We start from the raw sequence: 123,649 nt of genomic DNA, 5'->3' as shown, positions 1-123,649 counted from the left end.
AGATAATGTTAGAGATGTAGAGGCTTGAGGGAGGGGACATGGAACATGTTGGAGAGACCTGAGACAAGAGGATATATGGAGAGCAACATGAGGTTAACATAAAGAGGGATTATAAGAGATTATAAAAAATGGGAGGGAGACAATGAGGATGAGAATAAGAATGGATAGAGAGCTGGTGATGAGGAAGAGGAAGAGTGAATATAGATTACCATCTAAATAGATGTGTGTGTGTGTGTGTGTGTGTGTGTGTGTGTGTGTGTGTGTGTGTGTGTGTGTGAGAGAGAGAGAGAGAGAGAGAGAGAGAGAGAGATGTTATTATATGAGAAGATATGTCAAAGAAAATAAGACAAGAAGATTAGGGTGAGACATGAAGTAAACATTAGGAGATATGGTGAGAGGTAAGGGTACATGAGACAACAAGAGTAGGTGGTAATAATAGGATGGGATGAGAGAGAGAGTGTGTGAGGGAGGGAGAGAAGAGGGAGAGGGTGAGAAACATTAGTTAGACATAGAGATATAAATTTAGAGATAACGAGGCATGAAGGAGGGGAGGTGTGTGTGTGTGTGTGTGTGTGTGTGAGAGAGAGAGAGAGAGAGAGAGAGAGAGAGAGATCATGGAGATGGGGAGACATATGAGGTAGAGAAAGAGGATAAAATAAGGGGAAGACATGACCAATGTACTTAGGAGGGGAGGGAAGAGAGAGAGAGGGGAGTGAGGAGAGAGTAATTAGGGGCGGCATGAGAGATATCATGGAGATGGGGAGACATATGAGGTAGAGAAAGTGGATAAATAAGGGGAAGGACATGGTGAATTTACCTAAAGGAGAGAGTGTAAGAGGGTAATTATGGGGAAGCCATTGTGAGAGGGTAAAGAGCCATGTGAGTGAGAGGGGGTGAGAAACATGTGGTAGATATAGAGGATGAATAGGCTAGGGGGATGATATTGTGAGAGGAGTGAGGGGAGAGAGTTAAAAGAGTGCAGTTAGGAAGAAAGAGAAAGGGAAGAGAAGAGGGAGCGAGTGAAAGACATGATGTAGAGATTAATAGTAATTAGGGGACGAAGCGGTATGAGCATGTGGGAAAAAAAGAGAAAAGAAAAAGAGGGGGAAGAGATGGAGTAATGAATCAAATGGATGGATTTGGTGATGGGGGGGGGGGGAGAGAGAGAGAGAGACGCGAGCTAGACCATAGTGTGAAGGATGAGAGATAAAGAAACATGAGAGAGTTGTTGAAATTGAAACTTTAATTTAATGATTACTAAACAAACCATGTATTATAAAAGTTGAAGCTTTAATAACTCTTTAACTCTTGATTTCTTTAAAGAAATCCCACTATGACCTTTGCTCTATTGCAAACAATAATCTAGCTTTAAGGATAAAACTTATGCTAACACTAATGTAAATGAAACTCTAATTTCAATCCAAAGGTTAATTCTAATTACTTGAATAAAATATATACATTTTGATCATATTAATTATTATGTTGGTGGTGTCCTTTTTTTCTTTTTTTTCAAAGAGAATCTATTGTATTAAGTATATTTTTGAAATGAACATATAAAATCTATAATATATCATAAAATATAATATATTTAATAATTATTATTTATTCTTTTACATTAATGACAATAATGTCATTCATTCTTTCGTCACTAGATATATATATATATATATATAATCTGATAGATATTCTTCTCGAAGTGCCTTTTTTCATAAATTGCCTCAGTGCAATAGGCGCCTCAAAAGGATATCTCTCGACTCATTATATATATTAAGGGAGAGGACTCAATACTTGAACACCCTAACTTTGCACTTATCAAAACCCTACATAAAAATTTCAAATCGCTCCCAATTTTTTATAGCAGCTTAATTGGCGAGTCACCCACTTATAACTAAGGTTTCAAGTCATGACACTCGTTATGATGCCACATCAGCATGCTTTGTGTCAAGTTGTCCAAAACAGTCCAAAAAAAAGTGAGACCAATGATTGTGCATAAAGGGTACCCATAATTGATCAGCTCATGCGACATCACCTCATTGGTTAATTTTTATAACTAAATGTACATTTTATTCAATTTTAGGTAGTTAGCATTGTACTAACAACTTTAAAAGTCACTACAATGTTGTTAAAAAAATGGACATTAAGTCGATAGGTGTAGTTATCAAGTGAACAACTCCATTCACAACTATTGAAACGTGTTGAAGTACTTAAAGTATTGGGTCCTCTCCCCTATATATAAACCAGTGAACTATCCATTTCAAAGGTTCGGGTCATGATAGAATGCCTCGGGTGTAATAATTGGTGATGGAGTTTCTGTGAGTAAGATTTTAATTAAATGTTGAAAACGTCTACAGCCGGACACCGGTGAGATTTTAATTAGGTTAATCATTATTTTATATAAACTTGAAAATAGGACGACGAGATAAGAACATAAATAAGAGAATTCGACAAGATAAGATACGTTGAAGATACGAGACAATTTAATATTCTTTCTTGACTGGGTAACGATCCGTAATCACTAACATACTTGTCATAAAACTATAAAATACAGACCGCCTGTCCTTCCAGATGGGCCGACACACGGCGTTACAAAGTCTTCCTGACGCAGATGGGTCGATAAATTCAGTACTTGAATTCCACTGTGCCCCATAGATACAATTATTTCTATAACTAGGGCTTTTATTTGTGGGTTTAACTTGATGTTGTTTGCGCTTGTGGTTAGAGTTAAAATATCTCCTGACAATGGAGCTGCTTACTTGCTTACTGAACCAGCCCATCGCCATAGGATTCGCTATCTTCTTTCTCTGCCATTTCGTGTATAGGCTTAGGAGGGAAGACAATAAACTTAAATTGCCTCCTGGACCACGTCCATGGCCTCTCTTGGGAAACCTCCCTCACCAATCTCTTACCATGCTTGCAAAGAAATATGGACCCATTACGTTTCTCCGTTTGGGCTCTGTTCCCACCATTGTTGTTTCATCGCCTTCCGTGGCCAAAGAGTTCCTTAAAACCCATGATTTGGTCTTTGCAAGGAGACCGTACACCACGCTGGGGAAATACGTATGCTATTATCATAAAGACGTTATTTCTTTCAAGTCTAGATCAACTTAATATACCGTTACATCTTTAATACAGACATATAATTCTTTAAAATAATTCATAACTTGATGCGCATTTCAATATAAAACTATTATTATTACATTATTATACTAGTTTGGTCCATATGAGGTCATACATTTATCTTATTATTGGTAGTGTAGGAGCATCTAGATTAGATTTTGTTCATTTACATGATTATAATACACCCATACTTATGTCAAACCTTGAGACAGTTTGAGTTTGAATATTTAGATAGTTATGTTTTTTAATTTAAGAATTACACATTGTTTATACAAGGTTTAAAAGTGATTCAATAAGGGAAAATTGATTATAATTATTTCAAATATTAGATTTAAAGAACAATGTATCTTCAATCTTAGTGTATATCTTCTAATTAAGTACTAAAATATTAAATTACTCAATTAGACTTAATATTTTTTAAAATGAATTAGTCACTTTTGACTCCTTGTCTCTATTTCAATGCACTTACCCAAGAATTGAAGTGAAATTCACCAATACATTACTAATATGGAAAACATATTCTTTTGTGTTTCTTAGTCAACTACAATTTGATGTTTTTGTGCAAAGAATTAATAAAAGGTAAATTATGGATGGATACAATGAATATAGGGATAGATGCAATATTTAAAAATAATCCATTAGAGTTCAAATAGCTTATAAAATTAAATATTAAATTGGTTCCAATAGGAGTTATCAAGTAAAACATCAAGCAAATTAATGTTCAAAAGTACAAAAGTCACAAATAGCTACCACAATATTTGCACAAATCCATAAACAATGTTACTCATGAACCTTTATTCTAATTGTAAAAGTTGATGTTATCAAGAGTATCCTTAAATAAATTACTTATTATAGTAGGGTTATATGTTGAATGGATTTGAAATGTGCATTTCTCAATGCTTTGACATATGGTAAAGTCTATGTGCAACAACCAATAGGCTATTAATCTCTAAAAAAAGTAAAACTTGTTAATATGTTACAAGAATGTTATCATAGTAAAATGACACCCTTGTACATAGTAGATTGTCTTAGATTATAAATTTAATATAATATAGTACATTGTACTGGTATGTTTCTGGATTCGATTGTGTTAAGATTTTTACCATCAACATTTTGAATCACACTATGTGATCCATCATCAGGATGAAGAGCAAGAGAAGCACAAATAATATAGTATATTGCAGATAATGGATGACTCAAGAAAGATATAAAGGGAATAGGCCAAGAAAGATAGCACACACTCCGAGGTTGAAGAAAGACAATAAATAAAATATAAATATAAATAAAAGAAACATTAAAAATGGGGGGGGGGGAATGGACAGAAGGACAAGGGGGCCAATAAGGGAACACTCCCGAGGACAGATTAGAAGATAAATAAAGGCGACAAAAGAATAAAGGGAAGAATGATGAGAAAAGACACGGGGAGAAATAAGAATATAGATGAACCACAAAATATGAAATGACTAAGAGCGTGCCTCAAAATTTTTACTAGGACTCAATATGACGAGAATAAAAAGAAGAGAACAATCAGAAATACATAAGCAAGAGACAAACAATGGTCGAGGAAGAAATTACGCTCTAGCTAATAACTATGCGAAAAAATGTATACAAGAGAGGCCAAACCAATAGGAGTGTGTAAAATTTTTTTATGTGCCAATGTGTAAATATTTTTTGGTTCATCTATATTCTTATTTCTCCTCGTGTCTTTTCTCATCATTCTTCCCTTTATTCTTTTGTCGCCTTTATTTATCTTCTAATCTGTCCTCGGGAGTGTTCCCTTGTTGGCCCCCTTGTCCTTCTGTCCATCCCCCCCCCCCCCCCCCCCTTTTTAATGTTTCTTTTATTTATATTTATATTTTATTTATTGTCTTTCTTCAACCTCGAAGTGTGTGCTATCTTTCTTGGCCTATTCCCTTTATATCTTTCTTGAGTCATCCATTATCTGCAATATACTATATTTTTTGTGCTTCTCTTGCTCTTCATCCTGATGATGGATCATGTAGTATGATTTGAAACATTGATGGTAAAAATCTTAACACAATCAAATCCAGAAACATACCAGTACAATATAATGGATTGTGGAAATTTGTTCTCTTTAATTGATACCCTTCATCGGAGGGAAATCTGTTTCAAATCCAAGAAGCTTGAGTTGCTATGGATTAAGCTTATGAAAAAGATTGCAGATTTGGCTTTTCTCAAAAGATGTCAGGACTTCCAGTTGATCCCCTCCTTTGTCAGGATTAAACACCACCTTTGGGGTGCGTACACCAAGAAGATTTTCCTACATGCAGGTCTCTCCCTTCTCAGATGTGTCATTCAGTCAACAAGAAGATCTATCAATCATCTCAACACCATATTGCTCCCCCTGCATCTTGAGCTCGCTTGCTCCTTGCGACCAGATCTTTGGAATCGCCTTGACACTTCATCACACGCCAAAGCATTGGGGCGACAAAAGGGATGTATCAATAGGAAAAAAAGTAAGTTTGAAATGTTGGAGCGCAAGGCGCATCGCTTCCAAGGGATTTCCAACTCGAGGCAGTTTCCTTCACCCTCCTGCCGCTCGTGGACACAGCCCCTCGCGCGCACTGAGCCCGCACCGAACCAGGAGACCATTAGTCTTAGCGAGGCCTCCATGTCGCAGGACATTCAGACTCAGGCACTCATTGCAGATGGCGTAACTAAGGTGCTAGATTCTCCTAGCTGGCAGCATGCCCGTCCAGCTCCTCAAGTACTCGCGAACTGGCCTTCCTCCTCTCTTCCTTCTAGGCCCAAGACTATTCCGTGGTTCAGCTCTTCTCCATGGAATGACCATCGAGACCCCTCTCTGTTGTCGGGAGTAACGCAACGGTCCATTCCCTTCAATGGCTCTTCTCTGGCCAGTTCAGGTACGTCTCCTTCTGCTTGTTTGCCTTCTTTGCCTCCTTCTGATGGAATGTTTGGCATGTCTTGCATTAATGACAACGCTACTGTCTCCCAGTCTAATTATGAACCTCAAGCCCCTCCTAGCTTTGCGCCTCCCAATGGTGTGACCCTTATGCAGGTTACACCCGCCACCCTTGACCTGTCTACTGCTGTAGGTGATTCTAGCCTCCGTAGTAAGTGTCTACCTACCCTCTCTTGCCCCTTTCCTTCACCCACCTCAGGCCCCTCTCGCATCCACCCATTGGATGAAATTGGTGGGAAGGAGCTGACTTCTCCTCCTTCGTCCCCATCCCTAACCTCGGTCTCTCTAGTTGGTGTCCCACCCAACCCTTTATCCTGCGCTTCTAACTTGGTGCACAATTGGGACAGCAAACTCATCGTCAACTTATCGAGTGTCACCCTCGACCCCCATTCTTTTAACCTCTTGAAAAAGGGTCTTAGTTTCGAGGTGGCACCTTGTACCATTCCGCATGTTGACTTTCTTGTTGAGATTGAGAATGCTATCTGTGCTCTCCCTAATGATGCCGTCGAAGAGATTAGACAGGATTGCGCAGTTGCCTTAAGGCGTGCCAAGCCTCCTAGGCGCAACATCACCAAAGTGGAATTCATTTCTTTCAAAAGTTTGTTGCGTCACAATGACTTAGTCATTACCAAAGCTGACAAAGGTAATGCTACTGTCATCATGAATAGACAAGATTATGTTTCTAAGATGCTTAACCTTTTGGAGGACTCTCGGAACTACAAAACCTTGGCTTGTAATCCTTGTGCCAAAATTTTTAAAAAATTCAAAGCTAGTTTCTTGGCCTCATCCTTTGATGCTAACATCAAAAAGAGGTTAATCCCCTCTAGGGAAGTCACCCCTCGCATCTATGGTGTCCCAAAAATCCACAAGGAGGGTATCCCCCTGAGACCGATTGTTGACACCATAGGATCCCCCACATACCCTCTTGCGGCCCATCTTGCCAGATTAATCTCTCCCTTGGTCGGCAAATTTGATTCCTTTGTCAGAGACTCAACACACTTTATCGAATTCATCAAGGATGCTTGTCTTGATAGTAATGATGTCTTGGTGAGTTTCGATGTCGTCTCTCTCTTCACTAAGGTCCCAATTCTCGATTCCATCGAAATCGTGAAGTGTAAGACCAACGCAGAGATTGCAAGTTTGGTTGAGGTGTGCCTTTGATCCACTTTCTTCTCCTTCCAAGGGGTCATATATGAGCAAGTTGATTGCGTGGCCATGGGTTCCCCTCTCTCTCCAGTCATTGCCAACCTTTATATGGAACATTTTGAAGAGTTGGCCCTCCGATCATTCCCTCTTCAACCTAAGTGGTGGAAGCACTTTGTTAATGACACTAATGTATGTTGGCCTCATGGGCTTGATAGACTAGAAGAGTTCCAACAACACATCAATAACTTAGCGCCTAGCATATCCTTCACCAAGGAGCTAGAGTCTGATAGTCAATTGCCTTTCCTTGATGTTCTCCTCATCAAAAAACCTGATGGCTCTCTGGGTCATCGTGTATTTAGAAAGGCAACTCACACAGACTTGTACATTCACGCCTCCTCCCACCACCATCCCAGCCAAAAATTGGGCATTCTCAAGACCCTTGCTTTGAGAGCTTTTAGAATTTGTGATAATGATCACTTAAGCCTTGAGCTTGACCACCTCCGCAAAGTCTTTAAGCTCAATGGATATTCCCCTAAACAAATTTCCAGGGCTCTCAACCAAGCAAAGTTCGTCCACCATTCCCTCCCTGCTCCCAACCCCTCCTGTCCCCCCCTAGTGCTCAATGCCTCTCTCCCCTTCATTGAAGGCCTTTCCCACAAAATCTCCAAAATCCTAACCAAGAAAGGCTTGCGTGTAGCCTTCAAACCCCTCGCCAAGCTTAGAGACCTTGTTCTCCCCATCAAGGACTCTAGAGACACTTTTTACAACTCTGGGGTCTACAAAGTGGTCTGCTCCTGTGGAACACCTTATATTGGTGAAACGGGCTGCTCATTCCACACTTGGATCAAAGAGCATGTCGCCGACATTAGACACGATAGAGTGTGCAAATCAGCCTTAGCTGAGCACTCCTTCACGACCAAGCATCACATTTGCTTGGAAGACACTCAGGTGCTTGCCAAGGAAGATAACTTCTTTAAAAGAAAACTCAAAGAAGCAGTCGAGATCCACAAACACCCCATTAACCTTAATCGTGATGATGGTTGGAACCTTAACCCCTCTTGGCAGCCAATGCTGGCTACAAGGGACAGAGACCAACTTCACGTGGGTTGACCTTCCTCTTTTTCAACCCCCCCTTCCCTCCTGCTTGCTTGCCCCCCTTCTCCCCAGGTGGTCTCCCACTCCCTCTTTGTTCTTCTCGCCTTGTGCTCCAATTGGGTTTCTCCTCTTCGTCTGCCTTGTTGTTGGTAGTTGTTCCCTTTGGGTCTCTTCTTTTCTCGTTGGTTCTTGCTTTTAGCTTGGATCTCTTTGACCATGTGGAGTAGTCTTTTTAGGTGTCGAGGTCCTAATGGGCGCTGAGCAGCAGCCTTAGCTCCTAGGGGTACACTTCTTGCACACCACCTTTTGGTGGGCTTGGGGCATGGGTGTTCTCCTGGGGTCTTGGTCTCTTTTGTTTGTGTTCCCTTCTTGCTTGTTTCTTTCTTTTCATGTCCTCCTTGTCTCTTTTCCTCGTCTTTGTCCCTTTGTGGTGGTCCTTTTTTTCAGCTTGGGTTTTCTTGTATATAGTGGCGTTCACATGCATATATGCAGTCTTATATATATTTATATATATATCCACTCATGCACATTTATTTCCTATTTCTTAGCTATTTTATTTAGTTTATTCTTTTACTTTCATAGATACCATAGATATATATATATATATATATATATATATATATATATATATATATATATATATATATATATATATATATATATATATATATATATATATATATATATATATATATATATATATATATCCACTCCCGCACATATTTATTCCTCATTTATTTTTATTTTTTAGTTGGTTTATTTATTTTTACTTTATATTGATTCTCGTATATATATATATATATATATATATATATATATATTCACATACTCTTTTGCACACACTCATAGTTATATAATAATGCATTGTTTATATATATAAATATATATATGAATATGTGTGCATTTAAATATATTAATGTATAAATATGCATGTATTCTAATATATATATGTATATGGATGTATTTGAATATTAATATAATTACATACTATACATACATACATACATATATATATATATATATATATATATTCGACCCTTTCAATATTTAAACACACACATTGGCACATAAAAAAAATTTACACACTCCTATTGCTTTGGCCTCTCTTGTATACATTTTGTCACATAGTTATTAGCTAGAGCATAATTTCTTCCTCAACCATTGCTTGTCTCTTGCTTATGTATTTCTGATTGTTCTCTTCTTTTTATTCTCATCATATTGAGTCCTAGCAAAAATTTTGAGGCACGCTCTTAGTCATTTCATATTTTGTGGTTCATCTATATTCTTATTTCTCCCCGTGTCTTTTCTCATCATTCTTCCCTTTATTCTTTTGTCGCCTTTATTTATCTTCTAATCTGTCCTCGGGAGTGTTCCTTTATTGGCCCCCTTGTCCTTCTGTCCATTCCCCCCCCCCCTTTTTAATGTTTCTTTTATTTATATTTATATTTTATTTATTGTCTTTCTTCAACCTCGGAGTGTGTGCTATCTTTCTTGGCCTATTCCCTTTATATCTTTCTTGAGTCATCCATTATCTGCAATATACTATATTTTTTGTGCTTCTCTTGCTCTTCATCCTGACGATGGATCACGTAGTGTGATTCAAAACGTTGATGGTAAAAATCTTAACACAATCGAATCCAGAAACATACTAGTACAATATAATGGATTGTGGAAATTTGTTCTCTTTAATATAGTACATGTTATATATTATATTATAATATAACATATGATGCTTCAAATGGTTTAAAGGGGGTCATGGCGATGACCAACTTTAACTCCTTAAGATACATCATATTATTTGAATTGGTCAAAGAGGGTCATAGGGAACCCTATGACCCCCTTTGATCCATTCAATCAAATAGTATATTTTAAGGTGTCCTAACACCCCATAAGACACATAATATTGTACTAATTGTCAAAGTAGATCAAGGGGTACTTTGACCATTTTGATAAAAACATATGGGGTAAACCCATGACCCCTTTGACCCCTTAAGGCACATGCTATCATCAAATGGGTCAAAGGGTGTCATAAGATTCCACATTACCTCATTTGACCCATCAGAACAATTTTTTGTGACTTAAGGGGTTTAGGACCCCTTAAGACACATATGATTCCATCAAAAGGATCAAATGGGATCATAGGGTTCCTTATAATCCATTTTGACCTATTTGAATGATTTGATGTTTCTAAAGAGGCCCTATCACCCATTAAAATGCATATGATATGATAAAATTGGTTAAATGGGATCATGTGTACCCCATGACCCCCTTTGCCCGTTCAAATCATATTGTGTGTCTTACGAGCCCCAGGATGTGTTAAGACATATATGATCTAATAAAATGAGTCAAAAGGGATCATGGAGTACCCTATGATCTTCTTTGACCCACTAGAATAATAATATGTGTCTTAAGGGGTCCCAGCACCCACGAAGACACTTATGATGATATAAATGAGTCAAAGGGAGTCATAAGGTACCCCATGAACCCCTTTCATTCATTAAAGAAATAATATGGGTTTTGAGGGTTCCTAGGACCCCTTAAGACACATAATATTAATCTAGTGGGTAAACAAAGGTAAAGTAGTACCCATTGAAACTCTTTGACCCACTTGATCAAATCATATGTGTCTTAAGAGAGAAAGAACCCCTTAAGGCACATACTATCTTTCTAATGGGTCAAAGGGTTTCACAAGGTGCCATGTGAACCCCTTTGACTCATTTGAATGATAGTATGTGTCTTAAAGGTCCCAAGGACCCTCTATGGCATATATAATAGGATTGAATGGGTCAAAGCAAGTCATTAGGTGCCCCATGACCCTCTTTGACCCATTAGAATAATATTATGTGTCTTTAGGGGTCCCAGGACCTCTTAAAACACACGTGATCTAGTTGAATGGATCAAAGGGGGTCATAGACTATCCCATGACCCCCTTTGACCCACTAAAATTATATTATGTGTCTTAAGGGGTCCTAGGATACCATTTCTGAGGTGTTTGCTTCAAGCCATATAAACTCTTCTTCAATGTGCACACTAGATTATCCTTACCTTGCACCTCAAATCCCTGTGGTTATGCCACATATATCTCTTTAGCCAAATCACCATGAACAAAGGTTGTATTAAGATCAAGCTTTTCCAAATGCAAATATTCAGTAGCCACAATAGTTAAAACAATATGAATAGAAGTCATTTTAACAAAAAGAAAGAATATCTCATCAAAATCAATGCCCTAGGATCCTACAAGGGTGCTACTCATTGACCCCAAGACCCCCATAGAAATAAGTTGGGGGGAAACCATGCCGAATAAAACTCCCAATCTGATTAGGCTCCACATCACAACATATGATTCCCTAGAACCCCATTTGACCCATTCAAATGTTATGATATGATGTGTCTTAAGTGGTCTTCATACCCCTTAAGAGATATAGTTTGTATGAATGGGTAAAAGGAGTTCATGGGGTACCACATGACCCCATTTGATCCATTAAAATGATGTTTTTTTCTCTTAAGGTGTCCAAGGACCCCTTAAGACATAATACTTGATAAAATGTGTCAAAGTAGTTCATTGGGTACACCATGACCCCCTTTGACCCATTTTACTAGATCATATGTGTCTTAAGGTGTCCTAGAACCCATAAGAACATACATTTCCATCAAATGGATTGAAAGGGGTTAGAAGGTTCCCTATGACCCCTTTCAACCCACTCAAATATATTAGATATGTTCTTAAGGCCCTACAATCGCTAGGAACATATGTTGTCATCTAATGGGTTGGAAGGGGTCAAAGGGTACCCTATGACCCCTTTCAACTCATTTGAATAGATGAAATTTGTTCTTATGATTTCTATGACCTCAAGGAACATATTTTGTCATCTAATGAGCCAAAAGGGGTCATATGGTACCATATGACCCTTATTGACCCATTAGAACATAAGAGATATCTTCCTAGGTGTTCAAACATATGTTGTCATCTAAATGATTAAAAGGGATGATAGGGAACCTTTATACCCTATCACCCTTTTTGACCCATTCAAAGATAAGAAATATGTTTTTAGGGGTCCTAAGACCCCTAAGAACATATTTTATCATTAAAGGGTTGAAAGGGGTCATAAGGTACCTTGTCACCTCATTTCATCCATTTGATGAGATGATGAATGTTCCTATGAGTTTGAACACCCCTATGAACATATGTTGTAATCTAATGGATCATAAGATGTTTTATGACCCCCTTTGGACCATTAAAACATAAGAGATGTGCTCCTAGCAATCCTATGACCCCTAAAACACACGTCCTCGTTTAATTGGGTAAAAGAGGTTATAGGGCACCCTATGACCCCATTTGACCCATTTGATGACATGATGTATAGACAAACATGTGCTGTCATCTAATGGTTCAAAGGGGTCATAGGGTACTCTTTGACCCCATACAACCTATTCAAACATATGAGATATGTTCCAAGGGGTCCTAGGACCCCTAGGAATATATGTTTTCATCTAGTGGGTTGAAACGGGTCATACAATACCATATGACTACATTTGACCCATTTGATAACATGATGTATGTACCTACGGGTCCAAGATCCATAGATGGTGTCATTTGATGGTTTGAAAGGCATCATATGGTACCTTATGACCCATTTTGATATATTTAAACAAATTTTGTAATCTAATGGGTCGAAACGGATCATGGGGTACTTTATGACCCCTTTCGACCCATTCAAACATAAGAGATATATTCTTAGGGGTCCCAAGACCCTTAGAAACATATGTAATGATCAAATTGATTGAAAGAGTACATGAGGAACTCTATGACCCATTTTGATCCATTTGAACATATGAGATATGTTGTTAGGGTTTCTAGGACCCCTAGGAAAAAATGTATTCATCTAAAGTGGAAAGGGGTCATAGGGTATTTTATAAATCCATTTGGCCCATTTGATGACATGATATATGTCCCTAGGGGTATTAAGAACCCTATAAATATATGTTGTCATCTATTGGGTCAAAAGGACCCTATGACCCCTTTTAACCCATTCGAACATATGAGATATGTTCATAGGGGTCTTAAGATGCCTAGAAGCATGTGTTGTCATCTAATGGGTGGAAAGGAGTCATTGGGGAAATATTCTCCCAAGATCAAGAGGCTCAAACACAAGCACAGAAACATACCAAAGTATGATCAATATAAAATGAGAATGCTCTCTAATGTACAATACACGCTAGGAGTGCCTATATTTAAAGGCCTTTGAGATGCATCTAGAATGTGTCTAGAAAGGAGCTAAGAGATAAGCACAAAAACTAAGCACATGTCCTCCATTGTGCATGAATGTACATGCATCAATGAGAGGATAAGAATGATAAGGTGTCATAGACATAAAGATGTAGACACCATGTGCTTAATTAGAATGCTAACTCCTATGGTGTAGACACCATGTGCTTAAATGAGGTGTGAACTCTAGTGTTGTCAACATGACAACTCACAAGAGTACACATACTCCTAGGTGACTAACTAAAAAATAATCAAATATGTATTAACCTAAGTAAACTTAAGTAAAGTGTAAATAGTAAATACTTATTTAGACCAACACCCCTCCTTAAGTGCAACTTGGGGGAATGCATTTAAGCTTACGAATGCATGATGGGTCCTGGCTACAAGGCCATGTTAGGTACCCATGTACAAAATAAATGCTCTATATACAAGATGCAATGCAATCTCTCATAAAGCAGAGAAAGAGGGAAAACCTCATGGGTAAAACCCTCCTCCAAAAAGAGAGATATGTACAATAAAGAAGATGAGAGAGAAGAAGACCTCATAATAGGAAAAAATCCCTTTGAGAAGAAAGAAGAGAGAAGTCAAGGGAATCCCCTTTCTACAACATCCTACACCCCCAAGAGATCTCGCAAATGAGTATACTTGACCTTAGTGATGGGTTTGGTGGAGATATCGGTGACCTACTTTGTTGTAGGACAATACTGTAATGCAATGATCTAATCTTGAATCAGCTCTTTGATGTAGTGCATATGAACCTTGATGTGCTTGGTCCACTGATGCTAAATTGGATGCTTAAAGATCTCAATAACACTTTGATTGTCACAACGAATAACTGTAGGCTTAGGTAGATCAAATTGAAACTCCTCCAAGATATGCTGTAACCAAAGAGCCTTTGTAGTTGCATTGACAGCGCCTTGATACTCAGCCTCTATGGAAGAAAGGGAAACATTATTTTTTTTCTTACTCTACCAAAAAATAGGGCCATAACCAAGGTGAAATATGTAACTTTAAGTAGGCTTGCAATAATCAATGTCCCCTGCATAGTTTGAGTCTATATATCCAACCAACTAAAGTCTTGTACCTACTACATAATGTATCCCATGTGTATGTGTACCCTATATATAGTGCAAGATGCACTTGGTAGCCTTCCAATGAACCTCATATGGCTCTTGCATGAAGCAAGAAACCATGTCAGCTACAAAACCTATACCAAGGCGAGTATGTGTCAAGTGGATAAGGCTCCCAACTAATTTTGTATACAATGTAGCATCAACAAGTGGAGTGGTGCACTTGGCCTCTAGCTTGACACTTGAAACAAAGGGAGTAGGAGCAAGCTTGTACTCACTAATGTGAAGCTGAGAAAGAAAATCAAGAGCATCCTTGGGCTAAGAAAGTGTGATCCCTATTGAAGATTGTGTGATCTCAATAACAAGGAAGTAGTGTAGCAAACCCAAGTTTGTCATAGAAAATCTATCCTATAGAGAGGTCTTGACACTAGTAATGGTGGATGAAGTGTTCCCTATAATGATCAAGTTATCTACATAAAGCATGAGTATCAAGTGTGAGTCATCCCACTAAAGAATATAGACATTTGAATCAGAATGACACATGGTGAATCCTACTAAGAGTAGGAAGGAATCCATCTTGGCATACCAACCCTGAGGAGCTTTCTTAACACCATAGATAAAATTATTCAATCTAGAAACCATAGTAAAATCATGTACAAACCCATGTGGTTGCTCCATATAAATCTCCTTGTGAAGATCACCATTCAAAAAGGTACTCTTTACATCCATCTGGTGTACAACCCAGCCATGAGCTACAACAATAGCAAGTGTTAGGTGAATGGAGTTCATCTTGGTGACTGGTGCAAGAATCTCTATATAGTCAATACCTGGTACCTATGAGAAACCTTTGGCCACTAGTCTTGCCTTATGCTATCAATGCTTCCATCTGCTGCAAATTTGGTTTGATAGATCCACTTACATAGAACCACCTTTCTTCCCTTAGGAAGGGAAACTAAGTCCCAAGTGTTTTTTTCATCAAAGACTTATATTCTTCCTCCATAGCCTTCTCCCATTCTAGAATACCTAATGCTTTCTTAAATGATTGTGGATCTGAAGTAATGGCTATATAAGCATGTGGAAATGACTTGTGTTGTGACCTAGTCCTCCAAATCTTTGAAGGATTACCCACCAATGCACCTACTGAATTAAGGGTTTTTTGTGCCCAATGAGGTTTAGTGGAAGAAGCAGGAATGTCCTCAACTGTTTGTGGACCCTGTGAAGGTGGTGGCCTATGAGTCAAAGTTGAAGGAATCTCATCTTCCAAGTCACTATCATCACTGTGATCATTGTCCATGAAGGAGGAAGAAGGAGTTGAAGAAGCCAAACTTGGACAAGTTTCTTCAAAGTAAATACTCTTCTTGTAAAAAAATTCATGAGTCTTTGGATCCATGAGTTTGTGTGCTTTAAGATGGTCAGGATATCCAAAAAATATGCATGGTTTTATTTAAGGTTCTAATGTCTTTCACTTTTGTGGAGGTATCCTTGCCCATGCTAGACAACCAAAATCTTTGAAGTGCTCGACGCTCAATTTTTTGCCACACCACATGTCAAAAGGTGTTATTCCATCTAAGGCCTTATGCGAACTTTTGTTTTTGATGTAGTTGGAACAACACATGGCTTCTACCCAAAACACTTGATCTAGAGACTTATGTTGAAGTATACAAGTGATCATTTCCTTAAGAGTTCTACTCTTCCTTTCAATGAAACCATTTCGCTGTGGCATGTATGCAAATGAATGTTGAAGATCAATACCCTCATGAGTGCAAAATTCTATGAGCTTGGAGCTAACATATTCCTTGCCATTATTTTTTCATAGGATCTTGATGGCTTTCCCTGATTTTTTCTCAACTTGAGCTTTGAAAATGATGAACTTGTCAAATACTTCACTCTTATGAGCTAGGAAAAAGACATAAGTGTATCGTGAAAAGTCATCAATAAAGTTTAGAACATAGCGGGACTTACCAAAAGATGGTACTGGAAAAGGGCTAGCTACATCACTATGCACCAATTCAAGAACAACAGTTGCCTTCCAAGACTTCCCCTTATTATATTTATCTTTGGGATGCTTGCCTACTTCACAACCTGGACATACACCCTCTGAATACTTGACTTGAGGTAGACCAATGACCATATCCTTGTTTTTGAGTTGTTGAAGATAGTGATAATTAAGATGTCCAAATCTCTCATGCCATAGTTTACTTTGTGTGTTTGAATGAGTCAACAAGGCAAGGCAAGTGGACTTAGGCACAAAATGTGAGAAAGAATAAATTCTTGTCTCATGATTTAACTTTCCAACTGCCACCATAGAATCATCTTTGAGATTTTTCACCACAACTGTATTAGGGAGAAACTCTACTTTATTGCCACATCCATAGTGAGTGATCTTCTAGATGGAGAGAAGGTTGGTGCTAAGGTTAAGAACATGTAGAACATCATTGAAGACGTCATTATACAACTCAACTTTTCCTTTCCCTTGTACTTCCACTTGAGTATCATTTCCCACATATATGTAAGATACATTTTATGGTTTCAAAGAGAAAAACTGCTCCTTTGAAGCACCCATATGATGTGTTGCTTTTGAATCAAGAACACTTTCCTCACCATTGTTTGTACTTGAAACTAAAGCTTGTCCCTTACCTTTTTAAGTGGATGAAGATACCTTATACTTATATGCATTTGGTACATCAATTTTTTGTTTCCTCATGAAGTTGACCAATTCATCAATCTACTTATCCTTGCACTCCTGTTCATCATGACCATTCTTCTTACAATAGGAACAAGTTTTATCCTCCTTTTTCTTGGAATTGTTCCCTTTTTTATTATTTTTGTAAGAAGATTTCCCTTGTTGTGAAGAAGATTATTGAGTGGAACAAGATTGATTTGAGGAAGATTTTTGTTTTGAGGAGGATTGTTGCGTGTCATCTTGTGGCTTAGCCTTTCATTGCTTTCGTTTCTTGTTGGAGTTTTTACCACTCAAATTCCCTTCATTTGCTACCAAGACTTTGGTCTTGGAGGAGTAGATAATTCCCATACTCACTAGATTATCATGTTCTAAGACCAACATTTTTGAAAATTTCTTGAATGAAGGGTTAATGTAGGCACTACACATCATTAGTTTGTGAGTATTAAACTGGGAAAAAAAGGAGCATATTCAGGTGGATGATGAGTCATGATGTGTTTGATCATCTTTCCATCCTTGATGGGTTCACCACATTCCTTAAGTTGTGCCCTATAGTTGTCTGCTTAGGTAATATAGTCTTTGATGGTATTAAAATTCCTAGGATCCAACTTGAGAAGTTTATCCTCAATAGTGTAAGCCATGTCTTCATCTACTGCCCCATACAAAGCTTCAAGTTTAGCCCAAACCTCTATTGGAGTGGTATGCTTCCTAATGTGATACTTGATGGGATTTGAGATATGTTTCAACAAGGTTCCTAGGGCCATCTTTTGTTTGGATTCCTAGTCTTCTTTCTGAGCTTCCTCAACATCATTAGGAGGTTTCTTTGCTGCACCAATTACATAATGTAGTAAACTTTTTCTACCAATGATTCATTAATGTTTTTTTTTCCAAGGAGCATAATTATGTGGATTTAACTTTGAAAAAGAACCCATAATGCAAGAGAACAGGATCAAGGAGACATAGTACATAGTACACATACTCTGCCTTTTCACTCAATCAAAAATTCCACCCCTCCCAAATGAATGATTTTGGCACTTTATAATTAGTGCCATTATAATAGGCCACTTGTCAAAATGGAAAAAGTGGGTTTCTGATTCTACTGATTACAACCTCTATTGAGAGTACAAATGTGGAACTTTACAATGTAGCTCAAAGATACTACAATTGTGAAGCAATATAATGCAAAATAAGACCTATTTTTGAAAGTGGTATTTTTGTCCATGCAAGCCTAAATCTAATTGTAGACAAAAAAAATGCACTTTCAAAAAAAATGGAACCTGAAAAGGAGTCCAGATGAGCTCGTACGGTGTGTTTGAAGTTGCAAAATGTAGGATTAGATAGGTATTGTCACCAAAAAAGAGCTATAGCATTGAAAAGTTCAAAAAGTCTACACAATTTTTTAAAAATGCACCTAATTTAGAGTCTGGATGTCCAAGTTATGGCCATTTGAAGTTGGGCTCCCAAATAAAAACTACTTCTAAAGAGGGGTCTAGAGAGGAAGAAACAATTTTAAATTTGATAGTCAAATGGCCTTTATAGTAGTTCAAAATTGCCCTTTAATGACAGTCAAACGATTATCAAATTTAAGACCATAGTTTGCTAACGTCAGATAAAATGTAGGCCCCTATTAACATGGTAATGACATCACCTGTACTGCTGATGATGTCATTACATAGGAATTCATATGGTCATGTACAAAAAAGCTAACATGTATGGCTAATTTAGTGTTGACTATACAGATGCGTGCCAAGGGTCTGGAGTTGATGTGTGGTAGGCATAGATTGGTTGGTGTAGGCACAAGGTGATGTGGATGTTGTGAGTTGTCACATTGTGTGGTGCTATAGGTTCTAGCAGAGCAGTCCATGTGTCAGCTCCGTTCGGTGACTGTGCACATTGAGAATGCTTTACAATCGCCAGTAAAGCCAATAGACTGCCAAAAATTGTATTGATGATAGGTTTTAATTCATGAGCTGGAAAGTATAACAATTGCTAGAGATAGTGCCTACGGTAGTCAAAATTTTGGTGGGGACTAAAGAATTAGTCCCACATACGAAAGGAATCTGCAAATTACATAGTATAAAACTAAAAGCTTGCAATCATAAAATAAATTAGCTCACCATGTGGAAAGTGCTTGGTAGGATTTGAAGGGCCACCTAGTCGGTGAACTTGCCAATGGAAATTAGTGTTGTTGCAGCAAATCGTAAACTGTTGGTAAAATGAAAATGGTACCAAGTTGCAATTGTTGTCAATGGTGTCTACTACGGGTGCCATATTTTTTTGGTGGTCACTGAACTATTTGTATTAGTCCCACATTGGTGGGAAAGGGGACCACATACTACTTTTTAAAGACTACACCAGATAGTAAAAATCAAACAAGTCGCAAGGGTCTTCAGGTGCCGTAAATTGTTGACGCCAGATTTGGTGATTGCTTAGAAATTTTTGGAAGCCAAAATATTATGAATGTGCTGCCAATTGGATAAGGTATATACTAGAATATGAATATGCTAGGCAAATATTCCTCCTTGCAAGGCCAGGGTGTGACTGCCTAGTTCTACCAAAAAAAAAAATCTCTGTAAGCCTGATTGCGCAAGAATTTGAATTTTTTTTTTCCAAAAGAGTAGAATTAAATAGATTTGAAAATGAATTAACCAAATCGAAAAATTACCATACCAAATTTGCAAATTGGGCCTTCAGGTTTCAGTTTGCAAAAAAAATTTGCCTCATGATTGACTATAGCCTAAAATAGGAAAATTTATAGCTGATTTTCACTGAATCATCACTCTAGACACAATGGCAAGGTCTGCTTCAGCTCTAGATGCTCCCAATTGCTATAGATGCTTTGGATCTAAATTGGGTCCCTTCGAGAGATGAAGCAACAAGGTCTCCAATGGCTATCTGACAAAAATCTCCCTCAGCTCCGATACCATGTAATAATTTCCCTTTAGGAAATATTCTTCCAAGATCAAGAGGCTCAAACACAAGCAAAAATAAACCAAAGTATGATCAATATAAAATGAGAATGCTCTCTAATGTATAATACATGCTAGGAGTGCCTATATATAAAGGCCTCTGAGATGCATCTAGAATGTGTCTAGAAGGAACTAAGAGATAAGCACGACAACTAAGCACATGTCCTCCATTGTGCATTAATGTGCGTGCATCAATGAGAGAATAAGAATGATAAGGTGTCACACACATAAAGATGTTGTAGACACCTTGTGCTTAATTAGAATGCCAACTCCTGTGGTGTAGACATAATGTGCATAAATGAGGTGTGAACTCTAGTGTTGTCAATATGACAACTCATAAGAGTATGCATACTCCTAGGTGACTAACTAAAAAATAATAAAATATGCATTAACCTAAGTAAACTTAAGTAAAGTTTAAATAGTAAATATTTATTTACACCAATAGGTACCCTATGGCCTCTTTCAAACCATTCATACATATGAGATATTTTTGTAGAGTTCTTAGGACCCTTAGAAATATATGTTGTCAACCAATGCTACCCTATAATCCCATTTGACCCATTTGATGATATCACGTATAACCTTGGGTGTCTTAACCTTGGGTGTCTTAGGACCCCTAGGAACATATGTTGTCCTTTAATTGGTCAAAAGGGGTCATAAGATGTTCTATGACCCCTTCCAACCCATTTGAATACATTATATATGTTATTAGGCCTCATAAGATCTCTAAGAACATATGTTATCACCAAGTTGGTTGAAAGAGGTCATAGGGTACCCAATGACGCCTTTCAACCCAATCAAACGTATGATATATATTTCTAGGGGTCCTAAGCCTGCTAAGAGCATATGTTGTCATCTAATGGGTTAAAAGGGGTCAGACGATACCCTATGACCCCTTTTGACCCATTCAAATATATGATATATTCTCCTAAGAATCCTAGGACCCCTAGGAAAATATGTTGTCATCTAATGGTTCAAAAGGGGTCATAGGCATCCTATGAACCCATTTGACCCATTTCATTACATGATATATGTCCCTAGAAGTCCTAAGACCCCTAGGAACATATGTTGTCATCTAATGGTTCAAAAGGGGTCATAGGGGTTTGGGAATCATATGACCCCTTTCAACACATTTGAACATGTAAAATATGATCCTAGGGGTCCTAGGATCTCTACAAACATATGTTGTCACCAAAAGGCTCAAAGGGATTATAGGGTACCTCGTGACCCCTTTTGACCTTTCTTTAACACATCAGATATGTTCCTCAGGGTCCTAGGATCCCTAAGGAGTTATCTTACCATTGAATGGGTCAAAAGGGGTCATAGTTTATCTTATGACCCCTTTTGACCCATTAGATCATTTTATCTATGATGTTAGGGGTCCTAGGACCCTTAAGTAAACTAATTATCATTGAATGGGTTGAAAGGGGACATATGGTCTTTTATGACTCCTTTTAACTAATGATATCACATTATCTATGTGGTTAGGGGTTCTATGACTACTAAGCACATTTAATAGAATTAAATGACTCAAAATGGGTCATAAGATATTCTAGGATCCATTTTGACCCATTAGATAATACTATCTATGTGATTAGGGATCATAGGACCCCTAAGCACAAATATAGTGATCAAATGGATCAATTAGGTTATAGGATATCCTATGACCCCTTTTGATCCTTTGGAACCATGATATGTATTGTTAAGGGTACTCAAACATTTAAAGAAAAATTAAAGCTACTCAAAAGGGGTCATAAGTATTATTAAAAAAATAAAAATAAAAAATTTAAAAAGAATTTAAATTCTTTTTAATTTTCAATTTTTTTCAAATCATGCATCTAATTTGAAATCAAGTTTTTGAAATACCAGGTATCCAATTTGATATCAAGTACCCAAGTAGGATTGGTATTTACAAGCCTATAATGGTCAATTTCCAAAAGTCACTAAAACCATGTTTCCCCTTGTTCTTGTGAGTTTCAATGTTTGAGGGTATAGATGACAATTTCTTTCACCCAAGTTCAATCAAAAGAAAAGTGTCTTTTAAGGATGTTCTCAGCTTTCCATCGATAGTTATTGTCAAAATAAGAGATTATTAAGTAAATATTACTTCTTGATATAGTGGTTGAAAAAAGTTCTATAACTTTCAAATGGTACACTATTTTTAAAAAACTGGCTAGCTTTTGAATGAGTAAAATGGTCAGACATAAGATTATTTTTATTCTAAAATTGTTGTAATAGAAACTTCCAATTTAATTATTTATTTGGAATTTAAAATTTAAAAAAAACATGTGTTGCATATGAGTATGAGTCTACCTATTATATCTAGAATCTTGTAAAAAAATATTACTATTTTATTATGATTAAGGTAGTTAGACATACACCTATCTCTTTTTTTTCCTTAAATTTTTGTACTAGTATATTAAAATCCAAAATTTTGACCAGTCAATGTATTTTGTTTCAGAAAAAGAGCTAGTAGTCTAGAAACTAAGTTCAATTGTCTAAAAATTATATTATTACAAACTTTTGATATAAGGTTCTTAACTAGTTTAAAACTTCATGTCAAACTGACTAACCCTGTTTTTTTTATTTTTCATTACCACTTAAGGTCTTGGTTTTGTATACCATGATCCTGTACATATCCAATTAGAGGGTGTAATATGGTATGATGGATTTTATTTTTTATAGTTGTCAAGCTAATAACTTGTTTGTCAACTTACCAACATAGCATTGCTTAACTAATAGTCTCTCGGTAGTTATAGTTATAATACCCATTTTGGGAATAGTTAACATTGAATTAAAGGGGTTGTTGGATGGTTTGATTAGTCTTGGAACAATAAAAAGGATTTTTAAAGGTTGTAAAATCCTAATAAAAAGGCATGCATAAATTCAATCAAATAGTGATCAATGGGATCATGAGTATTTTTGCATCTTTCATGTTTTGATTGTTCAATAGTAAGTTTTTGATGTTATTCATAGATAGAATGGTTCATTTTTTACATTTGCAAGTCATTTTAGAATAGTGATCCAATTCGGCAATCATATTTGTAGTTTCTCATTTTTCTTTATGTTTTAACAAAGATAGCAATGATTGAACAAAAATTGTAAAAACCTTTATTAAGAGTAAACATAGACAAAAAATGCAGTTTATCCCTTTTTTCACATATAAATTGACCCAATATTAGACAACAGGATGGGAAATAATGTATACACAAATCACTTGTGGTTGGAAAATACCATGCAATAAGTTTCACGTAGATTAAATACAAATAATTGATTACACTGTGGTCTTCAACAGTGACAAAGGTTGTTAAAAAGGATTGTGACTACAAAATAGTGAAGGCTATTTATTTAATGCTTATGGGAAGGGAACTTTGGAATTCTAAGGGTAGTTGATTACACTTGGTGGTCCATGAAAGACCACCATGCTAGTTTACAATTAAATACTTGTTGGGGGATAATTATAGGACATGGACAAGGAAATGTGTCTTTGTACCATCTTAAATTGGAAGTGCCCAAATTTAATGAAGGTTTGGAACCTATTTAATCTGAGTTAATTGATATCCTCTTCTCTTTTATCTATTCTTCCCTTTCCATCCTTCTGCCTAGGTAGAATTTGGGTAAAACTTAGTACATCCTCTTTAAAGTTTCTATTTTCATTGTGTTAAACTCAAGGTATGATCTATTTCCTCTAGGTCCCTCCTTTTCATGCATTCATCCACTTCAAATTTTCTCCTCGCACCAAAAAAGCATTTCCTCAAAGTTTGGGTGTGATTCTTAGAGTTCTACTACTTCTTCCATTGTATGTCAAATAGATCACAAGTTGATACCTATCTCTAAGTATTTACTTTCTCTTATGACTAGGATGTTAGTTCTAATATGATTTCACTTCCTCTTATTGGGTATGTGCAAGATCATGGTGTGCCAAACTATACCCTTAAGTGGTAGTTTAAAATCACCAAATCAGGTTTATGTCAACTTGGTGTGCAATTTTGAACTAGTTATGAAGTTTATATTAAAAAGTTGTAAGAATGCAATCTTTGGACAATAGAATGTAGTTTCTAAAATGCGATGTCTTATCTAAAGATATTTTGGTGCAATAGTAAAAAAATATAAGGACAAAAATAAGAAGTTGGTTTATGTTTGACTGCTTCAATCACAATCGAATAACAATTATTTTTAAGATTTGAGGTATATGAAGTAGACTCTATCAGAGTGGGGTTGTCATTACACCAAAGACTGATCTATCAATTCTCGATATAACCACTCAACTTATAAACACAAGAGGTCATTAAGTCCTTGTCACAAGTCTTGAGGGGAGTGCTGAACAAAATTTTAGCAATCTCCCCCTCTGCATTACCTGAGGGTCTGAGGATTCAAACTTGTGACCAAGCTCTAATACCACTTGTTAGATTAGGTTTCCATTATAGAAAAAGACAATTCTATCAATTCTTGGTACAACCACTCAGCTTAAAGTACATAGGAGGTAGTCAAGCCCTTGTTACGAATCTCAAAGGGAGCATTGGAAAAATTTCTAATAGAATCATGCCCATATGAAACATATATTTTTGGGTATTTTTATTCCAATAAAATAATAGAAAAAAAGTTCTCGTGTCTGACCACCTTAACTAATTCAAAAATTTATCAATTTTTTTTTAATTTTTTAATTATAGTCAATAGAGCATAGAATGTGATGTATCATTTTGATTCTAAAAAAGAAATTATGGTTTGAAAGTTATAGCTATTTTTCAATCAGTATGTCAATCGATAATTTATAGCTAACTCCACTAGAAAATAAGTAAAATTTACTTATTAAACTCATAATTTGACAAACATTATACCAATGGAAACCTGAGAACATTATTAAGAAAATTGTTTCATTTAATCGAATATAGTTGAAAAGAAGTCATCATCTACATGCTCAAAGTTAAAAGCTCATAGAAATAGAGTAAAAACACAAGTTTGGGACATTTTTGGCATTGACCATGTAGTTTTGGAATCTAAAGCACTACTAAGCCTATATCAGGTATGCGGTATATCATATACCCATTTCTCCTCATAAAAAAAATTAATATTATTTCTTATAATATTAATTATGTCCTCTTTTGAGGACCCTTAATATCCATTTCTTATAGGGTCTTAAGACCCTTAACCACACATATAATGGCTCAAAAAGATCGAAAAGGGTCACAAGGTAGCCTATGATGCCTTTTGACCCATTAAAAAATATGAGATATATCCATAGGGGTCCTAGGACACCCAAGGGCATATGTTGACATCTAATGAGTTAGAAGGGGTCATAGCTTATCATATGTTCCCTTTTAACCCATCCAAACATATTAGATATGCTACCAAGGGTACTAGTACCTTGAGGGGCATACATTATTGTTGAACAGGTTGAAAGGGGTCATAGGTTACCCTATGACCCCTTTCAACCCATTCAAAGTTATGAGATATTTCCTTAGGGGTCCTATAATCCCTAGGGACATATGTTTTCATTGAATAAGTCAAAATGGGTCATAGGTTTCTCTATAACCCATTTTAGCCTATTCAAACTTATAAGATATGTCTCTAGATATCTTAGGACACCTAGGGACATATATTGTCATTAAATGGGTTGAAAGGGATCATAGGTTTCCTTATGATTCCTTTGGACCCATTCGAACATGTTAGATATGTCCCTAGGGGTCCTCAGACCCCTATGGACATATATTGCCATCAAATGGGTTGAAAAGGGTAATATGTTTCCTTGTAACCCCTTTCAACCCTTTTCAGCATGTATGATATGTCTCTAGCAGTCTTATGACCCCTAGGAAAATATATTGTCATGAAATACATTGAAAGGGGTAATACATTATTTTGTGACCCCTAGGGATGTATGTTGTCACAAAATACATTGAAAGGGTTCATAGGTTATTCTATAACCCCTTTCAACCCATATGAACAAATGAAATATTTCCCTAGGGGTCCTAGGACTCCTAGCACATATGTTGTCATGAAATGTGTCGAAAGTAGTTATAGGTTATCCCATCCCCTTTTCACCCATATGAACAAATGAGATATATACCTAGGGACATATATTGTCATGAAATATGGTGAAAAGGGTCATATGTTATCCTATGACCCCCTTTTGATCCATATGAATAAATAAATTATGTTCTTAGGGGTCCTACGACACCTGGGGACATATGTTGTCATCAAATGTGTTGAAAGCAGTCATAGGCTATCATATAACCCCTTTCAAACCATATGAACAAATATAATACATCCCTAGGGATCATAGGACACCTAGACACATATTATTATGAAATGTATTAGAAGGGGTCATAGGATGAGAGGTCATAGGTTATCCTATGAAACCTTTTGACCCATATAAGCAAAAGAAATATGTCCCTAGGGGTCTTTGGACCCCTATAGACATATGTTGTTATGAAATATGTTCAAAGGAGTCATATGTTATCTTATGACCCCTTTTGACCCCTATGAAAAAATGAAATATGTTCCAAGGGGTCTTAGGACCCCTAGGGGCATATGTTGTCATGAAATGTGTTGAAAAGGGTTATAGGTTATGAACCCTTTTGACCCATATGAACAAATAAATTATGTCCCTTGGCACCTTAGGAGCCCTAGAGACATATTTTATCATAAAATATGTCAAAAGGGGTCATAGGTTATGATATGATGCCTTTTAACCCATATGAAAAAATGAAACATGTCCCTTGGGTGATAGTTTAGCCTATGATCCCTTTCAACCCATATGAACAAATTAAATATGTCCTTAGTGATCCTTGGACCCCTAGAGACATATGTTGACACAAAATATGTCAAAAGAGGTGATAGGTTATCCTATCATCCCTTTCGACCTATATGATCAAATGAAATATGTCCCTAGGTCCTTAGGGACATATGTTGTCATGAAATATGTCAAAAGGGTTCATAGAATATCATATGACCTCTTTGGACCCATATGAACAAATTAAATATGTCTGTAGGGGTCCTAGGACCCTTAGGGACATATTTTGTCATGCAATGTGTCAAAACGGATCATAGTTTATCCTATGACCCCTTTTAACCCATATGAACAAATGAAGTATGTTCTTAGGAGTCCTATGACCCCTGGGCACATGTGTTGGCATAAAATGTGTCTTCAATCCATTTGAAAATGGGTAAAAGCACAAACCTGTGTCACCCTTTTGTAAAGGAAAAGGCTAACAAAGGTATAATTGTTCACCTTCAATAACATAAAACTAGTATTATTATTTAGAATTTGAAAATGAAGTAAACTAATGAAATGTGTAGAAATGGATGAAGTTTAGGGTTGTAATTTTTAATAATTACTTTGAATAAGAATTGATATAGTTTCCTATTTTTTATAGAGAATTTTTTAGTTGCTGAAAAATGCTGAAAATGATGGGTTTAGTTCCCACCACAAAACTATATGGAAATAAACTTATTTCCATTTGAACTCAGACTATGTTATAGATAACATATATCTAGCTAAAACAATCAAAAATAAAACTTAACTTCAAACATATATTTTCTCTTTTATAATGATTCAAATTTCAACTCACCTAAAATTGATAGTTTTCATCTCCCACCACATTTTTCAAAACAAATCTATTCAAAACAAAAGAAAAATTATACTTCCTGGAAGAGGACTCCCTCCTCTAGAACGTCATACAATTTTTATATATTTTTGATATATTTTAATATTTTTTTCTTTCTCAAACTCAATTTTTTTTTAGTGTTAAAATATGTGCTTGTAGAATTTTTTAATTGCAATATACTATATTTAATTAAAACACTATAAACTCTATATGAGAATATTCTTGACTTTGAGCTCTATAAAATGGTGTTTATATGTTACTAAAAAAAATCATAAAAAATAGTAAGAATTATTGAAACATTAATTTTCTAAAATGAATTTATTTGTTTAGTAATTAGATACAAAATAATATAAAACATGCATCTAATAGAAATTTACAATAGGAAAAGTGTGAGACCATATATAATTTAGCTCAAATGAATTTTTCTAGAACATATGTTAGAAAAAAAATGATGTTTAGATAGAAATACTCAAAGTTAGTCATTCTTATAAGTCAGCCTAAATGGTGACACAACTTTGTACTTTTACCCACTGTATATGAGATATGTCCCTAGGGCTCCTAGGATACCTAGGGACATATGTTGTCATTGAATGGGTCAAAAGGGTCATAGGCTACTGTATGACCTCATTTGATCCTTTAAAACATAAGAAAAATGTCCTTATGGGTCATAGGGCCCCTAGGGACATATGTTATCATCAAATGGATTGAAAGAGGTCATAGCTTTCTTTATAGTCCCTTTCAACCCTTTTGAACATGTAAGATATGTCCCTAATGGTCGTAGGACCCTAGGGACATATTTTGTCATCAAATAGGTCAAAGGGGTCTAGGTTTCCCTATGACCCCTTTCAAACATTTTGAACATGTGAGATATGTTTCTAGGGGTCCTACAAACATTAGAGACATATGTTGTGATCAAATGGTCAAAAGGGGTCATGGGTATCCCTATGACTCCTTTTCACCCATTCAGCCACATTATATATGTGCCTTGAGTTCTAGGACCTCTAGGAATGTATGGTGTCATGGAATGCATCGAAAGAGATTATAGAATACCCCATGACCCCTTTTGACCCATTCTAACAAATGAGATATGTCCCTATATAATTATTATAATATATATATATATATATATATATATAATTACTAAGTTATAATTACTATAATTTATACTCTATAATTTAATATATAATATAATACTATATATACTAGAATATATATTTTAGCATGCATAGTAATTATATACAATAAATTTAATATACTATCTATATTTAATATTCTATATACAATTATTATATAGTATGTGTATTTAATTATAATATATATTTAATTATAGTATATATTTAATTATTATATATATAATAATAATTAAATATATACTATAATTAGATATATGTTATAATGAAATACACATACTATATAATAATTGTATATAGAATATTAAATATAGATAGTATATTAAATTTATAGTATATAATTACTATGTATGCTAAAATATATACTATGTAAAATAATATATAAAATATTATATATCCTATATAATATATAATATAATACTATCCTATATATTATACTGTTATCCTACATAGTATATGTAACAATCTATAATTCAAAAGATAATTAAAAGACAATTTTGTTTATTTGTCTCATTCTATTGCAACCAAAAAGGCATCAAGTTGCCAATAGAATTTTGATCACATGGATCAAGGAGGAGAGAATCTCAACCTCCGCTAAGTTTGAATCCAAACCCTCCAATTTTCTCTAGTATGGGCAGCAAAGGATCAAGCACCCAATATAGGGTATCAAATTTTGTTAGGTAATGAATTTTGTTATTTGGCATTAGGATCTAGGGGGAGGGGAAGTGGGGGAAAATGAACAAAGTTTCTAAAGTTCTTTTGGACATTTTTAGACATTTTTTTTTCACATCACCACTTTTTGACCCACCATGATCTTGCACATAACCTATTAAGTAATTATTTCCTTCTACAACCTTAAGTCCACTCTTAAATTCTCAAGTTTTTTGTCAATTTCAACACCAACATAGACATGATAGTAACTCAAGTTAATCTTTGAAACATAATATTCATGATTTTATTGATGCTAATTCTTTATCTATTGAGGGTCAATATATTGGAGACAAATATTTTTCTCATCCTTATCAAAATACTAAAATCTACACTAATCCTTTACCTCAACACACTTATACTATTTTTCAACTTCTTTCTTCTTGTGCTATTCCTAAAGGTAATATTGTTCATCATACCTTACAACCAAAGAATTATACTACTATTAATGTTTTCAAACACGTAGTGCAACCTTGATGAGGTTAGAACCTATGAAAAAATGAACACAACAGGACATTTGACATTTAAAATGAGAAATGATATGCTATTACATTAATTACAACAAAAATAGACTCAACTATATGCCCTACGGACTTATAACATAATCAAAATTTGGAGAAATACCCTTCTCATAGTACTTTCTTCCAAACTCCACAAAAATTGCCTTTACACTGCAAGAAATAACGTTAAGTAATCTAAATTAGGTTTAAGGTTAGGAATACATTTTAGTATATTCTATTTGGAATCCAACACAAAATCTGAAGGTTCTAAAAGACACATTAGAAGTAAGTGCAAATTTAGAAGAATCTAGAAATGGTAATCCAACTTTCGAGAGGCATAACTTTTTATCCGAGCCTCTAATTGATGAATCATTTACATTTATAAAAACCTCTCTAAGCACCTTATATGAATAAGAATGCTATTATCTTGTCCCCCATTTTTTGCATCTATACAAGTCCTTTTAGTGCCTAAAATCTAACATTAAAGTGTTCATAAGTGGTCTACAAGCAACATAAAACTGTCATAACTTTCAAACTGTAAAGCCTTTTGACCTAATTATTTTTCTAGAGTTCTTGGAATTATTAGTATAATAATCCCTCCAACTTACACCATATTAATCATAATAATTATGGCTTGATTACAAAATAACTCATTTTCTAGACTAGTACATATCTTGAGGTCCTAAAAAAACTAACCAAGAAAACTAATAGTAGAACTATGAGAGTTAGAATCTCTATTTGGCTTAAATGGGTATCAAGAAATACATACACATTAAAAAGAAATTAACACTAATCATATTTTCTGGTGATACAAGATTTCCCTTGCACCACTGGATGCTCCTTGATGAGACACCCACAGTAAATTAAAAAATTGACACTATCACTTTATAGATGGTTGAGGAAAACCCAAATGGGAAACTTTTATCTTGGATAATTAGGTTGAATCTTTAACTAGTCATCCCTTTGACCTCACCAAGTACTTGTCATATTGTACATGTTTCTCATACTCTAACCCACACTACTATCTAGAATTTCATCAATCTTCTCCTTCTCATAAGTAGGAATGAGACATGGCTCCAATATCAACTCCTCATCTACACCATCTTCATGATATTATGTTAAGTCTATAATATTGAAAATAGGAGGAATATGGATCCCATCTAGCAACTATACTTCATATTCATTCCCTCAATCATGTTTCTTCAAAATCTTTCAAGAACCAAATTTCTTCATCTTCAGCTTGTTGCAGGTGCCCATTGGAAAATATTCCTTCCTCAAGTACACTAGAACTAGATCCCAAACTTGGAACTCTTTATGTCCCTTATTTTGATCTTCTATATCCTTATACTTTATTTTCATCTTGGTAATATGTGCACATACCTCCTTGTGTAGGTTCTTTGCATGTTCAACAAAGTATTCTTCCTCAACACTTTTCATCTCTCCTTGCCCAATCTTTTTCAACTCTAGTGTAGTACATGGACTATTCCTATATACCACTTGGAATTGTGATCTACTAGACCTTCTCTTCACAGAATTATTGTAAGATTTTTTTCTTTTGGTAGAATCAAATCCCATCCCTTCAGCTTATCTCATACTAAAAAACTCAACAAATTTCTAGACTTCTATTCATCACCTCTATTTGTCCATCAATTTGTGGATGATGTGAAGAATTGAGAAAAAAATGTGTAATATGTATTACATCATGGGTCTTATGATAAGAATGAAATGAGCCATATTCAAAAACTTTTCAACCACCACAAATACTGAGTCACTACCCCATTCTATCCTAGGTAACACAAGAACAAAATCAATGCTTATGTTTGTCTAGGGCTTTGATGGAACATGGAATGGTTGATATGATCTTGTATTTTGAGTGACTTTCTTAGCATTCTAACATACTCCACAACTCTACACAAACTTCTTCATATTCAATGATAATTGAGGCTATAAATAATTTTTTCTTACAATGGAAGTGGTCTTGTCTCAACCAAAATATCATGTTGCCCCTTTTTTTATATATCTCCTTGGTCAAGTTGTCCCTCATTCCTTGGAATGGATAATTGACAACCTTTTAATAGCATACCATTTTTTATCATATTAGTCATGTCTACAATAAGAGGTCCCTTACATGCCTTCCAAGCCTCTACAAAACATGGATCCTCAGGGTAAAAAGTCCCAAGTTCATTGAATACAACCACTTCAATTTCCATTTCTAGTAGTAACAATTTTCTCCTACTTAATAGATCTGCAACACAATTAGACCTTGTACTTCTATGTTTTAATATAAATTTATAGCTCTACAAGAACTCTACCCATTTCAAATGCCTCTAATATAATTTTCCTTGGTTGTTTAGGTACCACAATGCCTAATGATTAGTGTATAAAACAAATTCTTTTGGAAGAAAATAATGCCTCATTTCTTTAAACCTTGAGCTATTGCATAAAACTCCTAATCATAAACATAATACTTCTTCTTAGTACCATTTTATTTCTCACTAAAATGTGCAATAGGCTTCCCTTCTTGGCTCAATACAACTCCAATGACACAACCGCTAGTATCACAATCCACCTAGAACACTTTGTTAAAATTAGGATGTCCCAACATAGGTTAATCCATCACCTTTTTCTTTAGTAACTCAAAACTCCTTCTAGCTCCTACAATCAAATTGAACTCATTTCTATTCCCTCTCATTGTTTTGGTAAGGGGTGCACAAATTCTACTAAAATTCTTGATGAACTTCCTATAAAAGCTGGCCAAACCATAGAATGACCTAACCTTAGTTGAAGACCTTGGAGTAAGCTACTCCAAGATGACCTTCACCTTCTCCAAGTTCATTTTGAAACCTTCAACTAATACAACAAACCCCAAATAGAATAGCTCCCTTTTGACAAAGCTATAATTCTCCAAATTAATCAATAATTTATTTTCCCTCAACCTCTCAAAGACACTATGAATGTGCAATAAATTTTAACCCAAAGGCTTACTAAAAATTAAATTATCATTCAAATAGACAATAACAAATTTTTCCATAAATTTCTGTAGTACTTCATTCATAAGCTGCATGAATGTGATTGACACATTGGTCAGTCCAAAGGGCATGGCTAATCACTCATATAGACCCTCCTTTGTCTTGAATGCAATCTTCCACTCATCTCCTTCTCTTATCCATATCTAGTGATATTCACTTTTGAGAATATATCTTTGTGAAGTATTGAGGTTCACTTGAGCAGTACATAATATCATCTATCCTTTGAAAAGGAAACATGTACTTGATGGTTATCTTGTTTATAGTTCAAGAGTTGGTACACATCTTGTACCCTCCATCCTTCTTTGGCACCAATATCGTAGATAATACACATTGACTCAAGCTCTCCCAAATTAGACTTGTCCTCAATAGCTCCTAAACTTGTATGTTCAACTCCTTATTTAGGTCCTAGTAGGAATCATCATATGAGTAGCCTTGTTAGCAAAACTAGCTCTATGGACTAAATCTATTTGATGACTGATTTTCCTTACTAAGAGAAACCCTTCTAGGATATGATTTGATATGATATCTCCATTCTTAGTTAATAGACCTAAGACTTGATCTAGAACTTCACTACTACCTTCCTTATCCTTTGTAGGAATTAAAGAATAACACATATGTTGATATTTTATGCCATCTTCATATTTTTTTCCTTCAAGAAATGATGCCTTGGCACTACTGCATACCTCTTCATCTTTCTTTATCAAGAGCTTCAAATTTTGACTGACAACATTCTTCATTACAGAATAGGTTTTGGATGACCATCATTTATAGGACACCCATCATATTTCAATGACCTTACCAAAAAAAAATGACATACATCCATTGTTATGATGTCACAAAAAACCTCATTATGATAACTCACAATCATAAAATTCACCAAATATTGTTCACGAACCAGGACATTTTGATCATCCTGCAATTAGGAAGTCTTATATGGATGATAATGTTTATCCCTCTTGAGCTTTAGCTTTGAGACCATCTCCTGTAACACTAAATTGTCAATGTTCCCAACATCAATAATCACATCATAGCATTTACCCTCACACTTGCGCCCGGTATGAAACAAATTCCTCATTTTTCCAGGTTTAGTCTCACCACTCAACAAGACCCTTTTATTAACCAAAACCTCTCCTATTTTTGCATCCTTTAAATGTAATGAATTAGCATCATCATCCACATGAGCAACCCTTTCTTGTCCATTATCTCTCCTATTTGTCCTTCCTTGGTGCTAAGGGAATTCATAGGTTCAATGTCCTTCTTCATTGTAGTTAAAACATGCACTGCATAAACCTCCCCTTGTTGAATCTTGTCCATGTCATCTATCAGTCCCTCTTTGGTCTCCAAAGTTTTGATCATAAGATCGGTTAAAACCCTCATTCCTCTAGTTTTTCTTGATACCCACATCTTCATTTTTATTCTAGTCCTCATTTCAGCCTCCAAGAAACCTACCATTGCCCCTTCCTCCTTGATCACACCCTCTTTGATTTTGATATATTTTATTTTTTAAAGTTTCTTCTCAACTTTCAAGGTGAACTAGTATGCATCTTCAATGCTAATCATTCAAACAGGACTTAGCTCCTCCTAAATGCTAGTTCTTAACCCAGTAAGGTAGTGGATGACCATCTCCTTATTTTCTTGTGCATTCCTTATCCTAATAAGGACTCAATAGAACTCCTTTGTATGTTCCTAAACATATTTTCCAACTTACTTTAACCCTTGCATCTTCTTGAACCAATCAAGCTTATAGTCAATAGGAATGAACTGCTTCTTTAGTTGTCCACCATGTGATCCGATCTTATAATTTTTGCCTTCCCTCCTATATTCCTCTCTGTTTGGATCTCTTACCACTAGATTTTGGCATGCCCTTCAGTCTAGAATTCATTAACTTAACCATATTATGGTCCTCAATATCCTCATACTCCATATATTCCTCTTGCTCATTAATCTAGTCAATTAACTCATCCAGGTTTAGATTTCTCAAAAACATGTCAGTCTACAGTTTAGGTCTTTTCCTTCTTCATTCTCCTCCCCACTTTCATCGCTTACCAAAAAATTTCACCTCTCTATGGATATCCTCTTGCAATTCTTGAACTTATCTTTGGAGGGCTCTAATTTGAAGAGGAACACCTATGGATCTCCACTAACTTCTCTTCATGGAGGAATATTTTGAATATGGGTAAATGAACAAATTTGTGTCACCTTTTAGGTTGGCTTATCAAAATGGCTGAAATTTATTATTTCTATCTAAAAATAAATTTTATTCAAAAATATGATCTAAGAAAATTCATTCTAACTAAGTTATGTATGGTCTCACACTTTTCCAATTGGAAATTTCTATTAAATGCATATTTTATACAAGTTTGTATCCAATTACTAAAAGAATGAAATTATTTTTGAAAACTAACATTTCAATAACTCTTACTAATTTTTATGATTTTTTTAATAACATATAAAAACTATTTTATAGAGCTACATGTCAAGAATATTCTGATATAGAGTTTATAGTGTTTTAATTAGATATAGTATATTGTAATTAAAAAATTCTACAGGGTATGTGTAGGAACACGGTGTGCCAAAAAGTGGCAATGTGAAAAAAGTGGAGTTTGAAAATGTCTTAAAGCATTTCAAAATCCGCTTTGACTTTTTTCCACCCATCCTGATACCAAGGCAAAAAAGTTAGGACCAAGCCTTTTTAGGTATCCAATCTATAATTGGGTATTCAATTTCATATCAAATACCTAATATTATATCAGGTATTCGATATGAAATTGGATACCTGAAACCTGTAACATGGATTTTTCAAAAAAAACCTGAGAGATTTTTTTACATTGCATTTTTTTGGTTTGATTGTTGACCTCCATTTGGGTATTAGATTTCCTAATGGGTATTATATAAGGGTAAGTGTTTTTTAAATGTTTTGAATGAATATTATTATAAATTAGTTATTTTAAATTGAATTTGTTAAAAATTAGGTTTGTTTAATATAAAATGTTGAAGTTTAGGTTGTTTGTAGTAGAAATTATGTTTTACAAATTAATAGGTATGGCTGACCCAAATGATGATATTGAGGCAAGAATCAATGTTCTCATAACCCTCTGCCAAATGATCTAGCACCCCCTCAAAATCATTCACCAAACAATCCTGTACCCTCTCAAAACCCTCCTCAAATTGAAGATTTGATATTTGAAAATCTCGCCAAAGTGATGGTTTTGTGAACCACATAGAACACTATACCCACATTAGCTCCCATGTTATCCATATTAAACACCATAGTGGATAATATTGAAACACATAACAATGAACAAAATGTTGCTCTTCACTAGCATGACCAAATGCATGCCATGTTTGATGATGTGTTGGACTATGATGAGGTTATGACCCTAAATATAACTAAAGATAATATAGTTAGCCTTTTTGTGGACCCAAAAACTAGTAAACGAGTAGAACATACAAATCCCCAACTATAAATTAATGGTGCACAAATGAGGCTATGCGTGCAAAATTTTGGGATCATTGGTGGATGGGTTTTGACATCCCTCAACACAACAATTTAGAGGTGCCATTTTATTTCATTACAAAATTTTTTCCTAATTTTATTTGCACCTCAAGGGGAACTATTGGAGCATGAGGGGTCAACATGGGTGTAGGAGGAGGAGATCCTCAAAATAGACCCTTTGCCTAGTGGAATAAAGCTGGCACTTTTGTCCCTAATATTGATGTCTCCCCCCTCCTCTAGTGCAACATCATGATATCATTGCAGAGGCTACCTCTTAGACTATTAGAACCATCTATAAATTGAGTAGCCTATTGATATCTCAAGCTAGGTCAATGTTGCCTCATTATGTTGATGATGCTAGTGCGAGTTCATCATTGATGAGATCATCACATGTTTGTGTACCCCATACTTGCATAAGATGCAATAATATTTTTCTCGGTCCCATAGGTGATCTTTCTAAGTATCAGTTTGTATTTGATGAGGATACACCAAATGTACATACAAAGGCTACACACCCTAATGTGAGAGAGTAGGGGCATGCAGAGGCTTGAAATCCTTTTATTGTGGTACATGTATACATTTATTTGTTATGACATGTGTTATTTAAAGTTAATCGTTATAATAGAGTAATTTTAATTTTTAGCCTATACTAACTTATACATGTATGTGATCTTCATTCATGTTTAGTTGATGACTAAGGAGGAGCTCATATATGTTGATAATGTCATGCTTGCAGCTATTTCATTTGGCCTTGAGATATCTATAGTAGATTATGTTATGTTCTTATTATTTTTTCTATTTGATATTGAAGCATATATGGTTTCTAATCTTTCTTTTCTCTTGCAAGTATCACCTATAAGTGGGTGGAAGAGTGTAGGGGATGAGGCACATCCCATTGATAAGGGAAAGGTAATTAGGTTCTTTTAAAGTGAATAAATATCGATTCATTCTTGTAAAATGTTTACGGTAATGAAATTTAATTAAATTCTTTATTGTATAGGGCATGGCTACTGGTGGTGAGTCTAGGTAGATTCCATGTCATAGACCCTCTAGTGTTTCCATTTGTAGTAAGAGCCCCAATATATGTATAAGTATCATTTATTTTTTATTTTCCTCATTTTCATAAATAAATTCAAAACTAATTGTCGTGATATTAACTAGTATTTTGTATCTCATAGGAAATAACTAGAGTATAGGAGGTTGGATACTAGAGTTTTGTATCTTTGTTGATGCAGCCATTATATCCACAAGAGGAGTTGATAGATGTAAGTTGTGTTTAAATTCTTGATTATATGTTATAAATTTAGCATACTATGAATTATAATGTTATAGTTTAAGTTGTAGATTCATTTGACAAACATACTTGAACATACACATGTTGAGATATGATTCAAAAGATCATTGCTAAAAGACATTATTGAAATAGGGAGGTTTTTGAAGTAAAAAATGTGTTTCAATCATTGTTTTTTCACTAATTTCAAACCTGCTATTTTGCTAGTAAGACAATTTCTTATAATATTCAAGTACTATCGCTTAGTTGATTGACGAAGAGGATTTGATCAATAAGATGTAACAATAGCACCTAGAGGAAAGGTTGAGTTATGGATATATAATGAAGTACAAGGATTAGTTAAGACAATGGTGAAATAATGTATTGATAATCTACTTAAGGTTACAAAGGCTGGACACACTTAGAAACTTTATAAGAACAAGTTACACAAAGACTATCTACAGAGCTTGACTAAGTTGATAGTAGGTGTTGAGCAAAGTTAGTTCAAGCCAAGTAGAAAATCAGTTGGAGCTAAGTAAAAGAAAAATCTAGTGTGTGTCGAGTAAAGCAATTGATGCCGAGCAATGCAGTATGTGTTAAGCATGAGAAGATTAATAATGCTAAGTTGGCGCACTATTAGAAAAGTCAAAGATTCACCAAATCTAATCCGACAAGTTTGTTTTCTTGAAGTATGTGAACAACATGGAAGATAAGATTGACAAACTAGTGGCACAAAATTCTAGGTAAATTGTTTCTAGGTGAATTCAAATGGATTCTAGAAGTTTCTAGAAGAGAAAAAATATGGGTTAGATACATTGTATCCTACCCAATCCATCCAAAACCCTAAAATGGATGATGGAGAACAAAGTGACAAAGTATTCTAATTTCCTATTTAAGGAATGTTTGGTCATGAATCAAAGTGGTAATAAAGAGGAGATATTGAGAAGGCCAAAGAAGACCAAGGAAGAATAGAGACAGAGAGTCAAGGACTCTGCTTCATCAAGTGACCACAATAGGTGACTGGATTGGCATACTAAGAAAGAAGGCTTAAGGAGATATATGCTTGAAGGGTGAACAAGCTATCAAAGCTAAAAAGAATGAAAGCCAAGAAATATTGAGGACTGAATTGTGATCTCAAATCTTTAAGATAAGTGATCAAAGCTCTATTGTTACTCTCTAACAATTGTATCAATTAGGGTAAAATCTTTTGGACTAAGGTTGACTTAACAGTCATTAGAAAATCCTTTAAAAGGGTAGCATTCCAAGTGAATGGCCTAAAGTCCTCTAACCAAGATCACTTCTAATACAGTGATTGAAATCCCTTAACTGGGTCACATTTAACAGTATGTGTTGTAACCTATAACAGGGTTGGCCTTTCATAGAGTATCACTTCAAAAGAGTAAAAAAGGAGTAGGATGATACTGGTGGTTTTTCCCAAATTGGATCTCCACGTTAAATCATTGTGTCAAGTGTGAATCTTTATGTTTCATGTTTATATTGCTGCATGTTGATTTAATAGTAACGTGTAAGCTTTGGTGATAAGCTTGGATGCATACACAAATATGAATGTTTAATGGGTTCACTAAGCTAATTGAAAAGTTTTATTTGTACATCTGGACCTTGAATAACTGATTCACCCCCCCCCCCCCCCCCCTCTCATTTATTCTAAATAATTCTAACAATTGGTATCAGATTCATCAGCTAAAGAGGACTAGTTTGAATGTACTAGAATCATAAAGATCAAGATGTCCAAAAGAGAAGTACCCAAGCTTAACATAGACAACTTCCATGCATACAAAAGTCTAATGAAGTTGCATCTTGGAGGAATAGGAGATCATGCACAATCTACCATCTCAGTTGAGCATGTTGATCCTACTAGAGTTCCTACTGCTAAAGATATGAAGAAGAAGAAATAACACAATTAGACAATGTTGGAGATTGCCTCTTCCCTAAGCTATGCAGAATTTGGTGACATCAAGGGATGTGACACTAAAAAGAAGATGTGGGATACATTGAAAACCATCTATGGAGGAGACAAAAATGTTCAAAGAGTTAAATTTGAGAGCCTCAAAGGTAAATTTGACTACACAAAAATGGAAGAAGGTGAGAACATTTCTCAATATGTTGCTAGAATTAAAGAAGTAGTTAGTTGACTAAGAGGATCTCCTAGTCATATAGAAGATGATATTGTTTTAAGAAAAGTCTTAAGAACACTAATACTTATTTATTCTATTAGATTTTCATCAATCCAAGAATTGAGATGTATTCTAGGAAACAATCTAACATTTGAAGGTCTAGTAGGTAGACTCGCTACTTTTTAGTTATCTAACTTTGACAATTACAAACTAGAGAGTCTTGAATCTACTTTCAAGACTAAGTTTCTATTGAAATATTTTGATGAGAAGAAGTAGAAAAAGAAAAGAAATATAAAACATGTGTCTAGTGATAGTGATAGTGATGAAGAAGATGTTGAACAATTGGAAGCATTACTGCAAAGAAGATTCCACAGAGGAAAAAGCAAGTTCAAAGGTAAGTTCCCCATCATTTGTTTAAATCACAATGCAATTGGTCATATTGTTACAAGATGTCTAGAAAAGAAAAACTATAGAGGAAGTGAAAAATAAAAAGGTAGAAGAAATGAAGAAATCAATGATTATAAAGACACAGGCAAAAAGTGCTACATTGCTGAGGAGGATGATTCTGATGAACATGATGATGAAGTAGTTTATGTAGCAATGAATGATGAATTTGATGAAGATAAGGCAACTGCACTTGTGATCTATGTGAACAAAAATGATAGATGGATCATTGATGGTGGATGCTCACATCACATGATAGGAAATAAAAGTAAGTTCATTACCTTAAACTATTATTATGGAAGTATTGTTAAGTTTGGTAATGATGCTCCATGTCTGATAAAAGGAAAAGGTGCCATCAAACTTATAGATAAGATCTCATGTGACAATGCTTACTATGTTGAGGGGCTAAATTATAATTTGTTGAGTATGTCACAATTAAGCAATTTGGGATGCAAAGTTGAATTTGGAAACAAGATTTACAAGATATATGACACAAATGAGAAACTAATAGGAAATGGAGATTAAACTAGAAGCAATCTATTTTACCTAGATATAGAGGATGCTACTTGTCTTGTTGTGAAATTTGATGATGTGAGGCTATGGCACAAAATATTATGTCATGTTAAATTTGATAACTTGATTAATATCAGTAACATGAAGAAAGTTAGAGGTTTTCCCAAGCTAAAAAAGCCTGAAAATGTGATATGCAAACAATTTCAGCTAGGAAAAATGACTAAGTCAAGTTTCAAAAGAAAAATTTATACCTCTAAAGAGATACTAGAGATTGTTCATACTGACTTGTGTGGACCAATAGAAGTGCAAAGCTACAAGGGAGACAAGTACATAATGTTATTTGTAGATGATTATTCTAGAATGATGACTATCATATTTCTAAAGAAAAAGTCTAACGCCTTTCAAATGTTTAAGTGGTTCTTGGCAAGAGTGGAGAAAGAAACAGGTAAAAGTCTAAAATGTTTGAGATCAGATAGAGGATGAGAATTCACATCAAAAGAGTTTGAAATTTTTTGTAATGATAAAGGAATCAAAAGACAAACATCTACACTGAGGAACCCTTCAAAAAATAGAATTGCTGAAAGTAGAAATAGGTCAATAATGGACTGTGCCAGGAAACTTATGATGGAGAAGAATGTTGTTCTAAAATACTAAAGAGAAGCTATAAGCAAAGCTTTCTACACCCTGAACCAAGTACAAATCAAGAAAGGTACTCATTCAACACCTTTTGAATTATTGTATGGATACTCACCCAATGTAAAATACTTTAATGTATTTGATAGAAAATGTTACATTCTTAAAGATACTAGAAATGGAAAGTTTGATGCTAAAAGTGAAGAAGGTATATTCCTTGACTACTCCACAAGAAGTAAATCATACAAGTGTTTAAATAACACTGACAAAATTGGGAAAAGTGCAAATGTAAATTTTGATGAATATATAGAAGTTCACGATGTTGAAACTATCCAAAAGCTAAAAGAATACAAATTATTTGTATACTTCTATGAAGGAATGCCTGTTGAAGAGGAAACTACAAATCAAGTTGGAAACCAACAACAAGTTTCAATAACTGTTGATTCATAGCCTATGAATGCCGAATTTAATTTAGGTAACAAGTTGCATTTAGATGATGAGTTGCAGAATGAAGGAACTATAGATTCTAATTCTAAGGTTAGTATACATGAAAGAGATGCTAAGATACTTGACAAAAGTATACATCGTGACACTAAAACTGAACGACAAAATGAAGAAACTATTAGAAATTCTTTAGAATAACTAAGAGGGGGAGTGAATAATTTATTCAAGGTCTAGATGTCCCAATAAAACATTTTCACTTAGCATAGTGAACCCATTAAACTATTCACGCATCCAAGATAGCGATTACAAATTGCAAGTTACTGATAAATCAACATGCAACATTAAGACATGAAGGATCAACACACATAACATAGTGATTTACATGGAAACCCAATTTGGGAAAAACCACCAGTAACATGTTACTACTTTCTCACTCTTCTAACGGAATGTCCTGTGAAAGGCCAACCCTATTAAAGGTTACAACACACACTGTTAAGTGTGACCCGGTTAAGGGATTTCAATCATCTTGTTAGAAGTGAGTCTGGTTAAAGGACTTTAGGCCATTCACTTGGAATGCCACCTTGTTAAAGGATTTTCTAATGACTATTAATTCAACCTTAATCCAAAAGATTTTTCCCTAACTAATACAATTGCTAGAGAGTAATCAATAAGGGCTTTTGATCTAATGCAACTTACAACATGTCTTATAGATTTTAGATCTTAATTTAATTCACAATTATGCTTGAATTTTAGTCTTTGTATCTCTGATAGCTTTTTCACACCTCAAGCTTCTTTCTCCTTAAGCCTCTTGCTTGTTGTGCCAATATGGTCACTTGGCAAAGTAGAGTCTTTGTACTCTATTCTTCCTTCACAATGCCTTCTCTTTGGTACCACACACTTCAACCAACCACTTTGGTTCATGACCTATAACTCCTTAAGTAGGAATTTAGAATACTTTTCTTGCTCTATTTTCCCTCATTTAAATTAGCCTGGTTTGAATGGATTTGGTAAGATACAATGTATCTACCCCTTATCTTGTTTCTTCTAGAAACTTCATGTAGAATCCACTTGTAATCACCTAAAAATGGTTAACCTCAAATTGTTTACCACCAGCTCATCATCCTTATCTTCCACCTAGTTCACAAAATTCAAGATAACAAACTTGTCATCTTAGATTTGGCAAATCTTTGACTTTTCAAATAATGCAGCAACTCGGCACTATAATTCTTCTTATGCTCAACACTTACAATGTTACTCGACACCTATTGCATTTTTACTCAACATCAACTACATTTTACTGATGCTCGACACCTGTTACATTTTCACTGAGTACCAACTATGTTGCTCATCACATACTAGAATTCACTTTTACTTGATACTATCTGATATTCTACTTAGCATGAACTAACTTTGCTCAGCACCCATTATCAACTTTGGTCAAGCTTTGCAAAAAGTCTTAGTTTAACCTATTCTTCTAAAGTTTCTAAGTGTGGGCATCCTTTGTATCTTCAAATATATTATCAATACATTATTTCACCATTGTCAAAATGATCCTTGTACTTCATTACTTAATAATTACTCAACCTTTCCCTTAGGTGCTCTTGTTACATCTTATTGATTAAATCCTCTTCATTAATTAACTAAGTGATAGCACTTGGATCTTATAAGCAACTGTCTCTCCAACAAATAGTAGGTTTGACATCAGTGACAAAATAGTGATTGAAAACATTCTTCTTCAAAAATCTCTCTTTCTCAACAATAATCTTTTCAATTAGATTTCAACAATCTCCCTCTTTGGAATTGATGGCAAACCAAACTAATCAACCAAGTCACCTAAAGCATTTTATGATTTTGTGTAATCAAATCTGACTAGGTTAAAATAGTATAGCAAATGCCAAAAAGAAATCTTGTATTCAAAATTGTTTCTTTTATCAAATCAACATCTTCCAAATTCTTATGACTCCCTCTGAAATTCTTCTCTTATAGCTCCCTCTTTCAAAGTATTAGGGTAATCATCTCTTTTTCTGATACACTCTTTCTTTTCTCCTTCTTTTTTCTGCTCCCTCTTTGATCTTGTCATCCTAATTGACTTTTGTTGACTTGTGTTGCTTTTCCCTCTTAACTGCTGCTATTTCTTCTATTTCTCCCTCTATCTCTTTTGATCTTGCATATTTGATCATTTTTTTCTATTTCTCCCTCTTTGAAAACAATACCAAAGACATAACATTTCAGCATCTTAACATGCAAATATAGCATTTGTAGTAACTCCGCTTTCTCCCTCTATCACCTTGCTTGTCACTGATTTGGAATTTCAAAACTTTGATTACTTTAGGAAAAAACCTGAAGTATGAACCTCTACATAAATTTATATCATTTAGCAATCAACCTATTTGATGCAGTGCAGTCTTGATGTTGTTCAAATAGCCCTAGATAGGAGTATCACCCCCAACTTACAAATAATATATTCAAATGCATCTTTAGGTAATGGTTTTGTGAAGATGTTAGCAATTTCCTCCTTTGAGTTGACATACTCCATCTTCACCTCTTTGTCTTCCACTAGCTCTCCTACATAGTGATACTTAATTGCAATGTGCTTTATTTTGGCATGCATCACATGATTCTTTGATATGTTGATGGCACTTGTATTGTCACAATAAAGTATCATAGGTTTAGTTATCTCCTCCTTCATACCTTTTAGTAGATTCTTAATCCATACAATATTAGTACAGTTGATGGCAACATCAACATATTCAACTTTAGCTATGGATTGTGAGGTACAACTTTGCTTTTTTCCTAGTCCAAGTAACTAGGCTTCTACCTAAAAATAGTGCTCCTCCACTGGTGCTTTTCCTATCATTTATATTTCCTCCCCAATTTGCATCAATGTAGGCTCTTAACTCAAACTTTTCATTCTTGTTATAGTATAAGCCAAAGTCATCTGTTCCTTTTAAGTACCTCATTATTCTTTTTACCACCATAAGATGATTTTCTCTTGGGTTTGTAGAAAATCTTGCAACTATTCCAATATACAATGCAATATCAAGTTTTCTATGTACAAGATGTTGTAACTTACCAATAATTGACCTATATAGTGTTTGATTTACTTTAGTTGATTCATCATTCTTTGATAACTTATATCCTATTATCATGGGTGTACTTAGTGGTTTAGATTCTTCCAATTCAAATATTTTCAGTATCTCCTTGATGTATTTTGACTGGGTAACAAATATGCCATACTTTAGTTGATAAACTTGTAGGCCAACAAGGAATTTGATTTCACCAAACATTGACATCTCAAACTCATGCTTCATTTGATTGGAAATATCCTTGCATAGAGCATCTTTTCCTTCAAATATTATGTCATGAACAAAGATTTTAGATAACAATATGTCCTTAGCTTTTTCTGTTTTGATGTAAAAAATTTTGTTATATCAGTTCTCTCAAAAATCCAATCTTCACAAGATATTTTAAAAGGCTTTCATACCATGCTCTTGGCACTTGTTTCAGGCCATAAAGTGCTTTATGCAATTTACATGCCATATCTTTGTTTTTTTCATCCACAAATCCTTTTGGCTATTCTATGTAAACTTTTTCTTCCAATATACCATTTAGACATGTAGACTTAACATCTATCTGGTAGACTTTGTATCTTTTGTAGGCAACAGATGCAAGTAATGTTCTTACTCCTTCCATCCTTGCAACATGGGAAAATGTTTCCCCATATTCCTTCTTCTTGGGCATAAGCTTTACAAACTACTCTGGCTTTGTTTCTTGTGATCTCACCATTTTCATCTAGTTTGTTTCTAAACACCCACTTGGTACCAATCACATTTTTGTTAGCTAGCCATGGGACTAAGCTCTAATTTTTTTCTTTTCTATTTTCTCAATTTTCTCTTCCATAGCTTTGCACCAATCATCATTTTCTAGTGCATCTCTTACTGTTCTGGGTTCTATCTAGCTCAACAAGCATGATTCATTCCTTAGTCTATTCCTTTTCACTGGTTTGACACCCTTACTTCCAATAATTTGTTCAACAGGTTGGTGTCTTCTGACATACTTGGATAGTGTTGGTTCAATCCTTGTTTCCACATTAGGTCTTTTGGCTTCAGAGTCACTATGAGTACTTCTTTCAAGTAACTCAACATCTTTTTCATGTGTACTAACTCCAAAATTAAAATGTGCATTTTCTTCATTCTGCAACTTGCCATCTAAATGCAACTTCGCTTTTGAAGTTTGTTTGGCATTCACTGGCTATGACTCAGTAGTTACTGATACTTGTTGTTGAATCTCCATTTGATTGGAAACTTCTTCTTTAGTAGACATTCCCTCATAGAAGTATACAAATGATTTGTATTCTTCTAGATTTTTGATGGGTTCATCATCATTAACTTCTATGTATTCATCAAAATTTATAGTTGCACTTTCCACTATTTTGGTATTGTTAATATTTAAACACTTATATGGTTTACTTCTTGCGAAGTAACATAGGAATATGCCTTTATCACTTTTTGCATCAAATTTATCATTTCTAGTATCCTTAAGAATATAGCATTTGCTACCAAATACTTTGAAATTTTTGACATTAGGTGAGTGACCATACCATAATTCAAAAGGTGTTCCATTTATACCTTTCTTGATCTAGACTTAGTTCAAGGTGTAGACAGTTGTACTTATAGCTTCTCTCTAGTACTTTAAAGAAACATTCTTCTCCATCATTAGTGTTCTAGCACAATCCATTACTGATCTATTTCTTCTCTCAGCAATTCCTTTCTGTGGAGGGGTTCTTGGTGTAGAAGTCTATCTTTTTATTCCTTCGTCATTACAAAACATCTCAAATTCTCTTGATGTGAACTCTCCTCCTCTGTTCGATCCTAGACACTTCTAACTCTTTCCTGTTTCTTTTTCAACCCTTTCCAAATACCACTTAAACATCTGAAAGGTATCAAACTTTTTCTTTAAAAATACAAGAGTCATCATCCTAGATAAATCATCAACAAACAACATTATATATCTATCCCCTTTGTAACTTTTTACCCTTATAGGTCCACACAAGTTAGTATGAACAATCTCTAATACTTCTTTGGAAGTATAGGTTTTACTTTTGAAACTTGACTTGGTCATCTTGCCTAGCTAACATTGTTTGCACATTACATTGTTAGATTTTTTCAGCTTAGGCAAACCTCTAACCTTCTTCATATTGTTGATGCTAATCACGTTGTCAAAATTGACATGGCATAGTCTTTTATGCCATAACCACACATCATCAAATCTTACATTAAGACAGGCAACATCCTTTCTATCTAGGTAAAACAAATTACTCCTCGTTTGGTCTCCTTTTGGTATCAAATTTCCATCAGTGTCATATGTCTTGGCAATTTTATTTCCAAACTCTACTTTGCAACCTACATTGCTTAACTGTGACACACTCATCAAATTGTAATACAATCCTTCAACATAATATGCATTATCACATGAAATATTTTTTTTAATCTTGATTGAACATTTTCCTTTTATTAGACATGGGGCATCATTTCTAAATCTAACACTATTTCCATCATTTCTACAATGTAGCACTTTTTTCCTTTGTCTTTGTACTATTTTTTGTCATCATTTCTTCTGCCTTTGTATTTATCATTTCCTTTGTAATTTCTCTTTCATAGACACCTAGTAGCAATATGTTCAACTTTATTACAATTAAAAAAAATGATAGGAAACTTATCTTTAAATTTTCCATTTCCTCTGTGGAATCTTCTTGCCAGTAGTGCTTCTAGTTGATTGACATCTTCTTCATTAGTGTCATTTTCATTGGACACATGCTTTATTCTTCTCTTCTTCCTCTATTTCTAGCTCATAGTTCTCAAAATTAAACAACTCAAATACAATGAGTCTTCCTACTAAATCCTCAATAGTTAGTTTTTTCTCTGGAATACACCTTAATTCTTCTAGATAGCTAAGGCTCTAATAGCATAGATAGGTAGTAAAGTTCTTAAGACTTTTCTAAGAACAGTTTCATCATCCAAATGACCAGAAACAATTTTTATTGCACATACAACCTCTTTTATTCTAGAAACATACTAAGCAACATTCTCACCTTCCTCCATTCTCATGTCATCAAATTTACCTCTGAGACTCTCTGCCTTGGCTCTTTGGACATTTTTATGTCCTCCATAAATAGTTGATCAGGCATCACACATCTTGAATGTAGTTTCACATCCCTTGATGTCATCAAATTCTGTGTAGCTAAGGGTAGAGGCAATCTCCAAAATTGCCTAATTGTACTCCTTCTTTTTCTTCATATCTTAAGTAGTAGGCACACTAGCTAGATCAACATGTTCCACTGTAATTGAGGTTTGTACATGGTCACCTATTCCTCCAAGGTGCAACTTCATTAAACTTTTCCATGTGGTAAAGTTGTCTCTATTGAGCTTAGGAACTTCTCTCTTAGACATCTTGATCTTTATGCTTCTAGCACCTCCAAACTAGTTCAATCAGCAGATGGCTATGATACCAATTGTTAGAAATTCTTTATAATAACTAAGAGAAGGGGTGAATCAATTATTCAAGGTCCAGATGTCCCAATAAACTTTTTCACTTAGCATAGTGAACCCATTAAACTATTAATGCATCTAGATAATGATTCAAACTTGCAAGTTATTGATATATCAACATGCAACAATAAGACATGAATGATCAACATGTTGGTGCTCAAAATTGTAGCCCAATTTTTGAGCAATTTTGAGAAATTGAACCCTATAAATGCTTTTTTGATGCACATGTACTCGGCTGTCAAGTTGAGGCCTAAGGTTTTTAATGTTTCCAACACCCTCCACTTAGTGTTTCTAAGTGTTCCATGTTTTTTGTAATGATAAATTGTCATTCTGAGTCATTTGGCAAAGTCTTGATTTGAGTAAATGTCAATTCTGCATTTTTCACGCAAATGTCAAATAGCGACAGGAGGCTGTGTTTGTCATTGAATATCTCGCACCCAAAAATGTTTCATGACATGCCACTTTGGAATTATTTAGTGTCCATAACTAAGAACATATGTTTCAGATTTCAAGTCATTTTGAATCCATTTGACTAGGTTTTGAATCCCTCAACGTTGGTTGTTTATTGTTTTCACACATTTGCAAATTGCACACATCTCTAGGAAGTCCTGTTTGACTTGTAATAAATTTTGACCAGTTGATCAAAATGCTGAAATTCCTTTTGTGTTGTATTTTAGAGGTCAAAGAATTGTTATGTTTCAAGTTTCAGCTTATGACAAATCCGTTTGATTAATTTTCAAACGTGATTCCAAACATAATTTCTATAGTTGTACTGGTGTCAGCATTTGCAGATTTGTTAGAACCCCTGTTCGGGATGGTATAACTTGAGATCCATAATTGGTAAGATCAAATGGATTGTACCCTAGTGTTTTCCTCTAAAAATTCTTTAAGTGTGCCAGTTTTTAGGTCCTGATGAATTCGTCTGCGCACTTTTTGAGGTCAATTCCATTTACAAAAAATGATTTTATGCCAGTGTTTCCAATCTGCAAATTCCAAGTAGCCTACTTTGAATGCTCACCATTTGTGCCAAGTTATTCTTCATAAGCCCAAATCATAGATCCATTTTCTCCTCATGATAGTGAACCAACGTCCTAGTTTTTGTCTTCCCAAGTGTCCATTTGCCCAGTTCTCAAAGCCAAATCTGAACCCAGTTTATTATTTTCTGACATGTTTATCTGTAGGTGTTTTTAAGTAGTCAACTTTGACAATGAATATCTTTTGGCTGAGAATTAGTCATAGGAAAAAATTTGATCAAGTAAGAGTATGAAAAAAAGAGAATTAGTATGTTTGATTTCAGGACCTAGTCAGATGATCATGTTAGTTTGCAAGGCCAACTGATAGGCCCTGTTAGCAGAAAGTCACAATCTGTAAGAAAGTGATAGATTGAGTTTTTAATGATAGTTTAGTGATCAAATTTGACTTCAATTAGTATGATGGGTTCAATGGATTAGTTTGGCACTTCATTCATTGGGAAACAAAATCTTTTTTAGTCAGACCCACTTTGGGGCCCGATTAAATTTTATCTAACTAATAAGGCATCACTGAGTTTTCAAAATGACTAAAATGGGTTAGAGTGACTTTGATCTATTTAAATGTTGCAATACAAAGGTAATATAGATGATCTTGAGTGTCCATAAAATTTTAAAGTGAGGCTAGATCTTACTTCAGTGATCAAGAGAAATCTTTCTTTATCAAGAACCCATGGGGTGAATGAGCATTCACATGAAATTCGAATGAAGAACAAGTTCAATTCTAGTTTTTACAAGCAAAAATGCTAAATTGAATACTGCTTCTGAATGATAAAAAGAGGGGATTAGGTGATTCAACTTGAAAATAGTATTTTCAAGTCTTTCTGATGGCATGTTTGAGATTGAGTTTGTTAGAGAGGCTCATGGAACAAATGGCAAAGGTGATGAGGATGCCTTTTTGAGAATGAGTCCTTGGAGGTAGTGCTTTCTCTCTGCTTGGCTGAACAAGATAGAACTCAATTAAAAGAAATAATGTTTACAAATTCCCACTAGTTTTCATTTGAAGAGGAGCCCAAGGGAACATCAATAACATTTCTAGTTTCGTCACTTGTAAGGATGGATGGTAATCCACTAAAGCATCATTGATACTTCAACTCTCAATGATTTCTCATAAGCAACTGTCTTTGATGCCAATATTTATAGTGATTTGCATGGACTACAAATTCATACTAAGAGAAGCTACCATATTACCAAAGAAAGAGCGTAAGGCCAAGTTTGAGGGGTCGTGCAATATTGTAAAGGATGTTCTTGGTGCTAATTGGAAAAGGTAGTGGTTTCTGATCATGTTGCTATTTGGTTATAGGAAAATATGAATGGACTATCAACATGGAGAATAAAGAGGAACCAATGGAATTCAATAATTCATGCATGAACTGGCAAGTAAATGTCAGAGTAAAAGACTCAATGATTCTTGGTAACTAATAATTTCCAAGAATCTAAATTTGATGAAAACAAAGGATTTGAAGAAGAAGGGGAGGTGCTAAAGGTAGTAGACCAAGCATAAATGGGTAGAGAATGCCAGTTGAAGATAGGCAAACCAGCATATCAAAGAGAAAAATTTACGCATGTGGAGGAAGAGTTTTAAAGAGCTGCCAGGAACAAGTTAAAAAAATTGCAATCAATTTAAATGACTCCACATGAAAGCAAAGAGGGTGGCATGTTAGAGCATAGGAAACCCACAATAGCAGAGGAGCCTCCAGGTGAGAGATATGTCACAGTTTGGAAGACTAGCACCAAGCTAAAAGGTGTATCCATGTTAGAAAAAGAAGAGCAGCCCATAGACGTCAAAAAGGAAAGGGGCATCTATGTTTTCAGATCTAGCACCCAAATAAGTTGCCCAATATATTCAATAAAGAATAGCCCACGCCTAATGTGAGACAAAGGATGCATGTTAAGAAGAATAAAGAAAAGTCGCATCAGATTTACAATAGATTAAGGATAAGCCCCAAGTTTAAGAAGGAAAGACAAGCTTGAAGTCACAAACGTCAAAAAGGGAGAACCTCAATGTTGGAAGATCCATGTTTTAGAGGAAGTCTACACAAGTAAGAATAGCAGAAGTTCCATTCCATAACTAGTGTGGAAGGTAGAAGGACGACATCTACAGGGGACGGATCTCTACGCCAATGAAATGGCAAAGCCTCACGTCAAGGACAAAGAAAGAATTTACAAGGAGGCCTACATTTTCATAATGGGAGTGGACATGTTGTTTTCCTACATGATTGGTGGAAAGGGCTAGGTACTCTGTAACCATCGCTGGGAAGTATGATAGACTATAGGCACTAAGATCTCCTTATGCAGACAAGGATGCCCCATGTCCTCTCAGATATTATCCAAGACTTGAATCAAAAATTCCTCTCTTGAAGATTTCTGAAGGAAATGAAATAGGTGTTATCCCACATGCATTGTAAGGAATGCACTAGAGGCCTTTTAATACAATAGTGCACAACAAGACAGTGTCTTAAAAGACATGAGTTTTTAAACGCTGCAGGCTTAGGAGGGGCCGATTGGCTTAGGAGTCATAGTTTTCACTTGATCCACTTTCTCACGTGGGAGCGTAAGGAAAAATACATAGGTCTCTAGGAACACGCTCAAGTGCATGAGCGTAAGATGATTTCAAAGCATGCTCGGTCTTACGCTCAACTTGTATGAGCGAAGGATAATATCTGAAGGCTTTTAGATGCTACAGGAAAGAAAGCATCCTGTATGAGCATAAACAAAATTTGAAGCTCCCTCGATATTACATATGGCTTCTATGGGCATAAAAGAAAATTTTTAAGTTTGCGAGGATACGAGTGTCCGTATGGGCGTAAAGGAAATTTTCCCCATATGAGCATGAAGGTAAAATGAGAAGGTCCCGATGCTACAAAAAATGATGAAAATGTATGCACATAAAGCAGAGTCTCAGGGTGCATAGTGATACGGGGAAGCTAATGGTGATATTTAGAGGAGGAATTAATTAATATTAATTAATTAATTAAAAATATTTCAAAAAGGGGTCAGGGAAAATCAAGAGGAGACAAGTGGCTTAGGCAAAATTGAAAATGAATATAAAATTAAGGATCTCAATGCATCGATTCAGATGAAAAGTAAAAATGAATATATGAATTTTTATATAGTTCAAACTATATAGAGTTTTAAATTTTTCCATTTTAAAGCTCTGATTCAGCCTAGGACTAATTTTTTCAAACAGCTATCAGGGGGGCATTTTTTGTTCCAAATATGCCTTATCATATACCGTCAGAATCGGGAGAAGAGAAATTTTCCAGATTTGATGTTAGATTTTGCACAGCAACTCACTAGTTCAGGTTATGAGCATATTTATAATTTTTGGGGCATTCCAAGTAAAAGGTCCAGAATTTATCATAAAGCCACAAAATCAGTTGGGGAATATGTATTAGAGTTTTGTTGATGCTAAAATGAATTTTGAAAAAAGTTTGCATGCTTCTAGAATTCATTTTTAAACTGATTTTCATTTTTTACCATGAGTAAAAATTAGGAATCAAATCAATTGTTTGTTCAATCATACATTTCATATATTTGATGCTTTTGGAGCCATAACTGATTGAAGATTTGATTTAGCAGTTGAGGGAAAAGGTTTGAAGGATGTTTTAACCTATTAAGAAGGTTTTTCCAAGTGGACAAGTGTCATGTTCATATCAAATCTGGGAATGAACTCTTCTCCTATATCTTTCCTTCTCTCATCTTTTGTAAGTGTTCTAGTCTTTGGAGAAAAACCAGTCACTACTGTGATACCATGTTTTGGATCCAGTTTTGATGTGTTCCCATACTATGATACCATATTTTCATTCAACAAATTCTTCTTATATGAACAACAGTAATGAAGATAACACAGATACTTCAGGTCTTTTAGGTGTTTCTATGTTTTGATTGTATTCATATAAATGTATTGTTTCAAGGAAATAAATACAAAGGAGTAGAAATTTCATTAGTTTCATTCTGATTCTCATCTCCTTTATCAGTGATCTTCAATGTTTTACAATCTCTGAACAAAGAGCTTAGGTTGTAGTTGCAATCCCTTAAGGATTTATGTTGTTTCATTGTTGCCCATAACTCAAGTAGTTATGTAAATGCTTCAGGGGAATCAACAGGGTTGCAAGTTTACTAATGGGGATATCATGTAAGAATGAGATTTAGATTGAACATGGATGTCTATTTACAAGGTGAATGGATAGATCATATACCTGAATATATAAATAAGTATTAGGTATCTATATGTATGTGATTAATTCATGGAATATCCCAATAGATAAGGCACTGATTGTTTCCAGGATCACTTGTTCATGCTATTGCATATTAGGGGTTTTGTTGAATTTAATATTATTAATCAAATGTTCTTTCCATCTCATGTTGAAGGATTTAATAGAATGCCCTCACTCAACTTGTGAATGTCATAGATTTTCATTTAGCTACTGTAGATTTGTTTCATTTCATGAGTAATTAGGAGAAATAAGCGTAAAATCTACTTAATAGATTCAGGGATATATTTTTGCACTAGTATGGTATCATTTGAATCTAAGGTCTACCTGCCTAGGTTTAGCAGAGCCTAAAGTAGAAGAAGGGTCGTGCCTTATAGTTGGCCTATTTTCAAAAATGGCATGTTTAAAATGGGAGTTAGTTGCCCCTAGATATGTCAGTTTCTCAGTGGGATAATTGAAAACCCTCCAGCATTTCCAAACACCAACGCAACACACATAATATAGATATTTATTTAGAAATCTAATTTGGGAAAAACCACCAATAAAATGCTACTACTTCCTCACTCTTCTAAAGTGATGTTTTGTGAAAGGCCAACCCTATTAAAGGTTACAACACACAATGTTAAGTGTGACTTGGTTAAAGGATTTTAATCACCATGTTAGAAGTGAGCCTAGTTAAATTAGAAGTGAGCCTGGTTAAAGCACTTTAGGCCATTCGCTTGGAATGCCACCCTATTAAAAGAGTTTCTAATGACCTTTAAGTCAACCTTAGTGCAAAGGATTTTTTCTTGACTGATACAATTGCTAGAGAGTAATCAATAAGGGCTTTTGATCTAATACAACTTATAACATGTCTTGTAGATTTCAAATCTCAATTTAGTTCACAATTTTGCTTGGTTTTTAGTCTCTGTAGCTCTAACAACTTGTTCACTCCAATAGCTTTTGTCTCCTTAAGCCTCTTGCTAGTTGTTCCAATACAGTCACTCTTGTGGTCACTTGATGAAGGAAAGTCTATGTACTCTATTCTTCCTTCTTAATGCCTTCTCCTTGGCACCACACACTTCAACCAACCACTTTTCTTCATGACCTATAACTCCTTAAGTAGGAATTTAGAATAATTTTCCTGCTCTATTTTCCCTCATCTAAATTAGGGTTTGAATGGATTAGGTAATATACAATGCATCTACCCCTTATCTTGTTTCTTCTAGAAACTTCATGTAGAATCCACTTACAATCACCTAAAAATGGTTAAACTCAAATTCTGTACCACCAGTTCATCATCCTTATCTTCCACCTAGTTCACAAATTTCAAGATAACAAACTTGTCAACTTAGATTTGGTGAATCTTTGACTTTTCAAATAATGGAGCAGCTCGGCACTATCATTCTTCTAATGCTTGAAACATACAGTGTTACTCAACACCAATTGCATTTTTACCCAGCATCAACTAAATTTTATTGATGCTTGACACCTATTACATTTTCACTTGGCACCAACTATGTTGCTGGACACACACTAGAATTTTCTTTTACTTGGCACTAACTAATATTCTACTCAACATCAACTAACTTTTCTCGACACCCATTATCAACTTTGGTCAAGCTTTGTAGACAATCTTAGTTTAACCTGTTCTTCTAAATTTTCTAAGTGTGGCCATCCTTTGTATCTTCAAGTATACTATCAATACATTATTTCATCATTGTCTTAACTAACCTTGTATTTCATTACTTAATCATAACTTAGTCTTTCCCTTAGGTGATGTTGTTACATCTTATTGATTAAATCCTCTTCATTAATCAACTAAGTGATAGTACTTTGATCTTATAAGCAATTGTCTCTCCAACAAATAGCAGGTTTGACATTAGTGACAAAATAATGATTGAAAACATTCTTCTTCAACAATATCCCTTTCTCAACAATAATCTTTTCAATCAGATTTCAACAAAAACAATAATTAAGCCAAGAGTTTCCAAATATGTTAGAATATATCATCCTACTGGTCAAATAATTAGAAACAAAGATGTTATACAAATGAAAAGAAATATACTAATAAGTGAATTGTGTTTGCTAATCATGAAAGAACCCAATACAATAAAAGATGCATTAGAGGATACTAACTGGTGCAAAGCCATGGAAGAAGAAATTGAGTAGATAGAGAGAAAAAAAACTTGGAGTCTAGTTTCTAAACTAGAAGACAAAAATGTGTTTGGCACCAAGTGGGTATTTAGTAATAATTTAGATGAGAATGGTGAAATCACAAGGAACAAACCAAGACTAGTTTGGAAAGGATATGCACAAGAGGAAGGAATTGACTATGGGGAGACATTTGCCCCTATTGCAAGATTGGAAGGAGTAAGAACTCCACTTTCTTATGCTACATACAAAGGATTAAAATTTTATCAAATGGATGTTAAGTCTACATTTCTGAATGGCATATTAGAAGAAGAAGTCTACGTAGAACAACCAGAAGGATTTGTTGATAAAAATAATAAGAATATGGTATGTAAACTACATAAAACTCTTTATGGTTTGAAAGAAGCACTAGGAGCATGGTATGAAAGACTTCATAAGTATCTTGTGAAGATTGGATTTGAAAGAACTGATGATAACAACAATCTATACATAAAGATAGCAAAAGGTAAAGACATTCTATTATCTAAAATTTTTGTTGATGATATAATATTTGGAGGAAAAGATGCTTTATGCAAGGATTTTGCTAATAAGATGAAATATGAATTTGAAATGTCAATGTTTGGTGAGATAAAATTCTTTATGGGACTGCAAGTATATTAGCTCAAGTATGGCATATTTATCACTTAGTCAAAGTACATCAAGGAAATATTGAATACATTTGGACTGGAAGATTCAAAACTAGTAAGCACACCCATGATAATAGGACACAAACTATTAAAGAATGATTATTCTACTAAATTAAATCAAACAATATATAGGTCTATGATTGACAAGCTACAACATGTTGTACATAGCAAACCTGATATTGCATTATTTGTAGGAATAGTATCAAGATTCTCTGCAAATCCTAGAGAGAGAATCATTTAATGGAAGTGAAGAGAATAATGAGATACTTGAAAGGAATAGAAGAGTTTGGCCTATACTATAAGAAGAATGAAAAGTTTGATTTGAGAGCCTACACTAATGCTTATTGGGGTGGCAATATAGATGACAGAAAGAGCACCAGTGGAGGAGCACTTTTCTTAGGCAAAATATTAATTACATGGACTAGTAAGAAATAGAGTTGTACCTCATAGTCTATAGCTAAAGTTGAATATGTTTCTACTGCTATAAACTGCACAAATATTGTATGGATCAAGCATCTACTCAAAGGAATGAAGGAAGAAATAACAAAACTTGTGATAAATTATTGTGATAGAAATAGTACTATTAATATATCAAAGAACCCAGTGATGCACACCAAGACAAAGCACATTGAAATCAAGTATCATTACTTGAGAGAGCTACTTGAAGATAAAGAGGTGAAGATGGAGTATGACAACTCAAAGGAACAAATTGTTGAAATCTTCACAAAACCATTACCTAAGGATGCACATGAATATCTAAGAGGTAAACTATGGGTTATACCCCTATCAAAGGTTGTTTAAGTAACACGAGGACTACCCTCCATCAAATAATTTAATTACCAAATGTCACAAATTGATGCAAAGGATTCTACATTACGTGCTGCCTAAAGTGATCAATTTGTTGAAATTCCAAAACAATCACAAGCAAGGTGACAAAGGGAGAAACTGAAGATATTGCAAATTCTATATCTACATGTTAAGATGTAAAGATAACAGGTCTTTGACATTGTTGTCAAAGAGGGAGAAATAGAAGAAACTAATCAAAAGCTAAGAAGGAGACAAAACATGAGACAGAGCAGGAGGAAGAAAGAGCATTGGACATATCATCATTAGAGGGAGATTCTAAAATAGATTAGGGAGAAAGAAAAAAGAGGGAGGAATATCAAAAATTGATATTCATTGAGAAGTATATCAGAGATTTTTATATTAGATGGAGATAATTGTTGATGTTGAAACTAAGAGGGAGTCATAAGAAATAATTTTGCATCCTAATGGAAGATGCTGATAGAGGGAGAAATATACTAGTTTTATTTTTGGTATTGTTTTAATATTTTAACCTAGTTAGTTTGGTCAAACTAGGTGTTTTACCACTCAAGTAACTTGGTTGATCAGTTTGGTTTTTCATCAATGCCAAAGAGGGAAATTATTTAGATCTGATTGAAAAGATCATTGCTAAAAGAAATTATTGAAAGAAGGAGATTGTTGAAGAGGAAATTTTTTTTTAATCATTGTTTTGTTGCTGATGTCAAACTTGCTATTTTTTTGGTAAGATAATTTCTTCTAAGGTTCATGTACTATCACTTAGTTGATTGATGAAGAGGATTTGATCAATAAGATGTAACAACAACACCTAGATGAAAGGTTGAGTAATGGATATGTAATAAAGTACAAGGATCAGTTAAGACAATGGTGAAATAATGTATTTATAATCTACTCAATGTTACAAAGGCTGGCTACACTTAGAAACTTTATAAGAAAAAGTTACACAAAGATTATCTACCAAGCTTGACCAAGATGATAGTAGCTACCAAGCAAAGTTAGTTCAAGCCAAGCAGTTAATTAGTTGGAGTCAAGTAAAAGAAAAATCTAGTGTGTTTTGAGTAAAATAGTTGATGCCGAGAAAACACAATAGGTACTGATCATTAGTAAAATTTAGTTGATACCAAGTGAACTCACAGTTGATGCCAACCAACATAGTATGTGCCGAGCATTAGAAGATTAATAATGCTAAGCTACTAAATTATTAGAAAAGTTAAAGATTCACCAAATCTGAGTCGACAAGTTTGTTTTCTTGAAGTCAGTTTCCAAAAGTTTCTAGAAGAGACAAAATATGGTGTAGATATATTGTATCCTACCTAATCCATCCAAAACCCTAAAATGGACAATGCAGAACAAAGAAAAAAAGTATTCTAATTTCCTATTTAAGAAATGTTTGGTGATGAAGAAAAGTGGAAATAAAGAGGAGATATTGAGAAGGTCAGAGAAGGCCAAGGAAGAATAGAGACAGAGAGTCAACGACTCTACTTCATCATGTGACCACAATAGGTGACTGCATTAGCATACCAAGTAAGAAGGTTTCAGGAGATATATGCTTCAAGGGTGAACAAGATACCAGAGCTACAAAGAATGAAAGCCAAGCAAGATTGAGGATTGAATTGTGATCTAAAATCTTCAAGATAGTTGTAAGTTGTATCAAATCAAAGCTCTATTGTTACTCTCTAACAATTGTATCAATTAGGGTAAAATCTTTTGGACTAAGGTTGACTTAACAATCATTTAAAAATCCTTTAATAAGGTCACATTTGAAGTGAATGGCATAAAGTCTTCTAACCAGGCTCACTTCTAATAGGGTGATTGAAATCCCTTAACTGGGTCACATTTAACAGTGTATGTTGTAACCTTTAATAGGATTGGCCTTACATAGGGCATCACTTCAGAAGAGTGAAAAAAGACTAGCATGTTACTAGTGGTTTTTCCCAAATTGGGTTTCCGTGTTAAATCATTCTGTCTAGTGTGAATCCTTATGTTTCATGTTTATATTGCTGCATGTTGATTTAATAGCAACCTACAAGTTTTCATGAAAAGCTTGGATGCATACACAGATATGAATGTTTAATGGGTTCACTAAGCTAAGTGAAAAGTTTTATTTGTACATTTGGACCTTGAATAACTAATTCACCCTCATCTTAGTTATTCTAAATATTTCTAACAACACATGCCACAATCAACAAGGTTCAAGCATTGTCGAGGACATATGAGAGGACTCCTAACTGGTGCAGGAGGTCAATGAGAGAGGTATTTATGATGAAAGCTTAATACAACAAATATTTATTAAAAAAGGATCATTATGAATTTGAGTAGTTCAATGTTAGATTCATAAAATCATATAAATTTAGTAGTCTAACTTTGGGGTTTTCATTTTGGTTTATGTAGGAGGCATCTAATCCACCTAGTGTAGCAAAGATGATGCATTGGGATCATCCACCAATAGCATAGGATAGTATAGTTGTCATAGGATGCGTCATGTAACATTTTGAGATGGCATATTCCACAATGTATATAGAAACATTGATATTATACACATTCTGATGGCATGATCAACCAATTTTATATATTGATCAATGTATTTTGATATATATTTTTGTCATTTACGTGCACAATGATATACATATTAATTTAGTATAGTATTGTTTAATTTATTGTGGATAATGTGTATTGTTTATGTTTATGGAATACAATTCATTTTAATCATTTTAATCATATTCAATTCAAATGCAATAATTTGTGAATAACATTTTAAAAACCTTTATTATCAAATTTTGATGTGATGTTTAATTTGAAATGCTATCATATATGTTTAATTTCAAATAATCTCTACAATCTCTTAAGATGTCACTATGGTTTACCCACCCAAATGCACTTAGAGCATGTTGGAAATGAGATAGGTTATTGTAAGCCTCGAAATGACTATCCTATAGCATTTAACTTTTCATCCATAGCCCCCACAAGATTTGATTTATGACCCTTGGAAGATTGACCTCAAAACACACTTAGACCACCTTGGAGACTCTTTGTATGGGGTGGCTGTGAATGATGGAGGTTGTCTATGGCCAAAACAAGGGTGTTACTAGGGATCACCCATCCATCCAGAGCTAATGGTGTTGACAATTCAATGCCAATATCAATGGTTTCAAAGTTACGCTATGATGCACCTATGGACTAAAGCACACTACAAGTTTTGGCATCAAGTGAGATAGCTTTGCCAAATCCAAATAGAATTTCATCTCTCAAAAATGAGATAATTTATTTTAGGCCTCAACATTACTATCCTATAGCATTAAAAATTTCATCAATAGCCCCCATGAGCTCTGAGTTACGACCCTCAGATGATCAACCTTGAAACACACTTAGAGCACCTTGGAGACTCTATGGTATAGGGTGTCCACGAATGATGGAGGCTCTTTGCAGATAGAACAAGGGTGTCACTAGGGTTAATCTTCCCATTTGAAGCTAATGGTACTAATGATTTGATGCCAAGATTAGCAATTTCAAAGTTACATTGTGATGGACCTATGAACTGTCACATACTACAAGTTTTGTCATCAAGTGAGATCACTATGCCGAATCCAAATAGAATGTGATATCTAAAAAACAAGATAGGTTATTGTAGGCCTTGACATGACCATCCTATAACATTTTATGTTTCATCGATAGACCCCATGAATTTTGAGTTATGATTCTTAGAATATCAACCTCAAAATGCACATTGAGCACCTCAGAGACTCTTTGGTATGGGGTAGTCGTGAACGATGGAGACTCTTCACATCTAGAAAAAGGGTGTCACTAGGGTTCACTTGCCTATCTAGAGCTAATTACATTGATGATTCAATGCCAAGATCAACTATCTCAAACTTACGCTCAGATGCACCTATGAACTAACGCACGCTATGAGTTTTGGTATCAAGTGAGATCTTTGTGCTAAATCCAAATGGAATGTGATCTCTCAAAAATAGGATAGAATATTTTAGGCCTTGGCATGACCATCCTATAGCATTCAACTTTTCATTGATAGCTACCACGAGCTCCAAGTTATGACCCTAAAATTATTGACCTTGAAATGCACTTAGAGCACCTTGGAGATTATTCGGTACGAGATGGCCATGAATGATGGAGGCTCTCTATAATCAGAAGAAGGGTGTTACTAGGGTTCACCTACCCATCAAGAGCCAATGGCACTAACAATTTGATGCCAAGATCATCAGTTTCAAAATTACATTGTGATGCACCTATGAACTGAAGAACACTGTGAGTTTTGGCATTGAGCAAGATCGATGTGCTAAATCCAAAAAATGTGATCTCTCAAAAAAAAGATAGGTTATTTTAGGCCTCAACATGACCATCCTATAGCATTTTTCATTTGATCAATAGACCCCATGAGCTCCAAGGTGGTTTTGGATAATTGAAACTCTCTGTGGTTAGAAAAAAGGGTGTCACTAGGGTAAGTATTAAGTAAAAACATTATTTTTTACATCTCTCAAGTTTTTGGCATTGAGCACAGTGCAAGTTTGGTGTTAATATGTATTAAAATTGTCATTTTTTAGGTCCCTCCACGTAAATTGCATTAAGTAAAACCATCTTTGTTTCTTACATTAAATCAACAAGTTTACAATTACAATATCTCAAGTGTTTCCTCATTATTACATCAATACACAACTATCAAAAATCATAGTGCCAAAAATAGTAGTGCTAAAAATCATAGTGTCAAAAATAGAATAGATTTTTCTTCATTCTACTCCTTATTTAGTTTTTTATCTTCATGCATGGCTACTCTTCATGATATACCTACATTCCAATATTATAGAAAATACTAGTAACTTATTGTATTAAAAAAGATATTCATTGGTTCACTGAATCATTATGAACAAAATAACATAAGAAGTTAATATACCCAATGGAGTGTTCCAGTAGGGTCCTCTCTCTATTTTAGGGTATCCAATAGGGCTTCATGATCAACATTAGTAATAGTAAAAAGTTCTTTTTTACTTTTGGTACTCCTTGATGCTTCAACAACTTCACATTTGTTGCTAGAATAAGATGTGAATATATGAGAATTGTTTTGCACTTTTGATTGTCTTCAGATGTAGAAATTTCATTTCTTCTAAGCATGTATGCCTATAACCATGTTCTAGCAACAACCACTGAACCAATAGGATATGTGAATCCATCTTCATCTATAATCAGTTGTGCAAGCTTCTTTTTACCTCTTACACAATGTGCTAACCAATAATCTAATTTATCATCATTCCCCTATGGTGCAACCAATGCAAAGACATGTCCCAGAAGATGAAGATCTCATAGATTGTTATGCTCAAGTTATCTTTCCATGTCATCATTTCTAATAGAGGGTATGATAGAAAATGGAGTAAGATAATATGGAGCCCATGTGTCCACCCACTCACTTGACTCATAGGGATCCCAATCACACTAAAAAAAACTAGGACAAAAGCAAGCTAGCTATCATGTCCAAATGGTCCCTGTACTAGAATCAGAGCTCCAAAATGAATGCATTTTTTATGAGTCTCTCACTATAGCATAATCTGATCTATCACCTATGGACCCTTCCTCAACCAACCAAACTAACCTACGTACTACTAAATTAAGAGTCCCCACCTATGATAATTCTGAACTACACTAATCAACAATGCTACGAGCATCAAGAAGCTCTACTCTTGAAATCTTTAGTTGCTCCTTAACTAGAGCTCTCTTCATGCAGGCCCCTACTCCATCATGTTCCCCTTTCCCATGGCTAGACTCAAACAAACTCCAAATATGAGTCACCTCCTTCTCTACATGCATCATATAGAACCAATAAAACATACAAGAATTCTTGAATTGACCTATGCAATTATCTAACCAAATGATATGTCTATCCATAGAAATGTCATGCTCCAGAAGAAATCAAAATAATTCTTGAAACAATGTTGAACAAACTCCGAGAGTGAGATATATCATCACTCATATAAAAATGGTACTCTAATAATCTTTCGATTATCTTCTACACTATTAGGGGCATGTCTATATGTTATGTGAACAAAAATAGGAACTCGAATGGAGTTGTAATATTGAGATTGTGTCTCATTTTGAGTCTACAATGTGTAGTTCTCAGCAAATTCAACAACTGATATAATAGTGCCAATGGGAAAATTCTACTTACAGATTCTAAATTGTTGATCCAATCACTAAGACCTGTGACTATATCTTGCATACTTGTAGAAAATATTTGACTTGAAATTTGAAATAAAACTAGCCACATTGATTACTTTTGCAACCAATTCACATATAGAGCCCTCATCCCCATGCTTCAATGTGTATTTCACCATTTCATATACCATTTTTTTTTACTATTGTCTTCCCAAGATCTTGTTCACACCCCTCATGGAAACATGTTCCATACTTGGATAAGCCACCACATTATGGACACTTCTCATTTTAGCAAGTATTTCTATAAAAGAAAGAACCATCAATTCTATGACATAAAAATTGATCTAGCAAGTCTCTTGATGATTTTGGAAGCCCACTAGCACCACAATTCTCCAACATTTCTTTACTATGCAAAGTAGAACAGATGGAGTGTAATAGTTCATGGTGCATAGAAAACTTGACATGATATTTGCAACAACATGTATTTCAAATTTTAAATGGCACACAATAAAATGACTTCACTGATTCAAAATCCCTTTGTGATATATGCAATCTTGGATGACTCTCTCTAAATTCTTTGAAAAACATAATTTGACTTACCTCCAAATAATATTCAGGATGTGTTGTGCGGTGTCTGATGCCAATTCTCAACTTTAACACATCTTTAGCATTGGGTGATACTCTTCAGCTAGAATGCCAAAACTATGTAATTTCTTCCTTCACATCATCAGATAGCTTCTTATCAAAATGTGGAAGTCTCCCAGCAAAATCCCATGTTTCATTTTGAAGAGGATCATTAATTCTCTCTCATCTACTAAGTGCTCTTCTCCAAGTAGTATGATTTAAGTTTAAGTTAGTACAAGTTCGTCTCATATATCTACCTTTCCCAAATGACAACTTGCCAAATAGGTTGTAATAATCTTTAGAGAAGCTCTCTTAGCCATCTCCCTACTATTTTTCCCAATGCTATTGAGAACATTGAAAAGATTTTTCACAATAATGGCATTTCTTTCCAATTTCAAAAGCATAGGTCTCATCTTTTTCATCTTTAATAAGTGCATAAAAAGTTGACATTGCTTCACCATTGTCTTGTTGTTGAAAAAAATCTTATATAGTCTTGAAGCCCATAATCGAATGGCTCTTTGTGATTTTTTCTCTTTCAAATTGGTAATAATCATTTCATCAATTTCAATTATTCATTTTGGTGATCTAGAACCTTCATGTTGATTATAATTAGGAAATATGTAATGTTCCTATGCATTGTCATTTTTGACATGGTAAATCATGCAATTTACATTATGAACTGGCAAAATTTCGTTCTCCAAATTTTCATTCTCTAAATTTTCAATTTCGGCATTATCATTATCAGTTGGCACATTTTCATTCCCCAATTGTTCATATTGGTTATTTAACTCTATGATTTCACCTTCGATTAATACATTGTCAACTTGAATCACATTTAACATACCTTGTCTCTTCCTTCAGTGATTTACTTTGTCCCTTTCCCTATATGCTACAATGTCTTCATTCAATACCTTCCTTTGGCTTTCAGCCTTTTGACAAATACTACTCCCCATTCAGAAAAAAATATTGGACACCTAATCATACATTATAGAACCCTTTTCAATTATATGAGCTCCAAGAAATCATTTTTCTCTAGATGAGTGAAAATGGCCCCCAAAAACATGATTTTCGGGTCTACAATGACAGAAGATATTTTAGAAAATGTATGCTAGTATTTTGGGGACCTGATACCATATAAGGTATTCGATCCCAAATTAGATACACAATATTATATTGGGTACTCGAAATGAATGCCCAAATTTTGGAGGGAATTCAAAATTTTGCAAGTGAAGGCAATATGAACAAATTTGTAGATTATTATATATTAGTATTTTATTAATTAGAGTATTTGTATATAATAATAATTATTAATATTATTATTATGATTATTATTATTAAATATAATATAGTAATATAAATTATTATTACTATTATTAAATATAATAGAGTAATATATATTATTATTACTATTATTACCATATTTAATAGGATATTACATATGATTATTATATTATTATGATTTTTACTATTATTATTAGACATAATATAGTAATATTTATTATTACTATTATTATTATTAGTAATAATATTATTATTATTGTGACCTACAAATATACTATATTATTATATATGTGATTATTATTATATTTAATAGGATATTATATATGATTCTATCGAATGCGTCGAAAAGAGTCATAGGTTATCCTATGACCCATTTCAACACATTTCATGACAACATATGTCCCTACTGGCCCTAAGACCCCTAGGGACCTATTTGGTTGGTTCAAATGCATCAAAAGGGTGACACCTTTTGACACATTCCATGACAACATATGTCCCTAGGGGCCCTAAGACCCCTAGGGACCCATTTCATTTGTTCAAATGCGTTGAAAGGGGTCATAGGATAACCTTTGACCCCTTTTTAATGCATTTCATGATAACATATGTCCCTAGAGGCCCTAAGACCCCTAGGGACCCATTTGATATGTTTCAATGCTTTGATAAGGGTCATATGATAACCTATGACCCCTTTCGATGCATTTTATGACAACATATGTCCCTAGGGTCCCTAGGACCCTTAGGGACCCATTTTGTTGGTTCAAATGCATCAAAAGGGGTCACAGGATAACCTATGACCCCTTTCAATACATTTCATGACAACATATGTCCCTAGGGGCCCTAGGACACATAGGGACCCATTTGGTTGGTTTGAATGCATTTGAAAGGGGTCATAAGACCAATTTGGTTGGTTCAAATGTGTCAAAAGGGGTTATAGGATAACTTATGACCCTGTTCGACACATTTTATGACAACATATGTCCCTAGGGGCCCTAGGATACTTAGCGATCTATTTGATTGGTTAAAATGCATTGAAAGGGGTCATAGGATAACCTATGACCCCTTTTGACAGATTTCATGACAACATATGTCCCTAGGGGCCCTAGGACCACTAGAGACCTATTTGGTTGGTTTGAATGCATCGAAAGGGGTCCTATGATCCCTTCGGACACATTTCATGACAACATATGTCCCTAGGGGCCCTAGGGACCCATGTGGTTGGTTCAAACACATCGAAAGGGGTCATAGGTTATCTTATGAACCGTTTTGATGTATTTCATGACAACATCTGATCCTAGGGTCCTTTTTGGTTTGTTTGAATGCATCAAATGAAGTCATAGGATAACTTATGACCCATTTCGACACATTTCACCACAACATATTTCTCAAGGGACTCATTTGGTTGGTTTGAATGCATCGAAAGGGGTCATAGGAGTCATTTGGTTGGTTTGAACGCATCAAAAGGGGTCATATGTTATCGTATGACCCCTTTCAACACATTTCATGACAACATCTTTCCCTAGGGGCCCTAGGACCCCTAAGGACCTATTTGGTTGGTTTGGATGTGTTGAAAGGTGTCATAGGATAACCTATGACCTTTTTTTATGCATTTCATGATAACATATATCCCTAGGAGCCCTAGGACTGCTAGGGACCAATTTGGTTCAACTATTACAAAAGGGGTCATAGGTTATCCTATGATCCATTTTGATGCACTTTATGATAACATATGCCCCTAGGGGCCCTAGGAGCCCTAGGGACCTATTTAGTTGGTTCAAATGCAACAAAAGGGGTCATAGGAAACCTATGACCCATTTTGGCACATTTCATAACAACATATATCCCTAGGGCCCCTACGACCCCTAGGGGCCTATTTGGTTGGTTCAAATGTGTCGAAAGGGGTCATATGATAACTTATTAACCCTTTTAATGCATTTCATGACAACATATGTCCCTAGGGGCCTATTTGGTTGGTTCAAATGCATCAAAAGGGGTTTGAATGCATTGAAAGGGGTCATAAAATAACCTTTAACCCCTTTCAATGCGTTTCATGACAACATATGTCCCTAGGGGCACTAGGACCCATAGGGACCTATTTGGTTGTTTCAAATTCATTGAACGAGATCATAAGATAACATATGACCCCTTTTGATGTATTTCATGACAACATATCTCCCTAGGGGCATCAGGACCCCTAAATTTCTATTTAGTTGGTTCAATTACATCATAAGGTGTCATAAAAGAACCTGTGACCCCTTTCGACACATTTCATGACAATATGTATCCCTAGGGGGCCTAGGACCCCTAGGGGCCTATTTGGTTGGTTTGAATATGTCAAAAGGAGTCATAAGATAACCTATGAGCCCTTTTAATGCATTTCATGACAACATATGTCCCTAGGGGCCTAGGACCCTTAAGGACCCATTTGGTTGGTTTGAATGTGTCGAAAAGGGTCATAGGATGTCTTATGACCCCTTTTGATGCATTTTATGACAACATACATCCCTAGGGTCCCTAAGATTGGTACAGACCTATTTGGTTGATTCAAATGCATCAAAAGGGATCATAGGATAACCTATAATCCCTTTCAATGCATTTCATGACAACATTTGTTCCTAGGGGCCCTAGGACTCTTAGGGACCTATTTGGTTGGTTTGAATGCATTGATAGGGGTAAAAAAATAATATATGATCCCTTTTGATGCATTTCATGACAGGCGCTCTAGGAGCCCTAGGGACCTATTTGGGTGGTTCCAATGCGTTGAAAGGGATCATAGGTTAACCTATGACCCCTTTCGACGCATTTCATGACAATATTATGTATAATAATAATATAATACTCTATATTTTAGTATAATAATATATTACTAGATTATATAACAATAATAATCATATATATTACTACTTTATATTTAGTTATAATAATAATCATATTTATTACTATATTATATTTAAAAATAATAAATATAATAATAATTATATTATATTTAATAATAATCATCATAATAATCATAATGATATATAATAATAATAGTTAATAATAATGCCCACACTTCCCAAATTTTGGTTTCCCTCCAAAGTTTGGGTGGTTTCCCTCCAATTTTTTCAAATTTTCCAAAGTTTTGGTTGCAAATTTTTCAGTACTTGATATAGTATTGGGTACCCAATTTGAAATTGGGTACCCAATTAAAAATTAGGTATTCAATTAGGCTTGGTACTTACCAAACCTATTTGGTCAACTCAGAAAATGTGTTTGAGAAAGGTTTCACTGACATTCAAACTTTGAGTAGCCATTTGACATTATTATTTTCATCAAGATTCAATGAAATAGAAAGGCTTTTTTTAATAACACCTTCAAGATTCCATCGATATAGTTGTTGTCAAATTCTGAGTTTGATAAGTATTTATTAGTTAATTTTTAAGCAAGATGTCTATAAAGTGTTGATTGACATATTGATTCACAAATAGCTATAACTTTCAAATAGTATAACATTTTTGGAATCCAACAATTGTGTCACATTCTATGCTTGACCTAGTATAAGGAAAAATAAAAATAAAATAAATATGGTAAAATTTTCAATTAGTTAAGGTGGCCAAACATGGGAGTTTTTTTACTCTAAAAAAGTCATAGTAGAAAATTCATATTTAATTATTTATTTTGAATAAAACTACCCAAAAATATGCATTACATCTAACAATGAGTCTAATTTTTTTTTTATCTAGAATTATACTAAAAAATATTATCATTTGATTTTGATCAAGGTGGTCAGACATACACCTACTTTTTATTTTTGCCCTAAAATTTTTGTAGTACAACATTAAAATCCAAAATTTTGACAAATCAAATTATTTTTTCTCCAAATAAGGCATAGTAGTTTGGAAATTACATTCAATTTGCTACAGATTCTTTTCTTACAAAATTTTTATATAAAGCCAATAACTACTTAAAAAGTGTCAAGTCAATATAACCCTGATTTGTTTGTTGTCACTTACACTTAAGGTCATAGTTTGGTTGACCATGATCTACACATACTCTACAAGTAATATTTTAACACTTGAGAAGATGTTAATTTTGAGAAAGGAAAAATATTAAATCATATAAAAAAAATTAAGAATCATCTGAAATTCTAGAGGAGAGAGTCCTCTTCAAGAATATTAAATATTTATTTCGGTTAGAATAAATTTTTTTTGAAAAACGTGGTGGGAGATGAAAACTATCAATTTTAGGTAAGTTGAAATTTGAATCATTATAAAAGATAAAATATAGGTCCAAAGATAATCTTTAATTTTGATTCTTCTAGCTATATATGTTATCTATAACATAATCTAAGATTGAAGGGAAATAAGTTTATTTCCATATAGTTTTGTGGTGGGAACTAGACCCCTAATTTTTAGTATTTTTTAGCAAGTAAAAATTTTTCTTTAAAAATAAGGAAAATATATCAATTTTTATTCCAAATAATTTTTAAAAATATAATCCTAAAATTCATCCATTTGTACACATTTCATTACTTAACTTAATTGTCAATTTCTAAATAATAATACTAGGTTTATGTCATTGAAGATGAACAATTATACTTTTGTTAGCCTTTTCTTTATAAAAGGGTGATACATGTTTGTGCTTTTACCCCTATATCAAAACTCACAACCATATAGTCCTAGTGCAAAATGCCTCATAGTCAGTGCTCTATCTACACACTCAAGATCTCCTACTCTGATACCACTTGATGAGGGCACTACCCAAGACAAAGTGAACACAATACGAAATGAGACTTTTATTATAAAGAATGATATACTAGTTCATTTATTATAGAAAAATATAGCCAACTATATGCCCTATGGACTTACAATATAATCAAATTTTGTAGAAAAATCCTTCTCACAATACCTTCCCCAAAACTCTACAAAAACTACCTTTACAATGCAAGAAATGAACTTAAGTAACCTGAAATAGGTTTAGAATTAGGAATAGATTTTTGACTTGGCCATTTTTTATCCACCACAAAAGTAGAAGGGTCTAGAATATATGTTAGAAATTGATGCAAAAGTAGAAGAATCTAGAAATGATAGTCTAACTTTTGGGAGACATAACTTTTGATTTGGCTCTCCAATTGATGAACCATTTATATTTACGAAAAGATCTCTAAGTTCTCTATATACATATGAATGAGCTTATCTCATCCCCACTTTTTAGGCTCGTATGAGGTCATTTAGTGCCTCAAATTTGAAGTTGAAGCATTCAAAGTTCTCCAAGAAACTTAAAGACTATCATACCTTTTAGACCATAAATCATTTTGACCTAATTTTTTTTCTAGAGTGCTTGAAATTGTAATTACATTCATCCTTCCAACTTACACCCTCTTAATCATCATAATTATGGTTCAATTACTAAATAACCCATTTTTCTTCATTGGTGTGTATCTCAAGGTACTCAAAAACACTAACCAAGAAAACTAATATTGGATTTATAAGAGAAGGAATCTTTATTTGGCCCAAATGGGTATCTAGAAATACCAACACATTAAATAGAGACAAATGCTAAGCATATTTTGAGGTGATATAGGATTTCCCATACACTACTAGATGCTCCTGAATCAAACACCCAAGATAAATTGAAAAGTGTCCCTATCACTTTATAGCTAGTTGAAAAAAACCTAAATAGGAAACACATGTTTTGGATAACCAAGTTGAATCTTCCACTTGTCCTCCCTTCCACTTCACTAGGTACTCCTCATATTACATGTTTCTTGTACTTTAGTCCACATGACTATCTATAATTTCTTCAATCTCCTCATTATCAAAAGTAGGAATGGGATATGACTTCAATATCAAATCCTCTTCTACACTTACTTCATGACATTCTATTAAGTCTAAAATATTGAAAATAGGGCAAAGATGGATCTCATATAGCAACTCTACTTCATACACATTACCTAAATCATGTTTCTTACAAGTCTTGCAAGAGCCAAATTTCTTCACCTTCATCTTGTTGTAGGTTACCACTGAAGATTTTTTCTTCCTTCAGTACTCCATAACTAGAACCCTAAATTGAAACTCCTTATGTCTCCTTTTTCAATCATGTCTAACCTTATATTTTAGGTTCATTTTGGTAATATTTCCATGTACCTCCTCATGTAGGTTCTTTACATGTTCAACAAAATCTTCTTCCTCAGCACTAGTCCTCTCTCTGTCCTCCATCTTCAACAACTATGTTGTAGTTCATGGACTACTCCCATACACCACTTGGGATTATCTCCCATCACTTGGGCCTATCTCCTAATAAACACCTTGGCAAATTTCCTAGAATTCTATTCACCACCTCTATTTGTCCATCAATCTTTGGATGATGTGCATAAATGAACTTCAACTTTGTCTTCAAATTTTTCCACAAAGCTCTCCAAAAATACCTAATAAATTTTGTATCTATATCAGAAAATAATACTTCTTTGGAGACAGTGTAGCCTCACCACCTCTTTTAAAACAAACAAATCTAAAATATGAACTGCATCATGGGTCTTATGAAAAGGAATGAAATAAGCCATCTCTGAAAACCTATCATCCATAAAAAAAATACTAAACAAAATCCATGCTTATGTCTTCCTAGGGCCTTGATGGAAAAGGAAATGTTTGATAGAGTCTAGTATTATGACTCACTACATTAGTTTCTAACACACTCAAAAACTCTACACAAACTTCTTCACATCTTGTGACAGCTAAGGTCAAAAATAATGCTCTCTTACAATGGAAATGGTATTGTCTTGATCAAAGTGTCATTCCATCCCTCCACTATGCTTCTTCTTGATCAAGTTCTCCTCATGGAACTCCTTGGAATGAATAATTTACTAACTTTGAACAACATACCATCTTGGATGATATAATCTAACCACTTACTTATGTCTATAGTAACAGGTTCCTTAAAGGTCTTTCAAGCCTTTACAAAATCAAGGATCCTTAGGGTAAAAAATCTTGAGTTCATTAAGTCTAACCACTTAAATCTACATATTTGTGAGTAACAATTGTCTCCTACTTAATGCATCAACAACCATATTAGACCTTCCACTTCTATGTTTCAATAAAAATGTATAGCTCTACAAGAACTCTACCCATTTCAAATGTATGTGATTTAGTTTACCTTGGCTATTTAGGTACTACAATGCTTGATGATCAGTGTGCAAAAGAAATTCTTTTGGAACAAATAATGCCTCAATTTCATTAAAGCTTGAAATATTGCATAGAACAATTGATAATAAGAAGAATAGTTCTTCTCAACATAATTTAATTTCTCACTAAAATATGTAATAAGATTTCCTTTCTGGATAAAATCAACTCTAATGGCACTACCACTAGTATCTCAATACACCTAGAACACTTTGTTAAAATTAGGAAGTGCCAACATCAATTGCTCTTTCACCTTCTTCCTCAGCAACTCAAAGCTCCTTATATCTCCTACAGTCCGCTTGAACTCCTTTCTATCCCCTCTCATTGTTTCAATAAAGGGTGTAAAAATACTACTAAAATTCCTAATGAACTTCCTATAAAAATTGGCCAAACCATGGAATGACCTTATCTCAGTGAAAGACCTTGGAGTATGCAATTCCTTGATGAATTTCACCTCCTCTAGGTCCATTTTGAGACCTTCAAATAATATAACAAAACCCAAATAGACTAACTCCATTTTAATAAAGTTATACTTCTTCAAATTAACCATCAATTTTTCTACCCTCAACCTCTCAAAGAAACTATGAATATGAAAAAAATATTCACCCTGAGACTTACTAAAATAAAAACATCATCCAAATAGGAAATATTTTTTTTCCCATAAATTTATTTAGTTCCTTATTCATAAGTTACATGAATATGCTTGATGCATTGGTCAGTCCAAAGGGCATGACTAACCACTCATATAGGCCATCCTTAGTCTTGGATCTAGTCTTCCACTAATCTCCCTCTCTTATCTATATTTAGTGATAGCTACTCTTTTGATCTATCTTTGTGAAGCATTGAGCTACACTCAAGTAATCCATTAGGTCATCCATACCTAGAACATGAAACTAGTACTTAATGGTTATCTTTTCTATAGTCTAAGAGTCTATACACAACCTCCACTCTCCAACCTTCTTTGGTGCTAGTATTGCAAGCACTGCACATGGACATAGGCTCTCCTTAATTTGACCTTTGTACAACAACTCCTAAACGTGTATGTTCATGTCCTCAATGTCAGTAGGATTCATCCTATGAGTAACTTTGTTAGGAAAGCTATCTTGAGGAACTAAATCTATTTGGTGATTAAGTTTCCTTACAAGTGACAACCCTTCTAGAATATTATCAGGTATGTATCTCAATACTCACTTAATAGACCTAAGGCTTCAACTAAAACTTCACTACTAAATTCCTTATCCTTTATAAGAATTAAAATATAACATATGTGTTGATGGTTCATGCTATGCATAAATTTTCTTCCATCGACAAGACATTCCCTAGCACTATTGCATACCATTTCATCTTCCTTTATCAATGACTTTAACTTGTGACAAACTCCATCCTTTGTTAGATAATAGGTGTATTCACAGTCATCATGTATAGCATGCCTATCATACTTCCATGGCCTTCCCAATAAAAAATGGCATACATCTATTAGTATGATTTCAAAGAGAACTAAGTCATGGTAACTCCCAATCTTGAACTTCACCAAACATTTGTTCACTAACAACGACCAAAAGTTTAGATTTTTTGTAGTCAAAATATGTAAAAGCATACAAGTTTAACATCTAAACATTTTTCACTAAATCTAGACCTAATCTACCCTTCTTTGTTGTAGTAAAAAAATGCATGATAGAAGCCTCCTCTTTTTGAACCTTGTTCACATCATCTACCTCTTCCTTTTTGGTCTCAAAATTTTTGATTGTAAGAGTAGTTGAAACCTTCATTCCTTTGATTTTGAATGGTATCCACATCTTTATTTTTCTTCTGGCCCTTGATTTGGTCTAAAAAAGATCTACCACCTCCCCTTCCTCCTTGATCACACCCTCTTTTCTTTCTATCAAAGATTTCTTTTAGATTCTCCTCAACTTGCAAGGAAAATTAGTATGCCTCTTCAATGTTGGTCATTCAAACCAAAATTATCTCCTCTTGAATACTAGGTCTTAACCAATTAAGGTAATGAGTGAACTTCTCCTTGTTTTCTTATGCATGTCCCACTCTAATAAGGACTTGATAAAACTCCTCTATATACTCGACATATTTTCCTGCCTTCTTTAATCATTGCATCTTCTTCAAAAAATAAAGCTTGTAGTCAACATGAATGAAGTACTTCTTTAATTTGTCCACCATATGACCCCATCTTGTTATTTTCTCATTTCCTTATATATTCATCTCTAACTAAATCTATTGCCACCAGATTTCAGCATGGCCCTTAAGTTTGGCCATCAAAAACTTAACCCTATCATGATCATCAATGTCCTCATATTCAAAATACTCCTCAAGCTCATTAATCTAGTCAATCAAGTCATCCAGGTTTAGATTTCTTGAAAACATGTCAACCTTAAGTTAGATCTTTTTCCTAGCTTGGAAATGGCCCTAAAAGAATTCTCCTCCACATTATTCTTCTCCTTCCTACACAATATTTCCTTCTTCTTTATTTTCCTTCTCACTTTCATCCCTTGCCACAAAATTCATCCGTCTAGAAAACTTCTCTTGCAATGCCTGAACTTTTCTCTGGAGGGTGCTAACCTCAAGGGGAACACTTTTGACCATTTCACCAATCACTCTTTGTCAAGGAATCTTCTCACTATCTTGAAACCCACAACCACATAGTACTAATGTAAACTTCCTCATAGTCATCATGTTTTCTACACACTTTGGATCTCTTGCTCTGATACCACTTGATGAGGGCACAACCCAAGTGAAAATGAACACAATAGGAAAATAGATTTTTATTATTAGAAATGAGATGAAAGTACACTCATTACAACAAAAATAGACTCAACTATATGTCCTATGGGCTTACAACAGCATCAAATTTTGGAGAAAAATGCTCTACATAGTACCTTCCCATAAACTCCACAAAAACTACCTTTGTAATGCAAGAAATGACCTCAAGTAATCTGAATTAGGTTCAAGGTTAGGAATATATTTTAGAATATGTCATTTGACATCCACTACCTAAATAGAAGGTTCTAGAGGACATGTAAAAAGTTGGTGCAAAATTAGAAGAATCCAGAAATAGTATTCCAACTTCTAGGAAGCATAACTTTTGATATGGGGCTTTGATTGTCTAACAGCTTACATTTTTGAATAGCTCTCTAAGGCTCTATATGAAAATGGAAAAAATATCTTCTCTTCCATTTTTGGGCCCATACAAGTCTATTTAGTGCCTCAAATTAGGCATTGGAGCATTCACGAGAGGTCTCTATGCAACTTAAAATTGTCATAAATTTCAAATCATAAAACCCTTTGACCTTATTCTATTTTTGGAGTAGTTGAAATTGTATGTACAATAATCCATCCAACTTACACCCTCTGAATCATTATATTTATGGCTTAACTACAAAACAACCCAATTTTTACACTAACTAGTCTCTCGAGGTGATAAGAAATACTAACCTAGAAGACTTATACTAGAACTATGAGAGTTGTAATCCCTATTTGGTCCAAATGGGTATCCAAAATACAAAAATGTTAAATAGAAAATAACACTAAGAATATTTTTGGGTGATTAGGGTTTTCCATTTTCCCTTACACCACTAGATTCTCCTACATCAAACCTCCACCTCCACCTAAGAAAGGATTTTCCTCTATATATTGTGGTCAACCTTAGTTCCTAAACCAAATTGTAAGCATACTAGAGCCCTTGCTATCTCATTCACTAATGGTGATAAGTTTAAATATCAAGATGGTACTCTCTATATATATATCTATTTAGAATGCTAAATAACATTCATTTAGTTGTCTTGTTGATCCTATTTCTATGGTTAATGTCATTACTAAGAAATATCTTTATAATAAGAGGAAACATAGTGACTTCTATTACTCAAGCGATACTTGAATTAAGTTTTGTAATGATTTCCTTTATCTTCCACAAGGTTCCATCTCTTTTCCTATTAATTGAGCTCTTTGGTAAAGTGGTGAATAGTACCTTTGTTGTGATTCCTACTTTCACTTAGTTTCAAGTGAAGCTTGGTTTACCTAGGTTGACTCCTATTCAAGCTATTGCTTCTCCTCTTCATCAATTTATTAAGGTTCCTTATGATGGTGAGATTTAGATAATCAATCATATTCTTTATCACCCTTCTAGACCTCAACATTGTGCTATTCTTGATCTCTTTTGGCCTTCTCTTCCTACTACTCCTACTTGTCCAGATTTTATGTTTCATTCTTATAAAAAATACAAGTGTTGAAAGATTGTTGATTTATGTATACCCCGTGGTCTTTTCTTTTGAACTTCAATTCCTATATCTTCTAATTATTCTAATGGTTTGCCACATCTTGCATATCCTAATCTATTTAGTGTGGATCCTTCTACTAGTATGGGCCTTCTTTTAGCATGGCTCTTCCTAGTTTGGTTCCTCCTCCTACATCTTAGCCTTTTGGTGTTCCTCGTCTAGTGTCAACTAAAGGTAAGGAACCTATGGTTTTTAATACCCCTTCATCTTCTAAAAATAATTTAATAATGCTAAATATAATTGACATGCTCAATAATGTCAAAAGAATCATCAAGCTCTCACTAAAGATCATATAAATGCCTCTCACAGGAAAATGGCTATTGAGAAAGTTAATGATATGTATATTCCTTCTTTGGATTATATTGCTATTAATTTAGTTGAGGAAAACAATTTAAATTATGATTAAAATGAGATTATTAATATTGATGTTTATTTACCTAACATGCATTCTACATAGCTTACACTTAAATCTACATTCGAGAATTGTGACTCTCCCAAGTGTCCTTCCTTGGAGTTAGTTGTTGTTCCAACTATGGTGAACATATATCCTCTTACAAGTCATCTATGTTTTCTTGATACAATTCACCAAAATGGGGGGAGACAAATATGTTGAAGTGAGTTCTCTAGCATAATATCTTTTTGTGTGTTTGGTTGTTGTTATATGCTTCTCTCATATTACATTTTCTAAATGTATCTCTAGATTTATTTCAAAAAACTTTGTTCCTTTAATGGTGCAAGGTGGCAAAGAAATTTCTGCATTGTGATATTATTCTATTTGTATCTTACTTCTTCTATATTTCATTCTATGCTATGTTGCACATGTGCTATTGTTTTTATTTGTATCCTTGTGTTATCTTTCTTGGATTTGATGGTAGCAACAATTCTTTTTGGTCTCCATGATGGTGGTCTAGAAATAATCTTCTTCATAACCCTTATGTGTATTCATTCCATTACGTTGTAGTTCATACTTGATATAATACTCATATAATACTCAAAGTTAGGAGATCCCTTTGTGGTCTTGCATGTTATGTTTTTAGTTTCCTTGATTTGTCTTCTTCTAGGGGCATCTCATAGTGGAAATTTTTTTCAATTCTTGTACACATACTAAGTTAAATCCATTTCTCCTGTTAAAGTGTTAGAAATAATTTTAAGATGGGAGAATATGCTCTACCCATTTTTCCATTTCAAGCATGGGTACTGAATATGGATTTCGAATTTCACTTTAGGTACTTTAGCCCTAATTTCTTAGTATGCTTCCTAAGTTATCAATATATCTATGCATTACTACTTCATCCATCTCTTTCAATGTAAGTATCTTACAAATCCCTTTATGGATTATGCACAATCCTAATGAATGGATTCTTTATGCACACATTCAATCGAGGAAATGAGCATCCTTGTCACTTGGGTCTCTCTCTTTCCTTAACATGCACATATGTTGAATCTGAATTATGGGCTATGCATGAAATTTTTCTAAAGTATCATATATTGGTAACACATCCTTACTAAATGTTAGCACAGTGATATAAATAATAATTATCTATGTGATGGTCTTCTGATGGGTTGGCTAGTGGGTTACAACCCTATTAGACTATTTCAATACCATCTTTTGTAGTAGCTCTTTCAATGATTCACACTAGGGTGGACATTCTACTGGGAAAGATAATCAACCTTTTTCTTTTGAGTCATTGATCTCCCTCTCATTATAATTTGGGAGTTACCAAAGCTTCAATCCCTTGGGGATTTAATGAATTCTTTGACTCCTTGATATTGGTAAGAGTGTCCCATGCCTTGTGCTCTACTTTACCAAGAGTTTGGATCAAGTTCATACTCACCCTAAAGTGGGGGCTAAATGTACCATATTAAATTGGAAGTATATTTGACAAAGTTTTAGCACCTATTTAATGAAATTTCATCAATCTCCTCTTCTCTTTCATCTCTTCTTCCCTTTTCTATCCTTGCCCCTAGGTGGAATTGGGGTACAACCTAATAGATCCTCTTTATAGCTCATATTTCCATAGTGACAATCTCAAGGTAGGATATATTTCCCCTAGGTCCCTCCTTTTCATGAAGTCACCCACTTTGAATTTTCTTCTTGCACCAATATAAGATTTCCTTAGAAACTAGACTTGATTTTAGGATTTTGAGACCTATTTTGGAGCCTTGAGACAACCCCAAGGGTTTTTTCTATTGATCATCTAGGGATAATTTCACCCCTAATAAATAAGGGAAAAAATTCCCTTGATGGGCCCAATCAGTGAAAATGTTTCCAATTAGGGTTAAATATTACACCTAATAAGGCCCTAATTTAGTCTTGGCTTCGTACCTTGTGTTCTGGGATGTTTGGGTGTTAATTCCTAAGATGGATAACCTACATGAGTTAGTCAATTTTGAGATCTATATAAACCCTTCTATTTTATCTATTTTTCATAATGGTATAAAGATATCACATCATAACAAGCATTCTATGATCAAGCACTCAAGTCTTCAAGTTTCAATCATTCAAGCCTCCAAGCATCCATTCAGGCATTCCATTAGAGATTAGGGATTCATGTGTACAATAAATTAAAGGATTTTATCTTCAAGATATTATTCAATCCATTTAAGATCCTTTGTTGCATCTTCATCTTCTTGATTGAAATCCATTAGTGAAGTCAAGCACATTGTATTCAACTCAAGAAATCTGGCATTATAAGGTAAATTAAAACATTTATTTTACATTCATACTATTTCAAATATCTCAAGGTTAATTCCTATTATAGGATTTGACTTAGGAAAAACCCCCATCGACAAAGAAAAACCCATTCTCTTATAGGTTGTAGATCTCAGATTAGTGAACAAGTTACAAATTGGAGTACCTTTTTGATGTTTAGTAGAATTGTGAAGTTAGAATTTGGATTGGATAGTTAACATTAGGACTGAATTTCTCATAATTCATAATTTTTCCTTTGATTCAAAATTTAGCCTCTGAAGCAGAATTTTTCCCTAGATAGATCCCCGATTTTTGTTTGGGTTTTGTTTGTTGTGCAGTTTCAAGATTGAATTCAAAGATTTCCCCTCTTTTTGATCACTAAAACAAGAAACTAATATAATTGAAAGGTGTGCTTCCTTAAACTCTTTGTCCTTTCAATATATCTACTTAGATATAATTCTTTATACACACACAAAGAACACCTAAGTAATTGGATACATTTTCCCCTATTTTTCCTAGATCTAGTTTGCATTAATGCTTATTGTTTAGTTGGTTAGAACTAATCTTCCTAGGCCTAGTTCTCTATAATTGGGAGTAAAAGGGATTTTCTCCTTATTTTTCCTCCCTCTATATTCATATGTGCATGTATGTTATGTGATGTACTTAGGGTTTTACTTCTGATTCACTTTTCCTACAATGCAGTCTAGTTTGATATCTAATAGTGTTAGGATAGGTGAGTCTAATGTGTAGGAGGGATGTGGATGGATCCAAAAGGGGGTCAGGAAGTAATCTCAATATTCTATTTACTTATTTTATATTTTCTTGGTTAGTCTTTCTTGTTTCCAAGTTGGGTATCTTTTATGTCATGGTAAAAGAACAAACCTTTGTCACCTTTTATAAGAAAAAGGATCCCATAATGCAAATTGTTCAACTTTAATGACATAAAAATGGTATTTTTGTTTAGAATTTGAAGATGATGTAAAATAATAAAATATGTGAAACTGGATTAATTTTATGTGTATATATTTTTTAATTATTTTGAGTAAGAATTTATTCATTTTTTCAAATTTTGATGTCCTACTCTCAACTATGAGAAATATAGGTTGTTGTTCTCGTCAAAAAATTATAAGTAGATCATCTATTTTTTTCTAATTTTAAAATATATTATAGATCACATGTATATCTAGGTGGAAAAAAAAGAAATATTGGATTTTGATGGGTATTTTCTTTGCTATAAGTACTCAAGATTAATCCTATCAGAAGCCAATAATTTTCTCCTCCCATCAAAACTTCCCTATCAAATCTACACCTTTTAAAAAATAAATTATGCATTGTTGAAGATGACACTCTCTTGTAGGGCTAACTATAATTTTATTTTATTTTTGATATGATTTACTTCTTTTTCTTTTTTTTTCCTTTTTTGAGAGAGCATTGTCCGAAATGTTAAAATACCTACTTATAATATTTTTAAATTATAAGATTTTATAATTAATAAAAAAATAATAAAATTTATATGATGATGATATTAACTTTGAGATCTGTAAAATGGTATTTTTAGCTTTTGCAAATAGTTAAGTTTTGATAAGGAAATGAGATTTGACTTAAATAGGTTTAGAGCTCCTAAAAGGTGATACATATCTATGAATTTACCCATTAGAAAAGAGTCTAGGGAAGCTTAACAACTTTTTGGTGGGGTGTTAAAGTACTCCTACAATATTGTAACTACCTTACATTCTTGGATAGGTTTTGGAGCCTTTGATAGCTTGGATGATAAGTTCAGTAAATGATGATACTCTATTAACTGGTTTGTGGTTTGTTTGGAAAATTTCATTTTATCCCTTATCTTTAATTAAATTTATTTTAAAATTAATTATAATTGACTAGTCAATATTTAAAGGAACTTGACTCTTGTAGACTATTCACATTTTATGGAGATTGCTAATGTCACGTTGGTTTTGTAGGGGTAGTCTCTACATAGTTCCTAGGAAAAAAATCCACTCCTTGTATGTCGTTCATGGAGGCATTATCCGATTGAATAGATTACGGTCCAATAATTATTTTCACACATGGCTAATACATACATAGTATTACTATCAATACATTGTGCACTTGTGTAAAGGAGTTTGTATCATTATATGTTTCTATTTTGCTAACAAAGTGTTAATGGGTCGATTTCTAAATTTTAAAATGAATATACAATGATTATATATGCCAAATTATCTCTATAACATGTAATTAGGATATAAATTTTGAAATCATATTCCATTTTTTAGTTACCTTTTTACCAATCTTAGAAATTTAAGATTTAAATTTACAAAGAGAGTTTTGTGTTTGTTACAAAATCAAATGAGAATTAGTTGGTTGTCTAATCAATGATCATGAGTTCTCTCAAGTATTGAACTAATTTAGAATTATTATAATTTTTCATATGATTTCCTTTAATGAATGCTTTTCCCACTGACAACCTTTCTCTACCATGATGTTTATTTATAATTCTTAAAGTAATTTTTTTTTTAAATATAGGTTTAAATTATTATATATTTACATAATTTATGTTTTAACATATAGTGAATATGTTAAAAGAAAATGAAGCAGAAGAAAAAGAGAAAGGAGGAATCCAGGTGACCATTGACAAAATCAAGGAGGAATCCAGGTGACCATTGACAAAATCAAGGAAATTAAGGAGAGCCTAGTCATCGAAACAACCTAGTACATTTTGTGGGTTTTTTTAAAAAAAAAATTGTGTGCACTCCATTTAATATATTAGATGTTTAGTTTTGGGTATGTGTTGGTGTTGATGTTGGTTGTTTTAGTGAGGGGGATCTGATTGTCTTAAATCACTATTTGTCTATGGAACTTTTTTGACTTTTGATGTAATTTTTTTTTGGGGTTTCAGGTCTTGTGTAAAAAAAATTGTTTTGCCCCTTAATATAAGACATATAGTGAATCTTGATTTTATTGGGATATAGTTTATATATTAGAAATGCATTTAAACTATAATCAACCATAAGAATCTAAAGAAAAAATCTTTAAAATGTTAATATAATGAATTACATCAATCTTAATTGAGATCAAGATAAAATTGATTATACATTCATTCATACACTTTGAATGTAATATTCTTCATGATTTGATATAATAAAAAGAAAAAAATGAAATGTGTTTCCTTTGGAACCCAATTTTGGTTAAATGTTCTTGGTTGAAACAATAATCGGATAGTTGACATCCTAGAATGTCCCTTTCATCTCACACTTATTTACTTGAGTGCATAACAGTCAGATACCAAGGACATATATCATGAGAACCTCAGTCACATCATAGATGTACCTTAGTGTTGCAAGGGCCCAAGGTCCTAAGCAAGGTCGTCAAACACCAATTTTGGATAGATTAGGAGGTTGATAAGTATCCAAATTGACATAATGTGATAATTCAATCTCAAGCATCCCTAGAATTAATTTAGGAAAATTTCTTACATATTGTAATAAGGCCTGTGGGAAAGTTAGAGGTTAGTCAACATTGGTCAATGCTATGGGTTGACCAAAAGTCTTTAATTTTCATTTTTTTAGAATTTTTGCATGATTCATCAAGCTGTTGTTGGAATTTGAAGTCATTTGTTTGGAAATATTGAGAATTAGCAAAAATCATCAAAAAGTTGTCATGCAACTTTTCTTTCAACTTTTCTTGCAAATTTGGAAGGCCAACAGTTAGAGTTTGGTTATGATCAAACATGTAAGAGTGAATATCTAGGGTCAAGAGGCATGGCCTATAAAATGAATGTATTCAACCTAGGAAAGGGTTGGAGTTGTATTGTATTGAATTTGAATCAATAAAGCATTTTTTGGTGGGGAACTATGTGCAAGCAGTAAGTACAGACTTGAGATCTACTTGCAGAGTGATAGTATGTGTAGGAGTTGAGAATCCAACTTTGATAATGCACCAAGATCACCTACAATGCAAATAACTTGCTGAAGAGAAACCTAGAGAGAAAAGAGCTTGAAGCAAAATCCGCACAAGAATGATTCACAATAGGAAATTAGAATTGCTATGTGAAAAATGGAATGAATTTACAATGGGAGAGAGACTGATTATAAAGTCCTCATGGAAGCTTGCAGAACAAGCTAGAATGTGGTGGAAGATAAGGATGACAACTTAGCACACATCCACAAAAGGTGGAAAAGATAAGTATGCTAAAGGGAACAAACTCCCATGTTGTCAACAAGTAACCACAACTACATGCATTAACCTAAGTAAGCTTAAGCATTAGAATTAATAAATAATAATTAATTATTTACTCTAACACCCCCCCTTAAGTACAACTTAGGGGAATTCCTTAAGCTCACAAAACATGCAAAATGGGTCCCGACAATGAGGCCATTTTAGGTACCCAAGTACAATGCGAGTAAATGCAACCTCTGTAAAATGAAGAAAGAGATAAAACACTATGGGAAAAACTCTCCCCCAAAAAGAGGTAAAACAACATGCTAAAAAAAAACATGAAGTGAAGGAAGGAAGGCCTCAACCAATCCCCCCAAGGACAACTTCTGTAACCCCAAGCATTGACCATAGCTAAAGAAAGCGTGGTGATGCAAAAGGTTTAGTGAAGATGTTTGCAATCTGTCTGGTGGTAGGAATGTACTCCAATGCAATAACACCATCCTAGATCAACTGACAGATGAAATGCATATGTAGCTCAATGTGCTTGGTATGCTAATGTTCCACTAGGTTGTGTGAAATATGGATGGCACTCTGATTATCGCACCACAAAATAGTAGGGAAATCAGGAGGAAATCCAATCTCAGTCATCAACTGATGAAGACATAAAGCCTCCTAACTAGCAAGAACTGTGGCCCTGTACTCAGCCTTTATAGATGAAAGTGCTTGAGCATGCTGCTTCTTGCATGACCATGTGATGGGATTGGAGCCAAGACAAAAGACAAAGCCAGAAGTAGACTTTCAATCATCAACATCACCGGCCCAATCTGGGTTGGTGTAGCCAACAATGTGTGGAATCCCTATAGTGTAGTGAATTCCATACATAAGTGTGCCCTAAATGTAGCACAAAATATGCCAGGTAGCTTGCCAATAACTCTCTTGAGGGTCTTGAGAAAATTGAGATACTAGGCCAACCCGTAAAAGAAAGATCAGGGTGAGTGTGTGTCAAGTACAAAACGTTGCTAACCAACTGTCGATACAAAGTAACATCCACTGAAGGTGAGGGGCAGGAGGTAGACAAAGTGGCACCCGACTGAAATGGTGTAGGAGCAGCCTTACAATCAAGCATGTGGAAGCGATGAAGCATGTCAAGAGCATACTTTTGCTGATACACAAAAAGGCCAATAGAAGACTGATGAATCTGAAGACCAAGAAAATAGTGCAGCAAACCTAAATCGGTCATCTTGAACTGGTCCATTAGTGCACACTTAACATCCTGGAGCATGGATGACAAACTACCTATAAGGATAAGATCATCAACATACAAAACAAGAATCAGAATCTCATCACCAAGACGTTGAATGTACACTATGGGATCAGAATGGTAGTGTGTGAATCTTGTAGATAGCAGAAATGAGTCCATTTTCTCATACCAAGCCCTAGGGGCTTGTTTGAGACCATATAATGAACGACAAAGTCTGCAAACCAAGGTCGAATTCTGCACAAAACCTGGAGGCTGCTCCATATAAATCTCCTCTGTAATATCACTATGTAGGAAGGAACTCTTCACATCCATCTGATAAATTGACCATCCCTGTGAAGTTGTGAGGGATAAGACAAGGAAAATAGAATTCATCTTGGTGACAGGGGCAAATGTCTCAGAGTAATCAACACCCTCGACCTGCAAAAAACCCTTCGCAACAAGACGAGCCTTATACTTATCAATAGAACCATTAGCAACATACTTAGTGTGATAAATCCACTTACAATGCACTAGTTTTCTCCTCTTAGTAAGAGAACATAGATCCCATGTGTGGTTCTTCATCAAAGAAGAATATTCCTCCTCCATTGCACTGTCCAATTCTGAATGTCCTATCACCTCTGCAAAAGTCTGAGGATCAGTACTAACAGCATGACTGAGTAGACCGGATCCTGCAGTGTGAGAACGGGTGTGACGGGATGTGGATGGGTCACCAGCTAGAGATCTTATAGCCTCAATAGTAGTTTGAGCCCATTTAGGAATCTAGGGAGGATCCTATGGTGGAGGTATATTGGGATCACCATGGTCATCATCCTCATCATCCATGAAAAAAAGTGGAGATGAAGAGGGAGTAGTGGGAGTTGGAGGAGGTGCTGGAGGTGAGGAATGAACTGTAGGAGGGCTCTCATCAAACTGGACATCCCAACAAAATAGGACCTCTATGGAATCAAGATCAAATAACCTATAAACCTTTACATCCTCGCAGTAGCCAACAAAAATCAGTGGTCAGTTCTTTGATTCCATTACTTTCCTCTTAGCATCAAGTACAAATGCATATGCTATACTCCCAAAAACTCTGAATGATGACACATTAGGCTTGATATGGGACCAAGCCTCCTCAGGAGTCATATATCAAAGTGACTTGTGGGGCATCTGATTCTAAATCTAGTTGGCACAATTGACTGCCTCTGCCCAAAAATAGGAATCCATGGACCTAGACTGAATCATGCAATTTTCCATCTCCCGAAGGGTTTTGTTCTTTCTCTTGGTGACACCATTCTGCTGAGGAGTGTAGGGCACTAAAAGCTAATGCTAAAGATCATGCTTAGAATAGAAATATTTGAAAGCCTGGTTCACATACTCCCCCCCATTATCCATGCATATCCACTGAATAGAAAGTCCAAACTGCTTCTCTATAAATGCCTTAAAAACTTGAAATGAATCGAAGGCATCAAACTTGTACTTAAGAAAGTACACCCATGTGCATCTGGAGAAGTCATCAATGAACATAAGCACGTATATAGCACCTAAAAAAGATGGAGTAGGAAATGACATGAGGTCACTATGAAACAAATCCAAAGGTTCTAAAGTACGAGTGGCTCGTCCATGTGGAAAAGAATCCCTATGTTGCTTGCCAAGTGCACATCCCTGACAAACACCATCTGGACAGGAAATCTGGGGAAGCCCAAGAACAAGTGCCTGTGTGCTCATGTGCTATAGATATTTGTAATTGACATGCCCAAAATGTTCATGCCAAAGTCTGCTTACTGAATCTACATGTGCAACTAAACATGAACCCGTGTCATCAAAAGACTCAAATCCATCAAATTTGTAGAGGCGTGATGCAGAGTCAACACTCCCAGTGGCCACGATCATCTTCAAATTATGCAAGTCCCAAATAACCACATCATGTGGTGAGAACTCAACTATCTTCCGGGAGTCAGAGTGGAAAATCTGATAGATAGATAGAAGGTTCATCGAAATATTAGGAACACAAAGTACATCTTGAAGAGAGCCCTCGGCCAAAGTAATAGTGCTAGAACCCAAAACTAAAAGTTGTGAAGAGTTCCCAACAATAATCTATGTGGTGGTGCAAGGAGCAAGAGAAGTGAGCAACCTAGGAGTGTTTTTCAAATGGTGAGAAGCCCCATAATCAAGAATCCATAAAGGTGCTGAAGTCTTAGCTCGTGCAGAAACAGTATGACCTTTCCTTGCAGGTGAACATGAAGATTGAGGAGCTGAAATGTGATGCTCCTTCATGGCTTCCTCTAAAGCCTCTAATCGTTTCCAACACTTGGAAATTGAATGTCCATCTTTCTCACAAAAGCTACAGTTCTCACTAGATTTCTTCTTGGTCTTGGAGGTAGACTCACTCGACTTTGAAGAATCTTTACCCTTGGGAGGGTTTGCTGGAGGATTAGCTGAAGGATCAAACTTTGATGTGTCTTTCTTTGATTTTCCTTTCTTCTTTGATTTCCCCTTAGAATTTTGAGCAACCAAGGCTTGGTTGGAAGAGCCTGAGCCATCCACCTACTGAATCTTTGCCTGTTCCTGACTTAATCGGTCACAAAATGTCTCAAATGTAGGCATCCTATGTCTATCTCCAAGGGCATCCATGGTGGAGTAGAAAGTAGAAGAAAAAACTTGATAATGACCCTTCAACTTTGAGAGTATCAAAAAAATACACTCATCATCAGTTTTGTTCTTCCCACATCCTTGTAAAACTGCACATAGGGATTTGAACTTCATCAGAAAGTCCCCGATGGTGGAAAAGTTGCTTGGTGACAAAGAAGTCAATTCTACATCCAACTGAAGTGCTCAAAACTCATTCACCTGGCCAAACAAGGTCTGAAACATCTGCCAATAAGCCCTTGGAGTAGTCAAACCATCCAAGTGAAATAGCAGACTATCTAAAATGTTGAGTGCAATGATTCCCATGACTTCATCCATCTTGTTCCTATGCTATAGAACCTCATAAGGTCATGTAAGAGTAGGATGATTCACATCTACACAAGACCATAGACCTCTTGACATGAGAAGCCTAGTCATTTATGCTTCCTAGGTGTGGTAGTTATGTGGTGTGAGACGAGTCACAGATGGATCCGCCATTGAGAGAAAGAATAAGACAGAAGTAGAAGGGTCTTAACTGAAGTAAATTACAGAAAAGAAAGACACTGCCCCCCACAAACGTACAATAATATCTCCCAAATATCACAAAAACAACTATAAAAAGTAGAAAAATTAGAAAAGAACCTGGATTCGTTGATGTAGAATAGGAGGAAACAAAAGCCTCTACTTTGATGCCAAAAATGAGAGCTCAAATGAACTCAAAATTGGACAAAACTAGCACCAATGTCTCCCTCTCCGAGTTAGATTTTCGACGCTTCTTTCAGATCGGAAAAAGATCTCCATATGCTCAAGTTATAGCCAAAAAATTGACTGCTAGTCCAAAAATGCACCTTGCTGGAAAATTATAGTCATGAGGTTAAATTTGACGACCGTATGGACGTCAAGGAGCCATTATGACTAATGATGTCAACTGCCAAATTATTGATGTCAGCAGCTAGAATGATGATGTCAACAGGTCACATAATGACATCAACAAGTCGTAGAATGATGTCAGTAGATCAGAATATGATATCAGCATCACCAGATGGTGGATGACATCATCCAATGAAAAACTGACATCACTAATAGAAAACTGACGTCACCGTTAGGAAAGTTACGTCACTGTTGACGATGCAAACTGTCCACGCGATAGCTTTTCAGTTGTCCACATGGTTGGTGGCACTAACGGAGTAGGGCGGAAAAATTTGACGGAGATCTACAGTGGAGTAGCGCTGAAGGCTGAGCAGAGGAGAGGCACCGCTAGAATCGCGGTGGGCCAGCTGAGCGGCAGGGGCCACGGAGTGACAGCCGCACAGAGGCAGCACCATGGCTGTGCTATCAGAAAAGGCTCCACTTGGGTGGCACGATGGTGGTTGCTCGGCAATGCGGCAATGGTTGCCCGATGCTTTGTTTTTTTTAAAAAATTGCAATTAATGCAAGATCGTCCATACGACAATGTCCAGGGGGCCTAAAAAATTCTTCGAAATGCCCTGTGTCCAAAAATGAAAAGCTTTATATGAATCCTAACTACAAATGGCCTTTCAGATCCAATGGTGATGTCCGTTTGGGCTGAAAGTGCTCCAAAAATTTGCTCTACCCCCGATTTGAAGAAAAATTGCACAAACAAACTAGGGTTTGTGACTCCAAATTATGGCTTCAAAAATTATTCGAACAAGAAGTAGTAGGGAGGCTTCGATACCATGTAGAAGTTGAGAATCTAACTCTGATAATGTGCCAAGATCACCAGCAATGCAAATAACTTTCTAAAGAGAAACCTAGAGAGCAAAGAGCTTGAAGCAAAATCCACATAAGAATGATTCACAATAGGAAATTAGAATTGCTATGTGAAAAATGGAATGAATTTACAATGGGAGAGAGACTGATTAAAAAGGCCTCATGGAAGCTTGTAAAACAAGCTAGAATGTTGTGGAAGATAAGGATGACAACTCGGCACACATCCACAAAAGGTGGAAAAGATAAGTATGCTAAAGGGAACAAACTCCTGTGTTGTCAACAACTAACTACAACTACATGCATTAACCTAAGTAAGCTTAAGCATTAGAATAAATAATTAATTATTAATTATGTACTCTAATAGTAGGTACATGATATAATTGTGAAAAAGTCATGTTTTGTTTTAGTTTTTAATGTACTAATTTTATTAGGGCAAATAGACTAAGCTTCTAGCACTTCTAAATTATTTTGTGTCTACTAGTTAACCTAACCCTTGTTTAGAGTTTTAATGAAATGGCATCTCCCTCCTAATCCCTATAGTGGAAAATCCTATTTCTTGGTGTGTAGAAAGGGTTTAGGATTTACATGATTTTTTAAATTTATTTTTACCACCGCCAACCTACTTGAGGTATTCTAACAACATTTGAGCTAAGCATCTTCATGTGCTTAGTGTATAGATAGTTAGCAATCATGTTGCAGAAGGCAACAGGAAGGTCATGGGTGCTTAAGGTTTGGTAGATGATAATTTGGAAGGATTCCCTAAGTGTTGATGGAGGTATTTATGTTGTGGCTTTCAGTCTTGAAGGTCTAGTAACCCAAACAATTGTATTAAGCCTATTTGGTCCTAAACTAGGGCTTGAGAGTTAAGGGGTAAGAATAGTTGACCCAAAACCCATGTTGTGGAGTTTATTATATTTCCATATGTCATTATATATTTTGTAACTTTTTTGGTGAGTTCTTTGGAAGTTTTGGAAGTTTGATGATTAACTTGGTTAGATAGGACAACTAGGAAAGAACCCCTAGTAGGCCTTCCAAGCCCAAAATCAATCAGATGGTTGTGAAAATGATGGAGAGATGGGAAAGAGTACTAAGAGGTGTAGTAGAGTTTGAGATCGTAGAGGGTGCAAGGGAGTGAGGTGCGGAGTAGATTTGGTTTCCTTTTTGAAGGCTTGATGATGCTTTGATGATAGAGATGGTATTGGAAGGTGAAGTGGGGATGTTGAGGAAGTCATTCACCAGCACTCTAGTCTTGAGTAGGACCTAAGAAAGGGATTAGGAGTTGGTTGAACATAGGAGAAGTTCAAGGAAGGATATTGGGAATAACCTAGTGATTGAAACCCATTGCTTGCATCACTTAGGTCCAAGCTAAACGTGACTAGTTTCTACATTTATTTATATTAAGAATCAATGAAATAAAAAAAATAATGATGAAAGCCAAACATATTTTTTGATCAATATTTTCACCTCATGAGAAAAATTCACTAACATAATAGGGAGATGCATGGTGAGAAAATATGTATAAAACTCATTCACATCTATTCATGTCAAAAAAACTCTTTAAGTGCATTGTAAAAGTTCATTTTCTAAAGAAATTTTATAAAGTTATTAAATAATTTTATTGATTCTTTAGAATATCTAATGTGTTTCACCCTATATCAGTAAAATTTATCACAACACTGAAAAATGAAAATTGAAAATTATATGCACACACATGGTAAGTTAATACCTAGTTAAACCCACTAAGCAAATAACTTGAAACACCATAGAACAAGATGTTGAATGAAACAACAAAGGAAGTTCAATGTGGAAAACATAGAAAACACCTCAGAGCAACCATCTTTTACTAAACTAAATTGGTTCAAGTATGCTAACCAGCAAAAATAAAATAAAATAACCACAATACAAAAAATTACAAACCAATCACCATGAATACCAAAGATGTTTTAGATTAAAAAAACACCCATGAGGTAAAGCTAGATTAGAAATTAAAATTCTTTAAATTGACCTATCAAAAGGAAACCAAGAACTTACAAAATAATACTTAATATACCATATAATATGAATAAAATAAACATCTTTAAATTGTCCTTTGAGAGATCAAGTTATCATCATACTATAAGGCTTGGCTCTAAATGTTACTAGTTTAGGTATTTTACATTGCGTTATTCCAAAAACACATGATTTAAAATGTATCCCTCAAAAGCATATGAGACATTCCAAACCACCCGTAACAAATATAGTACCTTATTGTTACAAAAATGAACTAGATGCTCTACTTTCCAATGTGAATAACATCAATTTTATAGTTTTTTTTCTTCTCACTAATCCAATTGGCCCTTTTCCACACTTCTAGACAACATGACAATGCAAACTAAAAAAAAATTGAGTTGATTGAGCTTATTATTATTATTATTAATTTTCTAAAACCAAAGTTGGCATTGTGGTCTTTGAGGTCACCGTGCTTCCTTCAAGGGCATGGGTTATATAGAGAAAAACTCAAGTAGTCACACATCTTAATCTTGGGTACCTAAATTTATAAATTATTAGGTCAAATCAAGATATTTATGTTTTATATTTTTTTCAAATTTGATTTAAGAGCTTAAAAGTTAATATTTTTTTAATCTAGAAAGTAGAATGAATGCATGATTAGCACTTACATAGATTATTTGAAGACATGCCAAAAACAATGTGGATATAGAAAATGTAAGTTTGTAGGTTTCAATTCATTGCAGGAATCCTGATTTCCCTCTTCTCCCTGCAGCATGGCTTACTTAATGAGTGAGGCCTTCGCCATGGGATTTGTTATCTTCTTTCTCATCCTCTGCTTCTTTTATAAGCTCAGCAGTAATGGCAGCAAGTTGAGACTGCCTCCAGGACCACGTCCATGGCCTATCATTGGGAGCCTCCATCTCTTGGGAAATCTCCCTCATCAGTCTCTAAACATGCTGTTGTGGTGTCTTCTCCTGCCATGGCAAAAGAATTCCTCAAAACTCATGATTTGGTTTTCGCAAGCAGACCAAACTGCGCATTCGGGAAATACGTAAGCTATGACCATACAGACGTGTTGTTCAGTCCATATGGAGCGTTTTGGAGGCAGATGAGAAAACTGTGCACGATTGAGCTGCTCACGGCAAAGAGAACCGAGTCTCTCAGATTCTTGAGAGAGGAAGAAGTGTCTGCCATGATCGCCTCCATCTGGCAGGAAAGCGGGCAAGGAGTGAAGTGTGTGGATGTGAAGAGGATACTCTCCTCCCTCACACAAAATATTGTCTGCAGGATGTTTGCGAGCAGGACGTTCTCCGACAACGAATTGAACGGAGGGATTGGCTTCAAAGAAATGGTTGAAGAGATGTTTTCTGTGGCCGGTGCTTTCCCGATTGACGATTTCATTCCTCTGTCGACTGGCTTGACATGCAAGGAGTTCGTCGTCGCATGAAGGCCGTTCACAAAACATTCGACGGATTTGCTGAAAAAGTAATCGACGAGCACATATTGGATAATGGAAAACGAAAGAAGGATTGCGTTAAAGATTTGGTATATGTGATGCTGGATATGGCTAAGACAGAGGGCCAAGCAATCTCGCGAACCAACATCAAAGCCATGATCTTGGTAAGTCTAAGAATAAAGACCTTTTGGCTTTGAAAAATTTGATTGTAAAGTGTTTTATATTATTTTGCTTTTCGACTATGGCCAGATGAGGAGATGAGTATAACAGTCAGGAAATATATTATCTGCTTGCAGAATATGTTAAACGGTGGAATGGAAACATCTGTGACATTGCTAGAATCGGTAATGAGTGAGCTTCTGAAGAATCCTGCAATACTGGAACGAGCACAATATGAGATGGGATGTGCAGTGGGCAGAAATCGCAGAATAAAGGAGAGTGACATTTCGAAGCTGGATTACTTGCGATGCGTGGTTAAAGCAAGTTTCCGACTTCGTCCGCCGCTTCCTCTGCTGGTTACCCACGAGTCGATGGAAGGGTGCAGCGTGGGAGGATATTTCATTCCGCCAAAGGTGAGGCTCTTTGTGAATGTGTGGTCGATTGGAAGGGATGAAGGCGTTTGGAAGGAAACTGATCAGTTTAAGCCAGAGCGATCTACGGGGAGTAATAAAGATGTGAGGGGTCAGGACTCCGATTTGCTGCCTTTTGGTGCAGGAAGAAGAGGATGCCCTGGGATTTCCATGGGTTTTTCTATTAGTGAGCTGGCGGTGGCTCAGCTGATTCATTGCTTTGATTGGACTGTGGAGAACGAAGTGGATATGATGGAAGAGTTTGCAATAACTGTTCCCAGAAAACATCCTCTGTTTGCCTGCCCTAAATGGAGGCTCACTACAGAATATCCTAGTTAAGCAGCCTGAAATTGGTGTCTTTGGTAGGTTTATAAGCAAGCTCGTGCGTTAACTTTTTGTTTAATAATTTATCTGGTTTCGCTTGGATAAATTGGTAAGTTTCTATGGGAGAAACAGTTCTGTGTAAATATAAATTTTAATTAATTACCTAGAGTTTCTAATGTCTAGCCCAAGTAATAATAGATTTCAGTTGTAATTTATTTATTTATTGTGTTTGAGTTGTTTCATATGGGATAGTTGTAAGTATGAAGTCATTGCATCTTTATTCACTTATTTACTTATTTGTAAGTAACAAGTATTTCTCAATTTTTTTCTAGATTAGTTTTAGAACATATGTACTTTTTTTAAAATTTAAGAAGACTTTTTTTTAGACTTTATAAAAATTAAAATCTTAGTTTCGATTATTTTTACAATTTAAATCAAATACATTACATTTTATTTTATGATTATAAATAAATTCAAACATATTCTAATCCCAAACACATTTTATAGAAAGAATTATTGTAATTCTCTTTTGAAACTTCTAGCATGTCATAATTGGTGAAGTTGAATGTGTCTTGATGATTCCACTAGAGATCGACTCTTATTGAGTGCAAGGTCATGTCAAAATAAGTAAAGAGACAAAGATTACATTTGAAGTGAAGTTGGTACAATTGATACCTCTCAGCCCTTATCCTCTTAGTTGAAGAAATTTCAGCTCAAATGCTCTATTGTCCATATTATGCAGCTAAAAGTGCTTTGTAGATGCTATTAATTACTCCATAAAATGAACTAATTTTAATAAAGGAAGGAAACAACATTGCTACTAAAATGCTCTATGATTTAAGATCTACTAAATCGAGCATATGATATTAACATGAAAATCATATAATTTTCTCTACCTTCAATAAGCAATAAATTGAAATAATTATAAATAAAGATGATGATACTTATGCATATAACTATGTGTAGGATTATTCTAAATGCAGGATTTGTGATAGAGAGACAAACTATTATTACAAATTATACATATTCAGATTTACTTACAAATATAATAGTTTAACTATAGTGTTCTAATGTGTAATGTCCCCATTTTAGCAGTTGACCAAGTGCGTGTGCGTTAGCCTTGTTCTACATGGTCCTGAGGGCTAACAAAGGGTTTAATGGGATCCTTGAGTGTTTTGGCCTAGTCATTTCTAGTTTGGGCCAAAACGAAGTTGATTTACTCAGTTTCAGGCATACTTACTATTTTTAGTAAGTCAGCAAGACACGGTGCAGGTCAATTTTGGTGATTGGATTTGATACTCCTCGGTGAGAGCTTTCCGATGAGCTATCACTCGCATTATTCAGAGTCTGATTGCTAATACATTTTAATGCCTGAAGTTTTATTAAAGTAACGTCTAATTTAATTGTAAAATATTAAAGTGTTACTTTAATATTTATTTTATGGGGATGTGTACCCAAGGGAAACATAAGGGGTATTTTAATATATGTTTTATATACTACACATCTTTTATCTCACATTTTCCATATGAGTTGAGTAGACCCTTGGAAATAGAATAAAAGGAAGCATTTGTGGCTTCATTAGCCAGGTTGAATATGAGAAGAAATCGGTGTGTGAGTTGTAGCTCCATTTTTGGCATTTGAGGACATCTATCCTCTCTTGTAACATTCTAGACGTCATTCCCTTGGGGTTTGGCCTTTGGAATTCTTTTTTATTGGCTTCATTATCAGGCAATTTAGTTGCATTTCCAGCTACAGGCAGATTTGTTATTTTTCTCATATCTTCTTCACTACTTTTCTGACACTTATGCCGCTTTGAGGGAATGATATTATGAAGGTAGTGGATTGATTGAAGGATAAAGAACTATAGCAACAAGTTCGAAAGCATGGGCTGGAGCATTATGTCAATACTGCTGAAGTAATTAGTGAGTTGATAAATTTGCCATGTATTTGGTTTTATGAATTTTGAAAATAACATTTTATTAGCAGCAGTTCATTTCCACTTTGCATATTATTGTAGTTTCTTTCTTGTCTATGTTGTATGATACCAATTCCATGCACAAAACACAACAAACAAATAAACGTTTGATTTTCAGAGTTATAAGGGGTTTAAAACATTAAACGGAGAAATAAGAGGTTGAATGCAAACTGTTTGACATAATTCTTTTTAGCAATTTGGTTTAGTTTTTTGGGACATCCAGGGGTGCCCATTACAGTGGTATCAGAGCTATAAGTCCTACCATCCTATGGAGGTCTTATAGAGAATTTGGAATAGCCGGATAGAGGGAAAAGTATTTGACAAAATGTCAAAACACTAAAATCAGAAATAAAATAAAACACAAGCTAAGCATTTATGTTTAAGCATGCAACAGGGGCCTTATAATTTCCGCGATATCAGAGCAAGACAAAATAGGATTTCAGACTTGCAAAGCAAACAATCTAGTACATCCGTGTAAGGGGACATTGAATCCAGCCATACAGACATAGAGGAGATATTCTTTGATTAGGATAACAATATGGGTGATCGAGATGACAGGAATATAGGATTAGGCGGAGGTGGGAATTTCGGTCCAGATTAGGGGGACGTAATGTTCAGATAATTACTGGATACATTAGAGCAGAGGTAGCGTATGCAGCAGGAGCAAAATAGGCAAATGGACATGATGTTGCAGCTCATGGCTAGATAGATGGGTGTCAATATTAATCTAGCTGATGCCAACAACAGAAACAATAACAATGAGGGAAACAATAACAATGGGGGAAACAATAACCATGGAGGCCAAGGCAACAACAATGGTCCTAAGAATAACATTAATGGTAATAATGGACACAACAACAATGGGAATGAGGCTGATAACTTTAGACACGTTGCACGCCCAGTGTGGACTACATGCTCGAGACCTCTTCTACCCACCTTCGCACTCAGAGATCCGGTTTAACCAGTAAATGAATCACAGATTACCAAGCTACATGATCAATTCAGGAGGGACTGGGAGGCTAGTGGACCGGAGTTTCAGGAAGATATTTCCCTCAAAGATTATATGGACTTGAGGATGAGACACATGCCTAGAGTAGGAGGGAGGAATAAAAACTTTGAGCTGAGAAAGAAAGTTGGAAAACTTTCCTTACCTTATTATGATGCTTCAGGGAAGCTGACTGCACGAGCTTGGGTGCAGAAGGTAGATACATACTTGCAGCTAAATCCTATGCCTGAGGAGGAGGCTATCAAGTATGTGGCTATGCACTTGGATGGCATTGCACATGAATGGTGGCATCATGGCATGGTGACTTTGGGGCATAATCAGATTACATCCTATGAAGAATTCACCAAAACATTGATTGAGAGATTTGACACTAGGGATCACGAGTTACATTTCAAGGAACTAGCACCGTTAAAACAGTCAGGTTCTGTGGATGCTTACATTGCCAAGTTTCAACACTTGTCTGTGCTTGTTACTGATATCTCTCCTAGGAGATTGGTGGTGTTATTTTGTGATGGTCTTGCTGATCCATTACGAGGTTGGGTGAAGGGACATGATCCACTCACCTTAGCTGAAGCAACTAAAAAGGCACGAGATTTAGCCCCTTCGGTATATAAAGGAAAAAACCATTCAACAAATTCTTCCTACTGTAAGGACAAAGATAAAAAATCATTTCAAAAAGAGTATAGCAAACCCAAAGAAGGATCAAAAGGACTAGACAATGAAACCTTGAATGAACTTTGAAAGAAGAAGTTGTGTTTCCATTATAGAGAGCCTTGGGACTTATCTCATAAATGTTCTCTCAAGGCTAAGGCAAATCAAATGGAGTATTTTTCAGCAAAAAATTTAGAGTCAGAGGGGGAGGATCAGCACTTTGATTCAGATGAGGGTAACACTATAGAGGAGAGTAGCATTCCTAAGGATGATAGATCATTGGCACGCTTGACAAGGGCCCAAAAGGCAATCACATTTAAGGTCAAGGGTACTATCTAGGGGCAGAAAGTGGTATCTCTTATTGACACTGGGGATACACATAACTTCATAGATGCATAGTTGGTAGCCAGAAGAGGGTTACAGACAGAGGAGCATGATGGGTTTAGAGTCATCGTGGCTAACAGTGATAAATTATTATGCACTCAAAAGATATCTAATCTTCACATCCAGTTTGGAGATGGCTACGAGTTGAAGGATGAGTTCTATGTTGTGGACATGGGAGATTATGATGTCATCCTCGGCATGACATGGATGGCTTCACTAGTGGAGTTCACATTTAACCTAGCAAAATTGGAGATGAGATTCCAGCATGAGGGTAGAACTGTGGTACTTAGAGGACTTTTAGATGGAGGTTGCAGAGTAGTGTCCTTGAGGAGAATGTAGAGACTTTTTTGTCAAGATGACATAGAGTGGGTGGCAGAGTGCTACATTATGCCAACTTCACTAGAGAGACAAGAAAAGAGTCATCCACCAAATATCCAGAAGATACTTGATAGACACGCTAAAGTATTTAGCGATATTCCTCATGCGGTTCCTCCTAATAGAGGGATGGAACATGTTATTGAGCTCGAGGAGGGAGCCAAACCAGTTATGATTATTCCCTATCGTCATCTTAAGAAACACAAGGATGAGATAGAGAAGGCGATTAAGGATTTGTTGGAGATGAGGCATATCATGCCCAGTAAGAGCCCCTTTTCTTTAGAAGTAGTATTGGTAAAGAAGAAAGATGGGATGATGTGCATGTGTATCGATTATAGGGCACTAAATAAGAAAACAATTAAAAATAGGTATCCCATTCCTAAGATTGATGAGTTGATTGATGAGTTGCATGGGGCATGCTTCTTCACCAAAATTGATTTGCGATCCAAATACCATCAGATCAGGATGAGAGAAAAGGACATTGAGAAAATAGCCTTCCAATGTCACTATGGCCACTCTAAGTTCATGATTATGCCATTTGGTCTAACCAATACACTCGCTACATTTCAAAGTTGTATGAACCAGGTATTCAAGAAGCAGTTGAGGAGATTTGTCTTGATCTTCTTTGATGACATCTTGGTCTTCAGTAAGACCTGGGAGGAGCACTTACATCATCTGGAGGAGGTGTTATCTATTTTGGAGAGAGATTCATTGTATGCCAAGGTATCTAAATGTGAGTTTGGTATGACTGAGCTCCTTTACCTTGGGCATATCATTAGTGCAGATGGTGTTCGGGTTGATCTCGAAAAGATTAGAGCTATTTTAGAGTGGCCTACTCCCACGAACCTTACACAACTTAAGGAATTCTTTGGTTTATGTGGTTTTTATAGGAGGTTTGTTAAGGCATTCTCATAGATTGCTACACCCTTGACAAATCTTACCAGGAAAGGAGCCTTCGTGTGGATAGGGGCATCACAGAGGTGTTTTGAGCATTTCAAGCAGGTAATGTCTTCATGTCTAGTTCTAGCTCTACCGAATTTCACGAAGCCTTTTGAGCTTCATTGTGATGCATCAGGTGATGGGATTGGAGTAGTATTGATGCAAGGGAAGCATCCCATTGCATTCAAGAGTAGGAAGCATCCCAGGAGATGTTGGTCATAATGCATGCATTGGTCAAATTTTGGTCATATTTGGTAGGTGGACATTTTGTGATCAAGACTAATCACAAGTGTATTAAATACTTCATGAGCCAGCGTGATCTTAATTAATGACAACAAAAATGGGTGACTAAATTGTAGGCATATGACTTTGACATAGAGTTTGTCAAAGGTAAGAAAAATGTGGTGGTTGATGCCTTATCTCGGAGACATCACTTATGTGCTTTGGCAGAGATTTTCAAGAGATTGGAGAGATCAGATTATAGCAGAGTATGTCAGAGATGCTTGGGCTTTTGGATTGATTTCAGGTACCATACAGGATGATCACTATGAGGTGATACATGGATTGATCAGAGTTTAGGATAGGGTTTATTTGATTCCGTCATCACATTTGAGAGAGGCGATACTGAAGGCATTTCATGATGCACCCACAGCTAGACATCCGGGGGTCTTCAAGACCTACCAGAAGATCTGAGAGTGGTTTTCATGGAAAGGGCTCAAGGATGATGTTTAGAGGTATGTCAGGGAGTGTCTGGTTTGTCAACAGAATAAGGGAGAGCACACATTTCCTATAGGTTTATTACAGCCCTTTCCCATTCCTGATAGGAAATGGGAAAGTATTTCGATGGACTTCATCACTGGTTTACCACGAGTGTAGGGAAGGGATTGCATCTATGTGGTGGTGGACCACTTGATGAAGTTTGCTCACTTCTTTGCTATTCCATCCACTTACATAGCAGCACAGGTGGCAGATCTTTTCTTTAGAGAGATAGTCAGGTTACATGGGTTGCCCAAATTCATTGTCAGCGACCGAGATAGTAAGTTTATGAGTGTTTTTTGGCAAGATTTGTTTAGGTTGTGTGGTATAGATCTTACACCTAGCACTAGTTATCATCCAAAAACAGATGGGCAAACAGAGATTGTGAATAAATGGGTGGAAGGATATTTGAGGAACTATGTAACTGCACAACAAAAGGCTTGGATCAGATGGTTGCATATGGGAGAGTATTGTTATAACACCACTTATCATATGTCCATCAAGATGACACCTTTCATGGCACTCTATGGTTATGAAGCACCTAGGTTCATGGATTTAGTTTTGGGGGATAGTAGAGTGCCCAAAGCCAAAAACTTATTGCAGGATAGTCAGGATATCTTGAAAGTGCTCAAAGAGAATATACAACAGGCCCAGAATCAACAAAAATTGTATGCTAATCAGCACTGAATAGAGCATAGCTTTGAGGTAGGGGATATGGTTTACTTGAGGCTACAACCATATAGACAATCATTGCTCAAGAAGAGCAGAGTTGAAAAGTTGAAACCTAGATTTTATGGTACCTACAGGGTGATTCGCAAAGTGGAAAAAGTCGCCTATGAGCTTGAGCTTCCAGAGGGCAATCGAGTGCACAATGTGTTTCATGTGTCTAGGATTAAGAAAGCCATTGCTCAGAATGTAATGCCTTTTGCAAATTTACCCCCTTTGGATGAGGAGGGGAAGCTTGTGTTAGTACCCAAGGCTATTCTGGACACTAGAGAGAGGAAGCTTAGAAACATGATAGTGAAGGAGTATTTGGTCAGATGGAGAGACCTGTCGGAGGAAGATTCTACATGGGAGAGTGAGCAAGTTATTCAGTAGGATGGACTAAGATTGCTTGAGGACAAGCAATTTCAAGGGAGGCGGATTGTAATTTCCCCATTTTAGCAGTTGACCAAGTGTGTGTGTGTTAGCCTTGTTCTACATGGTCCCGAGGGCTAATGAAGCGCTTAATGGGATCCTAGAGTGTTTTGGCCTAGTCATTTCTAGTTTGGGCCAAAACAAAGTTGATTTACTCAATTTCAGGCATACTTACTATTTTTAGTAAGTCGGTAGGACACAGTGTAGGTCAATTTTGGTGATTGGATTTGATACTCCTCGGTGAGAGCTTTCTGATGAGCTATCATTCGCATTATTCGGAGTCTGATTGCTAATACATTTTAATGCCTGAAGTTTTATTAAAGTAACATCTAATTTAATTGTAAAATATTAAAGTGTTACTTTAATATTTATTTTATGAGGATTTGTATCCAAGGGAGGCATAAGGGGTATTTTAATATATGTTTTATATACTACACATCTTTTATCCCACATTGCCCATATGATTTGAGCGGACCCTTGGAAATAGAATAAAAGGAAGCATTTGTGGCTTCATTAGCTAGGTTGAATATGAGAAGAAATTGGTGTGTGAGTTGCAGCTCCATTCTTGGCATTTGAGGATGTCTATCCTCTCTTGTAACATTCTAGATGTCACTCCCTTGGGGTTTGGCCTTTGAAATTCTTTGTTATTGGCTTCATTATCAGGAAATTTAGTTGCATTTCTAGCTACAGGCAGATTTGGTGTTTTGCTCATATCTTCTTCACTACTTTTTCGACACTTATGCCACTTTGAGGGAATGATATTACGAAGGTAGTGGACTGATTGAAGGACAAAGCACTATAGCAGCAAGTTCAAAAGCATGGGCTGGAGTATTATGTCAATTTTGCTAAAGTAATTAGTAAGTTGATAAATCTGCCATGTATTTGGTTTTATGAATTCTGAAAATAACATTTTATTAGAGGCAGTTCATTTCCACTTTGCATATTATTGTAGTTTCTTTCTTGTTTATGTTGTATGATACCAATTCCATGCACAAAACACAACAAATAAATAAACATTTGATTTTTGAAGTTATAACGGGTTTAAAACATTAAATGGAAAAATATGAGGTTGAATGCAAACTGTTTGACATAATTCCTTTCAGCAATTTGGTTTAGCTTTTGGGACATCCAGGGGTGCCCATTACATAATGATGTAGATCTTCGAACTTGAGTGGCAATCTGTGATGCAGAGTCACACCTTGGAAAGCTCGGGAGGAATACTCACTCAACTGAGTTACTTCAAGCGGCACAACATCAATCAGTCGGGATCAAACTTGAACCAAACTCAAGATTGGATTAATCAGAATATATAAATCTCCATAGTTTATCTTCACCCGCACACCAAGATCTTTAACCCGGAATGTCCTCAAAGAAAATATATTTGCACTTTGACAAGAGAGACCAAGATCGAATTGCTGCCAAACTCCATAGTCGATTATCTATATCCTTTCTAAGGCAAAAATTGAAACTTTTCTCTATTACCCAAATTCGAATGCCTCTCTTACATAGCCAACCGGCTTATTTAAAACTGACTCTCCTTTTCTAATAAAAGGATGAGAAATGTTTTTGTTTGTCTTCTATCCAAGAAAAGGATAAGAATCTGAAACTGCCTACTACCTATTATTGGAATCTGACAATCATGCAGTAGGCCACATTTTAAATATCCACATTTTTTTTTCATCTTCTATCCAAGAAAAGGATAAGAATCTGAAACTGCCTACTACCTATTATTGGAATCTAACAATCATTATCTACGAATTAAAACTATTCTAATTTAAAAAACCTATACTTGGTCCTAGGTGGCTATATCTGGAGAGCTCATTGAACTGCTACTCTAGGTATGCCACCACATGTAGGACATTTATTGAAAACATTAAATTTAAATATTGAAAACATAAAACATTTCTTATTTTATTTCCCGCTCTGCTACTGCAGCAGTCTGTTTGTGACAATAGTTAGACTTGAACATCAAGGAAGGATAGACAAACTTGACTTGAGTAATATCTTTGTTTTGCTAGAGAGAGAGAGAGTGATAGTTGGGACTGTATATGCCTTGTTATTGATATTAGTCCTCCCCAAATACTCTATATTATATATGAAGAAATTCATATTCCCGTAGACACATGATTGTATGTGAACAAAGGCCATGTAGGGTTATGTCCCTATGTGGACATAACTAATCATTGTTTGGTGCATAAGCAAATATATTTAATTTTCTTTCCACTAATAATCAATTGGTGGTAGTAATAAATATATTCAAGACCCCTGATAATAGAATAGTCTCTTCAATGATAAGAGCCTAATTTGATAAGTAAAGTCATTTATGAATAATTAACCATATGTGTGTGTGTGCATCTGCATGTGTGCGTGCGTGCATGCGTGTGTGTGTGTGTGTGTGTGTGTGTGTGTGTGTGTGTGTGTGTGTGTGTGTGTACGCGCGGGTGTGCGTGTGCGTGTGCGTGTGCATGTGCGTGTTATTCTCATCAATAATATAAGACTTAAAACAACGTTCATGTAAACCATGAATTCAAATACTCAATATCCCTTTGAATGATGCTATACTTTAACACTCCCTCTTAGCAAGGGAGAAGTAACAATTTTGTTATGAGATATCAATATTAAGGATATCTATACACAACACATTATCTGACTATAACACTCTAAAATAGTGACTTGTCAAATAATTGTAATCACCATGTTATGAACACTCTCATAATATATATTATGATCTCTAATTGTCCCAAACAATATCTAGAGTAATCATAATGCATTCATTATTAATGAGTTTCTCCATATTCAAAACAAAACTGTCATAATAATAGGCCTATCATTTGCAAGATCATCAGCTTACAAAGATTACTTTATGAATATAGATATGCATGAAAGATCATCACCTTTAATTACATATTTGATGTAACTAAACAACCATAGAATCATAAATACATATAAATTGAAATTGAAATTTAATATTCAACCTTACCATTTAATCATACCAAGTTTTCCTCTAAAGTATTCCAATTTCACGTTGGCAAGAGGCTTGGTAAAAACATGTATTATTTTCTCATTTGTGCTTATGTACTCCAGTTTGTTAACACCTTGATCTACCGTATCTCTAATGTAATGATAAGTATTTCAATTTTTTAATATAGTTGATTACTTGTGTATTATCTTTGTTGTAACAAAAAATGTCATATCATTACCAGTCAATGTATGTTAAGCTCACTCAAGCATTAAAGACAATTTTCTCTTGCTATCGAGTAATCCAAAGTTTGCCTAGTTTAAAAGGTGGTGCCTACCAAGTTCACTCAAGTATCAAAGGAAAGTCTATAGAAGATAAGTGTTAGCTGAGCTCACTTGGTTAATGAAGGAAATGTTGGATGGAACCAGTGTTAACCAAGCTCACTTGGTTACCAAATGAACTTTTCTAGTATGCAATGTTGACCAAGTTTCAGTTGGTCAACATAGGAAAATCATTTCTATGTTAGTGTCTACTGAGTTGAGTTGGCTAACATAGGATTTTTTTATTTTGGTATATTAAGTTTAATTGATTTATCTAATGGTTCTAGCTAACTGAGAAGAATAATATTAATTATTCTAAGTTATATTTGAGCTAACTTGACAATATGAAAGATATAAATAAAAGGTCAAATTGAGAATTAGAGTTAGTGTGAATGCATGAAAGATTTTGAAGATCTAATGATGCAAAGAAGAGGAAAATTAGAAGGATAAGTAGAATATCCTTGTGAAGTTAAAAGGATATATTCGATCAGGAAGGATTAAGTATAAGCCAAAATTGAGATTTGTAACCCAGAATTTCGTTGCATCCAAATTAGGTCATGTCATTGTTACTCTCTAACCATTGTAGTAGTGATCTAAATCTCTTACCAGAGTTGGCTTAATAGCTATTTGTAAATCCTCTAACAAGGTGACAGTTCTATTGAATTATCTAAAGACCTCTAACAAGACCACTCCTAACAGGGTGATTAAATCCTCGAATAGGGTCGCACCTAACAGTTTGTTTTGTAACCTTTAATAGGGTTGGCTCCTAATAGGGCTCAGTTGTGATGAACCTCCTTATAGCAATATCGTGAGAATGCTCGAAATAACAGAATACAAAGTGATAGCAGAACTCAGAATGAATCTACTGATCGCAAGCCACTTCGAGGGGGTAACCTCCTTTGAGCAAGCTCAATACAATAAATTCGTCCGTGCCCATCAAGGGCCTCAACCTATTCTTATATACTGAGTACGATCTAGAAAAGTAATACTACCTATGCATGTGGGATAATAAAATATACTCACGGGACGACTTACAAAGCATATGCGTCCAACAACACTACTCTAACAAAATAAACAGAAGGAACACACAGGTTCCTAACATCCCCTCTCCCTTAGAAAAAAGCTTTGTCCTCAAAGCTTAAGGTGTGGAAATTGTTGTTGAATCTGAAGAAGGGGTTCCCAGGTAGCATCCTCTGGTTGCATGCCATGCCACTGAATCAAGACCTCAGAGATGGAGCGAGAGCGAAGCTGGCGAGTGCGCTGGTCAATGATTGCCACCGGCTCCAGGATAATGGATCCTTCCGTATCCATTTCAGGGAGAGTAGTTTGTGCTTTGACAGTGGTACCCAGAACTTTCTTTACACAAGAAACATGAAAGACTGGATGAATGCGGGAAGAAGGAGGAAGTTCCAGTTTATAAGCAACTGAACCAATCTTCTGCAGAACCTTATAAGGCCCATAAAATTTTGGGGCCAGATTATGACACCCTTTCAGCTTTAGGGAGGATTGTTTGTATGGCTGTAGACGAAGAAAAACCATATCCCCAACTTGAAATGAGCGCTCAGAACGGTGTTGATCTGCTTGCTGTTTCATCCGATTACGGGCCATGTGAAGATTATCCTGTAAGGTACGAAGAATCTGATCCCTGCTGCGGAGAACGATGTCAACTGCCTGGACTGGTGAGCTGTTGGGAGTGTAGGGAAGGAGCACTAGAGGTGCCTGACCATAGACTGCTTCATATGGAGTCATTTTAGAGGCAGTGTGGTAAGAGGTATTGTACCACCATTCAGCTAAAGGGAGCCACTTGGCCCACTGATGTTGCTGTTCGGAAGTGAAGCAATGAAGATAAGTTTCCAAGCATTTATTGACAATTTCAGTTTGACCATCAGTTTGTGGGTGATAGCCCGAACTCATCTTCAGTTTGGTGCCAGTTTTCTGAAACAGTTCAGTCCAAAAATGACTGGTAAAAGTTGCATCACGATCAGAGACAATGGAAGAAGGGAGTCCATGAAGACGAAATATCTGGTCCATGAAGATTTGTGCAACAGAGGAGGCAGTATAGGGGTGGCTGAGGGCACAAAAATGACTATATTTCGAGAGACGATCAACCACAACCAAGATCACTGTCTTGCCACCGGATTTAGGAAGCCCTTCAATGAAATCCATAGAAATATCAGTCCAAATCCGTGTAGGGATGGGCAATGGTTCGAGCAAGCCAGGAAGGAGGGTCGTTTCACCCTTGTGGCGTTGGCAAGTATCACATTCAGCCACCATCTGTTGAATCGTCTGTTTCATCCCTTTCCAAAAGAAGTTTCTCCTTGCTCGCTCATAAGTTTTAAGGAAGCCTGAGTGCCCTGCTGAAGGAGAAGCATGGAGTTCATAAAAAATAGCCTGATGTAGAGCTGGGTTCTGAGGAAGCACTAGCCGACCCTTGTATCGAAGAGAAGCACCATCCCAAGAGTAATGTGGTATAGCAGAAGGATTATTGGCTAGCTGGTGAATGATTTGAGATAAAGAAGAGTCACTTTCATAGCCCTGCTGAACAGATGCTAACCAATTGGGAATGGGCATAGAAATAGCGGAAAGGGAAGCTTGATTATCAAATGTGCGAGAAAGAGCATCTGCCACAATATTCTCCTTACCCTTCTTGTAGGTGATCTCATAATCATACCCCATGAGTTTGCTGACCCATTTCTGTTGTGTAGGAGAGGAGACTCGTTGTTCCAGGAAGTATTTCAGACTTTGGTGATCGGTTCTGATGCAAAAATGACTCCCTAAGAGGTATGGCCGCCACTTCTGTACAGCATGCAAAATAGCCATCATTTCTTTTTCATAAGTAGAGAGGGCTAGATTCTTACCAGAGAGGGCTTTGCTAGTGAACGCAATAGGATGGTCATCTTGCAGGAGAACAGCACCCAATCCATTGCCGCAAGCATCACTCTCAATAGTGAAGGGTTTGGAAAAATCTGGCATTGCGAGAACAGGTGTACTGCACATAGCCTGTTTCAGTTGTTCAAATGCAGTCTCAGCAACAGGGGTCCACGAGAAGGCATCCTTTTTAAACAGAGCTGTCAATGGTGCTGCAATTTTCCCGTAATCTTTGACAAACTTGCGGTAGTAGCCAGTCAACCCCAAAAAACCCTGAAGGCTCTTGAGAGTTTTAGGATGTGGCCAAGTTTTCATGGCATCTATTTTTGTAGGATCCACCCGCACTCCATGGTGTGCAACAATATGCCCGAGATACTCCACTTCCTCCTGGCCAAACACACATTTAGATAGTTTTGCACAGAGTTGATGATCAGAGAGAAGTTGCAAGACAAGCTCCAGATGATGGAGATGCTCAGCCCAAGTTTTGCTATATATGAGGATATCATCAAAGAAGACCAGAATGAATTTCCGGAGGTATGGTCGAAATATGTTATTCATCACTACCTGAAATGTTGAAGGAGCATTCGTGAGGCCAAAGGGCATGACTAAAAATTCATAGTGACCATCATGTGTGCGGAAGGCAGTTTTAGGTATATCCTCCTCATTAACCCGAATTTGATGATACCCAGAACGAAGATCTAACTTGGAGAAAAAATGAGCCCCATGAAGTTCATCAAGAAGTTCATCAACAATTGGAATGGGAAACTTGTCCTTTATAGTGAGATGATTAAGTGCTCGGAAATCAATGCAGAGTCGCCATGACCCATCTTTTTTGCGAACAAGCAGAACTGGAGAAGAAAAGGAACTGGTACTAGGGCGAATAATACCTTGCTTCAGTAAGTCACGGACAAGTATCTCGATTTCGGTCTTCTGATGAAATGGGTAGCGGTAGGGCCTGATGTTGGGCGGAACACTGCCAGGAAGGAGCTGAATACGGTGGTCCTCTGGACGAGAAGGAGGTAATCCCACAGGTTCAGCAAATACACCAGAATACTTGTCCAAAATGTGTTAGAGATCGGCAGGAGTGCTAGAGACTGCTGATGGCTGCATCTGAATGGAATGGAGCTGAGCGATGACACCATGTGAATTCTTCTTAAGAAGTTTTTCCATACGGTGTGAACTGATGATGCTGAGAGACCCTGGTTGTAAGCCTTTCAAAGTGTGTTGGTGCCCCTCGGCTGAAAACTACATCCAAAGTTCAGCAAAATCCCAGAGAATGGGGCCAAGAGTGCGTAACCATTGGGCACCCAAAACCACATCATAGCCACCTAAGGGTAAGGCAAACATGTCAGAGCGCATGTTATAATCGCCAATAGAGAGACACACATTGCGACATTTCCCTTTACAAGGTAAAGTGCCCCCATTGGCAATCATGACTTCAAAGCTAGAGCAGGGATGGATAAAGCAATCAGCCTGTTTGGCTATTCATGGATCAATGAAGTTATGAGTGCTACCAGAATCAATGAGTATAGTAAGAGGGATCTTCTTGAAGAAACCCTGGACCCGCATGGTTTGTGGAGTAGTGACTCCTGCCAAAGTATGGACAGATATCTCTGGTGGAGCTTCTGGTGAAGGAGATTCAGGCTGGTGAGGCTCAACCTCATCATCCACTGTTTCCTGAGCATCTACATATTCTTCCTGTTCCGGTGGAGAATCCACATCCAATAGATAGAGCTTTTGCTGAACACATCTATGGCCCCGAGACCATTTCTCATCACAATTATAACAAAGCCCTTTGTCTCGCCTAACTCGCATCTCTGTTTCAGACAAGTACTTGATCGGAGTAGTTCTGGGAGCTGGTATGACTGGAGGGTTGTGAGAACCTGTATTTCTGAATGGAACAAAATTAGATCTGGAGCGTTGTAGAGCACTAATCTTGTCTTCCGCTAACTTAGCCAACCCAAGGGCTTCCATCATTGTAGTAGGTCGAAACATTTTGACTTCTGAGCGAAGTGCATCCTTCAGACCACTGACAAAACAACTACGGAAGAATTCATCAGACAAGCCCTCTGTGTGATTAGCTAATTTTTCAAACTCTGTCTGGTATTCTCTTACAGTGCCTGTTTGACGCAGTTTAGTGAGTGCTCCTGTGAAATCATCAAAGGAACTAGGGCCAAAGCGCTCCAAAATGAGGGTGCACAAGTCTCTCCATGTTGGGCCTACATTAGCCTTGATGTACCAACGGAACCATTGAAGAGCTTCATGTTCCAAATGAAAAGATGCAAGGGGGACTTTGTGGTTATCCAAAGTATTATGCAAGCTGAAATACTGCTCTGCCCTATAGATCCATCCAGTCGGATCAGAACCATCGAAGCGTGGAAAATTAAACTTTGGTCCACGGAAATTGCCAGAAGAGGACCCAGTATCTCCTGAATGGTTTTGGCTCATGGCTGACTTCTGAAAGTTAAGACCCAGAATTTTGTCATCCAGATCTTGAAGTTTGGTTTTGAGGGATGCCATTTCTTCTTCCATGATTTTTGCTCCTGAAGGCCACGACAGAAAAAAAATTTGATGTAATTTCCACCCAGCGAGCCCAAGAGAGTGCTCTGATACCAGATGTGATGAACCTCCTTATAGCAATATCGTGAGAATGCTCGAAATAATAGAATACAAAGTGATAGCAGAACTCAGAATGAATCTACTGATCGCAAGCCACTTCGAGGGGGTAACCTCCTTTGAGCAAGCTCAATACAATAAATTCGTCTGTGCCCATCAAGGGCCTCAACCTATTCTTATATACTGAGTACGATCTAGAAAAGTAATACTACCTATGCATGTGGGATAATAAAATATACTCACAGGACGACTTACAAAGCATATGCTTCCAACAACACTACTCTAACAAAATAAACAGAAGGAACACACAGGTTCCTAACATCAGTTCAGAAGAGTGAAAATAATAACTAGTTGTAATTGGTGGTTTTTCTCAAATTGGGTTTCCACATTAAATCTTGGTGTCAGATGTCTTCATGATGTTTCCTTTTTGTGTTTGCAACTAAGTTAATGTGATAAGTAATCACAGATGTATTATTGAGATTTGTATGTTAAGTAATTATTGAGCATCAATGATTTTTAATTATCAAAGTTTATTATTTTTAATGACATCTAAGAGATCTTAAAATTATTTTGGAGTAACTAATTCACCCCTCCCCTCTCAGTTACTCCTCTTATATTTCCAACAATTGGTATCAAAGCCTTTGGTGCTTGCAGAGAAGGTTTTGAGTACCTAAGCTAAAGATTAGGATGTCTTATCGAAGATAGATTCCCAAGTTGAAAAAAGAAAACTTTGCATCATGGCAAGGACTTATGAGATTACATCTAGCGACTATCAGTGATTCATGTTGTAAATATCTTGATAATGAATACAAGACTCCTACTGGAACATTATTAGTGGAAGACATTGCTGAAAAGAAGAATCATAATGTATCATGATGATTGATATTGCATATACTCTCTATTATGCTAAATTTGATGACATAAATGACTACAAAATATCTCATGCAATGTGGACCAAACTGAAAGACATCTATGGAGGAGATGACAATGTAAGAAGAGCCAAAGAAAAAAGTTTTAGAGGTCAATTTGATTAGATGAAAATGAGAGAAGATGAGAACATTGCAAAATATGTGAAAATAATCAAACTAAGTGTAAGCACAATCAAAGCATCTGGAGGAGACATTGATAACAAAATAGTTGTAAGAAAGGTACTTAGAACATATCTTCCTATTTATGCAATTAGAGTATTAGCTATTCAAGAAATGAGATGTGATCCAAATAAAAAAATAACTTTGGATGCTCTAGTTGGAATATTGATAGCTTTTAAGTTGGATAGCTATGATAACTATGTTCTTAGTTCCAAAAATATTGAGTCTGCATTTGAAGCCAAACTCTCATTCAAAGAAAAGAATAAGAAATCAAAGGCGAATCAATTAGGAAGTGAAGAAGAAACTGAAGAAATTTTTTGCAATGATCTTGAAATTTTTGAAGCCCTACTTGCAAAGGAATACTCCAAAGGCGGGGAAAAGTACAAAGGAAAGATTTCTCTAATCTATTTTTCTTGTGAAGAAGTTGATCATATAGCTTCTAGGTGTCCAAATAGAGATAATAAGGATGAGAAGAAAAGTAATAAGTAAAAAAGCAAGAAGGAATTCAAGAGCTACAAGGACAAAGGTAAGAAATCTTGTTTTATGGCTAAAGGTTCTAATAATAGTAGAAATGAAATGGTATATATAGCTATAAAAGATTATCTAATGATGAAGGAGATAATATGGCACTTATCTCTCATGTTAGCAAGAATGATGCATAGATTATTGATAGTGGCTACTTACATCATATGACTGGAGGTAAAGTCAAATTTGAACACATGGAACATTGTGATGGAGGTAGTGTAAGATTTGTAAACAATGAACCTTGTTGCATAAAAGGAAAAGGTCATATCTCATTAACCAATGAACCTGTATATGATAATGCTTATTGGGCTGAAGGTCTAAAGAATAATCTATTGATTGTGGCACAATTGAATAACATTGGATTCAAGGTAGAATTTATAAATGGGAAGGCTGAACTATTGGATGGAAAAAGAAATCTAGTTGGATTTGGCAAGCAAACAAAAGGTAACCTAATTTTTCTTGATCTAAGTGAAAGCTCATGTTTTATTGCTCATGTAGAAGAAATTTGTTCAGTAAAAGCACAAACCTGTGTCACCCTTTTGTAAAGGAAAAGGCTAACAAAAGTATAACTATTCATCTTCAATGATATAAATTGGTATTATTATTTAAAATTTGACAATGAAGTAAACTAATTAAATGTGTAGAAATGGATGAAGTTTAGGATTGTAGATTTTAATAATTATTTGGAATAAGAATTGATATATTTTTCTAATTTTTATAGATGATTTTTCAGTTGCTAAAAATACTAAAAATTAGGGTTTTAATTCCCACCACAAAACTATATGGAAATAAAATTATTTCCATTTAAGCTCAGACTATGTTATATATAACATATATAGCTAGAACAATCAAATATAAAAATTGACTTTAGACCTATATTTTCTCTTTTATAATGATTCAAATTTCAACTCACTTGAAATCAATAGTTTTCTTCTCCCACCACATTTTTAAAAACAAATCTATTCTAACCAAAAGAAAAAATTTATATTATTGAAGAGGAATCCCTCCTCTAGAACATTATATAATTTTTATTTTTATTTTAAATGATTTAATATATTTTTTCTTTCTCAAAATAGACATATTTTTGAGTGTTTAAATACATTCTTGTAGAATTTTTTAATTAAAATATATTATATCTAATTAAAACACTATAAACTCTATATGTGAATATTCTCGACTTTGAGCTCTATAAAATGGTGTTTATATGTTATTAAAAAAATATCATAAGAAATAGTAAGAGTTATTGAAACATCAATTTCCTGAAATAATTAAATGTCTTTAGTAATTAGATAAAAACTAGTATAAAACATGCATTTAATAGACATTTCCAATTGGAAAAGTGTGAGACCATATATAACTTATCTAGAATGAATTTATCTAGATCAAATGTTTGAACAAAATTGATTTTTGGATAGAAATACTCAAATTCACTTGTTCTAATAAGTTAGCCTAAAAGGTGACATAGGTTTGTACTTTTACCATGGTTATGGCACAAATGTCATGTAAACTTTGATAATCTGGTTAAGATAAATAATCACAAAAGGATTAGAGGTATTCCTAGTTTGAAGAAACCTAAAATGGGTCTATGCAAAAAATTGCCAAATTGGCAAGATGGGAAAGACTAGTTTCTAAAGCAAAAACTATCATTCTGAAGAAGTACTAGAGCTTGTACATACAAACTTATGTGGACCTATTGGAAGAGAGAGTTACAATGGAAAAAAAAAATTCATTCTTTTTGTTGATGATTATTCTAGAATGATGATGGTAATGTATCTAAAAGAAAAATTCGAAGCTTTTCAAAAATTCAAGTGGTACTTTGCAAGAGTAGAAAAAGAAACTGGAAAAGGATTGAAATGTTTGAGACCAAACAAAGGTGTGGAATTCATCTTCAATGAATTCAATGAATTGTGCATTGAAAAAGAAATTAAAAGAAAAGTATCAGCCCTTGGTACACCTCAATAGAATGATATAGCTACAAGAAGGAACATATCCATCATGGATTGTGCAAGAACATTAATGATAGAAAAGAATGTTTCAGTCAAATACTGGAAGCAAGCAATTAGCACTACGGTTCATATCATAAACAAAGTATAGCTGAGGAAAGACTCAAATCAAACTCCTTACGAACTATGTTATGGCTAAAAACCTAATGTAAGTTACTTTAAAGTGGTAGTAAATGTTATATCTTGAAAGAATCTAGAAAAGAAAAATTTGATGTCAAAGACGATGAAGGCATATTTTTGAGATACTCTTGCAGAAGTAAAGAATACAAATGTTTGAATTTTTCTACTCATAAAATCATAGAAAGTGCACATGTGAGAATTGATGAGTCTCCAGAAAAGAGTGAAGAAGAAAGTAGTGAAGAGCCTAAGGATTACAAAAGATTTGTTTACTATGAACCTGATACCCTGCCAAATCTATCTAGAAGAAAGGAGGCTTCACCTCTTGAGTCCCCAAAATCTCCAACAACTATCGAGTTGTAGACAATGCAACTTGAGCCATAGTCTAAAGGACCCAAATTGTAAGTAGAAGCTACCGAGCTTCTTCAAGAGTAAATCAAGCCTGATGGACCTAAGTCACAAACAATGGGATCTGATCTTGACACTAACATTCATAATGAAATAAGTAAATACAAAGAACTTTTGTTAGCAAGATATGTTAGAAGACATCATTCACTTGATCAGATCATTGGAGACAAATTAGATGGTCCAATGACAAGAGGAAAATTAAAAGGTACATGTTTATTTGTTGAATTTGAACCTAGAAATGTAAAAGATTCTTTGGAAAATGGAAGCTAGATTGAAGCTATGAATGAAGAAATAGCACAAATAGAGAAGAACAAAACCTAGACTCTTGTTCGTAGATCAAAGGATAAAAATGTAATTGAGACAAAGTGGGTGTTCAAAATCTAGTTGAATGAAGATGGAAAAGTATCTAGAAACAAAGCAAGGTTGGTATGTAAAGGCTATTCTTGAGAAGAAGGTATTGATTATGGTGAAATTTTTTCTCCTATTACAAGATTAGTAATTGTTAGAACTTTACTTGCATGTGCAGCTTATATAGGATTTAAAGTTTATCAAATGGAAGTAAAATCTACATTCTTAAATGGAATTCTTGATGAGGAAGTCTCTATTAAAAAACCAAAAGGTTTTGTAGATCCTAGCAAAAGGGACATGGTTTGCAAATTACACAAGGCATTATATGGCCTCAATCAAGCTTCGAGATCTTGGTATAAAAGACTTTATTACTACCTAATACAGATTTTTTTTCAAAGAACAAATGATAATAGTAGTCTATATATCAAAGAAGGACCGGACAAGAAGATGGTCTTGGTAGAAATATTGTTGATGACACTTTATTCATAGGAAATGATGACTTGTGGAAGGCATTTTTAGAAGAAATGAGTAAGGAATTTGAGATGTCTATGTTTGGAGAGATAAAATTCTTTGTTGGCTTATAAATTCAATAGAAAAAAGATGGTCTCTACATTACTCAATATAAATACATCAAGGAGATACTAAGGAAATTTGCAATGGAAAACTCAAGACCAGTTGGAACCCCTATGTCTACTAACCATAAGCTCTCCAAAAATGATGATTCCAAAGAGGTATATTAGAACACATATAGATCAATGATTGGAAAATTATAGTATGTAGTTCATGCAAGTCCTGATATTGCATTAGTAGTCAGTATGGTGAAAATATTTGAGAAGAAAATCCCAAAGAAAATCATTTGATGGCAGTCAAAAGAATCATGAGATATCTAAAAGGTACTAAAGAATATGGTTTATGGTACAAAATAGGAGGCAATTTCAACTTAATTGTATTTACAGATCCTAATTGTGTAGGAAGTATTGATGACAAAAAAAAGAACTAGAGGTGGAGCATTCTTCCTTGGTAAAAGACTAGAGTCTTAGACAAGCAAGAGAAAAAATTGTATCTCCCAATACACAATAGGGGCAAAATATGTGGTAGTAGGAGTTAATTTTTTTAACATTTTTTGGTCCAAACAACTGATGACAGGTATGAAGGTAGAAATCAAGGATCTAGTAGTCATATACTATGATAACACCAACACATTTAATATATGAAAAAATCCAATAATGTATACCAAAACAAAGCACATTTCTATAAAATATCACAAAAGAACAAATTGCAGAAATATTAACCAAGCCATTACCTAAGAATACATTTTTTAATCTAAGAGTTAAGCTAGGGGTCATTCTCCTATCTTAAGCTCACTAAAATATGTTTAGTAATTCATCAACCAAAGCATGTTGAAGATCAATCAGTTGATGCAGAATTGGCAAGGGCATGCTGCAAATGAATCAATCCTTGAGGTACATTAATATCCACTGAGTATTTTCTTTGGCATCATATGTCAAAGAGGGAGAAGTTTATTGTCATATCTCATAGAAATTTTGTTGTTGTTGAAAAGAGGGAGAAGTTTGCTACTATAGAAAGAATTGTAAAAAAGGGAGAATGAACATATTAGAAGTTCTAGCAGACAAAAGTTTTTTGATAGACATAGAAACTAAAGATGAACAAAATTCACATTGATAGAGGGAGTTTTCATAGATGAGAATCAGAATGAAATTGCGGATATGTCTATTTATTCTTTCTTCAAAAATTTCATTGTGCCATGACATGTTGTATTGCCATCTATACCAAAGAGGGATATTGTTGAATGCAATTGATTAATTGTACATTATCTTTGGTGTTACACAAAATGTCATATCATTACTAGTTAATGTATGCTAAGCTCACTTGGGTATTAAAGATAGTTTTCTTTGGCTACTGAGCAATCTAGACTTTGTCTAGTTTAGAAGGTAGTGTCTACCAAGTTCACTTAGGCATCAAAGTAATGTCTACAGAAGATGAGTGTTAACTGAGCTCACTTGGCTAATGAAGGAAACATTGGATTGAACTAGTGTTAACCGAGCTCACTTGGTTACCAAAGGAACTTTTCTAGTATGCTGTGTTGATCGAATTTCAATTGATCAACATAGGAAAATCATTTCTAAATTAGTGTCTGTCAAGCTAGGTTGGCTAACAAAGGATTTTCTCATTTTGGCATATTAAGTTCAATTGATTTATCTAATGGTTCTAGCTAATTGAGAAAATAAATATTAATTATTCTAAGTTGTATTTAATCTAACTTGGCAATATGAAAGATATAAGTAAAAGGTCAAATTGAGAATTAGATTGAGTGTGATTGCATGGAAGATTTTGAAGATCTAATGATGTAAATAAGAAGTGAATTATAAGGATAAGAATAATATCCTTGTGAAGCTAAAAGGATACATTTGATTAGGAGAGATCAAGTACAAGCCAGAACTAAGATTGTAATCAACAATTTAGTTGCATCCAAATCAAGTCATGTCATTGTTACTCTCTATCCATTGTAGTAGTGATCTAAATCTCTTAATAGAGTTTGTTTAGTAACTATTTGTAAATCCTCTAACAAGGTGGTAGTTCTATTGAATTTTCTAAGGACCTCTAACAAGGCCATTCCTAATAGGGTGATTAAATCCTCTATCAGGATCACACCTAACAATGTGTTTTTTAACCTTTAACAAGGTTGGTTCCTAATAGGGCTCAGTTTAGAAGAGTGAAAACAATAACTAGTTGCAACTGGTGGTTTTTCCCAAAATGAGTTTCCACATTAAATCTTGGTATCAAATGTGTTCATGCTACTTCCTTTTTGTGTTTGTAACTAAGTTAAAGTGATAAGTAATCACAGATAAACTCTTAAGATTTGCATGTTAAGTAATTACCAAGCATTAGCAGAGTTTAATTATCAGAGTCTATTATTTTATTTTGACATCTAAGGGATCTTAAAATTATGTTGGAGTAACTGAGTCAACCCTCCCCTCTCAGGTACTCCTCTTATATTTCCAACATCAATGTGCTTAGATTGATTGTGAAAAATTGGATTAGTTGAAAGCTTGATACAACTCTAATTATCACATTGAATGATAGTTGGCTTCAGAGGCTACTTAAACAAATCAACTAGTAATTTTCATAACCATACAAATTCTCTAGATCCCATTGAGGAGGCTATATATTCTACTTCAATAGAGGTGGATGTAACTAAGGATTGTTTTCTGTTGAACCAAGAAATCATCCTAGATCCAAGACTAAAGCAACACCTAGTATTACTTTTACATTTAGTAGATAAGCCTAACCAATCAGAATATGAATATCCATGAAGATTGATTTTCACTTGATCATATATGAGTCCCATACCAATTGTACCTCTTACACATCTTAAGATATATTTGGCTTCCATTAGATGAATCTTCTTTAGTGCACACATGAACTAACTTAAGGTATTAGTAGCATAACATATATTAGGATGATTATTTACCAAATAACATAAAGATCCAATGATTTTCCTATAGTAAGTAGGATTGGTAGATTCATATTTGATGATATCATCTTTTAGCTTACATATGTTGACTTCTATAGGAGTAGTAACTAGTTTACAATCCCTCATTCAAATTTAGTTAAAGTATCAATAGTATGTTTTTCCTAATTTAGGAAAATGTGGTTCCCCTTTTGCCAGACTTCTAGTTCAATGAAGTAGTGGAGAAGACCTAGATCTTTCATATAAAACTCTATTATTAGTTCTTGTTTGCACTTGTTTATAAATTGTTCTTCACCTATTATCAAAAAATAATCAACATATAACACAAAAATAATCATGTCATCACCGTCTATTTTTAAGTATAAGTTAGTATTAGCTTCATTATTAAAATATCCTAACTTTGTTAGATAGATATCTATTCTTTCATACCTTGTCTTTTGAGCCCATTTAAGACCTATTGAGATATCATTTTTCAGGATGCTTAACGACAAGAATCTTTTTAACTCCTCTCTTGAAAAGCTGATCTAGGATCAACTCCAAGATTCTGGGTGATCTTGCGACCTATAGTAATCCACTTAGTTGAAGATAAATATGTTTGTTCACGAGGAGGCCTTTGTTAGTTCAAGCAATTTGGTTAAGATGTAGAATTTTCTTGCTATTTCGAAAGAATAAAATACACAAAAAGAAATATATTTTTATATTATAATGATTTTATTATGAATGTAATCTAACAATGTAACTATATGAATTCCTAATTTAACCAAGTGTTTGTAAAATAAAATAACAAAGATAGGGTAATTAGAAGTTTTAAGAAAATAACATGAAAGTAAAATCCTAACAAACATAAACCATGGAAAAATGCATCTGTGAGTTAAGCCTTTGAAAAGATTGGTGGGTAACCAATGAAAATAGGAGAAGTGCTTCCTTAATTCCACTGATGCAATCATCAATGGGAATTCAATAACCATAAGATGTTTCACTTTTCATCAAATTTCAAGGCCACAAAAAGTGCACTCATGTGAGATGAAAAGCTATGCAGGAACAATATGTTGATCTCTTTTTGAACTAAGTACGTCAGTGGAATTCGTAAACCCATAGAAAACACCAAAATTAAAAGATTGCGTAACTAGAAAAACTCAATAAAACTATTGGCTTAATTATATTTCACGAACATACATTCACAAAATATAACACACTTAGGCAAGAATCACTACACTCCAAATGCGAGCACCAACATCATATGTTATTGTATCAAAATAATGGTAGCTTGGAATACATATTACATTCCTAAATTTATAAGAAATCTTCTCCTCAATTTGTATCAAGAATGAGAGATATCTTTATGCAAACATATGCTTCTAAACTAATAAGACAAATCTATTTATATATAAACTAACTATATAACTGGTGCCTAGTAGGAATCCATCCATATTACATCATTTACTAGATGCATGAGCCTTTAAATATCTTAAAACAAAGAAACAATGAGAAAATAAGAAAGAGAAAGCAATTAGATGATGTGGGAGCATCTGGAAGTGCCAAAAATAGGAGTTCCATCTTCACTAGGTGTCTATAGGAGTTAAACTATCAGTAGAATGTGTTTTTGATGCATGGGAAGCTCTAAATTTAGAACTATTAGTTAACTATTGGTGAACTTTTGAATTCTTCAAAATCTTCTAGAAAACCTCTGAAAAAGTGCACCTTGAAAGCAGTGCACTTGCACAACTTGGAAGCAAGTTCAAAAAATGCAAAATTTCACCCAAGTGTCAAAACTGAAATTCTGGCTTTTGGATTTTGTCCCTCTTTATACCAAAGTTATATCTAGGTATTTACCCTTGAATTTCTTGATGATCTCAATGAATTCAACTGCATCTATTAAATCTAAGGCTTCATATTTATCCTTCATTTTCAACCTGTAGTTGCCCAACTCGATGCAAGTCTAGGTATAAAATCTCCAAGTTGTACATCCAACTCTAGTAATGGTTCCTCCATTCTGAATGCTTGTCTAATGTCATCATCATTAGTAGCTTCTTCAAAAGTTTTTCAAAGTTTCTTAACCACTACCTCTAGAACTATTAACTTATCCCTAGAATCATTCTCAAAAATGTCTAAACATGCATCACTATAATGTTTGTCTACCTCTAAAATTTGCTCTTGGGTTTGATACTTGAGCTTGTGAATCTCTATATGTAATGTTTCCATTACTTTTTTGCCATCTGCAATCTTCTCTATCCAATCATCAATCTTATCTAACTATTCCACTGTATATACTTGCATTAACATTTGATGTCTTTGGCCTTTGATTGATTGTAGCACTTGCAAGTTCTTGCCCCAGGTATGTAATTTGTACATCAAACCAAAATCTTGATTCAAAATGGCTATTGACCTATCCACATTATCCTACATATGGTGTATTAATTTAAGATTTCCCTATATAATTTGTATACCATTTTCTTCAAAACTTTCTCTCCATTGCTAGCAGTCCTTCAAAAATGGGTCTAGCTAGACTTTACCCTTATCCCTTCTCTCTAATGCTACATTCAAAGGGTAAAAGTACAAAGCTATGTCACTTTTCAGGCTGACTTATCAGAATGACTAAATTTGAGTATTTCTAATCAAAAATCAAATTTTCTTAAACATATGATCTAGATAAATTAATTCTAGCTAAGTTTTATATGGTCTCACACTTTTCCAATCCGAAATGTCTATTAAATACATGTTTTATACTAGATTGTATCCACTTACTAAAGAAATAAAATTATTTTAGAAAAATGGTTTTTCAATAACTCTTACTATTTTCTATGATAACTTTTTAGTAACATATAAATACCATTTTATAGAGCTCAAATTCAAGAATATTCTCATATGAAATTTATAGTGTTTTAATTATATATAGTATATTGTAATTAAAAAACTCTACAATCACATATTTTAACACTAAAAAATATGTAAATTTTGAGAAAGAAAATAATATTAAATCATATCAAAAAAAGTTTAAAATTATATAACGTTCTATAGGAGAGACTCATCTTTTGGAATATATAATTTTTCTTCTAGTTAGAATAGATTTGTTTTGAAAAATGTGGTGGGAGATGAAAACTATCGATTTCATGTGAGCTAAAATTTGAATCATTATAAAAGAGAATTTATAGCTCTAAAGTCAATTTGTATTGTTTAATGTTCTAGCTATATATATGTTATCTATAAGATAGTCTGAGTTCAAATGGAAATAAGTATTTTTCCATATAGTTTTGTGGTGTAACCAAACCCCTAATTTTCATCATTTTTTAGGAACTAAAATTTTATCTTTAAAAATTAAAAAAGAATATTAATTCTTATTCCAAATGTTTAATAAAAATAAAAATCTTAAACTACATCCATTTCTACACATTTTATTAGTTTACTTCATTTCCAAATTCTAAATAATAATACTAGTTTTATTTCATTGAAGGTGAACAATTATACTTCTGTTAGCCCTTTCCTTTACAAAAGGGTGATACAAGTTTGTGCTTTTACCCCAAAGTTTCCTCGAGATTAGCAGGATCTAAAGGACCAACAACTTCATTCAGATATCCTTTTAGGATTTCATTCTATCTCCAAAGTGTTATCAATTCTACCCCATCCTATTCTAAGTGCCTAAACACTTCTTTAATTCCTATCGTCACCATCAACTTAGTAGTGTCCAGCGTAGGCTTTCCAAGCATGAACTCCTTGATCTAATAGTCTCTTGGAGTCAATTCTTCAACATTTACATGTAGAGGAGGGATAGCCATGTGAGAAAATCAGTCCTAGTTTTGATCACTCATGATAAAGGCTAATGCTCATCCATCCTTTGGTGGTGACTCAGGTTTCTGAAGAATGTCAATCAATTCTAACATATCCTCTTCCTTAATAGAGAATTGCTATCTCTTACTTCTTATGACTTCTTTCTTCAACCATCTTGGTACATGCTCTATTGAGGATTTACCTTTTGAAGATGAAGAAGATTTCTTTGCTATGCTCTTCACTTTATCCCTCCTTTTTGGAGTCTTCTCCTTCTGTGAGGGATCCACACTAGGAGCCTCTGTATATGTAGAATCCACAGTTCTCATCTCTATGTCTTGGGAAGTTTGCTGAGGTTTCCCACTTATCAGCTTTTCCTTTGACACTTCATTGGTGAATTCTTTTTGTGGCTCTTCCTCTTGTTCTTCTTTAGTGTTTGGATCAAGAGGGGTAGCTAATCCCTTATCTACAAAAAATATAATATGAATGGGTGATGGTAGAGCTACTTCAGGTCCTCGTGCCTAACATGGCAACTAAATCTGACCTCCTATTGAGGTTTATTAGTTGGAGTGTCCCTTATTTTATCTCTAACCAATTCAATACCGAATGGAATAAAATAAAAATCTTACATCTAAAAGACATCAGTTCCTTTGCCCTCCTTCTCATTGATCCATTATTTTAGCTCATCTTCCAATATAGTAGACAGAATAGGTTTCTCAAGAACAAATGGCAGTGTAACCATGAAGATTGTTCTCCATTATAACTCCATGGCTCTTGCAAGATGAGTCCTATAGCTCAAAGGAAGGTTATCCTCTTCATCCTCATCATCATCTTCTTCTTCTCCTTCGGAGATAACTTCTAAAACTGATGGGAAAGGAATCACTCTCCTAATCACCTTTTGCCTCCTCTTGATCAAAGTCTTAATATTTCTTCTCTTAATAGTGGATGGGGAGGCTTGTACACCTTGGTGAGGTGAAGACACCTCTTGTACTTCCATTTTAGTTCCTCCTTGCTCTTTTTCCATTGGTGATGCTTGAGGATTGTCTTGGGTCTATGTAGCTTTAATATTTTTTGACCCTTGTACATTTTCTTCTCCTAGCTATGGAGGTTCTTGGTTTGCTCCCTCTTTTGGCTTGGCTTGTTGAGGAGAAGTCCTCTTCCTCTTACCTTTACCTTTCTTAGCCCTATAATATCCAACTGGTCTATCAAGTTGGTGCACTATTTCTAGCCTTACAAGGCACTGAGCTATAAATGTAGGCATTGTCACCTTAGCTCCTTGACCTTTAGCTGGGCAAGCTTGAGCATGGAAGACCACCACTTGAGGAATTGGATCCAAATTGAAAGGTCTTTTGATACAATACTTTTTTAGTTGGATAATTTTCCTTGCCCTATGATTGATATTTGAGTTTTCTTCCTTATCAACCTCAACATTCATGATTGGTCGATCACCAATCTTGTCCCTATTGAACAATGGATCAATAACATCCTTGGTATCCTATTGCACTACCTCCAAAGGAATATTTATCTTCAAAGAACTACCTACAAAATAGAGAGTCATTATATAATAATCACTTATATACACATCATAGTCATCTATTACATTCATCCAATGATCCTCGATTGCATCCTCATGCTAAAATGTCTTGCCAGCTAGATAATGTAACCTTCCAATGTTATCAAAATAAGGGAAAGGAGAGTTATATTCCTCCAAGGGATACTGATCCCATTTAGGCTTGAAAGAAGGAACATCTTATCTCTAGACCACACTAAATGGTCCTATACTAATAGGCCATACCTAGGTTATTTTGTGCTATTTCCTAGCTCTATCTTAAGTAGACAAGAGTTTTCAATCAATCTCGAGTAGAATGAGTTTGCCACTAGGATACCTAGGCAGCTTCTTGGGGTCGATAGTTGTACCAACTACCCTTAAATAGTTGAATGTTCAAAGCTAGATGTAGTAGGTTCCAACCTCTAATATCTTAGCTACTACCTCCTCTAACATCCTCT

General features: G+C 35.0%; 1 pseudogene; it reads left to right on the top strand.

The window, feature by feature from the left end:
- The first annotated feature begins 2,739 nt into the window (after positions 1–2,739).
- Positions 2,740–93,927, top strand: LOC149553214 (cytochrome P450 750A1 pseudogene; annotated as a pseudogene).
- The last annotated feature ends 29,722 nt before the right edge of the window (positions 93,928–123,649 follow it).

This window comes from Cupressus sempervirens, chromosome 6, assembly GCF_028749045.1.
Source record: "Cupressus sempervirens isolate cs-2001-9-10 chromosome 6, ASM2874904v1, whole genome shotgun sequence".
Lineage (NCBI taxonomy): Eukaryota > Viridiplantae > Streptophyta > Pinopsida > Cupressales > Cupressaceae > Cupressus > Cupressus sempervirens.
Note: the sequence above shows the minus strand (reverse complement) of the source record. Positions and strands in the feature narration are given on the sequence as shown.